This window comes from Coregonus lavaretus (genome assembly GCF_964263955.1).
Source record: "Coregonus lavaretus genome assembly, chromosome: 9".
NCBI lineage: Eukaryota > Metazoa > Chordata > Actinopteri > Salmoniformes > Salmonidae > Coregonus > Coregonus lavaretus.
In genome coordinates this window covers 35,890,883-36,031,902 of record NC_139996.1, presented here as the reverse complement: position 1 = coordinate 36,031,902, position 141,020 = coordinate 35,890,883, and the positions used below count along the sequence as shown (strand labels likewise).

The 141,020-nt window shown below is 43.5% G+C and overlaps 2 protein-coding genes and 2 long non-coding RNA genes across 4 annotated transcripts; 2 read left to right on the top strand and 2 right to left on the bottom strand.

Annotated features, from left to right (window-relative positions):
• Nucleotides 1–7,878: 7,878 nt before the first annotated feature.
• Nucleotides 7,879–28,739, bottom strand: LOC311135337 (monocarboxylate transporter 2; the record flags this gene model as incomplete). Its single annotated transcript, XM_084169281.1, has 4 exons — nt 7,879–8,021; nt 10,438–11,307; nt 12,340–12,483; nt 28,502–28,739. The coding sequence occupies 4 exons, from the start codon at nt 28,737–28,739 to the stop codon at nt 7,879–7,881; spliced, it is 1,395 nt and encodes a 464-aa protein (XP_084025407.1).
• Nucleotides 28,740–38,021: 9,282 nt separating this feature from the next.
• Nucleotides 38,022–38,441, top strand: LOC311135253. The gene is made up of 2 exons (XR_014613750.1): nt 38,022–38,136; nt 38,222–38,441. It is a non-coding gene; the product is annotated as an uncharacterized lncRNA (long non-coding RNA).
• A 4,214-nt stretch (nt 38,442–42,655) lies between these two features.
• On the top strand, nt 42,656–43,312 carry LOC311134758. The gene is made up of 2 exons (XR_014613720.1): nt 42,656–43,007; nt 43,093–43,312. It is a non-coding gene; the product is annotated as an uncharacterized lncRNA (long non-coding RNA).
• Nucleotides 43,313–60,921: 17,609 nt separating this feature from the next.
• kcng4a (potassium voltage-gated channel, subfamily G, member 4a) lies at nt 60,922–132,053 on the bottom strand (the record flags this gene model as incomplete). Its single annotated transcript, XM_084168453.1, has 2 exons — nt 60,922–61,794; nt 131,304–132,053. The coding sequence occupies 2 exons, from the start codon at nt 132,051–132,053 to the stop codon at nt 60,922–60,924; spliced, it is 1,623 nt and encodes a 540-aa protein (XP_084024579.1).
• Between the last annotated feature and the right edge of the window lie 8,967 nt (nt 132,054–141,020).

The following is a 141,020-nucleotide window of genomic DNA, read 5'->3' as shown; positions in this document are numbered from 1 at the left end:
AAGACAGCTGTCTGTGCATCAGTTATTCTGAGGAGAGGGTTAAATCAGTCTGCTGGCACGGCAAGCACATGTCTGCCTATGACTGAGAGAGAGCGAGAGAGAGAGAGAGAGAGAGAGAGAGAGAGAGGGAGGGAAGGAAGGAAGGAGGGAGCGGGAGGAGGGAGCCCTAAGGAGGGAGGGGAGAGAGCAGAAGACCGAAAGATGTGGAGAATGAGATATTGTTGCCCCCTGTGTCTGTAACTGCACATCAGCTGATCTTTATTTGAATGAGAGAGAGAGTGTGTGTAAAGACGTGCATCCTTGCGTTTGGGTATACAGTATTTGTCTTTTGGCATGTACTGTATGTGTTAAAGAGAGTAGGAAAAACTTTGAGGGCAAAGTCTACATAAGTGACAGCATACAGTACATTTCCAGTATGGACTGTATGTTAGAGTTAATGTGTATGTATGCCTGTATTCAGTTATGATTGTTGTATGCATACATTTTACATAATTAGTTTAACTTGTGGAAATAAGAAATGCATGATATACTGTTAGAAAGTCCCTGGGAGTGCGATGCACTGAGAAGGCTATATGTTGAAAGGATAATCTAGGCGGTCAACCAGAAAGAATAAAAGCATGTTGCGTGTTCCAGGGAAGGAGCCACTTGTCTGTGAAAAAACATTTCCCCTCTCAAACTAGGACATATCCCCTCACCCTTCTCACTCCCTAACTCCCCCTAACCCCGTCATTCCCGTATCCTGCATTGAAAGGGGGAAAGAATGCTAAGCCTGCACAAATCTCTGTCATTATTAGTTTTACAGGAGCAAGGCCCATGTCACAATGGGGCCCTAGCTATAGTTACACAAAAGAGAGAATGAAGAGAGAGAGAATAGAATAGCAAGAGAGAGACATGCCTGTCTGTCGCCAGCGGGGCCTGGATGGGGTATGAGGTTGGGAAAAGTGGCTTTACTATAAAGACATGATCAGTGCCCACAATCACCCCTGATGATGTAACTATGGGATGTTCCCTGTAAGGAAGGGTACTGCATCAATAGTGGAGGTGATACAGTAGCTACAGTGATAACAGCAGAAACCAACAACTATGGAGCTATGAACTAAAACTATGATAACATACCTCAGAGAACCATAATGCAACAATATGTTGAGTTCAGATCAGCATGTGATGACATTCTTTAGAGGATGGTTGGGTCATGTTGATTGTCGGTATAAGCTGATTATAACCACATAACACAGCAGTGGTAAACTTGTTGAGTGGTGTTTACTGGCGTGGTGATTATAGCCAGACTAGAGACAGCTAAGTGTAGACATGTGGCTGTGCTCCATGCAGATGACAGTCACTCTCATTTCTGCACTGTGGGGTTAGGGGGTCACTATCCCTGTCACGGTCACCTATCACCACAGACTGCCCAACCTCCCCCCACATCCCCCCCTGCATTCACCACTTGCCCATCCCTGCACTAGCCTAAACCCAAGTACACTCCACTCTGTCTACCACCCTACCACCAGCACAACACTTTGTCCCCTTCTACAGCAAGGGCACAGAGAACTTGATTCAGATAACCTTGACACAGAGCCTGGGCGCCCCATTCACATGCAACAGGACCTGACTATGTTGAGTGTCTCTGTGTTCGTTAAATTGTTACATGGTGTGTACAGTGAGGGAAAAAAGTATTTGATCCCCTGCTGATTTTGTACGTTTGCCCACTGACAAAGAAATGATCAGTCTATAATTTTATTGGTAGGTTTATTTGAACAGTGAGAGACAGAATAACAAACAAAAAATCCAGAAAAACGCATGTCAAAAATGTATTTGCATTTTAATAAGGGAAATAAGTATTTGACCCCTCTGCAAAACATGACTTAGTACTTGGTGGCAAAACCCTTGTTGGCAATCACAGAGGTCAGACGTTTCTTGTAGTTGGCCACCAGGTTTGTACACATCTCAGGAGGGATTTTGTCCCACTCCTCTTTGCATATCATTAAGGTTTCGAGGCTGACGTTTGGCAACTCGAACCATCAGCTCCCTACACAGATTTTCTATGGGATTAAGGTCTGGAGACTGGCTAGGCCACTCCAGGACCTTAATGTGCTTCTTCTTGAGCCACTCCTTTGTTGCCTTGGCCGTGTGTTTTGGGTCATTGTCATGCTGGAATACCCATCTACGACCCATTTTCAATGCCCTGGCTGAGGGAAGGAGGTTCTCACCCAAGATTTGACGGTACATGGCCCCGTCCATCGTCCCTTTGATGCGGTGAAGTTGTCCTGTCCCCTTAGCAGAAAAACACCCCCAAAGCATAATGTTTCCACCTCCATGTTTGACGGTGGGGATGGTGTTCTTGGGGTCATAGGCAGCATTCCTCCTCCTCCAAACATGACGAGTTGAGTTGATGCCAAAGAGCTCCATTTTGGTCTCATCTGACCACAACACTTTCACCCAGTTCTCCTCTGAATCATTCAGATGTTCATTGGCAAACTTCAGACGGGCATGTATATGTGCTTTCTTGAGCAGGGGGACCTTGCGGGCGCTGCAGGATTTCAGTCCTTCACGGCGTAGTGTGTTACCAATTGTTTTCTTGGTGACTATGGTCCCAGCTGCCTTGAGATCATTGACAAGATCCTCCTGTGTAGTTCTGGGCTGATTCCTCACCATTCTCATGATCATTGCAACTACACGAGGTGAGATCTTGCATGGAGCCCCAGGCCGAGGGAGATTGACAGTTATTTTGTGTTTCTTCCATTTGCGAATAATCGCACCAACTGTTGTCACCTTCTCACCAAGCTGCTTGGCGATGGTCTTGTAGCCCATTCCAGCCATGTGTAGGTCTACAATCTTGTCCCTGACATCCTTGGAGAGCTCTTTGGTCTTGGCCATGGTGGAGAGTTTGGAATCTGATTGATTGATTGCTTCTGTGGACAGGTGTCTTTTATACAGGTAACAAGCTGAGATTAGGAGCACTCCCTTTAAGAGTGTGCTCCTAATCTCAGCTCGTTACCTGTATAAAAGACACCTGGGAGCCAGAAATCTTTCTGATTGAGAGGGGGTCAAATACTTATTTCCCTCATTAAAATGCAAATCAATTTATAAAATTTTTGACATGCGTTTTTCTTTTTGTTGTTGTTGTTATTCTGTCTCTCACTGTTCAAATAAACCTACCATTAAAATTATAGACTGATCATTTCTTTGTCAGCGGGCAAACGTACAAAATCAGCAGGGGATCAAATACTTTTTTCCCTCACTGTATGTATATGGTCCCTTGGGGTGGCAGTTGGCTGTTTGAAGTTACAGTGTGACCATATTGGTTTTCCTAATGCCAGTCTTCCCAGGCAGTGTAGAGAGAGATATCACAAACAGATATTCTGTGATGCATGCTTATTAAGAGAGAGGCATACATTCCTTTGATCTGAGGCAGTGTTCTCTGGAGATTGGGATGTTTCTGTTAGAGCATAGAGGGCTTTCTGCACACATCACATGCTTCTCTCCAACCTGGTGGATAGCAGATCTCAGTGTGCGCTGCTACTCTAATGCAGCCCAGATGGACCACTGTCACGTCTACTCCCGCTCCGGCGCTCGACGTTGCCGGTCTACTAACCACCGGTCCTGGCAACCCATCATTACGCACACCTGGCAACCATCATTACGGACACCTGCGCCCCATCATGAGGCACACCTGGACTTCATCACACCCTGATTACTTCCCCTTTATCTAGCACTCTGTTGTATCACCCATTATTATGTGTGTGTGTGAGTGAGTGTGTGGTGTGGATACATACATACATGTGACTGCATGCGTGTGTGTGTGTGTGTGTGTGTGTGTGAGTGAGTGAGTGTGTGGTGTGGATACATACATGTGACTGCATGCGTGTGTGTGTGTGTGAGTGAGTGAGTGAGTGAGTGTGTGGGCAAGGGTGGGGGGTGGGAGGAGGGCTCAGAAACACCAAAACACTGATGAGCCTGAGCAATACATCTGTTTGAGGCTAGCCAGCCTGGTCTCAGAGGATTTCGTATTATTCTGTATGTAAATCTGAGACACTCCATTTAGTATGATATGATATGTTTCGTGTGGTATGTATTCATTTGTGGATGTCCGTCAACCATTTCGTATGATATGTTATGAATTACAATTCGTAGTATATGTTACGAATTTGCTAAACGTACAATATGTTACGAAATTGCAAAATTTACAATATGTTACAAATTCTAGCTAGGTGGCTAACGTTAGCTAGGCTAGGGGTTAGGAGTTAAGGTTAGGGTTAAGTTTAGGAGTTAGGTTAAAAGGTTAGGGTTAGCTAAAAGGGTTAATGTCAGGGGAATGGTTAGCTAAAAGGGTTAGGGGTAATGTTAGCTAACATGCTAAGTAGCTGCAAAGTAGCTACAAAGTAGTTAAAAAGTTGCTAAAATGCTAAAGTTGTCCATGATGAGATTCAAACTCGCAACGTTTGGGTTGCAATAAGTTTGCGTTATACAACCACCCAACTTTATTTTTGACTTAAGTAACCATCTGTCTTATGTAACCATACCAAATGTAACATATCATACTAATTTGAGTGTCCCAGATTTACATTTACTATGTTACGTCTAGTCAATAAGACCAGGCTGGGCTGGCACTGGCTGAGAGGAAGGAAGGTGCAGATCAGTGAGATAGGAGGGGATGGGAGCAGGTGGGTACAGACAAGGGCTGTGTCCGAATACCCATACTTGCGTCCTAAATAGAAGGCCGTTTGAGTATGCGAAAACTACAGTTTTATAGTATTTGAAATTTCGAAAATCAAGTATACTTTAAATGCTCGGATGTCATACTCATTTCAGCTTTTCATCTAGTAGAATTTGCTGCATACTATTGAGGAAGAGAATCCTCTTTTCACACCCACGTGTGTTCAACAACAGCTGATAATCAGAATGAATGAATGAATGGCAGGGAACAAGCACGATTGTGCATTCGATGACTTCTTAGTATGGATGAGTAGTATGTTGATAATTGTTGCTTACTGCATACGTTTGTACTAAACGGTACATTCTAAATAGTATGTAGTACAATTAGTACACAGCATGCAGTTTAAAGGTCCAATGCAGCCGCTTTTATCTCAATAACAAATCATTTCTGAGTGACAATTAAGTACCTTACTTTGAATGTTTTTCAATTAAAATGGTCAAAAAGAAACAAAAATAGCTTCTTAGCAAGATACATTTCTCAAGTAACTTTTAGAACTTTGTTTAGAACATTCCCCCCAAGTTTACTAATGAAAGACACTATAGCTGGTCTTAAACTGCTCATCTGGGAGGGTCTTTGTGCTTGTAGCTGCTCGTTATCCTAACCCCCTGCAGCTGGCACAATCACAACTCATTAGGACCATTTCCCCATGATCTCCCCCAATCAGTGCCGCCCTTCCACCCCCAGGGAGAGAGGCAGCCATCCACACTGGGCTGGGGGAGTATCCTTTCCCCCCTTTAACCTAGGCCTCTACCTACCATTTTCACCCTTCACCTTATTAATCTTCCTCCCTTTCTGCGCACCTTTTTCCCTCCATCATTTCCCCCTTTCCTCTCCTTCCCTCCTCTTACCAATTTCTCTGTCTGTTTCTTACTTTTCCTTCATTCCTCAAACCTCACTCGGCCCCTGCTTTTCCTTCCCCTCTCTCTGCCTCCAGCTGTCCCTCTCTCCCCTCATGCTACAGCTACAGCCGGGGGCCCTTTGAACTCAGGTAGCTGCCCGGAATTCCACAATGTGACCCCTGAAAGCATGGTCAAAGCAAACATTTCAACTGGTCGTTACTATAGCGACAGTCTTCCCAGGACTCCAACAGTGAGGTCAAAGTGAAGTGGGGTTGGTTTGGGTTGGGGATGTGGTAGGGACTGGGGGGGAATGGGAGGTGAGATGGATCAGAGATCCTATAGTTCTTTAGGACTCCAAAGGATTTGGTCTTCCTGCTTTATAAGAGTTGAAGTCTGAGGTCATCTGAGGTCCCATGTCCCACTTTCCCAAGGTATAATTATCTTCTCTCTCCCTGTAAAGACAAGGCAGGAGGCCTGTAGGTGAGAACTTTATTCGTCCTACTTTTTACCATCCCTTCATCGTGACTTAAACATATGTGTCACGCTATGTCTTTCAGCGGCTGTATGCACTCAAGCAGATTCCCACAGTTATCTTCATTTGCCATACAAGGCTACTGTACTATTGGTTCCAGAGCAGCACTGAGGGCTTGTGTATTTGAATGAGGAAATATGATGCTCAGAAAAGTTTTCACATGTGGGACCTTGAAGAATGTTTGCCTGATACAGTATCAACATGTCTTTTTACAATGCATACAATATGCTCAAACAAGAAAGGGGGATGTGGGTTTAGATAGTTTAGACTGGAGAGTGATCAAAAGATGAAACAGACACTTACATCAGAGAATAGGAGTTTTAGTTCCATGGGGCGGAATTCCTGTGCTATTTTGTTTCTTTGATCTGGTAGTCTTCTGTAAAAGATAATAGGTGGGCTCTATCACTTGGCAGTCGACCATCTCACGCACCCAAAGGGTCCTGGAGTGTGTGTGTGTGTGCATGCGTGTGTACGTGACGGTATGCCTTTGCGTGTGTATGTGACGGTATGTGCGTTTGTTTGCATGTGGTGGGAGATTCCCAAGCCAGTTTTTATGAAACAGCTTACTTTAACTAAACCTCAGTTTCTAGTTTATTATTCCAGATTTATGGAAGGTGACTAGTTTATTTAGGCTTATTTGTGTTATTCCAAGGGTAAGATTTTTATCAGAATGCCTGTGTTATTGCAGTTCTGTGGAGTTTACTTATCTTGGATGTATATTTTGCACAAAACATTGTAGAGCAGAGAAAATGGAAATAACTTAATTTGTTGCCTTTGTGAGCAATGTTTCACAGTACACAATATAATTTCCCCTTAAATGTTTCATGTTGGGATGATGGCAATGTGTATGTACAGTCCCAGTCAAAGGTTTGGACACACCTACTCATTCCAGGGTTTTTCTTTATTTTTACTATTTTCTACATTGTTTAACACTTTTTTGGTTACCACATGATTCCATATGTGTTATTTCATAGTTTTGATGTCTTCACTATTATTCTACAATGTAAAAAATTGTAAAAAAAAATTAAGAAAAACCCTTGAATGAGTAGGTGTGTCCAAACTTTTGACTGGGACTGTACATATTTGTTCAGCTGGAGCTTTTCAAATGTACTACTGCAAAGGTTATTCCCCCTATTACTACCGATCCACTAAATTATTTACAACTGCTAAAGTCATTATCTAAGTAATTTGAGTTAGTGCCAGCTCCAGCAATAAATATATTCTGACATGATCACCCACTGAGTTTAGCCATAGACTCTACTTTAAAATACCTCTAAGCTCCACTTGTGTTATCAAACCTGTCCCAACTATTTGAATGAGTGGAGATCAGATGCACTACACTGTCCTACAATGTTGTGGAGGAATGCACCTTTCATTATAACATTTTATGTTTTGTAGTGAATCAAAAGTGAATCACTGCATAATTGTTGTGATACTTGTGGCCATCTGGTAGAGTTTTCTTTATTAACTCATTTAAACTCTGGGAAGAAAAGAGATGTCTGCCAGTGCTGTGAGAGTGAGTAAGGCACTAGTTTCTGCAGAAACAGTTTAGATAATACATCTTCAGAAGAAGGAATGTGATTGTCACTATACTGTTGAGGTCCTTGTCTGTTCAGCATTGTTGGACTCAGGAAGCTCCTTTTGAACTAGCCCCCCGTCTCCTCTCCACCTCATTCTCTCACCTACAGTTACAAAGACAATCTCCATCCTCATACTCCCAGTCTGTACAGTCCTTTTTGCTGTCTACCATCCACTTCCACAGCTCCTCCCCCTTCTGGCTGCCCATAGGCGAATCACGCATGTCCCTTCCTGGCTGACCCCTGAGCCCTGCGGTTCATCTGGTGCAGCAGGAGCAGGAAGAGGGCAGAGACGATGAGGGCCACGCCTGCCATGAGGAAGCCTGTCCCATAGTCACTCATCTTGTCTATAAAGAATCCTGGGTGAAGAAAAGATGGGACACAATTATTACCATGTCCATGCATGTATTATAGTAATCTTTCATAATTATGGGATATAAGGAATTTGTTCCCCTCACTAAGGATTGCTTACTATTTCCACACACTAAGCTGTTTAAGAACACCACAGACCAACCCATATCTTGCTTTTAACCCTTCCCTTATGTTCAATTTGGCCAACACAGTTTATGTTCCGGGTCAGTTTGACCCGTACAGTAAGTACATCAAGCTCATAAATGTATGATTTTAACCTCCTAAACTGTATTTTTCAGGAGCTGAGAATGTCCTCTTTCATATGCTTTTCCCCCTGAGTTGATAGACCCAACTGTTCAATTTTCTTTGCCAAATGTTTGATTACTGTACCAAAGACATAAATCAATCAAATTATGACATTTTATGACATCTATGTCATTTTCTGCCAATGTTTTGCCAAACATCAGATCACTGTCCCTCGGCCTCTGAATACCACAGGGAAAACATACTTATATCCTTATGATCATCATGGATAGATCTTTACTGCACATAAGACCGTTAGTCTCTAGCACAAAGGTCAAGGTCAAATTGACTTGACTAAAATTGGATTCAGATTAGTGTTGCTCAGGAAAATCACACGTATAATGGTTGCAACATTCTTGTTCAGAAAGCAGCTTGTTTCTAGGACACACTTTTTTGGTTACTACATGATTCCATATGGGTTATTTCATAGTTTTGATGTCTTCACTATTATTCTATAATGTAGAAAATAGTAAAAATAAAGAAAAACCCTTGAATGAGTAGGTGTGTGCAAACCTTTGACTGGTACTGTATATTACATGTTTTACAAGCTTGAGATCCATAGTTAGGAAAGTAGAAGGGTCATGGTGGAAAAGTAACGTAAAATATTATTTTAGTGATTTCAAACTCTGTTCCAGGTCAAATTGCCCCCGGAACATAAGGGAAGGGATAATCAACATACAACTTAGATTTTCTGTATCTTAATGGCCTTTTAAATGAACTTGAAACAGAATTTGGAGATGTATATTTTGATACCGTGCTAATCCAAAGAGCTTTAATTGTGTTGATAATGTTCCCTGGGCCAAGGCTCTCAGCCAGCCCCCCCCCCCCCCCCCCCCCACACACACTCCCTCTCTCTCAGCAGTAGTGTTTAATATGAGAGAGAGAGAGAGAGAGAGAGAGAGAGAGAGAGAGAGAGAGAGAGAGAGAGAGAGAGAGAGAGAGAGAGAGAGAGAGAGAGAGAGAGAGAGAGAGAGAGAGAGAGAGAGAGAGAGAGAGAGAGAGAGAGAGAGAGAGAGAGAGAGAGAGAAGAGAGAGAGAGAGAGAGAGAGAGAGAGAGAGAGAGAGAGAGAAAACTGGGTGGAACTCAAACTCTGGCCGAGAAACAGTGTGGTTCCTCTTACAAACTGCATCAGGGCCTACATTAATTACAATGCAATTACATGGATCGTTATGTGAGAACTACATTCCTCCCCTGCAGATGTCCAAAGTGAAATCCAGCCTCTCCAACTTCAACAACTCGCATATCTCTTCTCTATTACTGACAGGAAAACTATAAACTCAGTCAATTGTCTTCTGGAATAGCTATAGCCACATGTTTTTTATTTGGCGACCGGGCCAGAGTTTGACATAAGAGGTTTTTCCACCTGATGTAGTGTTGAATGTGCTCTGAGGCAGGACACTTTCTGGCATGCCCCGAGCTGTGTGGTGCCAAGCCAAGCCTTGATTTGACAGCCTATATTTACTGCTATTGTTTAGACCAGAGGGGCAAAATGTTACCACCTCTGTAATCAACCCCAAATGCTATGGTTATCAGAGCTTTTCTGAGGGTGGTGGGGCATGTCCATTATACTGTTGGTATTCTTCCACTAGACTGTATTGTTTGTTTTTGGACTGTGATCATACAGAGTTAACATTTAAGAATGCCTTTGCTATTTATATTTTTACCCAATGCTGTGCGTGCAGTTGTTCACAAGGCCTGTGAAACATCATTTTACATTCAGACAAAGAGCTGGAGCGGAGCGTGTGTGTTAGAAGAGGAAGTCAATGGAGAGGAAACCCATCCCAGAGAAATACATTTATCATGGGATCAATAGCCCATGAAATTAACTGTAAAGCACAATGATATATATTTGTGCACCTTCTCTGAATAAAGGATCTCTGTATATGAATGATAGTAAAAGCCATAATCGACTGGAGGATGACCTTTCGAAGGAAGAGCTAAAATCCCTCAATGGTTAGCTACATGAGGTGATGTTCAGTTAAAACCAGAACATGGTTACAGTAATCACACAAGGTTCATTACTCATGGTTACATTTTCTATAAGCAAATGCCTTTTGGAATTGCACAACCAGAGACAAGGTCATAGAGAATACCCTTGAGCTAATGACAGACAAGCTCACCTGCGATGGGTGGCCCCAGGAGGCCGCCGCTGCTGCGGATGAGCATGAAGAAGCCGAGGGCGCTCCCCAGCCGCTGCACGCCTACCACCTCAGCCAGCACGGTGATGTGGATGGAGACGGTGGCCCCGAACACCAGGCCATAGGCTGCACTGAAGGCAGCCAGCGCTGGGAAGGAGGAGGCCAAGGGACACAGCAGCAGCACTATACCCAGCAGGATCACAGTGGCAGTCAGCTGTTGCACCATCTCCACCAGATGCAGGTTGGCCACCCAGCCGAAGAACACCCGGCCCGTCAGGTCCAGAGCTGCTGAGATGGACATGAGGGCAGCCGCCTGGTACTCCTCCACTCCCTGGCTCCGGGCATAGGGCACAAGGAAGAGGGCCGGGGCAAAAAAGCCCAGAGCAGCAAACACCCCGAACATGGAGTAGACCATGAAGCGGGGGTTGGTGATGAGTGTGTAGTCCACGTAGTGCAGGACTTTGCTCCGTAGCGCATCCTTTCTGGCCTTCTGGGCTTGGGCCTTCCATGTACCCTCCACTGTCCCCTCAGAGCTGGATTTAGTCTGGGGCAAGGCATCCAACGTCAAGTCCCCTTCCTCCTCTCTGACCTCCTTGGGAGGCAGCTTAGTGGGGGTGTTCAGGGGGCGCAGTAACATCCCACAAACACACAGGTTGAGCTGCAGGCCCCCCAGCACCAGCATGGCCCCCCTCCAGGAGTAGTGGTCAACCAGCAGCTGGAACAGGGGTGTCAACAGGAAGGTGATGATGCACTCTCCAGCACTGGCGAGGGCGTTGGCCATGGGCCTCCTCTTCTCAAAATACCAGCCCACCATGGTCACTGTGGGGGTCCAGGTCAGGGCATAGCCAAAACCTACAGGGCAAGTAAAGACCACAGCACTGTCTGTGTGACTGGAGAAATAAGTAATTTAAGGAAAGATTGGGATGCAAACTCTTCGGTTTTCAGCGATATTCTGGATGTCGATTAAGGTAGCCCCCTGCACCTCTCTGATTCAGAGGGGTTGGGGGGGTTGCTTATTAGAAACATAGTTAAATTGCACTAATTTATCATAAATCATGAACAGAATGAATCAGTGATTCGTATTTCCTGCAACTTTCTGAAGAAGTAACGTCTGTTTCAATGAGCCTGTGTGTTGTTGTGTAGCCAGTTAGCATGCCTAAACAGTCATTTCTAAAAAGGCTTTCCCAAAAAACCTTCCCAATGAAATGTTGACTGCAAAGTAGGCCTACCTGGCAGAATGAAATCATGATGATTTGTATCATCGGGTGGGGATTTGTTTTGCAAACTCTTCCCATCACATGAAACACCGCTACAAGAACCGCTACAGACCGCTAGCGCTAGCCAAACAATGGTCTCTAGCCGGTGCACAATTGAATTAAAGGACAACTACACACTCACCCCCCAAAAAATTTCCCCAGACCTCAAAAATGGTCTCCTGATGTGGTTTTAGCATTCTTGTGGACTTATAATATCCAAATTGGTAGTTTTTTTTATTTTAAAAAGTGTGTTTTTGAGAGTGAACACCAGAAAAAATTGGGAACAATCCCAAACCTGGAAAAACGAAACAGAGAAAACGTAATTTGGCAATAAAATAAATAATTATAATTATAATGCCCTGTCTGGGGAGACTGAGATTAACATGACCTGTCATGATAAACCTTAAGCGCAGACCAAAGAGCCCAACTCCCCCTGCCCTAGGACACTATGTTCTCTATCTATTGTGGTTTGGAAAGTAAGGAGTATTGAGATTAATTAAATGCGTATTATCTACTTGTTATTCAAAAAAAAAAAAAAGGTGCTAGAAAATGTGGTCACTTTTTGGGTCCTAACCAATTTGCCAACCTGATCTATGTGTGTTTGTATCTATACTGTCAGACCACTTACCGGTTAGGAGTCCTACAGTGATGTAAAGTTGAACCAGGTTTTGGGCGTAAGCCCCAGCCACCATCCCCGCGCTGCTCAGTAGACCCCCTATCATCACCACGGCCCGGTGGCTGTAGCGAGCACTCAGAGCAGACGCCATGGGGGCTGAACAGGGAAACACAGGAGAGACAGCCAGACTAAGTATAAAAACTTTGTGAAAGACAAATGCAGCCAAGAGTTCCAAGCTGATGTGAAGTTTACAGTGCTGATTATATTTCCATATTCTATTGTAATCCTGTGAATCTCCACTCTCATCTGACTGCAACTAGTTCAATTAATTGATCTGTTTCTCATCAACACATATTTCGTGCTCTTCATGTACACTGCTTTTCTCTTATAGATTTGTTTTCTTGTGGTTTTTACTCTTTGGCTGAGGTGGCATCAATTACACACTCCGAAGCTCAGGTCAAAAATGAGAGTGGTGAGCTTCAGCAAAACATAATTGGGCTTCTAGGGTGGGGGTCTGGCGACTAGGGTAGGGGGTGGGTTTTGCTTTCACTTCAAATTTCATGCACAAGATTGCTTTTTAATATATCACTTAACAACACTATAGCTAGCAAGATGGAATGTTAATGGCATTAATGGCCATAATAAACAAGCGGCCTGCTTAGATTACTTTCGTAGACATAACAATGTTATATTTATTCAAGAGTTCCACCTAAAATAATCTGATGCCCAAAGATTTGCAAACAGGCATTATGTTGCAGTGTCATCCTCTGTAGATTCCAAAACTCGTGGCTCCCTTGTTGTCATGAGACATAGTTTAACACTGGCTGTTCTGGAAAGATATGGTAGTGCTGACGGTAGGATATCATATATCTTATATCAAAACTGTAATCTCAGGTAGGAAAATGGCTTTTATATCAGTATATGCTCCAACCGACATTTTTTGAAAATCTAATATTACAGATTTTTCTCTGATCATAGGTGCGGATATGAATGCAGTTTTATTAACTTTGACCACCAATCTAATACAGGTCTCTCATTCTCGTTGGCGCCAAAAGTTAATAAAGTGTTGATAGGGGACAGAATGCGGTCGGACCATCATATAATTGGCATTTACATTACTCTTACTGAATTTCCACGTGGGCGAGTATATTGGAAATTTAATCAAAGCCTATTGGATGATAATTTATTTTTAACTAGGACAAAGGAATTTATAACTGACTTTTTCCGACATAACATAGGTATAGCAAATCCCCTTATTGTATGGGACACCTTTAAATGTGCCTTTAGAGGCCATGCAATTCAGTACTCATCCTGAAAACAAAAGCAATTTAGGTCAAAAGAGTTTATACTAACAAAGGAAATAGAAAGTCTAACAGAACAGATAGATGGCAATAAAAACTGTAACATAGAGGCTCAGAATAAATTAGAGGAAAAACTAAAAGAAATGGAGAAACTAATTCAAGAAATATCAAGTGTAATATATTATAAAAATAAAGCAAACTGGATGGAATATGGGGAAAAATGCACCAAATTATTTTTTAATCTTCAACATAGGAATGCTACCAAAAATAATTTAATGAAATTGGTTACAATTGACGGAGTAACCCATGATTCACCAAATTATATTTTGAAGGAAGAAACAAGGTACTTTAAGCATATGTTTTCGTTTCAGTCGCCTCCATCTCCTCTAACTGAAGCTAATTGTAGAGATTTTTTTTCTATTGATAATGTAAAATTAACAGCCAAACAGAAAGACTCATGTGAAGGTGAAATTACAGAGGAGGAACTTCTGGATGCAATTAAAGACTTTAAGTCTGGGAAAACACCAGGGTTGGATGGCATACCAGTCGAAGTATACCATTCTAGCAAAATGTATAGCGCATAGAATTAAAAAGGTATTGTCGGATATTATTCATTCTAATCAGACAGGTTTTTTACATGGCAGATACATTGGAGATAATATAAGGCAAGTCTTGGAAACAATAGAACATTATGGAAAATCTGAGAAACCAGGCCTGCATTTCATAGCAGACTTCGAAAAGGCATTTGATAAAGTACGACTGGGGTTTATATATAAATGCCTGGAGCATTTCAATTTTGGTGAATCTCTTATAAAATGGGTCAAAATCATGTATAGTAACCCTAGGTGTAAAATAGTAAATAATGGCTATTTCTCCGAAAGTTTTAAACTGTCAAGAGGAGTGAAACAAGGTTGTCCACTATCGGCATATCTATTTATTGTGGCCATCGAGATGTTAGCTATTAAAATCAGATCCAACAATCATATCAGGGGATTAGAAATCCAGGGCTTAAAAACAAAGGTGTCATTGTACGGTGATGATTCATGTTTTCTTTTAAATCCACAACTAGAATCACTCCACAGCCTCATAGAGGATCTAGATATATTTTCTAACCTCTCTGGATTACAACCAAATTATAACAAATGTACTATATTACGTATTGGAAAAATAAAAAATAAGTTTTTTACATTGCCATGTAGTTTACCAATAAAATGGTCTGATGGTGATGTGGATATACTCGGAATACATATCCCAAAGGAAATAAATGATCTCACTTCAATAAATTATAATAGAAAGTTAGCAAAAATAGATAAGATCTTGCTACCATGGAAAGGTGGGTGCCTGTCAATTTGTGGAAAAATCACCCTGATTAACTCTTTAGTATTATCCCAGTTTACCTATTTGCTTATGATCTTGCCTGCGCCTAGCGAACAGTTTTTGAAGTTATATGGAAAAAAAATATTCAATTTTATTTGGAATGGCAAGCCAGACAAAATTAAATGGGCCTATTTATATAATGAATATGAATTCATTCGGAGGACAGAAATTATTAAATATTAAAGCATTAGACCTATCACTAAAAGCTTCAGTCATACAAAAGTTATACTTAAATCCGAACTGGTTCTCTAGCAAATTAGTAAGATTGTCACACCCAATGTTCAAGAATGGCCTTTTTCCCTTTATTCAGATTACAACCACTCACTTTCAGTTATTTGAAAAGGAAATCATCTCCCAGATATCACTATTTCTAAAACAAGCCATAGAAAGTTGGTTGCAATTTAATGCAACAAATAATGCAACAAATATTGTGGTTAAACTCAAATATAGTAATTGACAAAAAACTTTTTTTTTAACAAAATGTTTAAAAAAGGTATAATCTTTGTAAATAATATCATCGGTAGGACTGGTGGAGTTATGTCGCACATGCAGCTAACAAAATCATATGGAAATGTCTGCTCTACCCAAAATTACAACCAAATAATTGCAGCGTTAAGAGATAGATGGGAGGTGTTGAATGGAATGGAAGGATGGGACTAATAACAACTAACAACAAACAATAACAAGATAACTAATAATGTAGGCACGCTGTGTCCATAATAAGTGTATGGGTTGTAGGTTGGGAGCTTTTGTGAAGGAGCACAGTTAGAAAGATATGGCATATAGAAGCAAACCGGATGGACATCATGAAAATGATCGGAGAGGTTGAGAGTAGAAGAAGTTCAGGAGAAATAACAAACAAAATGTAATTACTGTAAAATTGACTGTGTCCATAAAATGTAGATAGTGGGTATGAGCTGGAAGTAGAGGCCTAGGCGTTGTTGTTCACTAGTTTACTCCAAGTGGGGAAAGGGTGGCGGGGTTGGAAAGTAATAAAGGGGAATATATATATTTAAAAAAAGGATATGTATGTGTATGTATGTATGTATGTATGTATGTGTGTGTGTATGTGTGTATATATATAATAAATTGACGACGGACTCGCTCAAGCTGTCGGGACTAACCCACAACATTAGACACGGACACGAACGATCTGCTTGGCGTGTTGACACACTGGTGGTTTGTTGTGGCCGAGTATTGGTGCTAAACCGTGTTGTTGGAGTCCGGCATGCTAGCTGGCTGTGGCGTCTTATGACTAGGTGCCCTGGACGATTTTCACGGAAGAATACTGTACCAAGTTAGCTAGCTGAATAAACTAAGTTAGTCTATTCCTAGAAAACATTGAACCGCTGTAGTTTACAACAATTATAGTTTCTGAGGTGGAAGTTGGGAGAGTTATATTTGGGTGTTGTGGTGAGGGAGGCCCCGCTCTCTCCTTTCCCAGATGTTTAGTTCATTTCATTCCGATCTCCTTTGCATTATTGTAGCCATTCTCTGCAGCCTGTCAACTATGCCTCTGTCTATCCCTGTTCTCTCCTCTCCGCACAGGCTATACAAACGCCTCACACCGCGTGGCTGCTGCCTCTCTAACCTGGTGGTCCCTGCACGCACCACCCACGTGGAGTTCCAGGTCTCAGGCAGCCTCTGGAACTGCCGTTCTGCTGCCAACAAGGCAGAGTTCATCTCAGCCTATGCTACCCTCCAATCCCTCGACTTCTTGGCGCTGACGGAAACATGGATTACCACTGAAAACACTGCTACTCCTACTGCTCTCTCCTCGTCTGACCATGTGTTCTCGACCAGCATCTCCTCGTCTGACCAGCATCTGGTCAGCGGGGTGGTGGCACAGGAATCCTCATCTCTCCCAAGTGGACATTCTCTATTTTTCCCCTGACCCATCTGTCTATCTCCTCATTTGAATTCCATGCTGTCACAGTCACTAGCCCATTTAAGCTTAATATCCTTGTCATTTATCGCCCTCCAGGTTCCCTTGGAGAGTTCATCAATGAGCTTGACGCCTTGATAAGTTCCTTTCCTGAGGATGGCTCACCCTTCACAGTTCTGGGGGACTTCAACCTCCCTACGTCTACCTTTGACTCATTTCTCTCTGCCTCCTTCTTTCCACTCCTCTCCTCTTTTGACTCCCCCCCCCCCCCTCCTCCCTCTCTGTGGATGACTTCGTCAACCATTTTGAAAAGAAGGTTGACGACATCCGATCCTCGTTTGTTAAGTCAAATGACACTGCTGGTCCTGCTCACACTGCCCTACCCTATGCTTTGAGTTTGAGTTTGAGTTTGAGTTTATTTTTTTACAGGGACAGTGCACATTAATCAACGTTTCAGTAAAAGTGCCGGTTTTAGCCAGCCGGCTAATTTTCAACCGCAGTCCCTGGGCAGGTTATTAAAAACAATTACAATATAGACAATAACAACATAGAACAAGACATAGCATACAGACATAGCAACATAGGACAAGCAAGACGTAGCATACAGACCGAGCAACATAGAACAAAAAGCAGCAAGACAAAATTCATAAAAGCAACAAAATGTTTCCACACCTCACAAGTTACAGACAACAGACATGGAAAGCGGCAACACACAGCTAGGGACCATGTTCACAAATCTGATTGACCTTTAGCCATGTCTTCAAGCATTTTGTGAAAGTGTGATATGTGGTGCAGTTGTGTGTGTCTGATGGCAGTGTATTCCAGACATGGGAAGCTCTCACAGAAAAAGCGGATTTACTAAAGGTGCTTTTCCTTAGGGGAACTACACAGTCACCTCTCATGGCAGACCTTGTGGATCTGCTGCCATATGTTTGGGTTTTCTGTTTAACAAAAATACTGAGTGGAGGGGGAGCCAAGCCATTTAGGATCTTGAATACAAGACATGCATCGGTGTATTGCACAAGATTTTCCCAACTCAGGAGCTCATGCTTTCTAAGGATGTGACAGTGATGATGGCTATTGGGCTTCCTATCAAGCACTTTGAGAGCCTGTTTGTAGACAGACTGAATAGGTCTTACTGTTGTACAGCAAGCTTGGGCCCAACTAGTCAAGCAGTATGTTAAGTGGGGTAGTATCATAGATTTGAAGTACAGTTTTGCTACCTCTGTAGTCAAACAATTTCGTATAAATCGGAAATTAGCTAGGTTGAATTTGGTTATTTGAATTACCTTTTTCACAGCTTCTCGCCACGCCACTTGGTAGGACTTTGACTTTGACTTCTTTCTCCCCTCTCTCTCCAGATAAAATCTTGCGACTTGTGACGGCCGGCCGCCCAACAACCGGCCCGCTTGACCCTATCCCCTCCTTTCTTCTCCAGACCACCTCCGGTGACCTTCTCCCTTACCTCACCTCGCTGATCAACTCATCCTTGACCGCTGGCTATGTCCCTTCCGTCTTCAAGAGAGCGAGAGTTGCACCCCTTCTCAAAAAACCAACACTCGATCCCTCTGATGTCAACAACTACAGACCAGTATCCCTTCTTTCTTTTCTCTCCAAAACTATTGAGCGTGCCGTCTTTAGCCAACTCTCTTGCTATCTCTCTCAGAATGACCTTCTTGATCCAAACCAGTCAGGTTTCAAGACTGGTCATTCAACTGAGACTGCTCTTCTCTGTGTCACGGAGGCTCTCCGCACTGCTAAAGCTAACTCTCTCTCCTCTGCTCTTGTCCTTCTAGACCTGTCTGCTGCCTTTGATACTGTGAACCATCAGATCCTCCTCTCCACCCTCTCCGAGCTGGGGATCTCCGGCGCGGCTCACTCTTGGATTGCATCCTACCTGACCGGTCGCTCCTACCAAGTGGCGTGGCGAGAAGCTGTCTCCGCACCACGTGCTCTCACCACTGGTGTCCCCCAGGGCTCAGTTCTAGGCCCTCTCCTATTTTCGCTATACACCAAGTCACTTGGCTCTGTCATATCCTCACATGGCCTCTCCTATCATTGCTACGCAGACGACACACAACTAATTTTCTCCTTTCCCCCTTCTGATAACCAGGTGGCGAATCATATCTCTGCATGTCTGGCAGACATATCAGTATGGATGACGGATCACCACCTCTAGCTGAACCTTGGCAAGACGGAGCTGCTCTTCCTCCCGGGGAAGGACTGCCCGTTCCATGATCTCGCCATCACGGTTGACAACTCCGTTGTGTCCTCCTCCCAGAGTGCGAAGAGCCTTGGCGTGACCCTGGACAACACCCTGTCATTCTCCGCTAACATCAAGGTGGTGACCCGATCCTGTAGGTTCATGCTCTACAACATTCGGAGAGTACGACCCTGCCTTACACAGGAAGCGGTACAGGTCCTAATCCAGGTACTTGTCATCTCCCGTCTGGATTACTGCAACTCGCTGTTGGCTGGGCTCCCTGCCTGTGCCATTAAACCCCTATAACTCATCCAGAATGACGCAGCCCGTCTGGTGTTCAACCTTCCCAAGTTCTCTCACTTCACCCCGCTCCTCCGCACACTCCACTGGCTTCCAGTTGAAGCTCGCATCTGCTACAAGACCATGGTGCTTGCCTACGGAGCTGTGAGGGGAACGGCACCTCCGTACCTTCAGGCTCTGATCAGTCCCTACACCCAAACGAGGGCATTGTGTTCATCCACCTCTGGCCTGCTGGCTCCCCTACCTCTGCGGAAGCACAGTTCCCGCTCAGCCCAGTCAAAACTGTTCACTGCTCTGGCACCCCAATGGTGGAACAAGCTCCCTCACGATGCCAGGACAGCGGAGTCACTCACCACCTTCCGGAGACATTTGAAACACCACCTCTTTAAGGAATACCTGGGTTAGGATCAAGTAATCCTTCTACCCCCCCCTTATCCCACCCCACCCCCCCAAAAAACAAACAAAAAAAACATTGTAAGTGGTTATCCCACTGGCTATAACGTGAATGCACCAATTTGTAAGTCGCTCTGGATAAGAGCGTCTGCTAAATGACGTAAATGTAAATGTAAATATATATATATATATATATGTATGTACAGTGGGGAGAACAAGTATTTGATACACTGCTGATTTTACAGGTTTTCCTACTTACAAAGCATGTAGAGGTCTGTAATTTTTATCATAGGTACACTTCAACTGTGAGAGACGGAATCTAAAACAAAAATCCAGAAAATCACATTGTATGATTTTTAAGTAATTAATTTGCATTTTATTGCATGACATAAGTATTTGATCACCTACCAACCAGTAAGAATTCCGGCTCTCACAGACCTGTTAGTTTTTCTTTAAGAAGCCCTCCTGTTCTCCACTCATTACCTGTATTTACTGCACCTGTTTGAACTCGTTACCTGTATAAAAGACACCTGTCCACACACTCAATCAAACAAACTCCAACCTCTCCACAATGGCCAAGACCAGAGAGCTGTGTAAGGACATCAGGGATAAAATTGTAGACCTGCACAAGGCTGGGATGGGCTACAGGACAATGGGCAAGCAGCTTGGTGAGAAGGCAACAACTGTTGGCGCAATTATTAGAAAATGGAAGAAGTTCAAGATGACGGTCAATCACCCTCGGTCTGGGGCTCCATGCAAGATCTCACCTTGTGGGGCATCATTGATCATGAGGAAGGTGAGGGATCAGCCCAGAACTACACGGCAGGACCTGGTCAATGACCTGAAGAGAGCAGGGACCACAGTCTCAAAGAAAACCATTAGTAACACACTACGCCGTCATGGATTAAAATCCTGCAGCGCATGCAAGGTCCCCCTGCTCAAGCCAGCGCATGTCCAGGCCCGTCTGAAGTTTGCCAATGACCATCTGGATGATCCAGAGGAGGAATGGGAGAAGGTCATGTGGTCTGATGAGACAAAAATTGAGCTTTTTGGTCTAAACTCCACTCGCCTTGTTTGGAGGAAGAAGAAGGATGAGTACAACCCTAAGAATACCATCCCAACCGTGAAGCATGGAGGTGGAAACATCATTCTTTGGGGTTGCTTTTCTGCAAAGGGGACAGGACGACTGCACCGTATTGAGGGGAGGATGGATGGGGCCATGTATCGTGAGATCTTGGCCAACAACCTCCTTCCCTCAGTAAGAGCATTGAAGATGGGTCGTGGCTGGGTCTTCCAGCATGACAACGACCCGAAACACACAGGCAGGGCAACTAAGGAGTGGCTCCGTAAGAAGCATCTCAAGGTCCTGGAGTGGCCTAGCCAGTCTCCAGACCTGAACCCAATAGAACATCTTTGGAGGGAGCTGAAAGTCTGTATTGCCCAGCAACAGCCCCGAAACCTGAAGGATCTGGAGAAGGTCTGTATGGAGGAGTGGGCCAAAATCCCTGCTGCAGTGTGTACAAACCTGGTCAAGACCTACAGGAAACGTATGATCTCTGTAATTGCAAACAAAGGTTTCTGTAACAAATATTAAGTTCTGCTTTTCTGATGTATCAAATACTTATGTCATGCAATAAAATGCACATTAATTACTTAAAAATCATACAATGTGATTTTCTGGATTTTTCTTTTAGATTCCGTCTCTCACAGTTGAAGTGTACCTATGATAAAAATTACAGACCTCTACATGCTTTGTAAGTAGGAAAACCTGCAAAATCGGCAGTGTATCAAATACTTGTTCTCCCCACTGTATGTGTGTATGTATGAATGTATATATATGTGTGTATATATATATATATATATATATATATATATATATATATATATATATATATATACAGTGAGGGAAAAAAGTATTTGATCCCCTGCTGATTTTGTACGTTTGCCCACTGACAAAGAAATGATCAGTCTATAATTTTAATGGTAGGTTTATTTGAACAGTGAGAGACAGAATAACAACAAAAAAATCCAGAAAAACGCATGTCAAAAATGTTTTTAATTGATTTGCATTTTAATGAGGGAAATAATTATTTGACCCCCTCGCAATCAGAAAGATTTCTGGCTCCCAGGTGTCTTTTATACAGGTAACGAGCTGAGATTAGGAGCACACTCTTAAAGGGAGTGCTCCTAATCTCAGCTTGTTACCTATATAAAAGACACCTGTCTACAGAAGCAATCAATCAATCAGATTCCAAACTCTCCACCATGGCCAAGACCAAAGAGCTCTCCAAGGATGTCAGGGACAAGATTGTAGACCTACACAAGGCTGGAATGGGCTACAAGACCATCGCCAAGCAGCTTGGTGAGAAGGTGACAACAGTTGGTGCGATTATTCGCAAATGGAAGAAAAACAAAAGAACTGTCAATCTCCCTCGGCCTGGGGCTCCATGCAAGATCTCACCTCGTGGAGTTGCAATGATCATGAGAACGGTGAGGAATCAGCCCAGAACTACACGGGAGGATCTTGTCAATGATCTCAAGGCAGCTGGGACCATAGTCACCAAGAAAACAATTGGTAACACACTATGCCGTGAAGGACTGAAATCCTGCAGCGCCCGCAAGGTCCCCCTGCTCAAGAAAGAACAAATACATGCCCGTCTGAAGTTTGCCAATGAACATCTGAATGATTCAGAGGAGAACTGGGTGAAAGTGTTGTGGTCAGATGAGACCAAAATCGAGCTCTTTGGCATCAACTCAACTCGCCGCGTTTGGAGGAGAAGGAATGCTGCCAATGACCCCAAGAACACCATCCCCACCGTCAAACATGGAGGTGGAAACATTACGCTTTGGGGGTGTTTTTCTGCTAAGGGGACAGGACAACTTCACCGCATCAAAGGGATGATGGACGGGGCCATGTACCGTCAAATCTTGGCCTCAGCCAGGGCATTGAAAATGGGTCGGGATGGGTATTCCAGCATGACAATGACCCAAAACACACGGCCAAGGCAACAAAGGAGTGGCTCAAGAAGAAGAACATTAAGGTCCTGGAGGGGCCTAGCCAGTCTCCAGACCTTAATCCCATAGAAAATCTGTGGAGAGTTGAAGGTTTGAGTTGCCAAACGTCAGCCTCGAAACCTTAATGACTTGGAGAAGATCTGCAAAGAGGAGTGGAACAAAATCCCTCCTGAGATGTGTGCAAACCTGATGGCCAACTACAAGAAACGTCTGACCTCTGTGATTGCCACCAAGGGTTTTGCCACTAAGTACTAAGTCATGTTTTGCAGAGGGGTCAAATACTTATTTCCCTCATTAAAATGCAAATCAATTCATAACATTTTTGACATGCGTTTTTCTGGATTTTTTTTGTTGTTATTCTGTCTCTCACTGTTCAAATAAACCTACCATTAAAATTATAGACTGATCATGTCTTTGTCAGTGGGCAAACGTACAAAATCAGCAGGGGATCAAATACTTTTTTCCCTCACTGTATATATATATATATATATATAAACATGGGGGATTGGAAGTGATGCAGACAATTAAATTGATGGAAGTTACAATCTATCTAAAATATTAAGCTGATCTACCCCCAAAAATAAAATATAATAAAGGTCTCACACCCGTGTCGATGGCATTTAACAACCTGTTCAAGGATTTTAATCTCAATGATATATTCCTACGTCTAGACAATTTCGTTTTTACTCTGCTAGACATGAATCCTACTCCAGATTAGATTATATTCTATTTTACAACATTGCATACTCAGATATTCATAATGCATCGATATGCCCATGTCCACTTTCTGATCATAGCTTATTAATTGTCAAACTAACGATTCCTGATACTCCTGTCAGAGCATCATGCTGGCGTTTCAATATAACATTAATAAAGAACAAATAATTTTGTACTCTATTTGAAAAAGAACTAGTTCATCTAACACAGAATTTTCGGTCTGTTGAAGATGTCCTTGTTCAGCTCAGCATTCAACACCATAGGGCCTTCCAAGCTCATCACTAAGCTAAGGACCCTGGGACTGAACACCTCCCTCTGCAACTGGATCCTGGACTTCCTGACAGGACACCCCCAGGTGGTGAGGGTAGGCAACAACATATCCGCCACGCTGACCCTCAACACGGGGGCCCCTTAAGGATGCGTGCTTAGTCCCCTCCTGTACTCCCTGTTCACCCATGACTGCGTGGCCGCGCACGACTCCAACACCATCATTAAGTTTGCCGACGACACTACGGTGGTAGGCCTGATCACCGATGATGATGAGGCAGCCTATAGGGCTGGACAACAACCTCCAGGACAACAACCTCTCCCTCAACGTCACCAAAACAAATGAGTTGATCGTGGACACAGGAAATGGAGGGCTGAGCACGCCCCCATTCATATCGACAGGGCTGTAATGGAGCGGGTCGAGAACTTCAAGTTCCTCGGTGTCCAGATCACTAAGGATCTATCATGGTCCAAACACACCAACACAGTTGTGAAGAAGGCACGACAACGCCTCTTCCCCCTCAGGATGCTGAAAAGATTTGGCATGGGCCCTCAGATCCTCAAAAAGTTATACAGCTGCACCATTGAGAGCATCTTGACTGGCTGCATCACCACTTGGTATGGCAACTGCTTGGTATACTACCGCAAGGCGCTACAGAGGGTAATGCGGATAGCCCAGTACATCACAGGGTCTGAGCTCCCTGCCATTCAGGACCTCTACACCTGGCGGTGTCAGAGAATTCCCTCAAAATTGTCAAAGACTCCAGCCGCCCAAGTCATAGACTGTTCTCTCTGTTACTGCATGGCAAGCTGTACCGACGCACCAAGTCTGGAACAAACAGCCCGTTTTGTGGGGCTGTTTAAGGTCCTCCGGCGGATAAATGAGGTATCATACCGGCTGCTCCTTCCCCCTCACTACCGTGTCTCACCCACTTTTCATGTGTCTCTCCTCAGGCCGGTGGTTCCCCCGGGGTACGCCTCCTACGCCCCTGGACATTGACGGGAGTCCGGCGTATGCGGTGAGGGACCTGCTGGACTCCAGGTTCCGTGGGGGACGGCTCCATTACCTGGTGGACTGGGAGGGCTATGGTCCTGAGGAGAGGAGCTGGGTTCCGGCTGGGGACGTTCTGGACCCCAACTTAATTCAGGACTTCCACCATCGCCGCCCTAACCGGCCCGCTCCTCGTCCTCGGGGTCGTCCTCCTGGCCGGCGACGTCCAGTTGCTGGAGCTGCGCGTCCGGGGGGGGGTACTGTCACGTCTCCTCCCGTTGCTCCCCTCCAGCGCTCTGATTCGCCGGTCTACTGAGCCACCGGTCTGAGCGCACCACCTCGGCAACACCGGAATGGAAAACCCAACGCACCCTAATCACCTCCAGCGCACCTGCATTTCATCATCACCCCTATTTAGCCCTGGACTGTTCTGTATGATGTTGTGTGTGATTGTTAAGCTTCGTGTCGTTTACTCTATCTTTTTTATTTCTCTTTATCATTGTTAAGTAAACCTTGACCTTGTTAATTCCTGCGTCTGCGTCCTGCCTCTTCGTATACTCAGTACTCGTCACATGACCCACTGGGAATGTAATGAAAGAAATAAAAGCTGAAATAAATAATTCTCTCTACTATTATTCTGACATTTCACATTCTTCAAATAAAGTGGTGATCCTAACTGACCTAAGACAGGGAATTTTTACTAGGATTAAATGTCAGGAATTGTGAAAAACTGAGTTTAAATGTATTTGGCTAAGGTGTATGTAAACTTCCGACTTCAACTGTTCATATCTACCTCAATTACCTCGTAACCCTGCACATCGACTCAGTACTGGTACACCAAGTTATCATTACTCATTGTGTAACTATTATTACTTTTATTATTACGTATTTTACTTTTCTATTATTTCTCTATTTTCTTTCTCTCTGCATTGTTGGGAAGGGCCGTAGTAAGTATTTCACTGTTAGTCCACACCTGTTGTTTACGAAGCATGTGACAAATAAAATTTGATTTGATTATCCCATGGCCTCTATAAAGGGATTTATCAGGAACTTATCAGGTTCATTTGCATCTCACCTTAATAAAACCTGAACAATTAACAAACTACAAACATTTTTGGCTAATCCGGAACGAGAACAACAAAAGTCTTATTACTCTGATGACAAAAAATAAAATAATAGATCCAGTCAAGTTAGAACTTAATTCTTTGCTCACACAGGGCAGAATTCTTAATTCATCGGACCAGACAAAACTATTATTTAATGGGGCTAAACCTAGTCATATTTTAGCAATGACACTCAGAAACAGTGATAAATGCTCTAATATTACAGCTATTAAAGCACAGAATGGATTGTTAACTAATCCTTTGGAAATCAATGCAGAGTTTGGTTATTTTTTACTCTATGCTCTATAAATCTGATATTACTTTGGATAAAAATGCCTTAGTGGAATTTCCTTACCTTTCCAACGAAGAATCACAATACCTTGGGGAAACCATTTCATTGGATAAACTTGAAGAGGCACTAACAAAGACCTCTCAAAATGGTCACAGCTTCCAAACTTGACTATCCATCATTAAGATGAATATTCTTCCCTGAATTAACTTTTTCTCAGCAACGATTCCACTAGCTCCACCTAAGAAATACTGGGACAATATCCACTCTTTAGTCTCTAAATTGGTATGGAAAGGAAATCGACCCAAGTGAATCTATCCACTATGCAGCGTGACAAGGGATATGGTGGGCTTTCTCTGCCTAACTTTACATTTGACTTTTGGCCTTTTGTGTAACACAATACAGAAGTGGCATGCTCAGTCACCAATTTTCCACAATCATTCCCTTCTTTCTGGGGGTATCCCCTTTTCATTCACTCAATGGAAGGATATGGGTGTTCATGTTTTGGATGATCTATTTAGAGATAAAGGTTTGCAAGGCTTTAATGATCTTAGGGCTATTTCAATTACCTGGTACGTCTTTTTTTATTTTATCTGCGTTTAAGATCAGCAATGTGGGCATATGGTGTCCCTTGGGGCTCATCAGCGTGGTCTCATAGACTAGACGTATCATAGTAAATATAAATCCGACACACTCAAATTAGTACGATATGTTATATTTGGTATGGTTACATAAGAGAGATGGTTATTCAAGGCAAAAACGAAAGTAGGGTGGTTGGTCGGGGTGGATGGGTCGGCATATAATCTTTAGCATTTGTGCTAATTAGCAACTTTTCTAATACTTACTACTTTTAAACTATTTTGCAACTACTTAGCATGTTATCTAACCCTTCCCGTTCCCCTAACCTTAACCATTTTAGCTAACCCTTCCCCTAACCCTTTAACCTAACTCCTAAACTTAACCCTAACCCCTAGCCTAGCTAATGTTAGCCAGCTAGCTAACGTTAGCCATCTAGCCACAAAGCTAGAATTTGTAACATATCATACATTTTGCAAATTCGTTACATATACTACTTTAGAAAATTCATAACATATACTACGTTTTGCAAATTCGTAACATATAATACGAATTGTAATTACGAAATGGGTGAAGGACATTCACAAATTAATACATACCATACGAAACGTAACATATCATACTAAATGGCTTGTCTCAGATTTATGTACAGAATAATATGAAATGCTCTGAGACCAGGTTGGGCTCATCCCTCCCACAACATTAACTACTTAGAATATTAGATAGACATGGTAACTTAAAGGGTTTGGTTACTTATCTGTATACTGTTATTAGTTGCAACTTAGAAATCAGTACCAGTTAAGAATCAATGGATAAGAGAACTATCTACTGTTGATGATGATATTTTCTGTCTCATGTGCAAAAGTGTACCCTGATGATTTTATCACAATTGCTTGATTTTGTATTTAATTTCAATGAGATCAGGTTGGGTGGGTTGGGGTGGTCGCCAGGAGGGGTTGGAGGGTGGGTTGATGCAGCTCGGGTGGGCGATATATGTGTGTATAGGATATGTGGTCTATTCTAATTGTATTTGCCTACTGCATAACCATTCCTGCTTCTTTTTGTTATTGTCTTGAAAATAAATAAAAAGTTGATCACAAAAATAAGGAAATAGTGAGTAAATTACATTTTAGTCATATTTAGCAGATGCTCTTATCCAGAGTGACTTACAGGAGCAATTAGGGTTAAGTCCCTTGCTCAAGGGCACATCGACAGATTTTTCACCTAGTCGGCTCAGGGATTAGAACCAGCAACCCTTCGGTTACTGGCACAACGCTCTTAATCACTAAGCTACCTGCCGCCCCAGGTGATGACATAGTTCCATCCATATGTGATTTATAGACCTCGAGTTTGAGTTTATTTTGATAGGAACAGTGCACATTAATCAACGTTTCAGTAAAAGTGCCGGTTTTAGCCAGCTGGCTAATTTTCAACCACAGTCCCTGTAAATTCAACCATGATGTACGTGTCCCTCCATCACCCTGGCTACAGCTGTCAGCTACTTACAACCCTATACTGACACCTGGTGGTCAAAATCTCAGGAGACTGACATAAACAAAAACTGACAAACATGTAGTAGAAATAGTCAAAGAATTGTCCAGAAGGTTTGGCGCCTATAGTTTGATCCACTATTGCCTTTAATAATACTAGTTTAACTCACTCAGATTTCACTTTAAAGACACTCCGATTTCATTGGACATGTCAAGGACAATTCAAGGACAAATCATGTTTTAATTGCCTTCTAACAAGGTTCTCACCTCCACAGTGGATGGTTGCCACAGCGATGGATGTAATCCAGGAGGTTCCTGTTGCTGTGGTCTCAAAGTAGCCGTGGATCTCCACGTAGAACACTCCGAAGGCCTTGATCACCCCAAAGGTCAGCCCAAATACGAGGAAGCAGGCCAGCAGGATGAACCATCCGTAGCCTCCATCAGGGGGGCCCACCGTAAGCTGCTGCCGCTCCCGCACAGCCCCACTCTTCACTGGGGAGTCCATCTCCAACCTTAGGCTGACAGGCTCTTCTCAAGTATCTATGGTAAGATACCGTAATAGATAAGATAATACCAATATGTTCTTATATCTGCTACACTTAGCCCATCCCATTTAAACAGGTGTTGTTGTAACTCAAGTTACATCCATATGACAGTGATCTCAGTGCTATTACATGGGTAACTTGACCTTAGTTTAAGACTTGAATTAATCATTACCACACCTTACAATGTCCATTTTGTGGAATTATCAGTCTTGTTGTTAAAGCTCCCTCACAGTCATGCTGATTCCCACGTAAAATAGCCTTTGAGTGACCAAAACATCACCCATAATATTTTTGTGTAATTTTTCTCTCATGTTAAACTATCCGGAAGTCTGAAAAGAGTGGGCTGGGAGCAAATAGGCTGAATTGGTGGGAAGCTCTACTTTTACTGACAGTTCTTTCAATTGCCTATGTCAAGCAATGTGTGCTCGATGTTGCAGTAAGATCGCCTCAAGCAAATTTGCTGATACACAAAGAACTCAAACAAATTGAAATTGCAACATCCAGTCCTGTCATACATCACATCATGGTTTCACTGTTCACGACCTTTAAGTAATCTACACCAGAGTACAACAGATTTGTGAAGTGCTGTCTTCAACACAGCATTATTATTACCATCTGAAATAGTTGCCAGCTTCGCTGAACTCCAGGATATTGCCAGAACTTCATCTAAATAGCTGAAATATTACATTGTAATTTTTTTTATTGGTGCAACAGATGTTATGAGATAACAAGTCTCTGACCTGCCGTTACCAAAATGGTACAGTATGAGAGCTGCTATATGAGTGGTTTACCTGTCATAGTGGTCTGATGAGTGGTTGGCTCAGTCAGTCAGTCCTGGTTGGCAGCAGTTACCTGTCAGGGTGACCAGCACAGACACCACATTAACTCTCCTCCAGGATACAAAGGTCAAAGGGGGGGGGTTGTGCAATACCTCATTCTACAAGGAGTGGGACTAATATAGTTAATGAACATAGTTGAGCATGCACAGATCATCTGCAGAGGACTTCATATAAAGTAGTGGCAACTTTGCATTATAAAAGGAATAAGGGGTTTATAAGGCCAGTGTGACCATTACTTTTTAACCAGCCTTTCACTCTGCTGCCTAATACTAGTCAAAATGAGTCCAATGCTGGTCATTATATACAGTTGAAGTCGGAAGTTTACATACACCTTAGCCAAATACATTTAAACTCAGTTTTTCACAATTCCTGACATTTAATCTTAGTAAAAATTCCCTGCCTTAGGTCAGATAGGATCACCACTTTATTTTAAGAATGTGAAATGTCAGAATAATAGTAGAGAGAATTTTTTATTTCAGCTTTAATTTCTTTCATCACATTCCCAGTGGGTCAGAAGTTTACATACACCCAATTAGTATTTGGTATCATTGCCTTTAAATTGTTTAACTTGGGTCAAATGTTTTGGGTAGCCTTCCACAAGCTTCCCACAATAAGTTGGGTGAATCTTGGCCCATTCCTCCTGACAGAGCTGGTGTAACTGAGTCAGGTTTGTAGGCCTCCTTGCTCGCACACGCTTTTTCAGTTCTGCCCACAAATATTCTATAGGATTGAGGTCAGGGCTTTGTGATGGCCACTCCAATACCTTGACATTGTTGTCCTTAAGCCATTTTGCCACAACTTTGGAAGTATGCTTGGGGTCATTGTCCATTTGGAAGACCCATTTGCGACCAAGCTTTAACTTCCTGACTGATATCTTGAGATGTTGCGTCAATGTATCCACATCATTTTCCTTCCTCAGGATGCCATCTATTTTGTGAAGTGCACCAGTCCCTCCTGCAGCAAAGCACCCCCACAGCATGATGCTGCCACCCCCGTGCTTCACAGTTGGGATGGTGTTCTTCGGCTTGCAAGTAACCCCCTTTTTCCTCCAAACATAACGATGGTCATTATGGCCAAACAGTTCTATTTTTGTTTCATCAGACCAGAGGACATTTCTCCAAAAAGTACAATCTTTGTCCCCATGTGCAGTTGCAAACCGTGGTCTGGCTTTTTTATGGCGGTTTTGGAGCAGTGGCTTCTTCCTTGCTGAGCGGCCTTTCAGGTTATGTCGATATGTCGTTTTACTGTGGATATAGATACTTTTGTACCTGTTTCCTCCAGCATCTTCACAAGGTCCTTTGCTCTTGTTCTGGGATTGATTTGCACTTTTCGCACCAAAGTACGTTCATCTGTAGGAGACAGAACGCATCTCCTTCCTGAGCAGTATGATGGCTGCATGGTCCCATGGTGTTTATACTTGCGTACTATTGTTTGTACAGATGAACGTGGTACCTTCAGGCGTTTGGAAATTGCTCCTAAGGATGAACCAGACTTGTGAAGGTCTACAATTTTTTTCTGAGGTCTTTGCTGATTTCTTTTGATTTTCCCATGATGTCAAGCAAAGAGGCATTGAGTTTGAAGGTAGGCCTTGAAATCCATCCACAGGTACACCTCCAATTGACTCAAATAATGTCAATTAGCCTATCAGAAGCTTCTAAAGCCATGACATCATTTTCTGGAATTTTCCAAGCTGTTTAAAGGCATAGTCAACTTAGTGTATGTAAACGTCTGACCCACTGGAATTGTGATACAGTGAATTATAAGTGAAATAATCTGTAAACAATTGTTGGAAAAATTACTTGTGTCATGCACAAAGTAGATGTCCTAACCGACTTGCCAAAACTATAGTTTGTTAACAAGAAATTTGTGGAGTGGTTGAAAAACGAGTTTTAATGACTCCAACCTAATTGTATGTAAACTTCCAACTTCAACTGTACATGTATATGTGTATCAGTATGGGCAAATGATATTGTCATCCTCAGGTTCATACAAACTTGGCAGAGATACATGTTATGATCACAGGTTCATTGTTGCTAGCTTGGCCACATGTAGACTGCCAAAGTACCAACGTGCAATGCAATATGTTAATATACTGTCTCAAGGTTGTTGATTGGTCTCATTTTGCATTCCTGTTAAGTAATTTTGTTGTATTTCTATGGGTAGAGTGTTGTTCTATGTTTTCATAACTTTTGCATACTACTCAGTTATTCAACCCATTGATTCCAAAGGGGTTGTATCACAGGTTGATGATTACAAAACCAGGGCCTCTTTCACAAGCACTGGTCATGTCCCTACGCATGGTAACTGTAACCTCATGTAACTCAGCCACACATGAGGACTCTCATAACCAGGCCAGACATATTCAACCCATTCCTAGCATACCTTTGTGTAAGGACACTTGCATGCATAAGTCTGTGCCTTCAGATTGTTTTACTCTGTAACCCTGTTTGCGCCAGAGGGAAAGAGGTCATCTCTCCTCTGATAATATGCCGTTCTACTGTAAGCTAAAAGAGCAATAGAGACTGAGTTACTGTACAGTTGTGAGACCAGTTATATTTAATTACAGATTAGACCCTAGGGGTTTACCTGTACCTCAGAGTGGGACTGGGAGGTGGTGTGGTGGGAAGGAAGGCCCCATCTGGCCCCAAGAAAACATACAGCTTTGACTTGGATGAGAAAGTTAGTATTTTCAGTATTGATTTATGAAGCTTTTGCTGCATAGTTTGTTTGTGTCAAACTTTGCTATGTTCCACTGTCTCACATATTTTACTTAACTCACTGAGCCAGACTAGTTCTAAAATAGCATCATTTCTCACTCTAAGGGATTCTGGTAACACAATGTTTTATGTAGTGTTATAATTTGTTATGAGGGATTTCGATAGTCTCCTCCAAATTCTTGTAAAAGTCATTCTGGAATCTCCTCTGTTTGGGGTTTAAAGCTTAGAATGAAACAATTAATAAATCTGCTTTATCCAAAGCTGCATCCCCAGTTGGATATTAATTTAGAAAGGAACAGATCCCGCCGCCTGTATTATGGCAACATTTCTTCACATATTACATAATTTTACACAAGATTTCTTGTAAGCGAAAGTCTGTGTGGCTTCATAGTAATAGCTTTTGCAGAAAAGCTTGTTTTGTAATGGTGATGGACAGTAAATAATACATCTCAACTGCTGGTCAGTATGCTAAAAGGTTGATAGTGGTGAAACGTTATTGAATTATACATATATGGTGGGGATACATCTTCTGAATCATACAGTAGATTGATAGTGGTCATATACAGGACGACCCCTAAATAATGGATCCATTTTGGTGAAACCCAGGACCTCCTGGTGAATATGGGGAGGAGAGGCAATATACTGTACTACAGGACCGGTGGTGGTGTCTGGTTGTTTGTATGTGTGCTGCTGGGGAGCTCTGTGTCTTATTCCCCTACAGTGTTCAATATTGTGAACTGCTGGTTGATTTCTGTATCCAGATACTGTGTGATGGTGATGCTGCTGGTGTTCTGCTCTCATGGGATCAAATGTAATGCATGTTTTAGCACTGAGTGTTCCTGCAAGATCACACTTGGTCATATGTTGTTTTTGCTTAGGATAATATCAGCAGTCTTCTATGAACTTTGTCGTTGAATCAGCAGAGCAAACTTGTATGTTATTACATTATTCATACATATCTGTTTGGGTTTGCTTAGTCAGCTCTGCTCACTAAGAGCCTTATTCAATCATTAATCTACACATTCATTACTACACTCTTAGACAAAAAAGGTGCTATCTAGTACCTAAAAGACTTCTTCAGCTGTCCCCATAGGAGAACCCTTTAAAGAACCCTTTTTAGTTTTGGTTCCAGGTAGAACTCTTTTGGGTTCCATGTAGAACAGAGGAGGCTGGTGGGAGGAGCTATAGGAGGACAGGCTCATTGTAATGGCTGGAATGGAATACATTAAACAGAGTCAAACATGTGGTTTCCATATGTTTGATGTGTTTGATACCGTTCCATTTATTCCATTCCAGCCATTACAATGAGCCTGTCCTTCTATAGCTCCTCCCACCAGCCTCCTCTGATGTAGAACCCTTACCACAGAGGGTTCTACCTGGAACCAAAAAGGGTTCTACCTGGAACCAAAAAGGGTTATACTATGGGGACAGCCGAAGAACCCTTTGGAACCCTTTTTTGGAACCCTTTTTTCTAAGAGTGTATAGATTACTACAGCGCACAAGAGGGATCATGTTTTTGACACCCGAAACCCTCTAAGCATGTTTGATTAAATGGATGTAATTTGTCTCCTGTGCACAAGTCCATATCACTCAGCTTCCTTCTCCCAATGTATACTATTGTTGGTTAAAATTTTAGAGTACGGTACTGTATCACACTTTGGCTCTTACTCTGCTCCTTTGCCTGGTGTGTCACAGGAATAGCTGTGGCATTGTAACACAGTAAGTGTCTGTTTTTGTGGGAACACAGCAATTGCCATCAATGTCCAACCTCCAGCCAATCAATGAGGAAACCTTGAACATGGGCTAATGAAAGAAGGTCATGATAACAGAACAATGAGGTGTTAATGACGCCGGGATTATTCCACGATCCACAATCCCTGATTAGCTCTCAAATTGGATTCAGTCCCGTGTTTACATTGGAAAATCAGGCCAAATGTGTAATTGAAAAATCGCATCTGATAATTACCCTTCATTATTGGAACACACAGATTTGGACAGCAGGGTGTTTCTTCCCATCCCATCAGTTACAGTGGGCAGTCAATGTGTTTGTGATGACCGTGTCCTTGTGCTTACAGTCTGATCTGCACATCCATCCGAGCCCCACCTCCTTCACTTCCTCCTCCATAATGTCTAAGTCAATGCCCTGATCAATCAGGAAGGTCCCATGGCATGCCGATGCCTGTTTAATAATCAGAGCACACACAGCAGCCAGATATTTCTGCTCTGTTTCGTCTAACCCCCAGTGTGTTCACAGATCAGTTTTGTTTTTTAGCTAAATTTGAATTATTCCACCCAGCCAACGAAGAGAAGACTTGCAGCGCTCGGGGCTGCTGACAGCGCTGTCAGAAATACTGCTGACTCAGGCATCTTCAGGGAAGACTTGGATTGAGGCGCTGGAAATGGATTTGACCTTTGATGCAGTTAACCATTAATCCATGGAGCAGCTTTGACCGTGCCCTCCGAGGGGAGGGGTGGACAAGGAGAGCAGCCATGCGTCACAACCTTGACCCGTAACTATTGTAAAGTGAAATGGTAAAACTAACGCCTCTGTCTGTCCTGTCATAACTTATCTTTTATCCGCTCCGAATGAGAATGAGCTGGATATTCTGGGGCGTCCTCGTCTGCCAGCCCATTATACCAAAAAGCACAGGTTTCTTCCGGTTTATCGAGGTGGTTCTACTGTTAGATGCTGTGTAGGAGAACCAGAAGCACAGCCAAACGTGAAAACCTGTCAGGGTCATGTAACGGTCGTCTATACCTGATCTAAGGGCTTTCCCTATTATCATGCTGGACCAGACAGATGCTGTTGGACTGGTAATACTCTAACATACAATGTTTTACAGTGCAAGATTATACAAAGACAAATATACATGTATATCAGATCCATTCTCCATGTGTTTATACTCTGAAAAAATAAGAGGTATCTAAGTGACTCCTATTCATCTAATCAGAAATATAGAAACATTTCAATTTCAAAGAATTGATGATGTGCCTTTGACAAAAAAGAAAGGATTATCCAGCTGCTGTTGATGAGGAGTCTAAATGTGGATCTCCCTTCTCTGTTGGGTGAGCACACAGACACTGGGGGATTGTCTTGCTTTGCCCCTACTGTGTTGTCTATTTTAGTTTTCAAGATTACATCTGTCCTTACATAACATAAAGCCATGGTGGGTTAACAAAGTCTGTGATTGTAGCCTAAACTATGCATCACCGTAAGATTCTATGATGATCTTTCCACCCCCACCTAAAGTTAATTAGCACTCTCTCTTTGGCTCACAGATACAGTGGGCACACAGGGGATTTTGATGGGTTGTGTGTGTGTGTCTGTTGCTGGTAACCACAGGTGCTCAGCTCTTGGTGACCATGGTGACAGTTGCCATTTCTTGAATCTGTTGCAGGATTTCCATTCAAACATGTCGAAGAGCATCAGGGTAGGTGGTCACAACTCACTTCCATCAGTTGAGATAACATTCATGCACATTCAAATACAAACTGTGTCAACTTTGGGGAAAATATACTGTACATGGTTATTCAGTTATTAATCTAACCAAGAAACAAAACATTCATTTTGAGGCAGAAAATCTATATTTGAAATCTCATGGTAAGGAATTTGGGACTAGATTAGAGTCTAATTCACACTGTGTAAATGTTAAGGACAATGAGTCTTACCTGTAGATGCTCACCCTTGCCCTCCAGGTGTAACCTCAAGAGTTGTCCTCCCACTAAGTGTCCTGATGGTAGTAGAGCATTTACAGGTAAACAGCAGAGGGGTTGGGCAGGAGCCTAATGATGGTGGCTCAGGTAGGGTAAAGTCTGTGGGGACTCTACTCTGAGTTCATTAACATTTATCTTCCCTCTAAGGCCGGGATTCAATCCGATCGCGCTTTGTCAGGGATGCACATTTTAAAGGCAATGTTTCTGCGATTGCGGAGAGCGTATTCACAGTAAGTACTGCATATGTCGGCTCAATAGAAAATTACCTTTATTTCAAGCACACAATAAGGTGGATCTACTGGTGATCAGATTAAATCCTGGCCTACACAAAAATGTTGGTCGGAACCGGTCCAGAACCGCTTAAAGTCCCCTAAATAGGGGACTTAAAGTTTAAGCCTCATTTTGGGCGCTATGAATTTAATCCCGGCATTGTCCATAATCACCAAATTTGGCCAGGAGTTGTGGTTGTGGCCTCTGGGCCCATATCAAGGTAGAGCATGGCGTTTGCAACGCCAAGGTTGTGGGTTCAATTCCCACGGGGGGCCAGTATAATTTTTTATTATTTTTTAAATGTATGCACTCACTAACTGTAAGTCGCTCTGGATAAGAGCGTCTGCTAAATGACTAAAATGTAAATGTAAAAATAATGATTATAACTCACTGTTGACTGGGCTTTAGATGAGCCATGTTACTCCTTAGGGCTCGATTCTATCCATATTGCGGAAGTTCTGCGCTATAGCACGATTGAAATTTAAAGGCAATGTTGACGCATTCGCGGTCTTCATGGTAAACGCTGCATAGGGTAGTTCGGGGCAACTAGCCCCCTTAAGCAAAATGTCTAATTGCTGACACAAAACAGCAAAGTTTAGATTATGGACATGCTTAGGCTTTTTCCACATTTTGTTGTGTTACAACCTGAATTGAAAATTGATTAAATATAGATTTTCTGTCACAGGCCTACACAATACCCCATAATGTCAAAGTGGAATTATGTTTTACATTTTTTTAAACAAATTAATAAGAAATAAATAGCTGAAATGTCTTGACTCAATAAGAATTCAACCCCTTTGTTATGGCAAGCCTAAATAAGTTCAGGAGTAAAAAAGTGCTTAACAAGTAACATAATAAGTTGCATGGACTCAATCTGTGTGCAATAACAGTGCTTAACATTATTTTTTAATGACTACCTCATCTCTGTAACCCACACATACAATTATCTGTAAGGTCCCTCAGTCGAGCAGTGCATTTCAAACACAGATTCAACCACAAGGACCAGGGAGGTTTTCCAATGCCTCGCAATGAAGGGCACGTATTGGTAGATGGCAAAATAAAAAGCAGACATTGAATATCCCTTTGCGCACAGTGAAGTTATTAATTACACTATCAATACACCCAGTCATTACAAAGATACAGGTGTCCTTCCTAACTCAGTTACCGGAGAGGAAGAAAACCTCTCAGGGATTTCACCATGAGGCAAATGGTGACTTTAAAACAGTTACAGAGTTTAATTGCTGTCATAGGAGAAAACTGAGGATGGATCAACAACATTGTAGTTATGCAACAATACTAACCTAATTGACAGAGTGGAAAGAAGGAAGCCAGTACAAAATACATATATTCCAAAAAATGCATCCTGTTTGCAACAAGGCACTAAAGTAATACTGCAAAGAATGTGGAAAAGCAATTAACTCTTTGTCCTGAATACAAATGGTTAGGTTCGGGGAAAATCCATTACAACACATTGCTGAGTACCACTCTCCATATTCCAAGCATAGTGGTGGCTGCATCATGTTATGGGTATGCTTGTAATCGTTAAGGACTTGTGAGTTTTTCAGGATAAAAAATAAACGGAATGGAGCTAAGCACAGACAAAATCCTAGAGGAAAACCTGGTTCTGTTAGGCCTACTGCTGCTAGGTAGCTCTCTCTCTGCTCTCTCCCTCCCCTCTGTCTGTCCTTGATTGCAGGAGTGAAGTCTGGTGTGCGGGAGTCAGGGTTCCAGCTGCAGCTCATTCACCATAATCACCTCAGCCTTTAAGACCCGGTCAAACTTACCACTCATCGTCAGATCATAGTCAAGACGACCATGTTAGTCTCGCTGCCGACTCAACCTGTTTATTTTTGCTCTTTGTGTTTTTGGTCTGTTCTATTTACTTTTTCTCCTGTGCCACAGATATTAGGAACCTGACTCCTGCCTCCGCTTCACTCCTGCCACCACCATCCTGCTCTCCACTACCGGACCTCTCTTTTGGACACACCACGGACACTAGGCCATTACGGTACCACACCTGCCCTGACCTGGATCTGTTACCCTCCCTGTAACCTGGACTTGCTCTTCCCCTATTATTGGAAACCTGGACTATTGAACATTGTAAATAAACCTGTTAAACCTTCTCTGGCTTGGTGTACTTGTCTGCATTTGGGTTCTATCCAGTTAAATCATAACAGTATGATCTGACCAACATGAACCCAGCAGACAGTAGCTCGGATACCACCCCAGAGTGCACTCAAATTTGGACTGCCATAGCCAATCAGGGCATTTTACTTGGCCAACATGATACCCTGTTTAAGACGATTGCTGAGGACAGTCAGGTGCTGCTTAATCAGGTTCAATTACTCACCAATCAAGTGTCTGCCCTTACTACCCCTTCAGGCCAGATCAGAGAGCCTTTTGTTCCTGCTCCAGAGCGCTATGACGGGAACATGGGAACCTGTGGCGATTTTTTGACTCAATGCTCGTTAGTGTTTGAACAACAGCCCCTCACCTACGCCTCAGAAAGAGCCCGTATTGCCTACCTTATCAACTCTACTAGCGGTTCCGCTCGTGCCTGGGGATCCGCGGTCTGGGAGAGTCAGTCGGACATTTGCAACGCTTACGTTGCCTTCACCACTGAGATGAGGAAGGTTTTTGACCACCCCGTACGAGGCAAGGAGGCTGCGAAACGGTTGTTTTCTCTTCGGCAGGGGGTTCGCAGTGTGGCGGAGATGGCAGTGGAGTTTCGGACTTTAGCAGCAGTGAGTGGTTGGAATGACGAGGCATTACAAGGAGTGTTCATCAATGCTTTGTCTGAGACTTTAAAAGATGAATTGGTGTCATATGATGAATCGCCTACGCTGGATAATCTTATTTCACTCACCATCAGTTTGGATAATCGGATTCGGGAGCGCCGCCGGGAGAGGAGTGTTAGTTCCAAGCAACCTGTCTGTCATCAACAAACTCCTCCCCGCATCTTCCCTACGGAGAAAGCCGTGTCTTCCCGAGGCGATACGAGGAGCACTGAACACGAAGCCATGGAGGTGGGTGGTGCACGGTTGTCCTCAGAGGAGCGTGCACGTCGTATTCAGGCTCGGGTCTGCCTGTATTGTGGAGAAGCTGGTCATTTCGTTCCTTCCTGCCCAGTTCGTCCGGGAAAAGGGCCGGCTCATCATTAATGGGAGAAGTTTTGGTGAGCCGAGCAGCGGATTCTTCCTCTTCTCCCCGCATTCTGCTCCAGGCATCCCTCCAGTGGGAGTCCCAGAATTTCTCGGTTAGTGCGCTGATTGACTCTGGTGCCGACGAAAGCTTTTTGGATAGAGAGTGGGCTCAACAAATGGATTTGGAGACTGTTCCTATGGACTGTCCGCTGCAGGCTAAGGGTCTAAATGGACAATTGTTGACCCGTATTACCCATCAGACTGTTCCTGTTTGTCTTAGAGTGTCGGGAAATCATCAGGAGAACATTCAATTCCATATTATCGACTGCCCACAGACCCCCCTGGTCCTTGGTATCCCCTGGCTCATAAGACACAATCCACACATTGATTGGGTGGCAGGTAGAATTGTTTCATGGAGCACATTTTGTCATGTGAATTGTTTGTGTTCTGCTCAGACTCCTGCCAGTACTGTGCCTCAACCTCCACTGGAGTCCATTGATCTTTCTGCTGTTCCTGACGTGTATCATGACCTGGCATCCGTTTTCTGCAAACACAGAGCTACTTCTCTTCCTCCTCACCGGCCTTACGACTGCGCCATTGACCTCCAGCCAGGAGCCCCGCTCCCCAGCAGTCGCCTGTACAATCTCTCCCGGCCGGAGACGGAGGCTATGGAGAACTACATTCGGGACTCCTTGGCGGCAGGTATTATGCGTCCTTCCTCGTCACCTGTAGGAGCGGGATTCTTTTTTGTTGCTAAGAAGGATAAGACCCTCAGACCCTGTATTGATTACCGTGGACTTAACAACATCACCATTAAGAACAAGTATTCTCTGCCTTTGATTAATTCTGCTTTTCCCCTCCTTCATGGTGCTACCATCTTTACGAAACTGGATCTACGAAATGCGTATCACCTGGTGCGCATTCGTAAGGGTGATGAATGGAAGACTGCCTTCAACACACCCTTGGGACATTTTGAGTATCTGGTTATGCCTTTTGGGTTGTCCAATGCCCCTGCTGTTTTTCAGGCACTAGTCAATGATGTCCTTCGGGACATGTTGAATCGGTTTGTTTTTGTCTATCTGGATGATATCTTGATTTTCTCAGAGTCCTCCCAGGAACATGAACTGCATGTGCGCCAGGTGTTGCAAAGGTTGTTGGAGAACAAACTGTTTGTGAAGATGGAGAAATGTGAATTTCATGTGTCTGAGACCTCTTTTTTGGGTTACATCATAGCTCAGGGGGAGTTGCGGATGGACCCAGCTAAGATCTCTGCTGTCACGGACTGGCCAGCCCCCTCTACCCGCAAACAACTTCAACGATTCCTGGGGTTTGCGAACTTCTATAGGAGGTTCATCAAGGACTACAGCCGCATTGCGGCGCCACTCACCGCTCTCACCTCCATCTCACGACCGTTCGCTTGGAATGAAGGGGCCGAATCAGCGTTCGAAGAACTGAAACATCGCTTCGCCTCGGCTCCCATTCTGATGCAGCCGGAACCCCGACCGCCAGTTTGTCGTGGAGGTGGATGCATCCGACACTGGGGTAGGTGCGGTGTTGTCACAACGTTCTCCTGAAGATAACAAACTGCATCCCTGTGCTTTTCTCTCAAGGAAACTTTCTCAGGCAGAGAGGAATTATGATGTTGGCAATCGTGAACTGCTCGCCGTTAAGCTGGCTCTCGAGGAGTGGCGACATTGGTTGGAGGGGGCGGAACAACCCTTCATCGTTTGGACGGATCATAAGAATCTGGCTTACCTCCAGTCAGCGAAGCAGCTCAACCCCCGTCAAGCCAGGTGGGCACTATTTTTTGGGAGATTCAATTTTTCTCTGTCTTACCGTCCTGGGTCACGCAACGTCAAGCCTGACGCTCTGTCTCGTGTTCATTCGGCTGTTGATACTGGTAGTAACCCTGAACCCATTTTGCCTCCTACCTGCAGTATTGCGGTCATCACATGTGACATCGAGGGGATTGTTAGACAGGCTCAACATCATCAAGCTGACCCTGGGAGGGGTCCTCCTAACCGGATGTTTGTCCCTGAGTCTGCTCGCTCCCAGGTACTTCAGTGGGCTCACTCGTCTCCCCTTACCTGTCACCCTGGAGTTTCGCGGACCCTTGACTTTGTGCGACGGAAGTTCTGGTGGGCCACGATGGAGGCGGACACTCGAGCCTTCATTGCTGCTTGTACGGTATGTGCACGAAGTAAGAACTCCACCCAGGCCAGCGCTGGTCATCTACGACCTCTACCTATACCCAGCCGGCCCTGGTCACATATCGCTATGGATTTTGTCACTGGACTTCCCCCCTCGTCTGGAAAGACTGTCATTCTTACGGTGATTGATCGTTTTTCTAAGTTCGCTCATTTTTTGGCCCTACCTAAACTGCCCACTGCCAGAGAGACGGCTGATATTTTGGTTGAACATGTGTTCCGCTCTCATGGTCTACCCACGGATATTGTCTCTGACAGGGGTCCCCAGTTTGTCTCCCAGGTGTGGAAAGCTTTCTGTAAAGCTTTGGGCATTACATCCAGCCTGTCCTCTGGATATCACCCCCAGACCAACGGGCAAGCCGAGAGAGCAAACCAGGAGATGGAGACCGCTCTTCGCTGTGTCACAGGGTCTAACCCTGGGTCATGGAGCTCCATGCTCCCCTGGGTGGAATATGCTCATAACACCTTGACTAACGCTTCCTCTGGTTTGTCTCCTTTTCTGTGTGCTCTGGGTTATCAACCTCCCCTGTTCCCTTCTCAAGAGAGGGAACTGGCGGTACCCTCGGTGCAGTCCCACATGCGCCGCTGCTTCAAGGTCTGGAGGAAGGCCAGGGTAGCTCTGTCCCGAGCTTCGGCGTATATGCAGAGGCAAGCCAACCGTCACCGGTCCCAGGCTCCCGGTTACTCTCCTGGTCAAGAGGTATGGCTGAAGTCACGGGACCTTCCATTGAAGGTGGAGTCTAAGAAGATGGCGCCTCGTTTTATAGGACCGTTCAAGATACTGTCTATTGTTAACCCCTGCGCGGTTAAGCTACAGCTTCCTGCCTCCCTACGGGTTCATTCCACCTTTCATGTTTCCCAGATTAAGCCTGTGTCGGTTAGCCCTCTGTGCCCGCCCTCTCGTCCCCCTCCTCCGCCCAGGATCGTGGGTGGGGGTCCGGTCTACACTGTCCGGCGACTTCTGGATGTTCGCCGCCGGGGTCGTGGTTTCCAGTACCTGGTGGATTGGGAGGGTTATGGTCCTGAGGAACGTTCCTGGGTGCCCAGGAGCTTCATTGTGGATCCTGCTCTGGTCCGAGAGTTTCATAGGTTACATCCCGATAAACCCCGTCGGCCGCCAGGTGGCGTCCGTAGAGGGGGGGGTACTGTTAGGCCTACTGCTGCTAGGTAGCTCTCTCTCTGCTCTCTCCCTCCCCTCTGTCTGTCCTTGATTGCAGGAGTGAAGTCTGGTGTGCGGGAGTCAGGGTTCCAGCTGCAGCTCATTCACCATAATCACCTCAGCCTTTAAGACCCGGTCAAACTTACCACTCATCGTCAGATCATAGTCAAGACGACCATGTTAGTCTCGCTGCCGACTCAACCTGTTTATTTTTGCTCTTTGTGTTTTTGGTCTGTTCTATTTACTTTTTCTCCTGTGCCACAGATATTAGGAACCTGACTCCTGCCTCCGCTTCACTCCTGCCACCACCATCCTGCTCTCCACTACCGGACCTCTCTTTTGGACACACCACGGACACTAGGCCATTACGGTACCACACCTGCCCTGACCTGGATCTGTTACCCTCCCTGTAACCTGGACTTGCTCTTCCCCTATTATTGGAAACCTGGACTATTGAACATTGTAAATAAACCTGTTAAACCTTCTCTGGCTTGGTGTACTTGTCTGCATTTGGGTTCTATCCAGTTAAATCATAACAGGTTCAGTCTGCTTTCCACCAGACACTGGGAGATGAATTCACCTTTCAGCAGGGTAACCTAAAACACAAGGCCAAATGTACACTGGAGTTGCTTACCAAGAAGACAGTGAATGTTCCTGAGTGGCCGAGTTACAGTTTTGACTTAGATCTACTTACAAATCTATGGCAAGACCTGGAAATGTTTGTCCAGCAATGATCAATAAACAATTTGATAGAGCTTGAAGAATTTTGAAAATAATAATCCAGGTGTGGAAAAATCTTAGAGATTTACCCAGAAAGACTCACAGCTGTAATCACTGCCAAAAGTGCTTCTACAAAGTACTGACTTAGGGGTGTGAATATTTATGTAAATGAGATATTATTTTCTTTCATTTTCAATAAGTTTGCAAACATTTCTAAAAACATGTTTTTACTTTGTCATTATGGAGTAGTGTGTGTCGATGTGGGAGAAAATACATATATTTAATCCATTTTGAATTCAGGCTGTAAGACACCAAATGTGGAATAAGTCAAGGGGGATGAATACTTTCTGAAGGCACTGTAGATCTAACTTCAAATCAAATCAAAGTTTATTCGTCACGTACACAGTTTAGCAGATGTTATAGTGGGTCTAGCAAAATGCTTGTGTAACCAGTTCCAAACAGTGTAGTAAAATGTCAAACAAGTACGCAAATAAAAATAATCAAAAACTAGAAACAAGTAATCAAGAATGTAGAACGAATCCAATTGACAACACAAATAACAATGTATCAGTAATCTAAATGCAATCTATGCGTGTATACACCAACAAGGTATACTAAGAATTGTATGCACAGCAGTAGATGCCTTACAGAGAGCTATGTCAATAATCTAGTACATAATGATGCTTTGTGTATACACAGTGTAAAAAATTGCAATGAACAGTAGTAGATATATTAGAATGAGCTAAGTGAAGAATACAGTTTATGAATACGCTGTGTGAAAAACAGTATAAAAGTAACGGGATGTGTCCAGTGTTTAATGTCTCTATATACATGGGACAACAGCGTTGGCTGCTTCATTAGATTATATGTATACACTACCAGTCAAAAGTTTGGACACACCTACTCATTCAAGTGTTTTTCTTTACTTTTTTTTACAATTTTTTACATTGTACAATAATAGTGAAGACATCAAAACTATGAAATAACACATATGAAATCATGTAGTAACCAATAAAGTGTTAAACAAACAAAATGTATTTTATATTTGAGATTATTCAAATAGCCACCCTTTGCCTTGATGACAGTTTTGCACACTCTTGGCATTCTCTCAACCAGCTTCATGAGGTAGTCACCTGGAATGCATTTCAATTAACAAGTTTAACTTCTTAAAAGTTAATTTGTCGAATTTCTTTCCTTCTTAATGCGTTTAAGCCAATCAGTTGTGTTGTGACAAGGTAGGGGGGTATACAGAAAATAGTGCTATTTGGTAAAAGACCAAGTCCATATTATGGCAAGAACAGCTCAAATAATCAAAGAGAAACAACAGTCCATCATTACTTTAAGACATGAAGGTCAGTCAATACTGAAAATGTCAAGAACCTTGAAAGTTTCTTCAAGTGCAGTCGCAAAAACCATCAAGCACTATGATGAAACTGGCTCTCGTGAGGACCACCACAGGAATGGAAGACCCAGAGTTACCTCTGCTGCAGAGGATAAGTTCATTAGAGTTACCAGCCTCAGAAATTGCAGCCCAAATAAATGCTTCACAGAGTTCAAGTAACAGACACATCTCAACATCAACTGTTCAGAGGGGACTGTGTGAATCAGGCCTTCATGGTCGAATTGCTGCAAAGAAACCACTACTAAAGGACACCAATAAGAAGAAGAGACCTGCTTGGGCCAAGAAACACGAGCGTTGGACATTAGACCGGTGGAAATCTGTCTTTTGGTCTGGAGTCCAAACTGGAGATTTTTGGTTCCAACCGCCGTGTCTTTGTGAGATGCGATGTGGGTGAACGGATGATCTCCGCATGTGTATTTCCCACCCTAAGGCATGGAGGAGGTGGTGTTATGGTGGGGGGGTGCTTTGCTGGTGACACTGTCTGTGATTTATTTAGAATTCAAGGCACACTTAACCAGCATGGCTACCACAGCATTCTGCAGCGATACGCCTTCCCATCTGGTTTGATCTTTGTGGGACTATCATTTGATTTTCAACAGGAGAATGACCCAACACACCTCCAGGCTGTGTAAGGGCTATTTTACCAAGAAGGAGAGTGATGGAGTGCTGCATCAGATGACCTGGCCTCCACAATCCCCTGACCTCAACCCAATTGAGATGGTTTGGGATGAGTTGGACCGCAGAGTGAAGGAAAAGCAGCCAACAAGTGCTCAGCATATGTGGGAACTCCTTCAAGACTGTTGGAAAAGCAAAGCTGTCATCAAGGCAAAGTGTGGCTATTTGAAGAATCTCAAATATAAAATATATTTTTATTTGTTTAACACTTTATTGGTTACTACATGATTCCATATGTGTTATTTCATAGTTTTGATGTCTTCACTATTATTCTACAATGTAGAAAATAGTTAAAACAAAGAAAAGCCTGGAATGAGTAGGTGTGTCCAAACATTTGACTGGTACTGTAAGTAACTTTTTCTAAATGAGGAAATATTAGATAAACTTACCTCAGAATCGTTTTGTTGGAGTGAATATTGGTGACATAAAGTGGTTTCTGTGAGAATTACGGCGGGGTGCAGGGGGGAGCATGTTAACCCGGGGGGCTAGTAAGCTCACATTACCCTATGTCGGCTCAATAGGAAATTGCTTTTAAATTTAAATCACGCATATGGCATTTTGAAGTCATAAAACCAGCCATGTAGGAAGGTAACACACCAACTGAAACGTTCGTTTTGATAAAAAATGACTTTGTCTGACCTTTTCTGACCACCCAAAAGGCATCTTTTCCAGTATTTGCTTTTTACTTTAGACAAGCCATCCGAGTGTTATGAGAGCAGCAAATATGAATCATTATGTCCATTCAAACGGAACCTCAATTCAATTTCATCTTATTGATGGAAACTGGATCTAATGTAAATCTAGTTGACAAATGGAGGTAATATTCCAAAGTATCATTTCCATCCCACTCAGCCCTGAGGTGGTTCACATTTTAGAGAATGTATTTCATAAAACACTGCCAAAAATCAATCCTCTATAGTTGTTTTGTTTATAATGTTAAATGTTCGGTGTACAGTTCATTTGGAAAGTATTCAGATCCCTTGACTTTTTCCACATTTTGTTACGTTACAGCCTTATTCTAAAATTGATTAAATTGTTCCCCCTCTCCCTCATCAATCTACACACAATACCCCATAATGACAAAGCAAAAACAGGTTTACTGAAATGTTAGCACATTCATAAAAAAAAATAAAAAAACGGAAATATCACATTTCCATAAGTATTCAGACCCTTTACTCAATACTTTGTTGAAGCACCTTTTGGCAGCGATTACAGCCTCGAGTCTTCTTGGGTATGACGCTACAAGCTTGGCACACCTGTATTTGGGAAGTTTCTCCCATTCTTCTCTGCAGATCCTCTCAAGCTCTGTCAGGTTGGATGGGGAGCGTCACTGCACAGCTATTTTCAGGTCTCTCCAGAGATGTTTGATCGGGTTCAAGTCCGGGCTCTGGCTGGGCCACTCAAGGACATTCAGCGACTTGTCCCGAAGCCACTCCTGCGTTGTCTTGGCTGTGTGCTTAGGGTCGTTGTCCTGTTGGAAGGTGAACCTTTGCCCCAGTCTGAGGTTCTGAGCGCTCTGGAGCAGATTTTCATGAAGGATCTCTCTGTACTTTGCGCCGTTCATCTTTCCCTCGATCCTGACCAGTCTCCCAGTCCCTGCCGCTGAAAAACATCCCCACAGCATGATGCTTCCACCATCACGCTTCACCGTAGGGATGGTGCCAGGTTTCCTCCAGACGTGACGCTTGGCATTCAGGCCAAAGAGTTCAATCTTGGTTTCATCAGACCAAATAATCTTGTTTCTCCTGGTCTGAGAGTCTTTTAGGTGGCTTTTGGCAAACTCCAAGCTGAGGCGTTGCTTCCGTCTTGACACTCTACTATTAAGACCTGATTGGTGGAGTGCTGCAGAGATGGTTGTCCTTCTGGAATGTTCTCCCATCTCCACAGAGGAACTCTGGAGCTCATTCAGAGTGACCATTGGGTTCTTGGTCACCTCCCAGACCAAGGCCCTCCACCCCCCCCCCCCGCCCCCCCGATTGCTCAGTTTGACCGGGCGGCCAGCTCTAGGAAGAGTCTTGGTGGTTCCAAACTTCTTCCATTGAAGAATGATAGAGGCCACTGTGTTCTTGGGGACCTTTAATGCTGCAGACATTTTTTGGTACACAATCCTGTCTCAGAGCTCTACGGACAATTCCTTCGACCTCATGGCTTGGTTTTTGCTCTGACATGCTCTGTCAACTGTGGGACCTTATATAGACAGGTGTGTGCCTTTCCAAATCATGTCCAATCAATTTAATTTACCACTCCAATCAAGTTGTAGAAACATCCCATGGATGATCAATGGAGACAGGATGCACCTGAGCTCAAGTTCGAGTCTCATACCAAAGGGTCTGAATACTTATGTAAATAAGGTATTTCTGTTTTATATTTTTAATACATTTGTAAAATTTCTAAAAACCTGTTTTCGCTTTCTCATCGCCTTCTCATTATGTGGTATTGTGTGTAGATTGATGAGAAAAAACATTTATTTAATCAATTTTAGAATAATGCTGTAACTAACAAAATGTGGAAAAAGGGAAGAGGTCTGAATACTTTCCGAATGCACTGGATATTTCTGTACTCTCCCTTCTCCTTTACTGGGTGGTGCTGTTTTTTTTGTATGTATTATTAATGACAAAGTCAGCCATGGGTTATTCTGATTATTTTCATAACATATCAGAAAAGGGACAAGTCTCCCTGATGGTTTACATTGATTGTCATCCTGTATCCATCCACTCCTGGACCACACTGTCTGAATGGGTCTTACTGGACTGCACACACTCTAAATGAACTGCCATAGGCTACTTGCACTCAACCGGGACAGCGTTGAACATTCATAGTGGGTCTCTTCTCACCCCAATGCTCTGAGTGTGTGTGTGTGCGTGCGTGCATGCGTGCGTGCACACTGTGAGAGTCTAATGTAAGCTGATAGGCTTTCTCTGCATTTCCATCAAAGGGAAATTAGACGCCCATCAGGGGTAGATACTCCGTCTCAACCAATAGTTCAGCTGATTAAGACGCATTTGGGCCCAGTTTTTCTCTCTTTTTACTGCACCTCTCTCCCTCGCTCTATTTTTGTATCTCTCCCTTCCTCTCTCGCTCTCTCTCCTTCACCTTTATCTCAGAAGGGAGAGAAAAGTTTAAATCAACTTGTTGATATTCATCTCTCTACTCCTGTAATTGTGTTGAAGTTCAAACTGTGGTTGTATAGTTGTATGTACAAAGTTATGAATCCCTGTAGTGAGCCACAATCCCAATAGACAGATTCATCTAGATTCCCTGCTATTTTCATTTGATTCTTTCAACATAGACAAACAGGCAGGAGTAAACACTGTGTGTGGTCCTCTGTAGCTCAGCTGGTAGAGCACGGCGCTTGTAACGCCAAGGTAGTGGGTTCGATCCCCGGGACAACCCATACACAAAAAATGTATGCACGCATGACTGTAAGTCGCTTTGGATAAAAGCGTCTGCTAAATGGCATATTATTATTATTATAATATCTCTCACAGGACAGAACAGGCGATTTCCACCGGTCCAAGACAAAACAGACAGATAGATGCGTGAAAGGACAGGAGAGAAATAGAGGTGACATTCAAAAGAACACAGGTCCAAAGGTTGAGTTCTATAGCTAGCTGGTCTCATGCTGTTTCACTAACAGTCCTAGAGTAAGGGGATTTAATACATGAACATACAGTACAAGTGAATACATACACTACCGGTCAAAGGTTTTAGAACACCTACTCATTCAACGTTTTTTCTTTATTTTTACTAATTTCTACATTGTAGAATAATAGTGAAGACATCAAAACTATCAAATAACACATATGGAATCATGTAGTAACCAAAAAAGTGCGGAGATCATCCGTTTACCCACACCGCGTCTCACAAAGACACGGCGGTTGGAACCAAAAATCTCCAATTTGGACTCCAGACCAAAAGACAGATTTCCACCGGTCTAATGTCCATTGCTCGTGTTTCTTGGCCCAAGCAGGTCTCTTCTTCTTATTGGTGTCCTTTAGTAGTGGTTTCTTTGCAGCAATTCGACCATGAAGGCCTGATTCACACAGTCCCCTCTGAACAGTTGATGTTGAGATGTGTCTGTTACTTGAACTCTGTGAAGCATTTATTTGGGCTGCATTTTCTGAGGCTGGTAACTCTAATGAACTTATCCTCTGCAGCAGAGGTAACTCTGGGTCTTCCATTCCTGTGGCGGTCCTCATGAGAGCCAGTTTCATCATAGCGCTTAATGGTTTTTGCGACTGCACTTGAAGAAACTTGCAACTTGCAGTTCTTGAAATGTTCCTTATTGACTGACCTTCATGTCTTAAAGTAATGATGGACTGTTGTTTCTCTTTGCTTATTTGAGCTGTTCTTGCCATAATATGGACTTGATCTTTTACCAAATAGGGCTATCTTCTGTATACCCCCCCTACCTTGTCACAACTCAACTGATTGGCTCAAACGCATTAAGAAGGAAAGAATTTCCACAAATTAACTTTTAAGAAGGCACACCTATTAATTGAAATGCATTCCAGGTGACTACCTCATGAAGCTGGTTGAGAGAATGCCAAGATTGTGCAAAGCTGTCATCAAGGCAAAGGGTGGCATTTGAATAATCTCAAATATAAAATATATTTTGATTTGTTTAACACTTTTTTGGTTACTACATGATTCCATATGTGTTATTTCATAGTTTTAATAATAATAATAATAATATGTCATTTAGCAGACGCTTTCATGTCTTCACTATTATTCTACAATGTAGAAAATAGTAAAAATAAAGAAAAACCCTTGAATAAGTAGGTGTTCTAAAACTTTTGACCGGTATTGTACATATCATGTTTCGTTGTTCCTTTGTATGTTTTTGATCATAAAGACATTTTCAAAGGTTTAGGGTTTTTTAAAACCACATTTCAGCAAACCAAAGTGCTGGTGGTAAAACACAATGTGGTCCAGGCTTCTGTCATTCACTCCAGTTATCCAGCTGCTGCTCTGCATATGCTGTCAGGGCGGCTATGAGACTAGGATAGTGACAACGACTGTAAGAGATAACGCTGCTGCTGAACAGAGAGGCACTTGGAGGGTCAGTTGGCCTAATACCTGTGTGATTAAGGCATACACACCCAGATAGACATCCTTTAGGCCTCCAAAATCCCCCTGGGCAGGTCCATGGAGAAGCTATAGCAATAATGGGAGTAATTCCCGGGACCCCCCATACATAAAAGTCGCTATGAATAAAAGCATCTGCTAAATGGCATATATAAAGTGGGGGGGAAAAGTATTTAGTCAGCCACCAATTGTGCAAGTTCTCCCACTTAAAAAGATGAGAGAGGCCTGTAATTTTCATCATAGGTACACGTCAACTATGACAGACAAAATGAGAATTTTTTTTCCAGAAAATCACATTGTAGGATTTTTAATGAATTTATTTGCAAATTATGGTGGAAAATAAGTATTTGGTCAATAACAAAAGTTTCTCAATACTTTGTTATATACCCTTTGTTGGCAATGACACAGGTCAAACGTTTTCTGTAAGTCTTCACAAGGTTTTCACACACTGTTGCTGGTATTTTGGCCCATTCCTCAATGCAGATCTCCTCTAGAGCAGTGATGTTTTGGGGCTGTCGCTGGGCAACACGGACTTTCAACTCCCTCCAAAGATTTTCTATGGGGTTGAGATCTGGAGACTGGCTAGGCCACTCCAGGACCTTGAAATGCTTCTTACGAAGCCACTCCTTCGTTGCCTGGGCGGTGTGTTTGGGATCATTGTCATGCTGAAAGACCCAGCCACGTTTCATCTTCAATGCCCTTGCTGATGGAAGGAGGTTTTCACTCAAAATCTCACGATACATGGCCCCATTCATTCTTTCCTTTACACGGATCAGTCGTCCTGGTCCCTTTGCAGAAAAACAGCCCCAAAGCATGATGTTTCCACCCCCATGCTTCACAGTAGGTATGGTGTTCTTTGGATGCAACTCAGCATTCTTTGTCCTCCAAACACGACGAGTTGAGTTTTTACCAAAAAGTTCTATTTTGGTTTCATCTGACCATATGACATTCTCCCAATCCTCTTCTGGATCATCCAAATACACTCTAGCAAACTTCAGACGGGCCTGGACATGTACTGGCTTAAGCAGGGGGACACGTCTGGCACTGCAGGATTTGAGTCCCTGGCGGCGTAGTGTGTTACTGATGGTAGGCTTTGTTACTTTGGTCCCAGCTCTCTGCAGGTCATTCACTAGGTCCCCCCGTGTGGTTCTGGGATTTTTGCTCACCGTTCTTGTGATCATTTTGACCCCACGGGGTGAGATCTTGCGTGGAGCCCCAGATCGAGGGAGATTATCAGTGGTCTTGTATGTCTTCCATTTCCTAATAATTGCTCCCACAGTTGATTTCTTCAAACCAAGCTGCTTACCTATTGCATATTCAGTCTTCCCAGCCTGGTGCAGGTCTACAATTGTGTTTCTGGTGTCCTTTGACAGCTCTTTGGTCTTGGCCATAGTGGAGTTTGGAGTGTGACTGTTTGAGGTTGTGGACAGGTGTCTTTTATACTGATAACAAGTTCAAACAGGTGCCATTAATACAGGTAACGAGTGGAGGACAGAGGAGCCTCTTAAAGAAGAAGTTACAGGTCTGTGAGAGCCAGAAATCTTGCTTGTTTGTAGGTGACCAAATACTTATTTTCCACCATAATTTGCAAATAAATTCATTAAAAATCCTACAATGTGATTTTCTGGATTTTTTTCCTCAATTTGTCTGTCATAGTTGACGTGTACCTATGATGAAAATTACAGGCCTCTCTCATCTTTTTAAGTGGGAGAACTTGCACAATTGGTGGCTGACTAAATACTTTTTTCCCCCACTGTACAGTGCCTTCAGAAAGTATTCAGACCCATTGACTTTTTCCACATTGTGTTACATTATTCTAAAATTGATTAGATTGATGAGAAAAAAAAACAATCTACATAGAGGAACTCTGGAGCTCTGTCATTGGGTTCTTGGTCACCTCCCTAACCCAGGCCCTTCCCCCCCGATTGCTCAGTTTGACCGGGCGGCCAGCTCTAGGAAGCGTCTTGGTGGTTCCACATTTCTTCCATTTAAGAATGGTGGAGGCCACTGTGTTCTTGGGGACCTTCAATGCTGCAGAAATGTTTTGGTACCCTTCCCCAGATCTGTGTTTTGGCACAGTCCTGTCTCGGCGCTCTACGGACAATTCCTTCGACCTCATGTCTTGGTTTTTGATCTGACAGGCTCTGTCAACTGTGGGACCTTATATACAGTGAGGGAAAAAAGTATTTGATCCCCTGCTGATTCTGTACGTTTGCCCACTGACAAAGACATGATCAGTCTATAATTTTAATGGTAGGTTTATTTGAACAGTGAGAAACAGAATAACAACAAAAAAATCCAGATAAACGCATGTCAAAAATGTTATAAATTGATTTGCATTTTAATGAGGGAAATAAGTATTGGTGGACTCCAATCAAGTTGTAGAAACATCTCAAGGATGATCAATGGAGGATGATCAATGGAGACAGGATGCACCTGAGCTCAATTTCGAGTCTCATAACAAAGGGTCTGAATATATATATCTTTTTAAAATTCATTTTCAAAGATTTCTCAAAACCTGTTTTCGCTTTGTCATTGAGGTATTGTGTGTAGATTGCTGAGGATTTATTTTCATTTAATCAATTTTAGAATAAGGCTGTAACGTGACAAAATGTGAAAAAAATCAAGGGGTCTGAATACTGTATAGTATAATATATTATTAAGAGTTGGTGTCGTTTAGAACTGGCCTGATCCTTCCTATCTGCCCAGTGTTGTAGTTGCGCTTAGGTGGTTGCGTCTATCAACATGTTAACCAGGTTGTGCATGTTAAGAAACATGTCACTCCAGCCTCAGTCAGACTAACTGGGATGTCAGACCAACTGGGATGCATACTCTGACAGAAGGTTTCTTCTCAGTTTCCTGACCTGTGGCTAATGAGATTAGTTCTTACTCAACATATCGTCGTTCCCACTTATAGCTGTGGAAACACTTGAATCTTATGCAATTGAATGTTGACACTAAAACAACTACCTCTGTCCTTACACACTATACTAGAGATCCCAGCTAGCACAGTTGGTTCCTTGGATGTTGTGGGAGTGTACGTTTTTGGTTTCCCATTGGTTCTGGGAACGAAGTCATAAGGTTATTGACTAGTAAAACGTTTTTTTTTTTTGTTCGTTCTGAGAACGGAAGGGAAAATGTAGCCTCTTCTGGGAACGTTAATTTTTAGGTTGCAGGGAGGTTCTGAGAACGTTTTACTATGGTTCCTTGAAGGTTTTATTAACGTTCTGAGAATGGAAATTAAAGGTTATTTGAAGGTAATTAAATAACATTCTGAGAACATGTTTCAATAAGACTTTTAATTAAACGGCTAGCTTAGTTTGGGTTAAATATTTTGAACTCCAAGCACAGATAGGACAAATGGAAATTCATTTGCTTAGGCATTAATCATGCAAACACTTGTTTTATATTGTGGCACGGCGTCAGTGAGATTCTAACCTATGATCTGTTCTCTATCCATGGAATTAGTCCACTGCGCCACCAGGATGGAGCTAGCATGCCATGTTGTTTTTTACATATACAAAGCTGTTCATTTTTGTCTATTCAAAATTACCCAATTTCAAAGGAAACAAGCACTCATTAAGATCAGGTGTGGCCAATTAGTGGGCGCGGCCAACACACCTGAACACACTTAACAAGATAGATGATAGAGTTTTGTTGATGCTGAGAAGAACGGAATGTATGTTTTTAAATAACATTCTTAGAACCTTTTCTGAACTTTACTCAAGTTTTCTTGTGGTTTTTATGGAAAGTTTTCTCTGAACAATTTGAGAACACGACTTTAAATAGAACCATGAGGAAACCTGTAGAAAGTTTATGCTGAAGTACTGAAATTCCCACAGAAGAACATTGTCAGAACTATTTGATAACATTCCCAATGTCAAAACAGTTGGAGAACATTCCTAGAACATTACCAAAATTGAAATTAAATGTAACCATATTTGAACTTTCTGTTAAATTAAAGAAATACACTGTACCAAGAAAATAATGTTTTTTTTGTCAAGTTCCATAAATGTGCTGAGAATGCTCCAAAGTCAAGCAACTATACTGCACCATTCCCAGAAAGTTCTGGGAAGGTTGTATGTGAAATAACCATAGGACAACCACGCTCTCACCAAGTTCTAAGAAACATATGGTTCTCAGAACATTATGTGCTAGCTGGGATAGTATTGCAGTGTCTGTATCCTTGTTTGAACTGTCCTATATCACATCAAAGGAGTGGATGACATAGTATTGATTGATAAGTCTCATCTAGGGGTTCTGAGTTAAAACTAATTACCTGTCTTTTGCAATGACATTGTTCACGTAAATCTGTAATGTCTCTTTATAACCTGCTCATGTCTCCAATCTCTCTTCCTGGCTGAGGTTTCACATGTCTGATAATTGCCTGTCTCTCTATCTGTCTATTTGCCTCTGTCTTTGGGAAATGTAGATCACAGGATCTCGCAACGATCCTCCCATCCCTTGTACAGACCTCTCGCAGTCTATCATAAGGACACATCATAACAAGCTGCTGTCATTATGGTGCACACAATTACAATTACATTTAAATTAGACTTCAATTACAGTTACATTTACATTTACATTTACGTCATTTAGCAGACACTCTTATCCAGAGCGACTTACAAATTGGTGCATTCACCTTATAGCCAGTGGGATAACCACTTTACAATGTTTTTTTTTTTTTTTGGGGGGGGGGGTGGGTAGAAGGATTACTTTATCCTATCCCAGGTATTCCTTAAAGAGGTGGGGTTTCAAATGTCTCCGGAAGGTGGAGAGTGACTCCGCTGTCCTGGCGTCGTGAGGGAGCTTGTTCCACCATTGGGGTGCCAGAGCAGCGAACAGTTTTGACTGGGCTGAGCGGGAACTGTGCTTCCGCAGAGGTAGGAGGCCAGCAGGCCAGAGGTGGATGAACGCAATGCCCTCGTTTGGGTGTAGGGACTGATCAGAGCCTGAAGGTACGGAGGTGCCGTTCCCCTCACAGCTCCGTAGGCAAGCACCATGGTCTTGTAGCAGTTGAGGTACAAGTATTGCATTTACTCATTGTTACAGGCTAGGGTTAGTGGTTAGGGTTCAGCCGGGGTGTGGGCATGAAGCTAGGGTTAGGTTTAGGATAAGAATTAGGGTTGAGACTAGGGTTGGATTTGAACCAGGATGAGATATGAAGCTAGGGTTAGGGTTACGGTTAGTCCCGTTGAGTAGAGTTATTAAGTTGACCTAACTCCAAATAATAACTATAGTCTAAATACAGTTTTATTTATTGCATGAGCCACTAATATATCCAATAGCTTTCTACTGGTTGATTTTGGTGAATTTGATTATTTCTGTCAGTAATCAGAAGTCCATTGGCAAGTTATCTTCATGATAACACCCCCAGCTGGTCTAAACATGACATGGCATGTGGACAAGTCATTTGGCACTTATACACTGAGTTTACAAAACATTAAGAACACCTGCTCTTTCCATGACATAGACTGACCAGGTGAATCCAGGTGAAAGATATGATCCCTTATAGATGTCACTTGTTAAATCCCCTTCAATCAGTGTAGATGAAGGGGGGAGACAGGTTAAATAATTTAGACAATTGAGACATGGATTGTGTGTGTGCCATTCAGAGGGTGAATGGGCAAGACGAAAGATTTAAGTGTCTTTGAACGAGGTATGGTAGTAAGTGCCAGGCTCACACGTTTGTGTCAAGAACTGCAACGCTGCTGGGTTTTTCATGTTCAACAGTTTCCTGTGTGTATCAAGAATTGTCTACCACCCAAAGGACATCCAGCCAACTTGACACAACTGTGGGAAGCATTGGAGTCAACATGGGTCAGCATCCCTGTGGAACGCTTTCGATGCCTTGTAGAGTCCATGCCCCGACGAATTGAGGCAGTTCAGAGGGCAAAAGGTGCAACTCAATATTAGGAAGGTGTTCTTGTTTTGTACACTCAGTGAATATCACTCACTCAGTTCAGCCTCCTCTACGGTAAGATTATTCCTAACATACACATTGATATGTCATATCAACTCACATTGATATGTCAGTTGATATGCATGCCCAGCTTCTTGGCTTTAGTATTGTGTTGCCATACATACAGTAGAGATGTTGAAAGAGCTTGGAATTTGGTTGACCTCCTCCCACTCCGTAGAATGTTATGTCACTAGGGATTGCGGAAATCAGTTTTCTCCTAATGTGTTGAATGCAATTTAACTAGGAATATGTCCCTAGTCTGATTTTAGAATAAGTCTGGTGTTATATACAGTGCATTCGGAAAGTATTCAGACCCCTTGACTTTTTCCACATTTTGTTACGTTACAGCCTTATTCTAAAATTGATTAAATTGTTTTTTCCCCTCATCAATCTACACACAATACCCCATAATGGCAAAGCAAAAACAGGTTTTTGGAAGTTTGACATTTCCATAAATATTCAGACCCTTTACTCAGTACTTTGTTGAAGCACCTTTGGCAGCGATTACAGCATTGAGTCTTCTTGGGTATGCCGCTACAAGCTTGGCACAACTGTATTTGGGGAGTTTCTCCAATTCTTCTCTGCAGATCCTCTCAAGCTCTGTCAGGTTGGATTGGGAGCGTCACTGCACAGCTATTTTCAGGTCTCTCCAGTTCGATCGCGTTCAACTCTGGGCTCTGGCTGGGCACTCAGTGACATTCAGAGACTTGTCCCGAAGCCACTCCTGCGTTGTCTTGGCTGTGTGCTTAGGGTCGTTGTGCTGTTGGAAGGTAAACCTTCACCCCAGTCTGAGGTCCGGAGCGCTCTGGAGCAGGTTTTCATCAAGGATCTCTCTGTACTTTACTCCGTTCATCTTTCCATCGATCCTGACTAGTCTCCCAGTCCCTGCCGCTGAAAAACATCCCCACAGCATGATGCTGCCACCACCATGCTTCACCATTGGGATGGTGCCAGGTTTCCTCCAGACGTTACGCTTGGCATTCAGGCCAAAGAGTTCCATCTTGGTTTCATCAGACCAGAGAATCTTGTTTCTCATGGTCTGAGAGTCTTTAGGTGCCTTTTGGCAAACTCCAAGCGGCCTGTCATGTGCCTTTTACTGAGGAGTGGCTTCCATCTCGCCACTCTACCATAAAGGCCTGATTGGTGGAGTGCTGCAGAGATGGTTGTCCTTCTGGAAGGTTCTCCCATCTCCACAAAAGAACTCTAGAGCTCTGTCAGAGTGACCATCGGGTTCTTGGTCACCTACATGACCAAGGCCCTTCTCCCCCAATTGCTCAGTTTGGCCGGGCGACCAGCTCTAAGATGAGTCTTGGTGGTTCCAAACTTCCACCATTTAAGAATGATGGAGGCCACTGTGTTCTTCGGGACCTTCAATGCTGCAGAAATGTGTTGGTACACTTCCCCAGATCTGTGTCTCGACACAATCCTGTCTCTGAGCATTACAGACAATTACTTCGACCTCATGGCTTGGTTTTTGCTCTGACATGCACTGACAACTGTGGGACCTTATATAGACAGGTGTGTGGCTTTCCAAATCATGTCCAATCAATTGAATTTACCACAGGTGGACTCCAATCAAGTTGTAGAAACATCTCAAGGATGATCAATGGAAACATGATGCACCTGAGCTCAATTTCGAGTCTCATAGCAAAGGGTCTGAATACTTACGTAAATAAGGAATTTCTGTTTTCTATTTTTTATAAATTTGCAAAAATCCATCTCGCCACTCTACAAGATGGAAAAAGTCAAGGGGTCTGAATACTTTCTGATGGCACTGTACATTTTAGTTTGAATCAATGCCAGCCACCAAATGAGACAGCACAACTCAACTTTATGAAGTGTCATTAAAAGAAACAGAACTACATTCATCGATTAATACCAAAGTAGCTTGACATTTCACTTCACATTTAAAATCTAACATCATACCTCTATTAGTGGGTTCTCCTCTCCATACAACTTTAATTTGTGACAGTAGTGCTTTCCCAACTTTCCAATCAGTCTTTATACGTTGAGTCCAATTAAATAAAATGGTTAAAGGTGAATAATTAAAATAACCTTTTAAGAGATCTAGAATAGAAAGAGGCTGACATAATCAAATGGTTCCAAGTCTGGAGAGAGAGGGACAATATGCTAAATGACTGGTGCTTTGGACGTAAATGATGACTTTTGATAGACCAAATCATCTGAAGTGATACATCAATAGCCTTATAGAGCAATACCTCATGAGATGTACTGCTAAAATAATCTTTATAGCTAGGTTTTGTGCATGCAAAGAGGCATCCATCCACCAGTGCAGTTAAAAGACACATCTAATAAGTCCATTTGAACCATTATAATTACAGTTTAGCATTACTCAAATTTAGGGTAATATGCCAACTATGCAAGTATGTTACATTATAAATGTCTTACATCATTCTAAATGATAGGCCATATACAAGAAATGCTATGATTACAAGAGTTCAAATTCAAAACAACAGAGGGTGCATTTCAATAGTGTACTGTAACTAAGTACCTGTCCTTATGATCTGCCTGTTAATCCCTTGTATGATCTAGATTACAGGCACAGCTGTCTAGTGGGCCCTGGCTGACTCCTGCCCTCTGCTCTCCGCACCCAGGGTTTAAGGAGATTTGGTGGCCCTCTAACCCATAGACTCAGTTCTTGGAGAAGAGGGTCACCTAACCTAGACATACTGTGATGTGGTAGGTTATGCCACAAAGACATCAGGTTAAAGAGTGGTAGCGAGGGCAAAACAAAGCTCTGGCCATGCTGCTTCATTCATGCTAGATGACCGAGGGCTTGGAGGATGTGATATTTTTAATGTATGTAAACACAGGATATAAGCAAAGCCACAGAGGATGTCTGCCTATAGAGTAATGCTACATTAATGATTTGTGTATGTAAAGGCCGCTACCCACTTTACGGAAACTACACAAACACAGCGACGGAGCATCATTTTCTACGTAGTTAAACGTACATTTGTGCGGCAAAGATTTTGAAATGGACAGTATTTGATGCTCCATCTCTCTGTTTGTGTAGGGTGTGTAGGGCCCTTAATGAAAAAAACAACTATCGTTTGGTATTTATTTAATTAGTCCATTGTTGATATAGTCCCAAAATGTTGTGCATGTCAGCAATCAAGTTTTCAAGATATATAACTTTCAAAATACAGAAATACAGCCCGTATGATGCATTTTGCATCATATGATGCTGCGTCTTGGCTGCTTTATCTCACTTACGCAGACTAATGTTTCATCCCGGCACATACCCTCTCTGATTGAGCTTTTCAGGGAATAAGATTAGGATATATCTTTCCAGAAAAACAAAAAACTACGACAACTGCGTAGTTGAGATTACTTTTTATTTGGAGCCTTACAAAGTTCATTCTTTGCACATGGCTCTCTGTCTCCTGCAGATTATAAAATGACTATGATCACAGCTCGTCCAATATCTTCTTCCTGCCGGTCGGGACGGAGGATGCGGTGGAGTGGCAAATAACTCCATGTCCGTGACTCCAGACACTCAAGCAGACAAATCCAGGGTTAGTCTGTGTGTGTCTTTGCATTTGTTGCAAAGACAGAAAGAGAGAGGGTTTATTCAGCATGGGAGAGTCGGAACCATCCAGTCTGCTATCTGAGGTATTTTTTAAGTACAGCTTTCAAAGCCTCTCAGAAATAAAATTAGCGGAGTTGAGCTCAGTACAGATGGGTCTAGGGTAGACAGATGGCTACGGCTTCCATTTACCTAGGTCTGCACCTTCTGATCTCAGACTGAGATTGAGACTAAAATTAAAACAATTATGTGGTGGGTGAGCTACGCAATATTTTCAAAGAGAAAAAAACATCCATGGAAAAAAAGTACTTTGGATTGGATCTTTTACTGCATCTTCTATTAAGTCTATGATTAGTAAACCTGCTGAGGCCTCCCTGTTCCCAGTGTGCTGTGAGGTCTGTGGGCCAGGCCAGGTGAGGCCTGTCTGTCTGTCTGTCTGTCTGTCTGTCTGTCTGTCTGTCTGTCTGTCTGTCTGTCTGTCTGTCTGTCTGTCTGTCTGTCTGTCTGTCTGTCTGTCTGTCTGTCTGTCTGTCTGTCTGTCTGTCTGTCTGTCTGTCTGTCTGTCTGTCTGTCTGTCTGTCTGTCTGTCTGTCTGTCTGGCTGTCTGGCTGTCTGTCTGTCTGTCTGTCTGTCTGTCTGTCTGTCTGTCTGTCTGTCTGTCTGTCTGTCTGTCTGTCTGTCTGTCTGTCTGTCTGTCTAGAAGGCTCCTGCTGGCAGCCTGGGGCTGTGGCTATGCTGGTTATTCCCTGCGACCATGCCACCGTTCCCCAGCAGGGACTCCAGGGAGCGAGTGCTCTCAGTGTCTGGGCATATGTGGCGCAGCCCTGGGGGCGGGAAGTCCTCGCTCCCCTCCTGACCCTCCCTGCTGGCTGCCGCCAGGGCCGCTGCAGCCGCACACTCCTCTTTGAACAGGCGGTCGTGCTCCTGCTTGAGCTCCTGGTAGCTCTTAGAGAACATGTGGAAGATGGAGGTGGCAGGGAAGGCCATGATGAGGATGCCACTCAGAATGCTGCTCAGCGCCACCACCTGGCCCGGGATGCTGCGTGGCACCATGTCGCCGTAGCCCACTGTCGTCATGGAGATGATGGCCCACCAATAGGAGGCTGGTATGCTGCTGAAGTCCTGGGCTTCGGTCAGCTCGCTCTCGGCCAGGTGGACCAGCGGAGAGAAGAGGGTGACGGCCACACACAGGAAGAGCAGCAACAGGCCAAACTCTCTGGTGCTCTTCCTCACCGTCAGGCCCAGGGTCTGCAGGCCCAGAGAGTGACGGGCCAGCCTCATCACATACAGGATCCTCAGGGCCCTCAGGATCCGCAGCACCAAGCCCAGCTTATCCAGGTAGCTGGTCCCCCCAGCCTTCTCATGGTCCAGGCCCGGATCATCCTCATCCACCACCAGGGACACATAGTAAGGCAGGATGGCCATGGCGTCGATTACGTTGAGGGGCCCGCGGATGAACTCCAGCTTGCTGCGAGCCTGGATGAAGCGCAGGATCCACTCCAGGGAGAACCAGGCCACGCACACCGTCTCCACGATGAACATATTGCGACACTTCTGAGAACACTCACCCTGTGGCACAGATAGACAGAGAGAGAGATTGAGAGATTGGGGGAGAGGGAGGGGGGATGGAGATTTGGACAAGCAGAGAGAGGAGTAGGTAGAGAGTGGTGATGAGGGCGAGAGAGAGAAAGGCACACACAAGGGGAGGGACAGAAATCAGCAGGTTAGATAATCATCTAGGGAGGAATTACGCGTGCGTAAATGGAACCGAATTCCTTTTTCACGGACTTTCCTCTCTGTGCGTATTCTGACCTTGAACTTCAACATGGGGAAACGCATGTGCCAGCCAGCAATTCATTTGGGGTGGAGATCACAGAAATGTAGGTGTGGCAGAGGTGTGTCTACAGATAAGCATATTCTGATCTTGACTTAATGCCCTAATAATTCCACCACCTTTACGTGCAAGGAAACCCTAAATAAGGTTGAGCATACCCTGTCGGTTCCATGTGGAAAAACATCTACTTTCTTTTTCCCAATAGAAATAACACCATTCTCCATGCACTGCAATTTATAAATTGATAAGAGCTATAGATAAGACCTAGTTAAATGAGTAACCTGCTTGAAGAAAGGGATTGTAAATACAATAGCAATTGTTTTAGATTATTTTTCCTTTTGATCGCTGGAGACTAATGTGAAACCAGTCATATGGCAGAAAAATGAAAAGCATATCAACATGACAGGTATTTCTGCCCCTTTACCCCAGTGAAGTACAAAATATGGTTTTAATGTGGGCAATGTTGCGCCAAATGTAACATTTGTGCACTCTTAAATGTTTTAATTATATGCCCCGACTTTCTGTGTCCTACTATTTGCATCATGCTAAATATTATTGGCCTCTATCAGTATCAACTGTCAGTTATAAATACACATTTAACCGCCAATTTAGTGTTAGTTCCCATTCAGTTGGTAGCCTTCATTTAGTATCATTCCATTCAATGTTTAATTTAACTTCATTTGCTTCCCTGTAAATTATGTCACAGTCGTGTGGTTGTTGCTGAGGATCACTAGTAATAGTGGATCATATTTTAATGTGATAAAGATTGGACATGAAGGCCTACGGAGCAACAAGAAGAACTACCCCTCCCTACCTTCAGGCTATGCTCAAACCCTACACCCCAACCCGAGTACTAAGTACACCTCTGGTCTCTTGGCCCTCCCACCCCTACGGGAGGGCAGCTCCCGCTCAGCCCAGTCCAAGCTCTTGTCTGTTCTGGCACCCCGATGGTGGAACCAGCGTCCCCCTGAAGCTTGGACAGCTTAGTCCCTGCCCATCTTCCGAAAACATCTGAAACCCTACCGCTTCGAAGAGGTACCCTCCCCCTAACCCGAAATAAATGTTACGCCTTTCGTGAACTAACACTCGCGCTTTACTTTTTTCCCCTTTACTAGCTCTGACTTTGCTGATAGCTACTTTATTGAGGAAAAATGTACTTACTATGACTATGATATGTGGTTGTCCCACTGAGCAATCTTAAGATGAATGCACTGTAAGTCGCTCTGGATAAGATATTTTGCTAGATGACTAAAATGGAAAAATTATATTAAATCATTATGGAGCGCATACCAAACCGTTATTACAGTTTGAACCTGACGCATGGCGCAATACTTGGTGGTTGTCATTCCTCAGTGCAGGCAATAGGGTATATGCAGTGCATTCGGAAAGTATTCAGACCCCTTGACTTTTCCCACAGCCTTTGCCACATTACAGCCTTATTCTAAAATGGATTTTTAAAAAATTATGACAAAGTAAAAATAGTTTTTTAGAAAATGTTGAAATATCACATTTACATAAGTATTCAGAGCCTTTACTCAGTACTTTGTTGAAGCACCTTTGGCAGCAATTACAGCCTCAAGTCTTCTTGGGTATAACGCTACAAGCTTGGCACACCTGTATTTGGGAAGTTTCTCCCATTCTTCTCTGCAGATCCTCTCAAGCTCTGTCAGGTTGGATGGGGAGCGTCGCTGCACAGCTATTTTCAGGTCTCTCCAGAGATGTTCGATCGGGTTCAAGTCCGGGCTCTGGCTGGGCCACTCAAGGACATTCAGAGACTTGTCCCGAAGCCACTCCTGCGTTGTCTTGGCTGTGTGCTTAGGGTCATTGTCCTGTTGGAAGGTGAACCTTCACCCCAGTCTGAGGTCCTGAGCGCTCTGGAGCAGGTTTTCATCAAGGATCTCTCTGTACTTTGCTCCATTCATCTTTCCCTCGATCCTGTCTAGTCTCCCAGTCCCTGCCGCTGAAAAACATCCCCACAGCATGATGCTGCCACCATCATGCTTCACCATTGGGATGGTACCAGGTTTCCTCCAGACATGACGCTTGGCATTCAGGCCAAAGAGTTCAATCTTGGTTTCATCAGATCAGAGAATCTTGTTTCTCATGGTCTGAGAGTCTTTAGGTGGCTTCTGGCAAACTCCAAGCGGGCTGTCATATGCCTTTTACTGAGGAGTGGCTTCCGTCTGGCCACTCTACCATAAAGGCCTGATTGGTAGAGTGCTGCAGAGATGGTTGTCCTTCTGGAAGATTCTTCCATTTCCATAGAGGAACTCTGGAGCTCATTCAGAGTGACCATCGGGTTCTTGGTCTCCTCCCTCACCAAGGCCCTTCTCCCCCGATTGCTCAGTTTGGCCGGCCGGCCAGCTCTAGGAAGAGTCTTGGTGGTTCCAAACTTCTTCCATTTAAGAATGATGGAGGTCACTGTGTTGTTGGGGACCTTCAATGCTGCAGACATTTTTTGGTACCCTCCCCCAGATCTGTGCCTCGAATTCCTTCAACCTCATGGCTTGGTTTTTGCTCTGACATGCACTGTCAATTGTGGGACCTTACATAGACAGGTGTGTGCCTTTCCAAATCATGTCCAATCAATTGAATTTACCACAGGTGGACTCCAATCAAGTTGTAAAAACATATCAAGGATGATCAATGGAAACATGATGCACCTGAGCTCAATTTCGAGTATCATAGCAAAGGGTCTGAATACTTATGTAAATAAACTATATGTTTTTTTATTTTTAATACATTTGCAAAAAAAATGTAAAACTGTTTTCTCTTTGTCATTATGGGCTATTGTGTGTAGATTGATGAGGAAAACAATGAATTTGATCCATTTTAGAATAAGGCTGTAACGTAACAAAATGTGGAAAAAGGGAAGGGGTCTGAATAATTTCCGAATGCAGTGTATTTCTACTATTGTACACTATACACCCTATTCTTATTCAATGCTGTCCATCATAACCATGGGTTGAAGAATGGGTTAAAAAGTCATAGAAGTCTGAACCGGGCCCCTAGTAATTAATAAATCCTCAGCTAACACCTACTCTGCATGCTACACTGATATCTAAGTGGGACACAATCAATTCATTACACAGGATCAAAGTTTAATTTGACACACTGAGCACGACCCCAAAAGACAAAAACGCCAGAATCCCCTCTAACCGCCTTAAGAAGGGCAGGTAATTAAACACTCATAGGCCAGGAAAGGAAAAAATGCTGACCCAGCTATATCCACTGATCACACACAACTCCTCTCACACACACACACACACACACACACACACACACACACACACGCACACACACACACACACACACACACACACACACACACACACACACACACACACACACACACACACACACACACACACACACACACACACACACACACACACACACACACACACACACTGGCTCATTCCTCACTCTCCCCTGTCCCTGCCTCTCTCATCAGCCCTCTCATCCCTCACTCCCTCCCTGGCTGGCTTCTATCCTTCTTCCTCTCTCCCTACCCCTCTCTCTCCCACCCTCCCTCTCACACACACACTTTCCCTGTTTCTTCCCTCACACAAACACTTGTTTTCTCACCCTCATTTCTCACCTCCTACTTCTCACACATCCCTCCGCCAGCTCCTACAGGGTATCATGCACCTGGCAACTGGAGGGGAGATTTGTACTTCTCTCAGCAGGACTTTTACCTTTCCTACACTAAAGGGATCTGGGAATATTTTCCAACTAATGGGTCTTTAATCTCTACTCCTCCTCTCTCTCACTCACATTCAGTCCATCTCTTGCCCATTTCTAAACCCATGGGACTTCTCAACCTCTACCTCTATCCATCTATTCATCCCTCACTCATTCTCCCCCCTCCTCTCTCTCCAGAGCTGACCTGGGCTAAGAGGTAAATAAATATTCCTTGTACTCTGGGATGTTGTGCACATTAAGACAGAGTGATGCCCTCCCACTCATCTGCATGATGCTTGATTTCTCAGAGCTAATGCACTCCCTCTAACCTTATCTCACTGCCTTGTTCTGTAACAAATGTCAATGATGTCTCATTTCAACAGCAGCAGTCAATTCAATGCGACTACTGCCAACGTGCCTCTGACTGGAAAACACATAATCAAGATCAGTATTGAAAAATTCCAAAGTCAGAATGTGACAAGTAGTGACGGAATTGAATAAAAAGTGCCAATGTGAGTAACATAGTGTACAACCAACAGCTGCAACTGGAGACTATTGCCTGACACGTATGACAGCTTACTTGGCTACAGTCAGAAAGGGTTAGCAACATTCTCAGAGATGCTTCTAACAGAATAGCAGTGGAGTAATCACTCAATGGCACCGCAATTACTAGTGTGAAATTTGTCTACTCATTTGCAAAGCTTTGGTTCAAAAAAGTAATTATATGTTAAAGGGATAGTTCACCCAAATTACAAAATGACACATTGGTTTCCTTACCTTCAAAGCAGTATATGGACAAGGTATGACAGCAATTCATGCTTTGGTTTAGTTTCCCTGGCACTGTATCCACATGCTAACGTTTTAGCATTTGTGGCACAAATCCCATTCAAGTCATGGGACCGATATTAGCATGTTTCGTGTATCATGTCCAAATCATCTAAAAGTATTTCAAATTGATTGTGAAGCTCATCAAAATCACTTATAAATGATTTGAACATGATGCGTGAAAAATGCTAATATCACTCCCATGACTTAAATGAGATTTGTGCCACAAATGCTAAAATGTTCGCATGTGGAAACAGTGCCAGGGAAACTAAACCAAAGCATGGATTGCTGTCACGTTGAATAATTCAAGATGAGCTGCAGTTCAGGAAAACCAGTTTTTTAACATCGGAGGTTAAGAGACGGTGAAGACAATTCTGATCATGTTCAATGTATTTTTTAAACCTTTAAACCTTTAAGCAAGGGAGAGATTATGAATTCAATCCTTCATCCACATGGCTATAGAATCTATAGTATAGCGAGTGAGTGGAATAAATAGCATTATCCACTGAGATTGTAATGCCTAATTGTATGTCACTCAGGATAAGAGCTCCATTCCTAAATTATTAAAATGTTAAATGTCTTTTTTTTAAATAACATTACACCCATGAGGCCACTAGGTCATTTGACTGCAGGCACTGTTCTGCTCAGACGCCCCCTGTCCTATCATGCCTTCACTGCTTATCTATAGCTGCCTTAGTGTTTATATAGTCTCTTGTGACAGCCTTAGTTGATTCAGTTCTGGGTGCAGAGATGAGTGTTTATACCGTTGGGTAAAATCAGCCTAATTTCTTTGTTCACTTCACACAAGAGGAAATTACAAAACACCTCTAAAAACAGTCAAGTCTGATTGTCACAGCCAAGACTCCCACAAAGTCATTACCAAGTGAAATAGAAGCTTATGTAGTGTAAGAGAAAAAAAATGTTTTGTGTTATTGATTTTGTGATTGCCAATGTAGATTTACTGTATGATTCTGTCCATCTTTCTCTCTCTCTGTCATTTGTCTTCAGATGTTCTGCAGCCCTAACAAGGAAATTGATCTGGATTAAACCTATTACCATAATTTGGAGTAAAATTATGTTTTGTCTGCTACAGTGCCTTGCAAAAGTATTCATCCCCCTTGGCATTTTTACTATTTTGTTGCATTACAACCTGTGAATTACCTTCAGAAGTCACATAATTAGTTAAATAAAGTCCACCTGTGTGCAATCTAAGTGTCACATGATCTGTCACATGATCTCAGTATATATACACCTGTTCTGAAAGGCCCCAGAGTCTGCAACACCACTAAGCAAGGGGCACCACCAAGCAAGCAGCACCATGAAGACCAAGGAGCTCTCCAAACAGGTCAGGGACAAAGTTGTGTAGAAGTACAGATCAGGGTTGGGTTATAAAAAAATATCCGAAACTTTGAACATCCCACGGAGCACCATTAAATCCATTATTCAAAAATGGAAAGAATATGGCACCACAACAAACCTGCCAAGAGAGGGCCGCCCACCAAAACTCATGGACCAGGTAAGGAGGGCATTAATCAGAGAGACAACAAAGAGACCAAAGATAACCCTGAAGGAGCTGCAAAGCTCCCCAGCGGAGATTGGAGTATCTGTCCATAGGACCACTTTAAACTGTACACTCCACAGAGCTGGGCTTTACGGAAGAGTGGCCAGAAAAAAGTATGCACGCTCAAGTTTTCAGTTTTTTTGTCTTATATCTTGTTTGTTTCACAATATAAAATATTTTGCATCCTCAAAGTGGTAGGCAAGTTGTGTAAATCAAATGATACAAACCCCCCAAAAATCTATTTTAATTCCAGGTTGTAAGGCAACAAAATTGGAAAAATGCCAAGGGGGGTAAATACTTTCGCAAGGCACTGTATTATAACTGTCTGTGTCTGTGCGCATACAGTATGTGAATGTGAGTACAGTACCGCACAGCGCATTCGGAAAGTATTCAGACCCCTTGAGTTTTTCCTAATTTTGTTATGTTACAGCCTTATTCTACAATAGATTAAATTGTTTTTCCCCCCATCATCAATCTACACACAATACCCCATAATGAAAAAGCAAAAACAGATTTTTAGAATTTTTCGCAAATTTATTACAAATTAAAAACGGAAAAATAACATTTACATACACTACCCGTCAAAAGTTTTAGAACACGTACTCATTCAAGGGTTTTTCTTTATTTTTACTATTTTGTACATTGTAGAATAATAGTGAAGACATCAAAACTATGAAATAACACATATGGAATCATGTAGTAACCAAAAAAGTGTTAAACAAATCAAAGTGTATTTTATATTTGAGGTTCTTCAAATAGACACCCTTTGCCTTGATGACTGCTTTGCACACTCTTGGCATTCTCTCAACCAGCTTCATGAGGTAGTCACCTGGAATGCATTTCAATTAAAAAGTGTAACTTCTTAAAAGTTAATTTGTGGAATTTCTTTCCTTCTTAATGCGTTTGAGCCAATCAGTTGTGTTGTGACAAGGTAGGGGGGTATACAGAAAATAGCGCTATTTGGTAAAAGACCAAGTCCGTATTATGGCAAGAACAGCTCAAATAAGCAAAGAGAAACAACAGTCCATCATTACTTTAAGACATGAAGGTCAGTCATTACGGAACATTTCAAGAACTTTGAACTTTGAAAGTTTCTTCATGTGCAGTCGCAAAAACCATCAAGCGCTATGATGAAACTGGCTCTCATGAGGACTGCCACAGGAATGGAAGACCCAGAGTTACCTCAGCTGCAGAGGATAAGTTCATTAGAGTTACCAGCCTCAGAAATTGCAGCCCAAATAAATGCTTCACAGAGTTCAAGTAACAGACACATCTCAACATCAACTGTTCAGGGGAGACTGTGTTAATCAGGCCTTCATGGTCGAATTGCTGCAAAGAACCCACTACTAAAGGACACCAATAAGAAGAAGAGTCTTGCTTGGGCCAAGAAACACGAGCGATGGACATTAGACCGGTGGAAATCTGTCCTTTGGTCTGGAGTCCAAATTTGAGATTTTTGGTTCCAATAGGGTGAACGGATGATCTCCGCATGTGTATTTCCCACTGTAAAGCATGGAGGAGGAGGTGTTAAGGTGTGGGGGTGCTTTGCTGGTGACACTGTCTGTGATTTATTTAGAATTCAAGGCACACTTAACCAGCATGGCTACCACAGCATTCTGCAGCTATACGCCATCCCATCTGGTTTGGGCTTATTGGGACTATCATTTGTTTTTCAACAGGACAATGACCCAACTGCATCAGATGTGCTGGCATCAGATGACCTGGCCTCCACAATCCCCTGACCTCAACCAAATTGAGATGGTTTGGGATGATTCGGACCGCAGTGTGAAGGAAAAGCAGCCAAAAAGTGCTCAGCATATGTGGGAACTCTTTCAAGACTGTTGGAAAATCATTCCAGGTGAAGCTGGTTGAGAGAATGCCAAGAGTGTGCAAAGCTCTATCAAGGCAAAGGGTGGCTATTTGAAGAATCTCAAATATAAAATATATTTTGATTTGTTTAACACTTTTTTGGTTACTACTTGATTCCATATATGTTATTTCATAGTTTTGATGTCTTCACTATTATTCTACAATGTAGAAAATAGTAAAAATTAAGAAAAACCCTTGAATGAGTAGGTGTTCTAAAACGTTTGACCGGTAGTGTAAGTATTCAGACCCTTTGCTATGAGACTTGAAATTGAGCTCAGGTGCATCCTGTTTCCATTGATCATCCTTGAGATGTTTCTACAACTTGATTGGAGCAGGGACTGGGAGACTAGTTAGGATCGAGGGAAAGATGAACAGAGCAAAGTACAGAGAGATCCTTGATGAAAACCTGCTAAAGAGTGCTCAGGACCTCAGGCTGGGGCGAAGGTTCACCTTCCAACAGGACAACGACCCTAAGCACACAGCCAAGACAACTCAGGAGTGGCTTCGGGACAAGTCTCTGAATGTCCTTGAGTGGCCCAGTCAGAGCCCGGACTTGAACCCGATCGAACATCTCCCAAAAGACCTGAAAATAGCTGTGCAGCGACGCTCCCCATCCAACCTGACAGAGCTTGAGAGGATCTGCAGAGAAGAATGGGAGAAACTCCCCAAATACAGGGGTGCCAAGCTTGTAGCGTCATACCCAAGAAGACTCAATGCTGTAATCTCTGCCAAAGGTGCTTCAACAAAGTACTGAGTAAAGGGTCTGAATACTTATGTAAATGTGATATTTCCGTTTTTTATTTTACATTTGTAAAAACTTCTAAAAACCTGTTTTTGCTTTGTCATTAAGGGGCAATTTGTGTAGATTGATGAGGGGGGGGGGGGGGGGGGAACAATTTAATCAATTTTAGAATAAGGCTGGAATATAACAAAGTGGAAAAAGTCAAAGGGTCTGAATACTTTCCGAATGCACTGTATGTGGGCAGATTGTCAAAGAGCTGTGTGTGTGCGTGTGTATGTGCATGCGTGCGTGCGTGCTGCGTGCGTGCGTGTTTCTGTGCAGAGAGACCCTGAGTAACAAGAGCAAGCTCCTCTTATTGAAGTAAGACTGCAGTATAAATAAGTGAAGACAGTAGACACGGCCGACAGCACAGTGGCTAGATCACAAACCAGGGGCTACTGCTTTATCTTAGAAGGAGGTCTCATAAGAATGTCTATTCTTTTGCTTCAGCCTCTTTTTGTCAGCTGGTAACTGTCATGCAAATAACTGCTGGTCTCACGGTAATTGACCGTTAATTAACATTAATTAATCAGGGCTAGTGCATAGCCTACAAGCCACTGATGCAGAATTTTGGAATTCTGAGTCTTCCCTATGTTAGGCCCTGTTCTGGCTATGCAATATGGCAGTGGGCTACACTAGTTCATTTAGCAGACAAGATTTGCATATAATTCCCATGGCATTATTTTATAGTAACAAGAATACAATTGAACATAGCTCAATAAAAAATAACTGATATTTTTCCCAAACGATTTCCGAGAGAGTGTGCACGTGACTATTCTGTGTTGAGCCGTTAACAAAGTGATTATTTGAAACAAGTCCTCTTATATGCTTAATTTAGAGTTATTTATGCAACTGTAGTTGTGATACAAACCTTAAGCTATATGTTTTTATTTCAAATATTGTTTAATTTTTTATTTAACCTTTATTTAACTAGTCAAGTCAGTTAAGAACAAATGTGTCTGCCACGCTGATCCTCAACACGGGGGCCCCTCACGGGTGCGTGCTTAGTCCCCTCCTGTACTCCCTGTTCATCCACTACTGCGTGGCCAAGCACGACTCCAACACCATCATTAAGTTTGCTGACGACACAACAGTGGTAGGCCTGATCACCGACAACAATGAGACAGCCTATAGGGAGGAGGTCAGAGACCTGGCAGTGTGGTGCCAGGACAACAACCTCTCCCTCAATGTGAGCAAGACAAATGGAGATTATCGTGGACTACAGGAAAAGGAGGGCCGAACAGGCACCCATTAACATCGACGGGGCTGTAGTGAAGCAGGTCAAGAGTTTCAAGTTCCTTGGTGTCCACATCACCAACAAACTATCATGGTCCAAACACACCAAGACAGTCGTGAAGAGGGCACGACAACACCTTTTCCTCCTCAGGAGACTGAAAAGATTTGTCATGGGTCCGCAGATCCTCAAAAAGTTATACAGCTGCACCATCGAAAGCATCCTGACCGGTTGCATCACCGCCTGGTATGGCAACTGCTCGGCATCCGACCGTAAAGCCCTACAGAGGGTAGTGCGTATGGCCCAATACATCACTGGGGCCAAGATTCCTACCATCCAGGACCTATATACTAGGCGGTGTCAGAGGAAGGCCCAAAGAATTGTCAAAGACTCCTGTCACCCAAGTCATAGTCTGTTCTCTCTGCTACCGCATGGCAAGCGGTACCGAAGCGCCAAGTCTAGGTCCAAAAGGCTCTTTAACAGCTTCTACCCCCAAGCCATAAGAGTGCTGAACAATTAATCAAATGGCCGCCCGGACTATTTACATTGACCCCCCCTCCTTTGTTTTTACACAGCTGCTACTCGCTGTTTATTATCTATGCATAGCCACTTTACCCCCACCTACTTGTACAAATGACCTCGTCTACCCTGTACCCCCGCACATTGACTCGGTACCGGTACCCCCTGTATATAGCCTCGTTATTGTTATTTTATTGTGTTACTTATTATTTAATTTTTTACTTTAGTTTATTTAGCAAATCTATTTCTTGAACTGCATTGTTGGTTAAGGGCTTGTAAGTAAGCATTTCACGGTAAGGTCTACACCTGTTGTATTTGACGCATGTGATTTGATTTGAAAAATTGAGGTTGTTTTTCCCGCGGTTCATTTTCATGCCAGCCAGGTAGGCTACTCCCGTAGTTCATTTTCATGCCTGCCAGGTAGGCTACTTCTATTGTAAAGGGAAGCAATGTGCTTAATATTAGGAAAGTTGAGAAATAAATAGTCTATAGTAGGCCTAGCCTATAGAAAGTTTATGGGATCCTCCTATTTTTAATAGAGGCCATCAAAACGCTGTTTTCTCAGGCAGTTGCATAGCATAGCCTATAGAAATGTAGCGCAACATGGGCTTATAGGAACGCTTATTTAATTGCATGCATCAACCAGCTATGAGGAGCTAGCTCACGCTGCGCAACAGGTGATCCTATTCCGCTCAACAGTCACGTGGAATTTGACTGCGGTCATGACTCACCGTAACAGCCCTACCCATTAGGCAGTGAACATTATTTATAGAAAATCGACCTCTGAAATGAAAACAGTGACAGATTCAACCTGAGCGTGGTTCTTTCAAAAGTTAGGCCTACCTTTCCACCCCAGACAGAGAAGCCTACCGACACAGAAAAATGTAAGCTTTAACTGCTGGCTACTCTTCTTCCGTGGCTTAACCTAACGAGAGAAGGTTACAAGTATTTTCCTAAAAGCTGTCTGGGTTTAAACATCTTCTACTGTACAGAAAGTCAATTGATAGTGACAGATTTAGATTACTTCCCAAGCTAAGTCAAGCTCTGAATGTCAAAGAAACTAAACAATAATATCCCCATATGCATTGGAGTCACCTCTTTCCTGGGTATTTTACTGCTTGTTTCTAGCATAAAGGACCGTGGACCAAAGCGCTGTTTTAGATTACTTTATATAGTCGGATCAATTTGATTTTCTTCAAAATCTTAAGCTAACAAGGGGTAGGCCTGTGCTTTTAGAAATTTTCTAATAAAAGGTAGGCTTATGGCGTACCCTCTCATACACCCTCAATTTGAGTCTTGGTTTTAATTTAACAGCCCTTCACTGACACAGAGTTAGGCTATTTAACGAGTGCATGGTGGGTGGAGGAATTGACCGACAAATCTATGGACATAGCCTAATTTCGTATCAAACAGGTAGGCCTACCTCTTATTTCTTAAATAGGAAGAAATAGGCTCCAACACAAAGCCCTCTTGTTGATAGTAAAGTCTAATTAAAATGAAGACGGTTGAAATTAATTATGCCTACTCCAATTTGTCTACTTTCAGTACAATGAGCTTTCCGATTGATTGTGCAGTAGCTGCTGCTTCAAGTTTCAACACCACAATGTAAGTTACTCTGATAAATACACCATGGGCAAAATACATATTGCTTTCAATAAGATAAATTGTAGTAGTAGCAAGCGATTAAAGTTGACCTCCGGTCCTCCTTCACATCTTCACGCTCTCCTTCTCAAACTGAACAGAACATAGGCTATAAGCTAGTCCATGTGCAAGATAGTGCATTAGGCCTAATCAAAAAGTATATTCGGAAGAAACCTTTGACTCTCCTTCTGAACTGCCACCGTAGGCCTACACAGCACAGCCATTGGTTAGGCAGCAGACAAAAACTTTTTTGATCTGCAAGAGCAGAGCAGGCTGGGGCTCAGGGTTAGAATATCCATTGCAGTGTGTAATGCAGCCTAGTTTTACCATCCCAGCAGCTATCTTACAAATATAACTTTGCTCTTTGCTTTTCCGAGCATGCACTTCATAGCCTATAGGCAATGGATAATTAAATAGCCTATATGCGCAATTTATATTGCACGACCAGCGGAGAATCAGCGATGAGGTGGCATCGGGCACACATCGATACACAGCGCCTTATAAAAGTTATCCACATACAGTGCATTCGGAAAGTATTTAGACCCCTTTACTTTTTCCACATTTTGTTACGTTACAGCCTTATTCTAAAATGTATTACATTGTTTTTTTCCCCTCACCAATCTACACACAATACCCCATAATGACAAAGCAAAAAAAGGTTTAGAAATGTTTGCTAATTTATTAAAAAAAAAAAATGGAAATATAACATTTACATAAGTATTTAGACCCTTTACTCAGTACTTTGTTGAAGCACCTTTGTCAGCATCGAGCCTTCTTGGGTATGACGCTACAAGCTTGGCACACCTGTATTTGGGGAGTTTCTGCACAGCTATTTTCAGGTCTCTCCATAGATGTTTGATCGGGTTCAAGTCTGGGCTCTGGCTGGGCCACTCAAGGACATTCAGAGACTTGTCCCGAAGCCACTCCTGTGTTGTCTTGGCTGTGTGCTTAGGGTCGTTGTCCTGTTGAACCTTCGCCCCCAGTCTGAGGTCCTGTGCGCTCTGGAGCAGGTTTTCATCAAGAATCTCTCTGTACTTTGCTCTGTTCATCTTTGGCTCAATCCTGACCAGTCTCCCAGTCCCTGCCGCTGAAAAACATCCCCACAGCATGATGCTGCCACCACCATGCTTCACCGTAGGGATGGTGCCAGGTTTCCTCCAGACGTGACGCTTGGCATTCAGGCCAAAGAGTTCAATCTTGGTTTCATCAGACCAGAGAATCTTGTTTCTCATGGTCTGAGAGTCTTTAGGTTGCTTTTGGCAAACTCATGTGCCTTTTACTGAGGAGTGGCTTCCGTCTGGCCACTCTACCATAAAGGCCTGATTGGTGGAGTGCTGCAGAGATGGTTGTCCTTCTGGAAGGTTCTCCCATCTCCACAGAGGAACTCTAGAGCTCTGTCAAAGTGACCATTGCACCGATTGCTCAGTTTGGCCAGGCGGCCAGCTCTAGGTCTAGAGTCTTGGGGGTTCCAAACTTCTTCAATTTAAGAATGATGGAGGCCACTGTGTTCTTTTGGACCTTCAATGCAGCAGATATTTTTTGGTACACTTCCCCAGATCTGTGCTTCGACACAATCCTGTCTCGGAGCTCTACGGACAATTCCTTCAACCTCATGGCTTATATTTTGCTCTGATATGCACTGCCAACAGTGGGACATTATATAGACAGGTGTGTGCCTTTCCAAATCATGTCCAATCAATTGAATTTACCACAGGTGGACTCCAATCAAGTTGTAGAAACATCTCAAGGATGTTCCCGTGTAGCTCAGTTGGTAGAGCATGGCGCTTGCAAAGCCAGGGTTGTGGGTTTGTTTCCCACGGGGGGCCAGTATGAAAAAAAGAAAGAAAAAGTATGCACATGTAAGTCGCTCTGGATAAGAGCTAAATGACTAAAATGTAAATAAAATAAAAAAGATAAATGGAAACAGGATGCACCTGAGCTCAATTTCGAGTCTCATAGCAAAGGAGCTAAATACTTGAATATTTGCAATGAATAACTTCAATCAGACCCCCTCTCAATCGTAGAGGGGGAAGGAAAGAGATAGTGGTGATTAACAACTCATATCCTGTCGTAAATCAAGGGAAGAAGATCTCTCTCTCTTGCGCCCTCAAGATTCACCAAAGGAATTGCTTTGTTTCAACAGACCTTTTCCTGCTGAAACTCTAACACGTTCAAAAGCGAATACTGGAACAATATTTTGAACGTAGAACGTGTGGAATGGTCAGAGGCAATCTATAGGACACGAAGGTCATTTTGTTTGTTATTTTGTGATGTCATTAAAAATAATATAAAGGAAATACTGTAATTTGGAAAGTATACCCACTACATGTACGAAGTCTCCATACTATGTGTTGGGCATATAATATGAAAAATGATGAAAATGTTTTTGTTAAGAGTGGGATGTGATTTGAGGAGTTATAAGAGATAATTGTTTTACATAGCTTTGCACAGTGAGTAATCGCCACCCAAAGTGAGGTCAGTGAGCGTATCAGCCTGCCGGATCCGCCCCTTTTGACCAAAGTGTATAAATGATGAGTTAAGAAAAAACCCACATTAGACCAGAAAAGAGTGGAGCTGCAGCTGCACGTTTAAAGTTGAAGTTTGAATCTCAACACGAGGTGGAGGCGATAAACTCACCTCCCGGACAATCCCTGGTACAACTGATTAGCTGATTAGAACCAACCTGCTACTCTGCTCAAACCATCGTATTACGCTACTCTCATCACCCCACAGCAATACGGTTGGCTAGCCTATCTTCAAAGAAGCATCTTCAAGAGTGAATGGAAGAAAAATAAACTAGACACTGGATACTGGACAACTATGAAGAAGGACAACAGGAGAAGAGTTGTTAAAACCATTTTGGACAATAAGAACCTTACAAGCGTGCCGCGAAAGGGCCCAACCCCCTTTCCAAGGCTGTCCCATTCACCAAGAGATCCCCGGCGAGACCAGGCATTTCACGTAAATACATTCATGATTTCATGCTCAAAGCGGGTGGTGGTTTGTGTGCCTTCCTGCACCCGATGTCACAGGAAGGCCAAAAAGATAATCAAGGACATCAACCACCCGAGTCACTGCCTGTTCACCCCGCTATCATCCAGAAGGCGAGGTCAGTACAGGTGCATCAAAGCAGGGACTGACAGAATGAAAAACAGCTTCTATCTCAAGGCCAACAGACTATTAAATAGCCATCACTAGCACATTAGACGCTGCTGCTGCCTCTTGAAATCACTGGCCACTTTAAGAAATGGAACACTAGTCACTTTAATAATGTTTACATATCTTGCATTACTCATCTCATATGTATATACTGTATTCTATAATATTCTACTGTATCTTAGTCCATGCCGCTCTGTCATTGCGTGTCCATATACACTACCGTTCAAAAGTTTGGGGTCACTTAGAAATGTCCTTGTTTTCGAAAGAAAAGCTATTTTCTTTTCAATTAAAATAACATCAAATTGATCAGAAATACAGTGTAGACATTGTTAATGTTGTAAATGGCTATTGTAGCTGGAAACGGCTGATTTTTAATGGAATATCTACATAGGCTTACAGAGGCCCATTATCAGCAACCATCAGTCCTGTGTTCCAATGGCACGTTGTGTTTGCTAATCCAAGTTTATCATTTTAAAAAGCTAATTGATCATTAGAAAATCATTTTGCAATTATGTTAGCACAGCTGAAAACTGTTGTGCTGATTAAAGAAGCAATAAAACTGGCCCTCTTGAGACTAGTTGAGTATCTGGAGCATCAGCAATTGTGGGTTCGATTACAGGCTCAAAATGGCCAGAAACAAATAACTTTCTTCTGAAACTTGTCAGTCTATTCTTGTTCTGAGAAATGAAGGCTATTCTATGCGAGAAAATGCCAAGAAACTGAAGATCTTGCACAACGCTGTGTACTACTCCCTTCACAGAACAGCGCAAACTGGCTCTAACCAGAATAGAAAGAGGAGTGTGAGGCCCCGGTGCACAACTGAGCAAGAGGACAAATACATTAGAGTGTCTAGTTTGAGAAACAGGTGCCTCACAGGTCCTCAACTGGCAGCTTCATTAAATAGTACCCGCAAAACAGCAGTCTCAACGTCAACAGTGAAGAGTCGACTCTGGGATGCTGACCTTCTAGGTAGAGTTGCAAAGAAAAAGCCATTCTCAGACTGGCCAATAAAAAGAAAAGATTAAGATGGGCAGTCTGAGATATTGCTTTTTCTTTGCAACTCTGCCCAGAAGGTCAGCATCCCAGAGTCGCCTCTTCACTGTTGACGTTGAGACTGCTGTTTTGCGGGTACTATTTAATGAAGCTGCCAGTTGAGGACCTGTTGTGAAATTGTTAGATATTACTTGTTAGATATTACTGCACTGTCAGAGCTAGAAGCACAAGCATTTCGCTACACCCACAATAACACCTGCTAAACACGTGTATGTGACAAATAACATTTGATTTGATTTGATTTGAAAGTATATGGCTACTGTAAAGGAGAGTAGTTTCCGAATGTGGCAATTTTAAATGTCTCTTTCCCTCTCCCTCGTTGTTGTCATTCCGCTAGGGACATGTTTTCTCCAGTCAATAACTGGTTTATCCTGTGTTCCCATTTAATTAGCTAGTAAATATATAACTAAACCAATTTGTTTAGTACTGAATTATAAGTAAAGCTCTGGTTTTTGCATATGCAAGGAGGTTATGACTGTTTGGTGTTGAAAAACAGAAGCGTATGCAGAAAAGTACCTCATACCTACAGTAATCCTAATTCAGAAATCCTATACGATTAGTGATTTTCCCAATAGAATCCTACAGAATTCTCACAATCCTATAGGATTTTGTGTCACCTGTATCAGAATCCTATTGGAATTATATTGGACTGTTTTTTTCCTATTGGGAATAAAAAGTAATCCTATTGGACCCTATATTATTCTCGCAATCCTATAGGATTTTGTATCACCTCTATCAGAATCCTATTGGAATTCTATTGGACTACTTTTTTTCCTATTGGAAATCAAAAGTAATCTGATTGAATTCTATATATGTTTTATTTTGTAAGAATGTACAGTGGGGAAAAAAAGTATTTAGTCAGCCACCAATTGTGCAAGTTCTCCCACTTAAAAAGATGAGAGAGGCCTGTAATTTTCATCATAGGTACACGTCAACTATGACAGACAAAATGAGAAAAAAAAATCCAGAAAATCACATTGTAGGATTTTTAATGAATGTATTTGCAAATTATGGTGGAAAATAAGTATTTGGTCAATAACAAAAGTTTCTCAATACTTTGTTATATACCCTTTGTTGGCAATGACACAGGTCAAACGTTTTCTGTAAGTCTTCACAAGGTTTTCACACACTGTTGCTGGTATTTTGGCCCATTCCTCCATGCAGATCTCCTCTAGAGCAGTGATGTTTTGGGGCTGTCGCTGGGCAACACAGACTTTCAACTCCCTCCAAAGATTTTCTATGGGGTTGAGATCTGGAGACTGGCTAGGCCACTCCAGGACCTTGAAATGCTTCTTACGAAGCCACTCCTTCGTTGCCCGGGCGGTGTGTTCGGGATCATTGTCATGCTGAAAGACCCAGCCACGTTTCATCTTCAATGCCCTTGCTGATGGAAGGAGGTTTTCACTCAAAATCTCACGATACATGGCCCCATTCATTCTTTCCTTTACACGGATCAGTCGTGATGGTCCCTTTGCAGAAAAACAGCCCCAAAGCATGATGTTTCCACCCCCATGCTTCACAGTAGGTATGGTGTTCTTTGGATGCAACTCAGCATTCTTTGTCCTCCAAACACGACGAGTTGAGTTTTTACCAAAAAGTTATATTTTGGTTTCATCTGACCATATGACATTCTCCCAATCCTCTTCTGGATCATCCAAATGCACTCTAGCAAACTTCAGACGGGCCTGGACATGTACTGGCTTAAGCAGGGGGACACGTCTGGCACTGCAGGATTTGAGTCCCTGGCGGCGTAGTGTGTTACTGATGGTAGGCTTTGTTACTTTGGTCCCAGCTCTCTGCAGGTCATTCACCAGGTCCCCCCGTGTGGTTCTGGGATTTTTGCTCACCGTTCTTGTGATCATTTTGACCCCACAGGGTGAGATATTGCGTGGAGCCCCAGATCGAGGGAGATTATCAGTGGTCTTGTATGTCTTCCATTTCCTAATAATTGCTCCCACAGTTGATTTCTTCAAAACAAGCTGCTTACCTATTGCAGATTCAGTCTTCCCAGCCTGGTGCAGGTCTACAATTTTGTTTCTGGTGTCCTTTGACAGCTCTTTGGTCTTGGCCATAGTGGAGTTTGGAGTGTGACTGTTTGAGGTTGTGGACAGGTGTCTTTTATACTGATAACAAGTTCAAACAGGTGCCATTAATACAGGTAACGAGTGGAGGACAGAGGAGCCTCTTAAATAAGAAGTTACAGGTCTGTGAGAGCCAGAAATCTTGCTTGTTTGTAGGTGACCAAATACTTATTTTCCACCATAATTTGCAAATAAATTCATTAAAAATCCTACAATGTGATTTTCTGGATTTTTTTCCTCAATTTGTCTGTCATAGTTGACGTGTACCTATGATGAAAATTACAGGCCTCTCTCATCTTTTTAAGTGGGAGAACTTGCACAATTGGTGGCTGACTAAATACTTTTCCCCCCCCACTGTATATATATATATATATATATATATTTTACAATACAAAACATCCACAAACATCCACAACATCACCCCTGCCCAGACCCACCTGCTCAAACCCCCATCTCCAGCGCCCGTATCACTCTCCGCCACATGGCCTCAAACTGCACCATTTTGTTTCTCTCTGTCGCCCATGCACTTTCAACATTTAGATAATAAAGCATTTGACCTTACCATTGTGTTAACGATGGAGGATTGGGTTGATTTCCAGTTTTTAAGTATATGTTTTTTCAAGATGATTGACGAGAAAAGTATCGTCCAACCCATCGGGTATTTCATTGCACCCTCATATGCCATGTCTTGAAATATGCAGACAGACAGGTTAAATGTACATTTATCCTATAAGTCTTGTAGGATTTTGTCACCCCAATCAAAATCCTATTAGAACCTTTTTTTCCTTAATTTAACCCATAAAATTATAGTTTGTTGTAATTAGTTCCAGTACAATAAAACAACATAGATTAAAACAATGTATTTGTTCAGAAACAACAGTTCTGTATTCATTTCTGTTTTATTCATCTGTAAGAAAGCCTTTAAGAGTGACTGATGAAGTCACAGCTAGCACAAACTCCCAAGTTCAGCTCGCCACCTGTGGCTGTGCAGAGAATCTCCGGTTTTCTAACATTATTATTCTAACTGTGCGTGAATGCAAGAACTGTGAGTACAGTATTTGTTTTCTTATGTTTCCTGACAAAGTTGTCAATGTTTTAGTCATATTTTCGTCATTGTACAGCATTTTATTTTCATTTATGCTAGCTAAGAAACTACTGTTAGCCACATATTATTTGTTTTTATATTTAATTTAAAAACATACAGTGGGGAGAACAAGTATTTGATACACTGCCGATTTTGCAGGTTTTCCTACTTACAAAGCATGTAGAGGTCTGTAATTTTTATCATAGGTACACTTCAAATGTGAGAGACGGAATCTAAAACAAAAATCCAGAAAATCACATTGTATGATTTTTAAGTAATTAATTTGCATTTTATTGCATGACATAAGTATTTGATACATCAGAAAAGCAGAACTTAATATTTGGTACAGAAACCTTTGTTTGCGATTACAGAGATCATACGTTTCCTGTAGTTCTTGACCAGGTTTGCACACACTGCTGCAGGGATTTTGGCCCACTCCTCCATACAGACCTTCTCCAGATCCTTCAGGTTTCGGGGCTGTCACTGGGCAATACGGACTTTCAGCTCCCTCCAAAGATTTTCTATTGGGTTCAGGTCTGGAGACTGGCTAGGCCACTCCAGGACCTTGAGATGCTTCTTACGGAGCCACTCCTTAGTTGCCCTGGCTGTGTGTTTCAGGTCGTTGTCATGCTGGAAGACCCAGCCACGACCCATCTTCAATGCTCTTACTGTGGGAAGGAGGTTGTTGGCCAAGATCTCGCGATACATGGCCCCATCCATCCTCCCCTCAATACGGTGCAGTCGTCCTGTCCCCTTTGCAGAAAAGCATCCCCAAAGAATGATGTTTCCACCTCCATGCTTCACGGTTGGGATGGTATTCTTGGGGTTGTACTCATCCTCCTTCTTCCTCCAAACACGGCGAGTGGAGTTTAGACCAAAAAGCTCTATTTTTGTCTCATCAGACCACATGACCTTCTCCCATTCCTCCTCTAGATCATTCAAATGGTCATTGGCAAACTTCAGACGGGCCTGGACATGCGCTGGCTTGTGCAGGGGGACATTGCGTGTGCTGCAGGATTTTAATCCATGACGGCGTAGTGTGTTACTAATGGTTTTCTTTGAGACTGTGGTCCCAGCTCTCTTCAGGTCATTGACCAGGTCCTGCCGTGTAGTTCTGGGCTGATCCCTCATCTTCCTCATGATCATTGATGCCCCACGAGGTGAGATCTTGCATGGAGCCCCAGACCGAGTGATTGACCGTCATCTTGAACTTCTTCCATTTTCTGATAATTGCGCCAACAGTATTTGCCTTCTCACCAAGCTGCTTGCCTATTGTCCTGTAGCCCGTCCCAGCCTTGTGCAGGTTTACAATTTTATCCCTGATGTCCTTACACAGCTCTCTGGTCTTGGCCATTGTGGAGAGGTTGGAGTCTGTTTGATTGAGTGTGTGGACAGGTGCAGTTAATACAGGTAATGAGTGTAGAACAGGAGGGCTTCTTCAAGAAAAACTAACAGGTCTGTGAGAGCCGGAATTCTTACTGGTTGGTAGGTGATCAAACACTTATGTCATGCAATAAAATGCAAATTAATTATTTAAAAATCATACAATGTGATTTTCTGGATTTTTGTTTTAGATTCCGTCTCTCACAGTTGAAGTGTACCTGAGATAAAAATTACAGACCTCTACATGCTTTGTAAGTAGGAAAATCTGCAAAATCGGCAGTGTATCAAATACTTGTTCTCCCCACTGTATCTATTTTTATATTTTTTCGGCCCATCCTCTTCGGAGGACAGAAATAAACTTAGTTTTTACAGCTTTTTCTTTTATTGTTACATGTACATTCTACACACATTTGACATACATGGCTCTATATATTTTTGTATTTTATTTACAGTAGTTGCATAGCAAGTAATTTAATATTTTGATATACATTACATCTAGACAGTTTATGGGGTATACAACCATCTCAGCTCTGCAGATTTTTCTACGAAGAGACAGAATCATTAGATCACTTATTTTGGTATTGCCCCCATGTAGCTTGTTTTTGGTCACAGATTCAGGAATGTTGAACCCTACAAATAGTGCTGTTGGGAGATTTGGAAAACCATAGTCAATCAATCAACAATATAATAATACTTTTAGTCAGCTGACATCTAGCTAGCTTAATATGTAGTTTTTGAGCCACTGTATGGTTATAGCAGATGCTAAATGTTTTTTCTTGTTTGTTATTGTTAGTGCCTTATTATAGGTAAATCAACCCCGTTTTCATGATTTCTGGTAGATACCTAGTAGAATAATCCTATCAGATTTTGGAACTAGTCCTATTGGACTCCTGTGGGATCCTGTGGGGAAAATACTATCAGATTTGGGAACCAGTCCTATAGGACAAAATCCTATAAGATAGGTTCCAAAATCTGATAGGATTTTCTATTGTATTTGTTGTTTTATTGGAATCCTATAGGATTTTTTTCCTAGGGAAAATATGGAGGTGGATCTTTGATGTTATGCTTCAACTGGTCCTGGAGTCCTTGTTAATGTCAATGGCATCATGAACTTTACTAAGTATCAGGACATTTTATCCAAGAACCTGGTTGCTCTTACCAAGAGGCTGACACTTGGCCGCAAGTGGATCTTCCAGCAAGACAATAACCTCAAGCAAAATCCACAAAGAAATGGTTAATTGACCACAATTCTCCGGACTTGAACCCCATTGAAAACCTGTGGTTTGAATTGAAGAGGGCAGTCCATAAGCGTAGATGAAGAATATCAAGGGTCTGGAAAGATTCTGTATGGAGGAATGGTCTAAGATCCCTCCCAATGTATTCTCCAATCTCATAAAACATTTCAGAAAAAACCTTAGTGTTCTTATCCTCGCAAGGGAGGGTGCTAAAGTATTGAAAACAGGGGTGGCAATAATTTTGACGCCTCATAAAAAAATATATATATTAAACTAAATCTCTTTCTCTGAGCAATTGTATTAGTATAAAATAATATAATTTCAGCAATTATTTATTTTATACAGTATTTTTTGCTAATTTTTATCAACTGTGTCAATAATTATGGACTTCACTGTATTTCACTATGACCTTGTGCTCTCTTTTCAAGCTCCAAAGCACAAAGAGGAGAGGGGGTTTGTGTGCCCTAATGTCTCATCATGTCCCCACTCGTCTGTTCACTTCCTGGGGTAGCATCACACACAGTAAATACTACAGCCAGATGCCAAACTGTTACATGACCACTAACTCACTTGTGCTTCAACTCAACAGACAAACATAACTCACACACTGAGAGACTGAGCACACACACACACACCCATCTTAAAATCTTTAATCTTTATAATCCTGACTTGATGCAGTGTACGCTAGATGAGGCAGACAGACACTAATGCCTCTATCCTTTCCTGTCTGACAGTGTAGTTTAGGCTTTATGTTAACCTGGAGCATAGCATATAGTAGCCCAGCCTCATAGGCATTCATCTTAATCTCCCTGGTTGGGCAGGCTGGAGAGCATCCTGGCTCCCACAGGAGAGAACAGCATTCCCCTTAACAACAGCCTTTTGTGTCTTAATGGAGAAAAATGGCGCGCTCAGTGTGAGAAGTGGGAAGAGTGGATGGATAAAGATGAGGTGACATGGAAAGCATGTGGTCCCCTTCACACATCATAAGTCTCTATTTCTGTTATGGCACTCAGTCACGCAGCAGCAGCGGAAGCAGTAGCAACAGCAGTAGCAGGCGCCTTACCTGAAACCTCTTGTTCTCTTTTTTATGTACAATCTCCTCAAATAGAAGCACACTTCTGGGAGTTATCTATTTTAAGAAAAAAACTAAACACTCATCAGGCACGTGGATTGTTTTCTCCAACATAGACACACACACATGCGCACAATTACGCAAGTGCACACACGCACGCACACCCTTAAGCAAGCACACACACACACTCTCTGTCACCACAGGGGGATTAGGGCACCCTGCTGGCAGAGTGAGGAGGTGCTTGGTTGCGGTCTTGCGGTCTTGTTCGGTCTAGCTCCTGGCGGAATGGGATTCTGATGTGCTGCTCTGGTTAGCTGGGGAGTGCAGCACTGCAGGGGGGCTGCCTGCTGTTGAGTATGGCCCGAGGGAGAGAAGGAGACATGGGGAACAACTCTCTCATTGTCTCCACTATCTGTCTCACTGATCACAAGGGTAATACACCTGCCTGAACCTGGGCCTCCACATGTCCAGGGTACCTTCAAACCACAGTACATCCACTATTACTTCTATAGTGTCTGTCTTTGTATGACCACTTGTCTGCAGAAATATGTGCAGTGCCTGTACTGTTTGTGAATAGACACATCATGTGCTGCTATGCTTTATCTAAACACAACCATAAAATACATTTACATAATGAATGTATGACCAGATAGGCTGTAATATCCCTAATAGTCCTTCCATACAAAAAACATTATTCCCACAACTTCAGCTCTGCCTCTCTCTAAGGCACCTCATTCCTCTACTCCTCTGTGGCTCTCCATAGGGTTAAATCCCCTGTTCCAGCTCCATCTCAGCTCTTAAGCCCAGACATGCAGACACCGAGCAGGCCTGAGTGCCTCTGTAGGTGTGCGTGTGTGACTCATGAGAGAAGAACTCATAAACACCTCTGTAGAGGAGAGGTAGAAAAGGTCAGCCATTTACATTACATTTACATTTACGTCATTTAGCAGACGCTCTTATCCAGAGCGACTTACAAATAGGTGCATTCACCTTATAGCCAGTGGGATAACCACTTTACAATGTTATTTATTTTTATTTTTTTTGGGGGGGGGGGGGGGGGGGTAGAAGGATTACTTTATCCTATCCCAGGTATTCCTTAAAGAGGTGGGGTTTCAAATGTCTCCGGAAGGTGGTGAGTGACTCCGCTGTCCTGGCGTCGTGAGGGAGCTTGTTCCACCATTGGGGTGCCAGAGAAGCGAACAGTTTTGACTGGGCTGAGCGGGAACTATGGTTCCGCAGAGGTAGGGGAGCCAGCAGGCCAGAGGTGGATGAACGCAGTGCCCTCGTTTGGGTGTAGGGACTGATCAGAGCCTGAAGGTACGGAGGTGCCGTTCCCCTCACAGCTCCGTAGGCAAGCACCATGGTCTTGTAGCAGATGCGAGCTTCAACTGGAAGCCAGTGGAGTGTGCGGAGGAGCGGGGCGACGTGAGAGAACTTGGGAAGGTTGAACACCAGACGGGCTGCGGCATTCTGGATGAGTTGTAGGGGTTTAATGGCACAGGCAGGGAGCCCAGCCAACAGCGAGTTGCAGTAATCCAGACGGGAGATGACAAGTGCCTGGATTAGGACCTGTGCCGCTTCCTGTGTAAGGCAGGGTCGTACTCTCCGAATGTTGTAGAGCATGAACCTACAGGATCGGGTCACCGCCTTGATGTTAGCGGAGAACGACAGGGTGTTGTCCAGGGTCACGCCAAGGCTCTTCGCACTCTGGGAGGAGGACACAACGGAGTTGTCAACCGTGATGGCGAGATCATGGAACGGGCAGTCCTTCCCCGGGAGGAAGAGCAGCTCCGTCTTGCCGAGGTTCAGCTTGAGGTGGTGATCCGTCATCCATACTGATATGTCTGCCAGACATGCAGAGATGCGATTCGCCACCTGGTTATCAGAAGGGGGAAAGGAGAAGATTAGTTGTGTGTCGTCAGCGTAGCAATGATAGGAGAGGCCATGTGAGGATATGACAGAGCCAAGTGACTTGGTGTATAGCGAGAATAGGAGAGGGCCTAGAACTGAGCCCTGGGGGACACCAGTGGTGAGAGCACGTGGTGCGGAGACAGCTTCTCGCCACGCCACTTGGTAGGAGCGACCGGTCAGGTAGGACGCAATCCAAGAGTGAGCCGCGCCGGAGATGCCCAGCTCGGAGAGGGTGGAGAGGAGGATCTGATGGTTCACAGTATCAAAGGCAGCAGACAGGTCTAGAAGGACAAGAGCAGAGGAGAGAGAGTTAGCTTTAGCAGTGCGGAGAGCCTCTGTGACACAGAGAAGAGCAGTCTCAGTTGAATGACCAGTCTTGAAACCTGACTGGTTTGGATCAAGAAGGTCATTCTGAGAGAGATAGCAAGAGAGTTGGCTAAAGACGGCACGCTCAATAGTTTTGGAGAGAAAAGAAAGAAGGGATACTGGTCTGTACATTTACATTTACATTTACGTCATTTAGCAGACGCTCTTATCCAGAGCGACTTACAGGAGCAATTAGGGTTAAGTGCCTTGCTCAAGGGCACATTAACGTCGTTTAGCAGACGCTCTTAGCCAGAGCGACTCACAAATTGGTGCGTTCACCCTATAGCCAGTGGGATAACCACTTTACAATTGGGGGGGGGGGGGGGGGGGTAGAAGGATTCCTTTATCCTATCCCAGGTATTCCTTAAAGAGGTGGGGTTTCAAATGTCTCCGGAAGGTGGTGAGTGACTCCGCTGTCCTGGCGTCGTGAGGGAGCTTGTTCCACCATTGGGGTGCCAGAGCAGCGAACAGTTTTGACTGGGCTGAGCGGGAACTATGCTTCCGCAGAGGAAGGGGAGCCAGCAGGCCAGAGGTGGATGAGCGCAATGCCCTCGTTTGGGTGTAGGGACTGATCAGAGCCTGAAGGTACAGAGGTGCCGTTCCCCTCACTGCTCCATAGGCAAGCACCATGGTCTTGTAGCGGATGCGAGCTTCAACTGGAAGCCAGTGGAGTGTGCGGAGGAGGGGGGTGACGTGAGAGAACTTGGGAAGGTTGAACACCAGACGGGCTGCGGCATTCTGGATGAGTTGTAGGGGTTTAATGGCACAGGCAGGGAGGCCAGCCAACAGCGAGTTGCAGTAGTCCAGACGGGAGATGACAAGTGCGTAGTTGTTGACATCGGAGGGATCGAGTGTTGGTTTTTTGAGAAGGGGTGCAACTCTCGCTCTCTTGAAGACGGAAGGGACATAGCCAGCGGTCAAGGATGAGTTGATCAGCGAGGTGAGGTAAGGGAGAAGGTCACCGGAGATGGTTTGGAGAAGAGAGGAGGGGATAGGGTCAAGCGGGCAGGTTGTTGGGCGGCCTGCCATCACAAGTCGCAATATTTTATCTGGAGAGAGAGGGGAGAAAGAAGTCAAAGCATAGGGTAGGGCAGTGTGAGCAGGACCAGCAGTGTCATTTGACTTAACAAACGAGGATCGGATGTCGTCAACCTTCTTTTCAAAATGGTTGACGAAGTCATCCACAGAGAGGGAGGAGGAGGGGGGGGGGGGTTCAGCAGGGAGGAGAATGTGGCAAAGAGCTTCCTAGGGTTAGAGGCGGATGCTTGGAATTTAGAGTGGTAGAAAGTGGCCTTAGCAGCAGAAACAGATGAAGAAAATGTAGAGAGGAGGGAGTGAAAAGATGCCAGGTCTGCAGGGAGTCTAGTTTTCTTCCATTTCCGCTCAGCTGCCCGGAGCTCTGTTCTGTGAGCTCGCAATGAGTCATCAAGCCACGGAGCTGGAGGGGAGGACCGAGCCGGCCGGGAGGATAGGGGACATAGAGAGTCAAAGGATGCAGAAAGGGAGGAGAGGAGGGTTGAGGAGGCAGAATCAGGAGATTGGAGGGAGAAGGATTGAGCAGAGGGAAGAGATGATAGGATGGAAGAGGAGAGAGTAGCGGGAGAGAGAGAGAAAAGGTTGCGACGGCGCATTACCATCTGCGTAGGGGCAGAGTGAGTAGTGTTGGAGGAGAGGGAGGGAGAAAAGGATACAAAGTAGTGGTCGGAGACTTGGAGGGGAGTTGCAGTGAGATTAGTAGAAGAACAGCATCTAGTACAGATGAGGTCAAGCGTATTGCCTGCCTTGTGAGTAGGGGGGGACGGTGAGAGGGTGAGGTCAAAAAAGGAGAGGAGTGGAAAGAAGGAGGCAGAGAGAAATGAGTCAAATGTATACGTAGGGAGGTTGAAATCCCCCAGAACTGTGAGGGGTGAGCCATCCTCAGGAAAGGAACTTATCAAGGCGTCAAGCTCATTGATGAACTCTCCAAGGGAACCTGGAGGGCGATAGATGACAAGGATATTAAGCTTAAATGGGCTAGTGACTGTGACAGCATGGAATTCAAATGAGGAGATAGACAGATGGGTCAGGGGAAAAATTGAGAATGTCCACTTGGGAGAGATGAGGATTCCTGTGCCACCACCCCGCTGACCAGATGCTCTCGGGGTATGCGAGAACACATGGTCAGACGAGGAGAGAGCAGCAGGAGTAGCAGTGTTTTCAGTGGTAATCCATGTTTCCGTCAGCGCCAAGAAGTCAAGGGACTGGAGGGTAGCATAGGCTGGGATGAAGTCTGCCTTGTTGGCAGCAGAACGGCAGTTCCAGAGGCTGCCTGAGACCTGGAACTCCACGTGGGTCGTGCGTGCAGGGACCACCAGGTTAGAGAGGCAGCAGCCATGCGGTGTGAGGCGTTTGTGTAGCCTGTGCGGAGAGGAGAGAACAGGGATAGGCAGAGGCATAGTTGACAGGTTGCAGCAGATGGCTACAATAATGCAGAGGAGATCGGAATAAAATGAACTAAACATCTGGGAAAGGAGAGAGCGGGGCCTCCCTCACCACAACTCCCAAATATAACTCTCCCAACTTCCACCTCAGAAACTATAATTGTTGTAAACTACAGCGGTTCAATGTTTTCTAGGAATAGACTAACCTAGTTTATTCAGCTAGCTAACTAGGTGCAGTATTATTCCGTGAAAAACGTCCGGGCACCTCATCATAAGACGCCACAGCCAGCTAGCATGCCGGTCTCCAGCAGCAGGGTTTAGCGCCAATACTCAGCCACAACAACCACCAGTGTATCAACACACAAGCAGATCGTTCGTGTCCGTGTCTAACGTTGTGGGTTAGTCCCGACAGCTTGAGCGAGTCCGTCGTCAACTTATTCAGCCAGTTAGTTAGCTAGAATAGTTAGCAAACTAGCTAGCCATTGCTTTCAGACAAAGAAGAACCCCTCCTTTCACGGCACGAACACACAGAGAGAGCCAAACTAACGTTAACTAGTCACCCATGTCCCGAATTCCTTGAGCGACTCGGGCTATCAATATGTAAAAAACAAAACACAAGTGTAGGTTATGATTTACCCCTAGCAGCTACTGTTAGCTAGCCAAGTGCAAAGCTAGCCACTGAATTGACTCAGCCAGTTTGCGTCTGTTCGCTCGATCGTTCCAGCTATTGTTTACAAGTAGCTATCCAGGTTGCAACAAGCTTGCTAATTTTCAAGCACAGTAGCCACTTGCTACCTAACGTTAACGGTTCAGACAATGAAGTTAGAAAACAGCTGAATGGTAGGCAGTTATTGTATGTAATTATTGTAGGCAGCCAGCTGGCGTAATTACAGGCACTCAGTGTATGTTTACTCTGTCCTGTCTCAGCCGTCCCATCCACCAGTTTAGTCCTCTTGACTCTCACATCCCAGATGGGCACAGAAAGTTAAGAGGGAGACCCCATTTGATGTAGGGGATTACGAGGGGCAATACAATTTCAGAGAACATAAAAAATGCATATTTAATTCGGTGCTGTTTTTACATGTAAAATGAGGCTGTTGATTGATGATACTGTTTGCTTCAGTGAGTATTTCTACATTTGGAGAATGGAAAATGATAGCGTGGGATGTGGACAGGGCCCTAGCCAGGGTCTTATTTTTAATCCCCGTTTATACCTGGTTCTAACATGCGTCTGTTGTCCTGATCTTGTCCACATTCTGATTGTGCCCACATTTGTTGACAAGTGTAGACAATCAAAAGATGCATTGTGATCTGATTGTAATGAGATCTTCCTGACCACCTCCGGAGGTAGTCAAAGACATGGATATCCTTGAAGTGTAAACGAATCTGGACAATGGAAGCATATACATTTGGCCAATGTCACGGTTGTCCTGCCCTCTCAAAACAATCAGACTGGCAAGTTGAATTAATATCATGGTTCTTCATTACAAACCAAGTGCCTACTGGGACTGTGGTTGGATGCCACAGTGCAATACCGCGTCCGGCTCTGAATAAAATGGGCATATATACAGTGGGGAAAGAAAGTATTTAGTCAGCCACCAATTGTGCAAGTTCACCCACTTAAAAAGATGAGAGAGGCCTGTAATTTTCCTCATAGGTACACGTCAACTATGGCAGACAAATTGAGGGAAAAAAATCCAGAAAATCACATTGTAGGATTTTTTATGAATTTATTTGCAAATTATGGTGGAAAATAAGTATTTGGTCACCTACAAACAAGCAAGATTTCTGGCTCTCACAGACCTGTAACTTATTCTTTAAGAGGCTCCTCTGTCCTCCACTCGTTACCTGTATTAATGGCACCTGTTTGAACTTGTTATCAGTATAAAAGACACCTGTCCACAACCTCAAACAGTCACACTCCAAACTCCACTATGGCCAAGACCAAAGAGCTGTCAAAGGACACCAGAAACAGAATTGTAGACCTGCACCAGGCTGGGAAGACTGAATCTGCAATAGGTAAGCAGCTTGGTTTGAAGAAATCAACTGTGGGAGCAATTATTAGGAAATGGAAGACATACAAAACCACTGATAATCTCCCTCGATCTGGGGCTCCACGCAAGATCTCACCCCGTGGGGTCAAAATGATCACAAGAACGGTGAGCAAAAATCCCAGAACCACACGGGGGGACCTAGTGAATGACCTGCAGAGAGCTAGGACCAAAGTAACAAAGCCTACCATCAGTAACACACTACGCCGCCAGGGACTCAAATCCTGCAGTGCCAGATGTGTCCCCCTGCTTAAGCCAGTACATGTCCAGGCCCGTCTGAAGTTTGCTAGAGTGCATTTGGATGATCCAGAAGAGGATTGGGAGAATGTAATATGGTCAGATGAAACCAAAATAGAACTTTTTGGTAAAAACTCAACTCGTCGTGTTTGGAGGACAAATAATGCTGAGTTGCATCCAAAGAACACCATACCTACTGTGAAGCATGGGGGTGGAAACATCATGCTTTGGGGCTGTTTTTCTGCAAAGGGACCAGGACGACTGATCCGTGTAAAGGAAAGAATGAATGGGGCCATGTATCGTGAGATTTTGAGTGAGAACCTCCTTCCATCAGCAAGGGCATTGAAGATGAAACGTGGCTGGGTCTTTCAGCATGACAATGATCCCAAACACACTGCCCGGGCAACAAAGGAGTGGCTTCGTAAGAAGCATTTCAAGGTCCTGGAGTGGCCTAGCCAGTCTCCAGATCTCAACCCCATAGAAAATCTTTGGAGGGAGTTGAAAGTCCGTGTTGCCCAGCGACAGCCCCAAAACATCACTGCTCTAGAGGAGATCTGCATGGAGGAATGGGCCAAAATACCAGCAACAGTGTGGGAAAACCTTGTGAAGACTTACAGAAAACGTTTGACCTGTGTCATTGCCAACAAAGGGTATATAACAAAGTATTGAGAAACTTTGGTTATTGACCAAATACTTATTATCCACCATAATTTGCAAATAAATTCATAAAAAATCCTACAATGTGATTTTCTGGATTTTTTTTCCTCAATTTGTCTGCCATAGTTGACGTGTACCTATGATGAAAATTACAGGCCTCTCTCATCTTTTTAAGTGGGAGAACTTGCACAATTGGTGGCTGACTAAATACTTTTTTCCCCCACTGTAGAAATAAAGATATTTATGAAGAGATATTGTCCCAAATGAGAGAAAAAGGGTTCTCCCGTTCCCACCTCCAATGCCTGTGCAAAATCAAATATTTGAAAACATCGTAGGCTAGAGAAAGGCCAAGGACTGTAATAACAGAATTTAAACTGAACTACAAATGTATCGGGGATGCATGGGACGGATTATGATAGAGTCACATCAGAAGAGTGCAGTGCATGACAAGTGTATGGCAAGATATAATCTGTAGGCCTAATTTTCCACCTGTAGCCTACCTTTAGATCTAGCCAGAATGAACAGTGGGCGGCTGGTGAATAGTCTATTTCAGTTGCTATATCATATATATGAAAAAAATACATAATGCAATCCTTTTTTTCCCGATTTTATTATATTCTCTTAATATTTTAGCATTTTCCAGCTATCAATAAAGTGCAGAAGATGTCCAAACTGATGTGTAAATAAAGGTGCATAGCTTTCTGTAAGCATGAGCGAGGCCACTGCCCAATATAATGTAGGCTTCAATACAAAGGACTCTTTAGGCTACTTTTACAGTAGATTGACACTTTATTCATTTATAAAGCCATTTGCTTTACATGCATTCTCCTTTGCACTTTTTATCAATTGTCGCTTTTATCCATGCATTTGTATAATTTCACCAGTAGTCTTGCTGTACAGTATGTTATCATATTGCATGCATATTGCGGTTCAGTTAGAGAATTATCACTGATCAATGAGTTGGAGGAAATTAAACCACAGTCGAGCTCCCAGCATGTCGCTTTTTCCACTTTGGTACTGTTTAGCAGGGGCGCAACTTTCACTGGGGATGGGGGAATGGGGGGGGACATCATTGCAATGTGATACAAAAAGAGGTAACAGTGTGCTTTAGGACCATGAGGACACCTCCGAGCAGTCAGGTAGGCTGTTTGGAGTGTTTAGCCAGCTGGATTTAAGACCACGAACACCACAGAGGTCTTAAATCCTTTGTGTGAAGGCAAAGCTTCCGGAAGGCTGGCTGGACCAGAGTTGTAAAAGCAAGCAGAGCAGAAACTGGCTACTACTTAGTTCACTGATGTAGCTGGCAAGGTAACTGCTGTTTAACTTCACAGAAAAAAATAAACAAGTGTTTATTCGTGGTGCTGAGCTAGTATTGTAACTGACATGTAACGTTAGTTAATGTTTCATCCCCTCTAGACTGAGGTGACTGAATAAGCTACACTAGCTAGTAGCTACCTAATCCAGGTCAGCTCTAGCTATCTGTCAGATAGCGATATGAGGTGGCTATCTAACAGCTGTTGTTTGTATGGAAATGTTTTGTAGCCTTTGTTTTGTCCCGTTTCAGAAGTAAATGAACTTGGCTAACTTTCGCCAGTTGATGTACCGTTAGAGAGAGAGCTGGCCAAAAGTTGGCTAACGTTAGCTATTATTTTTGCCTAAATCACACTAGACCTGAATCAAACGATGAATGATTGAAAATTGATATTCTGACGTTTTTTCAGTGCAATGTGAGTTTTATTAGTCAGCATGGCAATGTAACATTATTGATCTGTCAGTTTCCCTAGCTAATTCCCTACTTTTCACACGGACACAGTAATAAACAGCTCTAACGTTACAGGCTTCACTGTCATGGTGCACAGTAGAGGTCTGCGTGGGACTGATTTCTTCATCCCGCTCCCGCACCCACCCTCTGGCTTTCTGTCCGACTCCCACCCACTACTGCAAGAACTGGTCCCAAACCCAAACACAGTCCTGCAATGTTATTTTTAAGGTGTGTGACGCAGCCATGGTCCCAGCAATTGTGCGCCCTATAGGCAATATCAAATGCGCAAAAATAACTTAAGAAATAGGTTAAATTACCAGAGATTCTCACATGGCCCTTATATTGTATTACTGGGCTATATCAGCCAATATGCTAGATGTAGTTTGAAGAGAGCAGAGTTGGAGAGACTTTTATAGCTTACCTTTTAGGAGTGGGAAGATTTTCAGACTGATAAATATGGGTGATCAATATTTAGGCCTATTTCTTGGCAATGTAGTAAACTATAGCCTAATCATAGGCCTATTTAGGAAGTACATTTCCTTGGAAAGATAACTGCCCCGTGCTTCTCCGCCCATGCCTACTCTATTTAATTGAGACCACACACGCACCTGATCTCGCAGGTATGGCCACTGAATTGGAAGCAGCAAGAATGATGACAGCGACACTTGCGTTTTGCCTAGGCCTATAGGATGTAGCCTACCTTTTAGGAGTACGATTTGCAGAGAGACAAATAAATGGGTAATCAATACTTATTGAAAATGAAAAGCCGCAACGCTCGCTCACCATACTAGCCTAACCTACAGGCAAAAAATATTTCCCTCTAAAAATACATTGAAATTGACCAAAGTATTTGGTCTCCACAATTCTTTATTTCACTGTTAATATTACAGAACCATTGTTTTTCATTCAGAAGTTAATATATCAATTTAAATCAGAAAATAAACAGAAATGGCATTGACAAAATTATTGACACCCTAGACAGAATATTTGGTAGCACAGCCTTTGGTCAAAATAACTGCAATCAAGCGCTTCCTATAGCTGTCGATGAGCTTCCTGCACCTCTGTACTGGCAGTTTGGCCCACTCCTCTTGTGCAAACTGCTCCGGTTCTCCCAGATTTGAAGGGTGCCTTCTCCCAACTGCTGTTTTCAGATCTCCACACAAGTTTTCAATGGGATGTAGATCTGACTCATTTTGTCTTGAACCATTCCTGGGTGCTTTTTGAAGTGTGTTTGGGGTCATTGTCCTGCTGGAAGACCCATGACCTTCGACAGAGACCCAGCTTTCTGACACTGGGTCCGAAATTGTGTTCCAAAATGCCTTGGTATTCTCCTGATTTCATGATGTCATGAACATGTTCAAGGCACCCAATGCCAGAGGCAGCAAAGCAACCCCAAAACATCACTGAACCTCCTCCATGTTTGACTGTAGGGAAGGTGTTCTTTTGTTTGAAGGCTTCATTTTGTTTTCTGTAAACATAGAGATGGTATGCTTTACCAAAAAGCTCTAATTTGGTCTCATCTGTCCACAGAACATTCTTGAAATCTAATTATTTCTAACTACTTCTAGAAGGTGCCAATAATATTGTCCAGGCAATTTTAGGATTTCTTTGTGGAATAAGCTAAGATTTGGTAAATTATTCAAATATTTTTGTTTTGTTCAACTGCAAACCAAAGACATACCTTCGGAAAGTATTCAGACCCCTTGACTTTTTCCACATTTTGTTACATTAAATCCCGGTCCTCTGTAGCTCAACTGGTAGAGCACGGTGCTTGAAACGCCAAGGTAGTGGGTTTCGAGCCCCGGGACCACCCATACACAAAAATGTATGCACGCATGACTGTAAATCGCTTTGGATAAAGGCGTCTGCTAAATGGCATATTATTATTATATTATTATTCTAAAATGTATTAAATAAAACAATTCCCTCAGCAATCTACACACAATACCCCATAATGACAAAGCGAAAACAGGTTTTGCACATTTTTGCAAAACTGAAATACCTTATTTACATAAGTACTCAGACCCTTTGTAAAATGTTCTTTGTCTAAAATAAATCACTGCACAAAAATAAATCACTGCATTTGACTCACACAGCCTCAGTCACTTACTCACCTCGTCCACTGTGTGTGTGCCTCTCTGTGACATGCTAAACATCTAGCTGGCTAGCTCATCATGTCTCAGTCTAAACTGTACACTCAAAAATACAGAAAGGAGTGGGAATCAAACCCTGAATTCAAAGGCTGGTTGAAGCCGTTTATTGGAGATGATACACGGGCATACTGCCTGTATTGTAAGGCTGATTTCTACGCCAAACTTAGTGATGTAAAAAAACACATGACAACTCAAAAACATACTCAAAAGGCAAAGCTTTATAACAGTTCCACCCAAAACAAGCTGCCATTTATGGTAAAAAAAATTGACGCAAAAAAGGCTGAGGCCACCATGGCATTAGCTATCGCTGAACACTGTTCCATGCTGGCATGTGATCACATTGGAGAAGCATGTAGAGCTGTTTTCTCAGACTCTACTGCTGCTACCCACTTCAAAATGTACAGGACAAAGTGCACAGAAATGATTAATGGTGTTCTAGCACCATACTTTCTGAAAAAGTTGGTCGCAGATGTGGGTGACCAGCGTTTCAGCCTCCTCCTCGATGAGTCCACGGATGTAAGTGTTTCTAAGTACCTGGGGGTTGTGATAAGGTACTTTAGTGACACCAGGCATACAATTGTATCAACATTTCTGGGGCTTGTTGAGTTGGAGGGAGGAGATGCCAAATCTATAGCTCTTCTCTGTGTCACGGAGGCTCTCTGCACTGCTAAAGCTAACTCTCTCTCCTCTGCTCTTATCCTTCTAGACCTATCTGCTGCCTTTGATACTGTGAACCATCAGATCCTCCTCTCCGAGTTGGGCATCTCTGGCGCTGCTCCCTCTTGGATTGCGTCCTACCTGACAGGTCGCTCCTACCAGGTGGCGTGGCGAGAATCTGTCTCTGCACCACATGATATCACCACTGGTGTCCCCCAGGGCTCAGTTCTAGGCCCTCTCCTATTCTCTTTATACACCAAGTCACTTGGCTCTGTCATATCCTCACATGGTCTCTCCTATCATTGCTACGCAGACAACACACAATTCATTTTCTCCTTTCCCCCTTCTGATAACCAGGTGGCGAATCGCATCTCTGCATGTCTGGAGAACATATCAGTGTGGATGTCAGATCACCACCTCAAACTGAACCTCGGCAAGACAGAGCTGCTCTTCCTCCTGGGGAAGGACTGTCCGCTCGCTCCATGATCTCGCCATTACGGTTGACAACTCCATTGTGTCCTCCTTCCAGAGTGCAAAGAACCTTGGCGTGACCCTGGACAACACCCTGTCGTTCTCCGCTAACATCAAAGCGGTGACCCGATCCTGCAGGTTCATGCTCTACAACATTCGTAGAGTACGACCCTACCTTACACAGAAAGCGGCACAGGTCCTGATCCAGGCACTTGTCATCTCCCGTCTGGATTACTGCAACTCGCTGTTGGCTGGGCTCCCTGCCTGTGCCATTAAACCCCTACAACTTATCCAGAACACTGCAGCCCGTCTGGTGTTCAACCTTCCCAAGTTCTCTCATGTCACCCCGCTCCTCCGCACACTCTACTGGCTTCCAGTTGAAGCTCGCATCTACTACAAAACCATGGTGCTTGCCTACGGAGCTGTGAGGGGAACGGCACCTCCTTACCTTCAGGCTCTGATCAGACCCTACACCCAAACGAGGGCACTACGTTCATCCACCTCTGGCCTGCTAGCCCCCCTAACTCTACAGAAGCACAGTTCCCGCTCAGCCCAGTCAAAGCTATTTGCTGCTCTGACAACCCAATGGTGGAACAAGCTCCCCCACGACGCCAGGACAGCGGAGTCACTGACCACCTTCTGGAGACACTTGAAACCCTACCTCTTTAAGGAATACCTGGAATAGTATAACAGTAATCCTTCCAAGGCTTTTGAGGGAGAGCAAGTAGATCCTCTTAAGCTACTTGACAGCTTGGTTAGCCTGATCAAGTCTGTGAGCAGCAGGGTACTGAATCCACTGGCAAATGTTGATGTACTCAAAGGGCCAATAGATGGATACATCAGTCCCAAACCGTACCTTGGTTACCTTTTTGAGTCAAAGGCAGCTGAGCTCCACCTTGCGCCTGAGGATGAAAACAATGTCCGAAAGCAGTGTGTAGCCTTCACCATCTCCCTCACTAATGAGTTGAGGGTGAGACTGCCGGACAACATCGAAGCATTGCATTACATGTCAGTTTTCAATGTGGAGGAAACTCTAAAGCACAATAAGAGCCCTGGAGAACTAGAAAAAATAGCCAAGCTCCTTGGCTACTCCCCTGCAGAGATAGACAAGATTGTCCAGCAATGGCGTGCCATCCATCTTAGTAAATGGAATGAGACAAAAAACACACAGGGCTTCTGGAGTGAAATTTGGAAGTTCAGTGATGCAGCTGATATCAACCCGTTTCAAGAACTTGCCATGGCTGCTGTGTCTGTGTTGTCCTTGCCACACTCGAATGCTGAAGTCGAGAGAGTATTCAGCCAGATGAGTGTGGTAAAAAGCAAACTTAGAAATCGGATGTCCTTGCAGACCCTTAACTCCATCCTGTACATTCGATATGGACTGAAGCTGTCTGGTGAGGCTTGCTATGAGCACCAGCTGCCTGATAATGTTTTGCAGCTTTTTGGCACATCAGCTGCTTACTCATTTAAGTCAGCTCCCTCAGTTGCTGAACCTGCCATAGAGAGCCTTGACCAAAATGACGATGACCCTCTCTTTCTGTGAGCCAGCACAGCCTGTGTGTGTGTGGAGGGGGGTCTGAAAAAACAACAACAATTAACCTGAATTAGGGCCAGACTAGTTACCATCATTTTCTCACATTGCCATTGACAGTTTTTTCTATTGTCTCTTTTTGGTCCATTTAGATTGTTAATGTAGATTGTATACAAAAAAAGGTTTAAAATGTTATGGTAAAAAAAAAAAGTTCATGTTTTACTGTGACTTGTTGTAGGCTCCTAAGTGGACCATAAGGTTAAAAACCAAACCAAACTTTTTAAAAAAGGGGGAAAAAAAGAACAAAGTAACTCCGCCAGAGTGTCTCTTTTGGGTCAATTTTGCCAGTCCCAAGCCCGGATAAAGGAGGAGGGTTGGAATTGTGACATTAAAAAAAACAAGAATCGACAGAAGAAAGTTCATTTGTAGTTCTAAATATATTTAGGGTGTTTTTTACTCACTTTTTGTCTCTCCCACAACATTATTCCTCTCTCCTACAGTGTCCATCACAATTACATGCACATGGCCAGTTATGCAAATTAGGTGATGACGTCATTTAGCGACTTCTCGCTACTTTCCTTACTGAGGAGTTGGCAACACTGGAATGCAGTTGTTGGATCGGTTGCATCCAATAGCTAGCTAACTTCATGAAATCTGTTAGCAGATTTTAAAAAATAGCAAAAAGTTAGCTATTTTCCCCTACCTGACCTTTATATAGCTTAGCTAGCTATCAATAATATACACTGCTCAAAAAAATAAAGGGAACACTTAAACAACACAATGTAACTCCAAGTCAATCACACTTCTGTGAAATCAAACTGTCCACTTAGGAAGCAACACTGATTGACAATAAATGTCACATGCTGTTGTGCAAATGGAATAGACAACAGGTGGAAATTATAGGCAATTAGCAAGACACCCCCAATAAAGGACTGGTTTTGCAGGTGGTGACCACAGACCACTTCTCAGTTCCTATGCTTCCTGGCTGATGTTTTGGTCACTTTTGAATGCTGGCGGTGCTTTCACTCTAGTGGTAGCATGAGACGGAGTCTACAACCCACACAAGTGGCTCAGGTAGTGCAGCTCATCCAGGATGGCACATCAATGCGAGCTGTGGCAAGAAGGTTTGCTGTGTCTGTCAGCGTAGTGTCCAGAGCATGGAGGCGCTACCAGGAGACAGGCCAGTACATCAGGAGACGTGGAGGAGGCCGTAGGAGGGCAACAACCCAGCAGCAGGACTGCTACCTCCGCCTTTGTGCAAGGAGGAGCAGGAGGAGCACTGCCAGAGCCCTGCAAAATGACCTCCAGCAGGCCACAAATGTGCATGTGTCTGCTCAAACGGTCAGAAACAGACTCCATGAGGGTGGTATGAGGGCCCGACGTCCACAGGTGGGGGTTGTGCTTACAGCCCAACACCGTGCAGGACGTTTGGCATTTGCCAGAGAACACCAAGATTGGCAAATTCGCCACTGGCGCCCTGTGCTCTTCACAGATGAAAGCAGGTTCACACTGAGCACATGTGACAGACGTGACAGAGTCTGGAGACGCCGTGGAGAACATTCTGCTGCCTGCAACATCCTCCAGCATGACCGGTTTGGCGGTGGGTCAGTCATGGTGTGGGGTGGCATTTCTTTGGGGGGCCGCACAGCCCTCCATGTGCTCGCCAGAGGTAGCCTGACTGCCATTAGGTACCGAGATGAGATCCTCAGACCCCTTGTGAGACCATATGCTGGTGCGGTTGGCCCTGGGTTCCTCCTAATGCAAGACAATTCTAGACCTCATGTGGCTGGAGTGTGTCAGCAGTTCCTGCAAGAGGAAGGCATTGATGCTATGGACTGGCCCGCCCGTTCCCCAGACCTGAATCCAATTGAGCACATCTGGGACATCATGTCTCACTCCATCCACCAACGCCACGTGTCAGACTGTCCAGGTGTTGGCGGATGCTTTAGTCCAGGTCTGGGAGGAGATCCCTCAGGAGACCATCCGCCACCTCATCAGGAGCATGCCCAGGCATTGTAGGGAGGTCATACAGTCACGTGGAGGCCACACACACTACTGAGCCTCATTTTGACTTGTTTTAAGGACATTACATAAAAGTTGGATCAGCCTATAGTGTGGTTTTCCACTTTAATTTTGAAGGTGACTCCAAATCCAGACCTCCATGGGTTGATAAATTTGATTTCCATTGATAATTTTTGTGTGATTTGGTTGTCAGCACATTAAACTATGTAAAGAAAAAAGTATTTAATAAGATTATTTCATTCATTCAGATCTAGGATGTGTTATTTTAGTGTTCCCTTTATTTTTTTGAGCAGTGTATTTTCCTTATGAAACTTCAATTTGACCGTGAAAAATGTAGTGTAGGCATGGTAACCTGGCTAGGTTAACTAGCTAGCAATTTCTGGTAACTAGCTAGCTTGTCAGTCAGCCTTAAAAGCTAGCAAGATTTATATCAGACTTATATCAAGAAGGCTGTCAACTGAAATAATTTCCTGTCCGGTTATTTGACTAACATCTGTGAGCTAGCTAAGTTAGAATGTCCTTAGCTGCCCAAGTAAAATGAACAGGTGTAGTAGCTAGCTAGCAACTCACTCACTAGCTAGTTCTCATTTGTCTTTTATGTCGTGTGAGTTAACTGTCAAGGGGCCACTACTATGGAACGCCGTTTAGTTCTTTGTGTGTCAAAAAAGATACACGTAAAATAACACATCAAATAAGCTTTTAATTTGACACGTCAAATAACACAATTCTATTATAGAATGTTGTGTGTGCTGAATTTGCACATGCAAGCCAAGCGCCACCATTACTATCACTGCCAAAGTATTATTTGTTCGACCTAATGGGAAAACGTCTGTGTGAGCATTTGAAATTAGATCAGGATCAAACGAACAGGATCAAAACAAATTGCAAATATCTTTGATACAGAGTTATTAGCAACTTCTGGGGTATCTAGCTAGCATTAGCTTGGTACCTAGCTAGCACCAATGCAACCAGCCTGAAAGCAATGACCAGTAGATACTGCAGTCATTTTCAATATTCTTAGCAGTGGCGGCTCCTGAAAAAATTCTCAGGGGGGGCAATTTTTCTGATGATTTAGGTGACCTACACACATTTTTAAAAAGATATGTCCAGCAACAACATGAAGACAGGGGCAGCATATAAGTCAATACCAGAAGCATTTATTGACTGATCTCAAAAGTGTTGGCTTACAAAATCAAAATAAGTTATCACAGTAAAAATAATCAAGGGTGTTCTTTCACATTCCTCAACACTGCATAAACAATATGCATTTCCATAAACAAATGAAATATCAGCTGAAAATACAGCATCTTGGTATTTGTTCAGATTGCAGGATCAACAAGAGCTTTTACCACATTTTTTGCCTCATGGTTGAATTGGAAATATGTGCACCTGAGCATAATTCACAACAAGCAAGCAGGAGCTTTTGATAGAGGCTACTGAAAACATTGATGCAAGTTATTGGTAATAAGACATTTTTATAGACTTCCATATTCTGCCCTCTTGTATAGATTTGTGAAAATGAACAGTGATAGACATTTTGCCTGAAAACAGAATTTGAAAGTAATTTCTAGAAAAGGTAAACACAGCTATCTGTATGGCTTTGTAAAAATGAACAACCATATTCTGGCCAATTGTATAGATTTGTAAATATGAACAACCATATTCTGGCCAATTGTATAGATTTGTAAAAATGAACATGAACAGATTATGTTTTCTTTTACTTTTTTTAAAATGAAAAATAACTATTTTAAACAACATCAACTGTGAACTGATTTGGGCGTGTGTGTGTTAAAGAGACAGACAGGGAGGGACAAAGAGAGAGAGAGGCTACATTACTTGTACTGAAACTGTTCTCTTCTCTGTTTCAATACAGCAAAGCATTCAATGACTTTCTCATTGAAATCAGGCATGCTGAGGACTAGTTCCCTCTCCATGGAAAGCATGGCCAGTGCATTCAGACGTTCCTGGCCCATTGAATTTCGCAGGAATGTCTTAACTCGTGTCAAAGTTGAGAAACATCTCTCAGCTTCAGCTGTTGTCATGGGAGTAGTTATGAGGATGTTCAACAGAGTCACAGTCTCAGAGAACGTCTCCTGGAGGTTGTAGCTCATGAGAACCTGGTACAGTGCCAGTGCACCACAGCATCCCTTGAATTCAGGATTCTCATAGATCAGAGATAGTTCTGTCTTGAGCTTTGCCTTGCTCAGCATGGGGTATGCATTCACAGTGGCATTCAGAGCCTCATCAGGAAATGAATGGCAGTACCTTTCAAACATGTCTGCTTGCAGTAAGGTAGCACTCACAAGGTGGCCAGAGAAAGAGAACCTTTCTTTGGTGTGATCCAGGATGGTGTTGCAGACCTCTTCAGACAGCCTCTGCTTCTCCTCTTCTCTCAAAGCTGTTCTGGGTCTTTTGGCTCCTGTTGCTTCTTTCAGCTGCTGTTGAGAGGAGTCCCTGAAGGCAAACAGACCAATGTGTTTGTTGGCTTTGTACAGTATTGTTGTCTATGTGATGCACAGGTATATGCAATGTATCCATGTATAGTACAAATACTTCAGTTCCACTTAAAATGGGCAGGGATGCATAAAGTCTTTAGTGTATAAGTTAGCCTTTGTGTCTCACATAGCCTGGATGTTCAGCACAGTATACAGTGGTGCTCATAAGCTTATGATCCCATGCTAAAGTTGACTAAAAAGAGGAATAAAAAAGAAAAGAAAATTGGTGTCCTTAAAGGTTGGATTTTCCAACTTTTTTAATTAAGTCATTAAGATCAATTTCCAAAAGATGATTTTTTTATTTTTGTATTCCTCTTTTTAGTCAACTTTAGAATGTGTTCATACACTTATGAGCACCACTGTACAGTACACATAGTATATAAAATAAGCTAGATTACACCACTGGCCATATATAATGAGAATAATGTAATTTCAAACACAAATGCAGTCTCCTTTCATGCATACATTTTCAAATAAAGCTCTGCTTTGAGAAAGATCGAATGATATTGTTTAATCTTACCTTATGGCCTGCACACTGCTTGTGAAGCTGTCGAGGGCACGTTTGATAAAGACAGCATCGATGTCCTTCTTCTGTAGCTTCTGGTACAGAATGTCGACGTGGGGCATGATTTTGTGAAAAAGCCGCAGGAAAAAAATAAAATCTTCATCATGTAGCATCCTCACGTAGCCAGATGCCTCTCTCACGGTGGGCTGGTCAAATGAACCCAATGAACCCGTCCGGATGGCTTCAAAACATTCTATGAGGTCGTCTCGATTCTCGTAGACAGTGTTCACGACTCTGCTGTTGAAGTTCCACCGTGTGGATGAAGGTCTGGGCAGTCTTCGTGCAACAGTCTGGTCAAGAATGCTGGTGCGTTTGGGTGACCGGGAAAAAAAAGTTGCAATCCCGCTCAGATCGGAAAAGAAAATGTTCACTTTTTTGATGCGAGAAGTAGCTTGCTGCATGATCAAATTCAGCTGATGCGCATAGCAATGCACGTAATGGGCATTCTTGAAATGCTCACGCACCTTTTGCTGCACACCAGCCTTCTCTCCCCTCATCACACTGGCTCCATCGTAAGCTTGCGCAATGAGTTTGACTTTCTCGTCATCGGCAAAAAGACCGTTCAGTCTCTCCAAAAGCACACTGGAGATTGAGACTGAGGTTGATTCCGAGATGGGAAGGAACTCAAAAAAGCGCTCCTGCACTTTGAGGTTGCTATCTATGTACCTCAGCACAAGCACCAACTGTGTCTGTGTAGTTTGCAACGCCAGGGTTGTGGGTTCGATAAAATAATGTATGTGCTAACTGTAAGTCGCTCTGGATAAGAGCGTCTGCTAAATGACTAAAATGTAATGTAATGTAAATGTAGAAACGTCCGTGGTCTCGTCAGCTTGGATAGCTACGAAGTTCGCCGACTTCACCTCCTCCACAATATGTTCCCTCGTGACCGCTAGCATACACTCCAGTAGCTCGTTTTGAATGGTCTTTGATGTGCCCTTGAAAACTTTAGCATTTTTAAGATGGTCATCAAACACCTCATCTAATTGTGCCACAAAGTTGACAAGTCCAAGAAAAATACCAGGGTTGGTGGAGCCCTCAGTTTCATCTTTGCCTCGCAAAGCTAACTCAAACACTCCGCAAAACTTCACACACTGGATTAGCCGGCTGAGGATGTGGCGGTTCTTGCTAACCTCATCGTTGTGGCGGCGGACAGCTAGCCTGTATCCCTCATCCAGTTGAGTGGCAATATTCACTCTCCCCAAAGCAGACAATCTCAAACAGCTATCCATGTGGGTCTTTGACAGCTCATGTTTCTTAATCTTTTCTGAAAGATGGTGCATGTCGGTTACACCAGTCGCTGTCCAAGCGGTGCTGTCTGCCGTGCCGCCTTCAGGGTGAAAGAGTAAGCAGGGGTAGCAGAAAACTGCATTAGCTACATCGCAGCCTGCTAGCCAGATTTTTCGTTCATACCAATTTTTGGAAAATCCTCGGGTGTAGGACTTTCCCCCTTTAGTAGAAACCTGTTGAATTATTAAATTTGGTCTGGGAGGTCCTAATTGTTTCGTTGCCAATTTATCTTGATTTGTTCGCCGACAAAAAGGAACTTCTTTCAAAGAGACAATCGAGTTGCACTGAAGGCTAGCCATTTTGACAGTAGTAGTGAATTGATTGATGAGGCTACCCGCTCTTTTCTTAGTTACGTTCATGGTTATGTTACGTATGACGAAAGCGCGTAAGTGCAAGCCCTCAGAAACCCATAGAGATTGTATTGAAAGCTCTGATATTTGAAAAAAATTGATTTTACATTAGAGGCTATGAGAGACTTCTGGGCGATTTTCAACCTGACTGAAATCGCCCCAAAACGGGCGGGGACATTTGAAGCACGACTTTAGCCTGATTGGACATTTAGTGGCAGATCAGACGTCTAGATTAGAACACTGATAACTACTGTTGCCGTGATATAATTGATTAGAAAAAAAATCCCTTCCTTTTCCCGTTTGGCAGTGCGTCGCCCATATCGCCCTAATGAACACACCGCCCCTGATTCTTAGCAATGATTTAGGAATCCATGTGAGTAAGTATTAGCTAGGTAGCCAATCGTTGTTCTCCTATTGAAATAACTAGCTAGCCAGCTACTTAACCCTGTTGCCCAAAACTAACGTTATAAGCAGCCAGCTACCTTCATCTGGCTAGTATCGCATGACCGGACCGGGTTATGTGTTGTGAAGCTAGCCACAATAAGGATAAGCCACAATAGTGGAATTTGCGTTTCGCCTTCAAAATAAAGGTCCCACATTGAAAGTGATGCAGAAGGTTACAATTGGTGGAATCATGCCATATTTAGACTAGATAATGTTAAACAAGGTTGGAGTGTTGGAATGTAGAGCAATAAAATGGGGGTATCAGTCTACTCGGTGACACCCACAGAACACAACTGTGAAGAGTTTACGCAAGTATTAGCGTCGTAGCATTTATTGAAGGACTTTGACTAGGAAATCACCTCCACAGTCAGCCTATTGTGTGTATTTACATTCATATTGCACTGTACAGCCTTGCCGAAGGATTGGGGATCAATGAAATGGAGTATCAGTCTTCTTAGTACCCAAGTGCTTTTCCCCAAAGTCCACCTCAGAGTTATCAGGCTCCAAAACATCGACGTTGTATTGTTTTTCCTCTGGAATAGTGTTCAATACACATAGTAGGTTGACTGGTACAATAAATGTGGCTCAATTCACTGTGAGTCCCGCAATAAGAGCTACGACGCTAATGTTCTCTGGGTGTCACTGAGTAGACTGATACCCATGTCACTCTGGCGCCGACGAAGATGGCGGCCTCGTGACTTGCTCTTAGGAAACTTTGCAGTATTTTGTTTTTTTGTGTATTATTTTTTACATTATTAGCTCAGAAAGTGTTTTGCATCATTACATACAGCCGGGAAAAACGATTGGATATCAGAGCGACGGTAACTCACCAGCATTATGACCAGGAATACGACTTTCCCGAAGCAGATCCTTTGTTTGCTCTCCCCAGGGCAACTGAACTGATTCCAGCAGCTGACCCTAAACATCGCCGGCGGAGGAGAGGCACTCGGAGCGGAGGAGAGGCACTAGGAGGCGCACACACCACCCACCGCTTCCAAGTATTCTACTCGCTAATGTTCAATCTTTGGTTAACAAAGTCGACGAACTATGGGCAAGGATTTCTTTCCAGAGAGACATCAAGGCCTGTAACATACTCTGTTTCACGGAAACATGGCTCTCTTGGGATATTCTGTCGAAATCGGTCCAGCCAGATGGGTTCTCAGTTTGTAGCCGGGGATTTTAACAAAGCAAATTTGAGGACTAGGCTGCCGAAGTTCTATCAACATATCGACTGTTGTACTTGACTAAAATCCTCGATCATTGCTATTCAAACTTCCGGGATGGTTATAAGGCCCTCCCCCGCCCTCCTTTCGGCAAATCTGACCACGACTCCATTTTGCTTCTCCCTTCCTATAGGCAGAAACTCAAGCAGGAAGTACCCGTGCTAAGGACTATTCAACGCAGGTCTGACCAATCGAAATCCACACTTCAAGATTGTTTTGATCACGCGGACTGGGATATGTTCCGGGTAGCTTCCGAAAATAATTTAGACATATACACTGAAACGGAGACTGAGTTTATCAGGAAGTGTATAGGTGCTCTTCCTCCCAGAGAAGGACTGCCCGTTCCATGATCTCGCCATCACGGTTGACAACTCCGTTGTGTCCTCCTCCCAGAGTGCGAAGAGCCTTGGCGTGACCCTGGACAACACCCTGTCGTTCTCCGCTAACATCAAGGCGGTGACCCGATCCTGCAGGTTCATGCTCTACAACATTCGAAGAGTACGACCCTGCCTTACACAGGAAGTGGCACAGGTCCTAATCCAGGCACTTGTCATCTCCCGTCTGGATTACTGCAACTCGCTGTTGGCTGGGCTCCCTGCCTGTGCCATTAAACCCCTACAACTCATCCAGAATGCCGCAGCCCGTCTGGTGTTCAACCTTCCCAAGTTCTCTCACGTCACCCCGCTCCTCCGCACACTCCACTGGCTTCCAGTTGAAGCTCGCATCTGTTACAAGACCATGGTGCTTGCCTATGGAGCTGTGAGGGGAACGGCACCTCTGTACCTTCAGGCTCTGATCAGTCCCTACACCCAAACGAGGGCATTGCGTTCATCCACCTCTGGCCTGCTGGCTCCCCTTCCTCTGCGGAAGCATAGTTCCCGCTCAGCCCAGTCAAAACTGTTCGCTGCTCTGGCACCCCAATGGTGGAACAAGCTCCCTCACGACGCCAGGACAGCGGAGTCACTCACCACCTTCCGGAGACATTTGAAACCCCACCTCTTTAAGGAATACCTGGGATATGATAAAGTAATCCTTCTACCCCCCGCCCCCTTAAAAAATTAAATAAATAAATAAATAAAATAAAACAATTGTAAAGTGGTTAACCCACTGGCTATAGGGTGAATGCACCAATTTGTAAGTCGCTCTGGATAAGAGCGTCTGCTAAATGACGTAAATGTAAATGTAAATGTGATGTTGTGCCCACTGTGACTATTAAAACCTACCCTAACCAGAAACCGTGGATAGACGGCAGCATTCGCGCAAATCTGAAAGCGCGAACCACCGCATTCAACCATGGCAAGGTGACTGGGAATATGGCAGAATACAAACAGTGTAGCTACTCACTCCGCAAGGCAATTAAACTGGCAAAACATCAGTATAGAGACAAATTGGAGTCGCAATTCGACGGTTCAGACACGAGACGTATGTGGCAGGGTCTACAGACAATCACAGACGACAAAAAGAAAACCAGCCACGTCGCCGACACCGACGTCTCGCTTCCAGACAAGCTAAACACCTTCTTCGCCCGCTTTGAGGATAACACAGTGCCACTGAAGAGGTCCACTACCAAGGACTGTGGCCTCTCCTTCTCCGTGGCCGACGTGATTAAGACATTTAAGCATGTTAACCCCCGCAAGGCTGTCGGCCCAGACATGCGCAGACCAGCTGGCTGGTGTGTTCATGGACATATTCAATCTCTCCCTTTCCCAGTCTGTTGTTCCCACATGCTTCAAGATGGCCACCATTGTTCCTGTACCCAAGAAAGCAAAGGTAACTGAACTAAATGACTATCGCCCGTAGCACTCACCTCTGTCATCATGAAGTGCTTTGAGAGACTAGTCAAGGATCATATCACCTCTACCTTACCTGTCACCCTAGACCCACTTCAATTTGCTTACCGCCCCAATAGATCCACAGACAATGCAATTGCCATCACACTGCACACTGCCCTATCCCATCTGGACAAGAGGAATGAAAACACCTAGCTAGATAGTTAGCTAGCTAACTATAGCTACTGAAACAGATTATGTCGTTTTGCTATGTTTTGGGGGAAGAACATTGTTAGCATCCATCAGCTAGCTAGCTTTTTTATGACCAGCACTGTCCAGAGTTTGGGGAAGTGTGTCTGCGCTCGTGCGGCAGGTGCGCGAGACAAAACTTTACCAGCATCATAGCATACGTATCGGTGAAACTTTTGTGACATATGAAATACGAGTGATAGTGTAATCAATGTGTAATAACTGCGTAAAAACATTATGAACGTGTTCAATGATTATGTAATGTGCAGTCATATTCATGTCCAGTCATATTGGTCAACAAGCTTATTTGATGCTTCAAATAGTGTTATTTGACACATCAAAAAGTGTTATTTGATGTGTATCATTTTTTGACATGCAATGACCCAAACGGCATCCCATACACTACTGAGGACGCTAGCTATTAAAGGATGAGTACTGTAGCTAGCTAACTATAGCTAACACTATTTGATAAACGTTTTATGTTTGTAGCTGTCTAGTAACAGTGCTATGTAGATAGATGTGTGTGCTTGGCTAGTGTTTTATTATAGCTAGCTAGCTAGTTACCTAGCAAAATAATGTGTGTTAGCTTGCCAAACATTAGCATGTAGCTGACGTTACTGTAAAGATGAGAAGGTGGGAAGAGTTTCTGCCACTTGCCATTTTTAAGGTAAAGTCTCCCTCTTTTTTGTTGTTAAAAATCTTCGTATCACAAACATAACTGTTTTAATAGGGCATGTCATAATGTTGTATGCCATTCCCCTGTTGACCCGCCTTCTGACAGTTGGACCTGCTCCTCTCAATTTCCCAACATACAGCCCACAGTAACTTCAATGCTATGGAACATCTTGATGGGGAGCTGAAGGCCAGCAGAGAGTTTAGGCTAAAGATGGGGATCTCTTTGTGCATTTCCATCTCCTGACCTAGTCAGCCATTATAATTACAGTGGGGAAAAAAAGTATTTAGTCAGCCACCAATTGTGCAAGTTCTCCCACTTAAAAAGATGAGAGAGGCCTGTCATTTTCATCATAGGTACACGTCAACTATGACAGACAAATTGAGATTTTTTTTCTCCAGAAAATCACATTGTAGGATTTTTAATGAATTTATTTGCAAATTATGGTGGAAAATAAGTATTTGGTCACCTACAAACAAGCAAGATTTCTGGCTCTCACAGACCTGTAACTTCTTCTTTAAGAGGCTCCTCTGTCCTCCACTCATTACCTGTATTAATGGCACCTGTTTGAACTTGTTATCAGTATAAAAGACACCTGTCCACAACCTCAAACAGTCACACTCCAAACTCCACTATGGTCAAGACCAAAGAAGTGTCAAAGGACACCAGAAACAAAATTGTAGACCTGCACCAGGCTGGGAAGACTGAATCTGCAATAGGTAAGCAGCTTGGTTTGAAGAAATCAACTGTGGGAGCAATTATTAGGAAATGGAAGACATACAAGACCACTGATAATCTCCCTCGATCTGGGGCTCCACGCAAGATATCACCCCATGGGGTCAAAATGATCGCAAGAACGGTGAGCAAAAATCCCAGAACCACACGGGGGGACCTAGTGAATGACCTGCAGAGAGCTGGGACCAAAGTAACAAAGCCTACCATCAGTAACACACTACTCCGCCAGGGACTCAAATCCTGCATTGCCAGACGTGTCCCCCTGCTTAAGCCAGTACATGTCCAGGCCCGTCTGAAGTTTGGGAGAATGTCATATGGTCAGATGAAACCAAAATAGAACTTTTTGGTAAAAACTCAACTCATCGTGTTTGGAGGACAAAGAATGCTGAGTTGCATCCAAAGAACACCATACCTGGGCTGTTTTTCTGCAAAGGGACCAGGACGACTGATCCGTGTAAAGGAAAGAATGAATGGGGCCATGTATCGTGAGATTTTGAGTGAAAACCTCCTTCCATCAGCAAGGGCATTGAAGATGAAACGTGGCTGGGTCTTTTAGCATGACAATGATCCCAAACACACCTCCCGGGCAACGAAGGAGTGGCTTCGTAAGAAGCATTTCAAGGTCCTGGAGTGGCCTAGCCAGTCTCCAGATCTCAACCCCATAGAAAATCTTTGGAGGGAGTTAAAAGTCCGTGTTGCCCAGCGACAGCCCCAAAACATCACTGCTCTAGAGGAGATCTGCATGGAGGAATGGGCCAAAATACCAGCAACAGTGTGTGAAAACCTTGTGAAGACTTACAGAAAACGTTTAACCTGTGTCATTGCCAACAAAGGGTATATAACAAAGTATTGAGAAACTTTTGTTATTGACCAAATACTTATTTTCCACCATAATTTGCAAATAAATTCATAAAAAATCCTACAATGTGATTTTCTGGATTTTTTTTCACATTTTGTCTGTCATAGTTGACATGTACCTATGATGAAAATTACAGGCCTCTCTCATCTTTTTAAGTGGGAGAACTTGCACAATTGGTGGCTGACTAAATACTTTTTTTCCCCACTGTATGCTTTAAAAGTTGGTGGTATTATTAGCTGAGGCATAACCAATATCCAGATCTGTATCCAAAACTAAGATAGAGTTTGTGTTTTTGATATTGGAAAAAAACTGTACTAGTTTTTCAGCAGCCAATAGGCTATTACAATTAGGTGAATTACTTAATATTGACAAACAATATCCATATGTTATGGTCACTTTTCTTTTGTCTATTTGGTTACAGATTGACTATTTTTTTAAGTAACTTACCCGCAGCAGCAGTTGTCTTCCTGAGCATCTTCCTAAGATGGAAATAGTAACAAAGGCTCCAAAAACACACAAATACGTACTTTTACAAGCTGCAAAGTTCTCGTTATCATGGTGCAGGTCTGTAGAAGTTGTAGAAAGAAACATTCTGTCATTCTAAACTTTATCTGCAATGATCTGTGGCGGTAAGTTTTGCCGTCTTGAGACAATATCTGACATACATGTGAAACTTCCATGTTTGCGCATGACCGCGCAAAGTTTAAAATGACAAATGTTTTGTTTCTGCAACATCTACAGACCTGCACCATGATAACAAGATCTTTGCAGCTTGTAAAAGGATTTCTGTGTTTTTAACCTTCGTTTGTGTTGCCAACTTGCACCAAATGTGTAGAAGATGCTCAGGAAGACGAACGCAGCTTCAGGTAACTTACTCAACCTTTTTTTTTTTAGGTGTCTTCACCCTTCTATAACATGGCATTTATATGATAAATACAGATTAGTGTCCTAAATACAGAAATTGTCCTTCAACTGCTGTAATTTGATTTCCCAACTTGTGAATCAGACTGTTACTTGCTCCTGTCCAGACCAACCAAATGTGGGGTTGTAGCTCAAGAATAGCCACATTGTAGTTTTATCATTGTATGTATATCTTTTGCTTGTGAATAAAATGTACAAATCACAGTCCAACCCTGTCTTTATTGTTGTATAATTTTTTCACAAGGGCATCTAGCCCAGAGAACATGTATCTTGGAATTTGCGGCCCAAATTAGGCTTTCTTATGGCAGACCTCTGATTTCATTAAGGCAGTACGGCCTTGTTCCGGCTAGAATAAGGGAGCCTTTGCTGAGTTGTTGGCTAAAAGGTGGGTCAATTCTGGCTGAGTTACGGCTGCCGCATCTGGGCCACTGCAGAACCCTAATTCCAAACCACGTGGGCCACACAAAAGTGGCCGATGTGGCCAGGTCCGGCCCAGATACATTTTGCTAACTGGGTGGTGAGTGATGTTAAACACTGATTTATTCTGCGCAGTTGATATTCTGCGCAGCACAAGACGATCGGAGGCCAATATCTTAAGTCCTCAACCAATAAACATTTTCAAATCCTTTCTGGTTAAATTCCAGCTAAACTTGGAGGACAGATGACGAAGAGCTACAAAAGTAAGTAAATAGCCGTATTAGACCGAAAGATACAGTATATGGTAATTTCGTCAAACTTTTGAGGCGCATTAGGCTAGTTACTCATTCAACATGTTTGCTGCTACTTCACTCAATCCCGTTTTTAAAGTATCCCTTCGTAACTGTTTTACATTCCCTGAGACCAACCAGAAATGTTTCCTTAGCCAAATATTACCAGATTTTCATAGAACTGCCACACGTGGTCTCGTTTCTGCATCACCAAATTTTGCAAGACAAAATAGTATGGCCTACTAGTTGTGCTTCGTTCACAGCAGCGGGAGCAGGGGTGTACTTCGCCACTTTTCTCACAACGGCGCTCGTTTAGTAAAGTTAGATCAAAGCTTAATCATTGTCTTGGAAGATTACATAATGATTAATTAGTATTCTACATAACAGAACCAAATATAACAGCATAGTATAACGTTACTGTTACACCAAAAACACCACCTAATTTCTTATTTGATTTTAGGATGGTTAGGTCATGTGGCCAAAACTCAACTGCGCACAACACCAGGCAGAATGTGCTTGGATTGAAACAAAATACAGGAATGCGATATATACTGAACAAAAATATAAACACAACATGTAAAGTGTTGCTCCCATGTTTCAAGAGCTGAAATAAAATATCCCAGAAATGTTCCATAAGCACAAAAAGCTTATTTCTCTCAAATTATGTGCACAAATTTGTTTACATCCCTGTTAGTGAGCATTTTTCCTTTGCCAAGATAATCCATCCACCTGACATTTCTGTCACGGATCCCCCCGGTACTGCTGCTCATTCCGTTCTCCAGCTCCGGAGGTCTACGTCACCTTCTAGGCGTCACTGACCTGGTTCATTACCACCAAGCGCAGACTGTCTTGTCTCATTACGCACACCTGGTTCCCATTCCCCCTGATTAGTATGTGTATATACAGTGGGGAAAAAAAGTATTTAGTCAGCCACCAATTGTGCAAGTTCTCCCACTTAAAAAGATGAGAGAGGCCTGTAATTTTCATCATAGGTACACGTCAACTATGACAGACAAAATGAGGAGAAAAAATCCAGATTTTCACATTGTAGGATTTTTTATGAATTTATTTGCAAATTATGGTGGAAAATAAGTATTTGGTCACCTACAAACAAGCAAGATTTCTGGCTCTCACAGACCTGTAACTTCTTCTTTAAGAGGCTCCTCTGTCCTCCACTTGTTACCTGTATGAATGGCACCTGTTTGAACTTGTTATCAGTATAAAAGACACCTGTCCACAACCTCAAACAGTCACACTCCAAACTCCACTATGGCCAAGACCAAAGAGCTGTCAAAGGACACCAGAAACAAAAAATTGTAGACCTGCACCAGGCTGGGAAGACTGAATCTGCAATAGGTAAGCAGTTATGTTTGAAGAAATCAACTGTGGGAGCAATTATGAAGAAATGGAAGACATACAAGACCACTGATAATCTCCCTCGATCTGGGGCTCCACGCAAGATCTCACCCCGTGTGGTCAAAATGATCACAAGAACGGTGAGCAAAAATCCCAGAACCACACGGGGGGACCTAGTGAATGACCTGCAGAGATTTGGGACCAAAGTAACAAAGCCTACCATCAGTAACACACTACGCCGCCAAGGACTCAAATCCTGCAGTGCAGACGTGTCCCCCTGCTTAAGCCAGTACATGTCCAGGCCCGTCTGAAGTTTGCTAGAGTGCATTTGGATGATCCAGAAGAGGATTGGGAGAATGTTATATGGTCAGATGAAACCAAAATATAACTTTTTGGTAAAAACTCAACTCCTCGTGTTTGGAGGACAAAGAATGCTGAGTTGCATCCAAAGAACACCATACCTACTGTGAAGCATGGGGGTGGAAACATCATGCTTTGGGGCTGTTTTTCTGCAAAGGGACCAGGACGACTGATCCGTGTAAAGGAAAGAATGAATGGAGCCATGTATCGTGAGATTTTGAGTGAAAACCTCCTTCCATCAGCAAGGGCATTGAAGATGAAACGTGGCTGGGTCTTTCAGCATGACAATGATCCCAAACACACCGCCCGGGCAATGAAGGAGTGGCTTCGTAAGAAGCATTTCAAGGTCCTGGAGTGGCCTAGCCAGTCTCCAGATCTCAACCCCATAGAACATCTTTGGAGGGAGTTGAAAGTCCGTGTTGCCCAGCTACAGCCCCAAAACATCACTGCTCTAGAGGAGATCTGCATGGAGGAATGGGCCAAAATACCAGCAACAGTGTGTGAAAACCTTGTGAAAACTTACAGAAAACGTTTGACCTGTGTCATTGCCAACAAAGGGTATATAACAAAGTATTGAGAAACTTTTGTTAATGACCAAATACTTATTTTCCACCATAATTTGCAAATAAATTCATAAAAAATCCTACAATGTGATTCTCTGGATTTTTTTTTCTCATTTTGTCTGTCATAGTTGACAGTTGACCTATGATGAAAATTACAGGCCTCTCTCATCTTTTTAAGTGGGAGAACTTGCACAATTGGTGGCTGACTAAATACTTTTTTTTCCCACTGTATGTGCCCTCTGTTCCCAATTGTCCTTGTCGATTATTGTCCCATGTCCGTTGGTCTCGTGAGTACATTGCATTACAGTTTACATGCCGAGTAATTGTGCACTTGTTATTATGGGTCTCCTCCCGTGTATTATTTAGAGGTTTACACCTCGCTCTTTTGTTTGGGTTACAGCCCTGTGTTAAATATATATGTGTTTGTTTTGGTTTTCGTCCATGTCGTTTTCCATGACGTACCTTCTGTTGGGTTGAGTAATAAAAAACGATGTATTCCTGCGCCTGTCTTCTATCAGTATACAACGTGACAGTGTCACATATCAAGAAGCTGATTAAACCGCTTTATCATTACAAAGGTGCACCTTGTGCTGGATACAAAAGGCCATTCTAAAATGTGCAGTTTTGTTACATAACATAATGCCACAGATGTCTCAAGTTTTGAGGGAGTGTGCAATTGGCATGCTGACTGCAGGTATGTCCACCAGAGCTGTTGCCAGATAATTTAATGTTAATTTCCCTACTATAAGCCGCCTCCAAAGTCGTTTTAGAGAATTTTGCAGTACATCTAATCGGCCTCACAACCGCAGACCACTGTGTAACCACGCCAGCCCAGGACCACCACATCCGGCTTCTTTACCTTCGGGTGATGAAACTGTGGGTATTCGCAACCGAAGAATTTCTGCACAAACTATCAGAAACCATCTCAGGGAAGCTCATCTGCGTGCTCGTCATCCTCACCGGGGTCTTGACCTGACTGCAGTTCGGTGTCATAACCGACTTCAGTGGACAAATGCTCACCTTCGATGGCCACTGGCACGCTGGAGAAATGTGCTCTTCACGGATGAATCCCGGTTTCAACTGTACCGGGCAGATGGCAGACATGGCGTCATGTGGGCGAGCAGTTTGCTGATGTCAATGTTGTGAACAGAGTGCCCCATAGTGGGGTTATGGTATGGGCAGGCATAAGCTACGGACAACGAACACAATTGCGTTTTAACAATGGCAATTTGAATGCACAGAGATACCATGATGAGATCCTGAGGCCCATTGTCGTGCCAGTCATCCCCCTCCGTCACCTCATGTTTCAGCATGATAATGCACAGCCCCATGTCACAAGGAGCTGTACACAATTCCTGGAAGCTGAAAATGTCCCAGTTCTTCCATGGCCTGCATACTCACCAGACATGTCACCCATTGAGCAAGATTGGGATGCTCTGGATCGATGTGTACGACAGCGTGTTCCAGTTCCCACCAATATCCAGCAACTTTGCACATCAAAGAGGAGTGGGACAACATACCACAGGCCACAATCAACAGCCTGATCAACTCTATGCGAAGGAGATGTGTCGCGCTGCATGAGGCAAATGGTGGTCACACCAGATACTGACTGGTTTTCTGATCCACACCCCTACCTTTTTGTTAAGGTATCTGTGACCAACAGATGCATATCTGTATTCCCAGCCATGTGAAATCCATAGATTAGGGCCTAATTTATTTCAATTGACTGATTTCCTTATGAACTGTAACTCAGTAAAATCTTTGAAATTGTTGCGTTTATGTTTTTGTTCAGTGACTGTGAGAGTGCTTCAATGCTTGCATCTCTCTCAGGTCAGTACTACCATAGAGCTGGTGGTGCACAGGTGATACAGTGAGGGGAAAAAAGCATTTGATCCCCTGCTGATTTTGTACGTTTGCCCGCTGACAAAGAAATGATCAGTCTATAATTTTAATGATAGGTTTATTTGAACAGTGAGAGACAGAATAACAACAAAAAAATCCAGAAAAACGCATGTCAAAAATGTTATAAATTGATTTGCATTTTAATGAGGGAAATAAGTATTTGATCCCCTCTCAATCAGAAAGATTTCTGGCTCCCAGGTGTCTTTTATACAGGTAACGAGCTGAGATTAGGAGCACACTCTTAAAGGGAGTGCTCCTAATCTCAGCTTGTTACCTGTACAAAAGACACCTGTCCACAGAAGCAATCAATCAATCAGATTCCAAACTCTCCACCATGGCCAAGACCAACGAGCTCTCCAAGGATGTCAGGGACAAGATTGTAGACCTACACAAGGCTGGAATGGGCTACAAGACCATCGCCAAGCAGCTTGGTGAGAAGGTGACAACAGTTGGTGCGATTATTCGCAAATGGAAGAAACACAAAAGAACTGTCAATCTCCCTCGGCCTGGGGCTCCATGCAAGATCTCACCTCGTGAAGTTGCAATGATCATGACAACGGTGAGGAATCAGCCCAGAACTACATGGGAGGATCTTGTCAATGATCTCAAGGCAGCTGGGACCATAGTCACCAAGAAAACAATTGGTAACACACTATGCCGTGAAGGACTGAAATCCTGCAGCGCCCGCAAGGTCCCCCTGCCCAAGAAAGCACATATACAGGGCCATCTGAAGTTTGCCAATGAACATCTGATTGATTCAGAGGATAACTGGGTGAAAGTGTTGTGGTCAGATGAGACCAAAATCGAGCTCTTTGGCATCAACTCAACTCGCTGTGTTTGAAGGACGAGGAATGCTGCCTATGACCCCAAGAACACCATCCCCACTGTCAAACATGGAGGTGGAAACATTGTGCTTTGGGGGTGTTTTTCTGCTAAGGGGACAGGACAACTTCACCGCATCAAAGGGACGATGGACGGGGCAATGTACCGTCAAATCTTGGGTGAGAACCTCCTTCCCTCAGCCAGGGCATTGAAAATGGGTCGTGGATGGGTATTCCAGCATGACAATGACCCAAAATAAACGGCCAAGGCAACAGAGAAGTGGCTCAAGAAGAGGCACATTAAAGTCCTGGAGTGGCCTAGCCAGTCTCCAGACCTTAATCCCATAGAAAATCTGTGGAGGGAGCTGAAGGTTCGAGTTGCCAAATGTCAGCCTCGAAACCTTAATGACTTGGAGAAGATCTGCAAAGAGGAGTGGAACAAAATCCCTACTGATATGCGTGCAAACCTGGTGGCCAACTACAAGAAACGTCTGACCTCTGTGATTGCCAACAAGGGTTTTGCCACCAAGTATAAGTAATGTTTTGCAGAGGGGTCAAATACTTATTTCCCTCATTAAAATGCAAATCAATTTATAACATTTTTGACATGCGTTTTTCTGGAATTTTGTTGTTGTTATTCTTTCTCTCACTGTTCAAATAAACCTACCATTAAAATTATAGACTGATCATGTCTTTGTCAGTGGGCAAACATACAAAATCAGCAGGGGATCAAATACTTTATTCCCTCACTCTATCTTCTGATTAATGTCCTGGGAGGGATGCTATTAAACATCACATATAATCATTCTCAAATATACTGCAAATACGAACATAAAACCACCATTCAATTATTCCCCCAGTCTGAGTTGCTGAATTAAATACAGGAGCATATTTTAGGAGCTTTTCTGGTGCCACAAGGCCATGCAGTTAGAAGACATGAATCAGAGAGAGATACTTTAGTGTCCTACACACACTGGGCCGCAAAAGTAGAAATAACTTGAGAAAAGGCCAATAGCTGTCACATGGGAAATAAGATGTTCACTTGGACATGCTGACAATAGACCTAGTCCTTTGTCCGTGTGATGGAATTATAATAGCTTGTTATGCTAATCCAAAACATTCCAACATTGTCTGACAGAGTGGGATTCAATCAAGGTTGGTGTTGGGGTCAGAGCGTGGTTAAGCATTCTGGCCCTGTGGGTGATGTTGGGATTTAGCTTTTTATTTATCTGCTGCGGCCTCACTCGGGGGTTTACTCTCCCTGAATTTGTACACTATGCATTTGCATTTCATTAATACCTCAAAGTCTTACTAAATTGTCTGAGGCACCGACAGCGCAAAATGAAAAGAAATGTTGCAACATACAGAACAAATACAGTAGAGACACTAAGAGAAACTGTAAAGATTTACTAACAGCAATAATCAAACCTTCAAAGGAAGCTCTGCCGCTGTGTATTCCTCCAACCCATTTCCTGTAGGGGAGCGTGGGGTAAATTGAGCGATTTTTTTTACATTCAGCATCACTCTTTAAAGGGAAATATAGTATTTTTTTCTAACAAACATATCTACATATATTTGAGGATGTTATTTATCCCTGGAAATAATCAGAAATCATGTAAACATTACAGTTTTGAAAACCATAGCTTGTCCAAAGAAAGTTGTCTCGTCACACAACTAACCCCGGGTATGGTATAAGTTGAGCCGCGGGACAAGGTAAGTTATGGCACCTACACATTTCTGTACTGAATGAAATATTACCACTACCTTTTAAAAACCATGTCTATCTTTATTTCCTAAACAATCACGATCGCTTTTTCGTATTTTAATCATTTTGAGCATCTTAACACAGGCTTAATACCTAACAAACACGTTGTACTTTTTTAAACACTTTTAACATAGGCCAGGCCCTGTTACCTTATATTCATATTCCATTCACCCAGTTCAATGTCACATCGATAGCTTTAGGCTACTATATGGTACTCAAATTGTCCCTATACCCATCATAATGTTGCTACAACCTAGCATATGAATGAAAGTTGACAACATGGTCGAGAGAGAAATTTGAGGTGACAGACAGTGACACATTCAATACCGCTTGCACACTCTTGCCTGCATCTAGCCACTCTAGGGTGTAATCATTACTCCAACAGTTACAAACAATAGTTTCTATTGGCCAAATTCAGGTATGTTTATCCCCGTTTCATTTTACATTAAAAAAAATTTTTTTTGTCATTTAGCAGACGCTCTTATCCAGAGTGACTTACAGTTAGTGAGTGCATTCATAATTTTTTTATTTTTCATACTGGCCCCCCGTGGGAATCGAACCCACAACCCTGGCATTGCAAACACCATGCTCTACCAACTGAGCTACATCCCTGCCGGCCATTCCCTCCCCTACCCTGGACGACACTGGGCCAATTGTGCGCCGCCCATGGGTCTCCCGGTCGCGGCCGGCTACGACAGAGCCTGGATTCGAACCAGGATCTCTAGTGGCACTTAGACCACTGCACCACTCGCCATTTAAGAAAGGTTTTTCAACTGAATCGGCAGAATGAATACCCCCCTGATCACACGTAAACACAGTTCACTTCCATAGCAGCTACATTGTATTCCTTCTCGCATCTACGTGCTCTTCTCCTCTCACCTTTTCCCTTCGCTTGTGGACTTCAATGCACAACACATCAGCTGTCTGTGACCAGGCGAAAAAACCTTTCCAAGCCAAACCATATCATAACCACTGACCGCTACACACAGCCTACATCGTTGTCACCATATTAGCTAAAGTAACATAATAGTCAACATAGCTAATAGAACTAATGCGTTAGTAAACCCGCTACAATCATGCAGTACAGTGTACAGTCAGTAAGCAGTTTAGCAGTTACACCAGCGGGCCCTGGTTTTACTAATACATTTGTAAAACCAAAAGCTTACCTTGACTTGGAAAAGTTCCAGTGTTGGATAGTCATAGTCAGCTAGCTAACATAGCATCCCTCTGTTTGAGCCGGGTGTTTGAGTAGGCTAACCTAGCTAGCTGCATTTGCTAGCTAAGTAAGTTAATGTGAAAGTGAAAAAAAATGATGAAATATCTCTCTCTTATCTTGCTTCTTCATTTTTTAAGAAATTAATTTGTTCAAAACTGTTCAAGTACTGTCTTTTTCTTTGAGTCAACTAATCACCACATTTTTTGAACTGCAGTGCTAGCTAGCTGTAGCTTATGCTTTCAGTACTAGATTCATTCTCTGATCCTTTGATTGGACAACGTCAGTTCATGCTGCAAGAGCCCTGATAGGTTGGAGGATGTTCTCTGGAAGTTGTCATAATTACTGTCTAAGTCTATGGAAGGGGGTGAGAACCATGAGCCTCCTAGGTTTTGTATTGAAGTCTATGTTCCCAGAGGAGGACAGAAGCTAGCTGTCCTCCGGCTACACCATGGTGCTACCCCACAGAGTGCTGTTGAGGCTACTGTAGACCTTAATTGTAAAACAGTGTGTTTTAATCAATTATTTGGTGATGTGAATATATTTAGTATAGTTTTATCTAAAAAGGATAACTTTTTTAATGTTTCACTATTTTTATTTTTATGAAATTTACTGAGGTGGATGGTCCTCCCCTTTTTCCTCTGAGGAGACTCCATTGGGCTTAACTTACCCCAAGGCAAACATTTTGACTATATTAGCCCACACAGCTACAAGGATGCACTTTCATGCTAGGTGTAGGAACTCATATTAAAGCTTATAGAGACCCCAGCTGATGTATGGAACAATCTTAAAAGTATCTACTTTGGTTTAGATACAAGCATCATGAAACATCTTAACACAATACATTAATTTGACTTGGTGGAAATCTGATTTTTGGACATAACTTGCTTACCACTTTTTCGATGTGGTTTCCTAAATATTTGGTCAAATTATTAATTTTATGTATGGTTTCCTACAAACAAGGGTGGCTCAATTCACCCTTTTGGCTCAACTTACCCCACACTCCCCTTCATATAGTTACTGTACATATACCCACAGTAAAGGCATAAAATAGATAATCCAAGAACATACCCTCTTAAATTCTCTCATAAAACACTCTTATACTCTCACTCACTCACTCTCTCACACACACACACACACACACACACACACACTACCCTCACTGGCACACTCACACATACACACAGAGTAGAGATGTCGTGAGTGGATAGGGTACTTTGGCCCATGGCAGTCAGAGACAGTGACTAACCACCTTACTGTGTGAATTAAATATGACAGGCCTGCAGCTCCTGCAAGACCCATCTTGCAGGACCTTCTCTAGCTTCCCTCCATATGAAATGTAACTGAGACTGCGGATCTTTACCATATAGATAGACAAACAACTTCACTCACGTGTACGTCACGCCCGCTGGCACGCAAGCACACACACTACACAGAACACCACACACAGTGCCTTGCAAATGTATTCATCCCCCTGGCGTTTTTCAAATTTTGTTGCATTACAACCTGTAATTTAAATGGCTTTTTTGGGGGATTTCATGTAATGGACTTACACAAAATAGTCCTAATTGGTGAAGTGAACTTGTTTCAAAAACTTCAAAAAATAAATAACGGAAAAGTGGTGCGTGCATATGTATTCACCCCCTTTGCTATGAAGCCCCTAAATAAGATCTGGTGCAACCAATTACCTTCAGAAGTCACATAATTAGTTAAATAAAGTCCATCTGTGGGCCATCTAAGTGTCACATGATCTCAGTATATATACACCTGTTCTGAAAGGCCCCAGAGTCTGCAACACCACTAAGCAAGCGGCACCATGAAGACCAAGGAGCTCTCCAAACAGGTCAGGGACAAAGTTGTGGAGAAGTACAGATCAGGGTTGGGTTATAGAAAAATATCAGAAACTTTGAACATCCCACGGAGCACCATTTAAATCCATTATTTTAAAAAATTGAAAGAATATGGCACAACAACAAACCTGCCAAGAGAGGGCCGCCCACCAAAACTCACAGACCAGGCAAGGAGGGCATTAATCAGAGAGGCAACAAAGAGACCAAAGATAACCCTGAAGGAGCTGCAAAGCTCCACAGCGGAGAGTGGAGTATCTGTCCATAGGACCACTTTAAGCCGTACACTCCACAGAGCTGGGCTTTACGGAAGAGTGGCCAGAAAAATGCCATTGCTTAAAGAAAAAAAATAAGCAAACACGATTGGTTTCCCTGTATTTAGCGCCATCCATCATTCCTTCAATTCTGACCAGATTCCCAGTCCCTGCCGATGTTCTCGGGTTGATGAGAGGTGTTGGGTTTGCGCCAGACATAGCGTTGTCCTTGATGGCCAAAAGCTCAATTTTAGTCTCATCTGACCAGAGGACCTTCTTCCATATGTTTGGGGAGTCCCACATGCCTTTTGGCGAACACCTGTTTCAGTCTTCCAGAGATTTGAGACTGGGACGGAGGTTCACCTTCCAGCAGGACAATGACCCTAAGCATACTGCTAAAGCAACACTTGAGTGGTTTAAGGGGAAACATTTAAATGACTTGGAATGGCCTAGTCAAAGCACAGACCTCAATCCAATTGAGAATCTGTGTTATGACTTAAAGATTGTTGTACACCAGCGGAACCCGTCCAACTTGAAGGAGCTGGAGCAGTTTTGCCTTGAAGAATGGGCAAAAGTCCCAGTGGCTAGATGTGCCAAGCTTATAGAGACATACCCCAAGAGACTTGCAGCTGTAATTGCTGCAAAAGGTGGTTCTACAAAGTATTGACTTTGGGGGGTGAATAGTTATGCACGCTCAAGTTTTCTGTTTTTTTGTCTCATTTCTTGTTTGTTTCACAAGAAAAAATATTTTGCATCTTCAAAGTTGTAGGCATGTTGTGTAAATGAAATGATACAATCCCCCAAAAAATCCATTTTAATTCCAGGTTGTAAGGCAACAAAATAGGAAAAATGCCAAGGGGGTGAATACTTTCGCAAGCCACTGTACAAACTTGGAACATTCTCATTCTTCATCTCTCTCTCTCTCTCTCTCTCTCTCTCTCTCTCTCTCTCTCTCTCTCTCTCTCTCTCTCTCTCTCTCTCTCTCTCTCTCTCTCTCTCTCTCTCTCTCTCTCTCTCTCTCTCTCTCTCTCTCTCTCTCTCTCTCTCTCTCTCTCTCTCTCTCTCTCTCTCTCTCTCTCTCTCTCTCTCTCTCTCTCTCTCTCTCTCTCTCTCTCTCTCTCTCTCTCTCTCTCTCTCTCTCTCTCTCTCTCTCTCTCTCTCTCTCTCTCTCTCTCTCTCTCTCTCTCTCTCTCTCTCTCTCTCTCTCTCTCTCTCTCTCTCTCTCTCTCTCTCTCTCTCTCTCTCTCTCTCTCTCTCTCTCTCTCTCTCTCTCCAATACTGGGGACCCTGCCAGAGAATACTATGATATGATTGTGAGCGTGACTTCTGCCGTGATGATGTGATAGTTTTGCCCATAGAGCTCCAGTGTCTGTGGAAATGGCCCGCTGTGCATCCACTAACACACTGTGGTTGTGATGCAGTGAGTTCATTATTAGCAGTGTGTGTGTTAGCTGACATTGGGGAGGTCTCGCTGGGCTGACTTTATTATTCCCTGCTGCTATGAGCAGACACAGATGGGAGCACACACTAAGCTAGGGAACACACCTCCACAGGCACAGGCAGTCAACCTGGGCCATTAGTGTTGTGTGTGTCAAAATCAAATCAAATGTTATTGGTCGCATACACATATTTAGCAGATGTTATTGCGGGTGTAGCGAAACACTTGTGTACCTAGCTCCAACAGTGCAGTAATATCTAACAATTCACAACAATACACACAAATCTAAAGGTAAAATAATGGAATTAAGAAATATATATAAATATTAGGACGAGCAATGTCTGAGTCTGGAGTAAAGGGAGAGATTGAATATGTCCGTAAACACTCCAGCCAGTTGGTCTTCGCATGCTCTGAGGACGCGGCTAGGGATGCCGTCTGGGCTGGCAGCCTTGCGAGGGTTAACACCCTTAAATGTCTTACTCACGTTGGCCACAGAAAACGAGAGCCCACAGTCGTCGGGAGTGGCCCGTGTCAGTGGCAGTGTGTTATCGTCAAAGCGGGAAGGTGTTTAGCTTGTCCAGAAGCAAGACGTCGGTGTCCGCGACGTGGCTAGTTTTCCCTTTGTAATCTGTGATTGTCTGGAGTCCATGTCACATACGTCTCGTGTCTGAGCCGTTGAATTGTGTCATGACTCTCCTGGGTGAGGATCAGCCTCAGATCTGCTTGGCAAATGACTGACAACAACCCTCTTACCCACAGAAGGGAGGGGAGGGGGGGGGGGGGGGCTGTGCCAGTCTTGACACCTTAACACTCTGCCATAAATTAGAGAGGAGGAGAATCTATCTCTGGCCTTCTAGTATGGTGAAAGGAATGTGCTTTGTCCCCCAAAATACTTTTGCCGCCAAAACTATAACTTCCAGAAAGTAAACACTGGAACAATATTCCTAAAATCCGAATGTTTGGAATGGTCAGTGGGGATATAAAGACTAATCATGTCATATTGTTTATTATTTTGTGATGTCATTAAAAATGTTATAACGAAAATACTGTAATTTGGAAAGTATACACACTATCTGTCAAGTTTACATCCAATATGTTGTGTATATAATATGGAGAATTATGAGAGTGTTTTTGTTAAGATAGGAATGTGAGTTTAGTTTTCTAATGAGATCATAGGTTTTCATATAAGCTGTGCATGGTGACTAGACATGCCCCGAGTGAGCTCAGAAACCGTGTCAGCAAGTAGGAACGCCCCTTTTACCAGAGTGCATAAAAGGCCTTGGTAACGAAATTAACATTACACCAGAAAGCGTGGAGACGGTAGTCCACATGTTTTAAATGGTTAGAACTTTGAATCTCAACACAAGGTGAAGAAGATAAACTCACTAGACCAGAACATTGCCAGTCTGCAGCTGTGCGTGTAACGTGATCTAGAACTTTGACTAACCACACAAGGTGGGAAGAAGAAAATCCCAGTATCTGTTCTATTTGAACACTCCAAACCAGGACAACTAAGAAGGACATTGTGACCTCTGGTGGACAAGAACAGCCTCATACCGAAACGGGAAACTAAAACCTACCCCTTCCCATAGAAGGATTGATTGGTTTCAACGAAGAGACGACAAACAAAGACATCTACATATAAATACATTCATGACTTCTTACCCAAACGGGCGGTGGTTCGTGAGCAAAGTATTATGATTACTTTGACTCTCTCTTTGTCTCTCCCTCTCCTTATCTACCCCTCCCTCTTTTAATAACCAAGCAGTCATGCTGTTGTTGGTCCGCTAGGGACTTTTTCTCATGCATTAAGTATATACACTACCGTTCAAAAGTTTGGGGTCACTTAGAAATGTCCTTGTTTTCGAAAGAAAAGCACTTTTTTTGTCCATTTAAAATAACATCAAATTGATCAGAAATACAGTGTAGACATTGTTGTAAATGGCTATTGTAGCTGGAAACGGCTGATATTTAATGGAATATCTACATAGGCGTACATAGGCCCATTATCAGCAACCATCAGTCCTGTGTTCCAATGGCAAGTTGTGTTTGCTAATCCAAGTTTATCATTTTAAAAGGCTAATTGATAATTTGAAAACCCTTTTGCAATTATGTTAGCACAGCTGAAAACTGTTGTGCTGATTAAAGAAGCAATAAAACTGGCCTTCTTGAGACTAGTTGAGTATCTGGAGCATCAGCAATTGTGGGTTCGATTACAGGCTCAAAATGGCCAGAAACAAATAACTTTCTTCTGAAACTCGTCAGTCTATTCTTGTTCTGAGAAATGAAGGCTATTCCATGCGAGAAATTGCCAAGAAACTGAAGATCTCGTACAACGCTGTGTACTACTCCCTTCACAGAACATTGCAAACTGGCTCTAACCAGAATAGAAAGAGGAGTGGGAGGTCCCGGTGCACAACTGAGCAAGAGGACAAATACATTAATGTCTAGTTTGAGAAACTAGGTCCTCAACTGGCAGCTTCATTAAATAGTACCCGCAAAACACCAGTCTCAACGTCAACAGTGAAGAGGCGACTCCGGGATGCTGACCTTCTAGGCAGAGTTGCAAAGAAAAAGCCATATCTCAGACTGGCCAATAAAAAGAAAATATTAAGATGGGCAGTCTGAGATATGGCTTTTTCTTTGCAACTCTGCCTAGAAGGTCAGCATCCCAGAGTAGACTGACGAGTTTCAGAAGAAAGTTATTTGTTTCTGGACATTTTGATGTTATTTTAATGGACAAAAAAATTGCTTTTCTTTTGAATACAAGGACATTTCTAAGTGACCCCAAACTTTTGAACGGTAGTGTATGTATTCTGTGTTATTATTTAGTTAGCTAGTAAATAAATAATTAAGCCAATTTGTGTAGTGCTGAATCATAAGTAAAGCTGGGGTTCTTGCGGATCCAAGAATTCTGTGACCATTCAGAATGACAACTGATAAGAGGTAATGATTGATACGTTGACTGTTTTATACATATTGATAGGTAAAGACCTTTTAGAGTTTAATTCGGGAGATGGTAACTCTATAAACAACTTATTCGATGGTGCCCCAAATCCTAATGAGTTAATTGTTACATTATTAATTGAATCGAGTAACAATTAAATATAGTTAGTTGATTCGATAAATAACAGTCATCATGTTAATGAAAGTCACATCATGACAATCGCGACTCCACTTTGTCTTTGTACTGATGTTTTGCCTGTTCGATTGCCTTAGGGAGGGCATAACTGCACTGTTTGTATTCAACCATGTTCCCAGTCACCTTGCCATGGTTAAATGCGGTGGTTCGCACTTTCAGTTTTGCGCGAATGCTGCCATCTATCCACGGTTTTTGGGTTGGGTAGGTTTTAATAGTCACATTCGGAACAACATCCCTTATACACTTCCTGATAAACTTAGTCAGTGTATACGTCAATGTTATTCTCAGAGGCAACCCGGATAATATCCCAGTCCGCGTGTGTGTGTGTGGGAGAGTGTGTGTTATGTGTGTGAGGGAGAGTGTGTCCTGCATGCAGCTTTTGATGGTTCTAAATTCCACTCTAAATTCCAAGCATCTGCCTCTAACCCTAGGAAGCTCTTTGCCACATTTTCCTCCCTCCTGAATCCTCCCCCCCCCCCGCCCCCCCGCCCCCCCCCTCCTCTCTCTCTGTGGATGAGACATTCTATCCTCGTTTGTTAAGTCTAATGACACTGCTGGTCCTACTCACACTGCCCTACCCTATGCTTTGACTTCTTTCTCCCCTCTCTCTCCAGATAAAATCCTGCGACTTGTGACTGCAGGCCGCCCAACAACCTGCCCGCTTGACCCCATCCCCTCCTCTCTTCTCCAGACCATCTCCGGTAACCTTCTCCCCTACCTCACCTCGCTGATCAACTCATCCTTGACCGCTGGCCATGTCCCTTCCGTCTTCAAGAGAGCGAGAGTTGCTCCCCTTCTCAAGAAACCAACACTCGATCCCACTGATGTCAACAACTACAGACCAGTATCCCTTCTTTCTTTTCTTTCCAAAACTATTGAGCGTGCCGTCTTTAGCCAACTCTCTTGCTATCTCTCTCAGAATGACCTTCTTGATCCAAACCAGTCAGGTTTCAGGACTGGTCATTCAACTGAGACTGCTCTTCTCTGTGTCACGGAGGCTCTCCGCACTGCTAAAGCTAACTCTCTCTCCTCTGCTCTTGTCCTTCTAGACCTGTCTGCTGCCTTTGATACTGTGAACCATCAGATCCTCCTCTCCACCCTCTCCGAGCTGGGCATCTCCGGCGCGGCTCACTCCTGGATTGCGTCCTACCTGACCGGTCGCTCCTACCAAGTGGCGTGGCGAGAAGCTGTCTCCGCACCACGTGCTCTCACCACTGGTGTCCCCCAGGGCTCAATTCTAGGCCCTCTCCTTTTCTCCCTATACACCAAGTCACTTGGCTCTGTCATATCCTCACATGGCCTCTCCTATCATTGCTACGCTGACGATACACAACTAATCTTCTCCTTTCCCCCTTCTGATAACCAGGTGGCGAATCGCATCTCTGCATGTCTGGCAGACATATCAGTATGGATGACGGATCACCACCTCAAGCTGGACCCTGGCAAGACGGAGCTGCTCTTCCTCCCGGGGAAGGACTGCCCGTTCCATGATCTCGCCATCACGGTTGACAACTCCGCTGTGTCCTCCTCCCAGAGTGCGAAGAGCCTAGGCGTGACCCTGGACAACACCCTGTCGTTCTCCGCCAACATCAAGGCGATGACCCGCTCCTGCAGGTTCATGCTCTACAACATTCGGAGAGTACGACCCTGCCTTACACAGGAAGCGGCACAGGTCCTAATCCAGGCACTTGTCATCTCCCGTCTGGACTACTGCAACTCGCTGTTGGCTGGCCTCCCTGCCTGTGCCATTAAACCCCTACAACTCATCCAGAATGCCGCAGCCCGTCTGGTGTTCAACCTTCCCAAGTTCTCTCACGTCACCCCCCTCCTCCGCACACTCCACTGGCTTCCAGTTGAAGCTCGCATCCGCTACAAGACCATGGTGCTTGCCTATGGAGCAGTGAGGGGAAAGGCACCTCTGTACCTTCGGGCTCTGATCAGTCCCTACACCCAAACGAGGGCATTGCGTTCATCCACCTCTGGCCTGCTGGCTCCCCTTCCTCTGCGGAAGCATAGTTCCCGCTCAGCCCAGTCAAAACTGTTCGCTGCTCTGGCACCCCAATGGTGGAACAAGCTCCCTCACGACGCCAGGACAGCAGAGTCACTCACCACCTTCCGGAGACATTTGAAACCCCACCTCTTTAAGGAATACCTGGGATAGGATAAAGTAATCCTTCTACCCCCCCCCCCCCCCCCCCCCCCCCCCAAAAAAAAAAAAATTGTAAAGTGGTTATCCCACTGGCTATAGGGTGAACGCACCAATTGGTGAGTCGCTCTGGATAAGAGCGTCTGCTAAATGACGTAAATGTGCCCTTGAGCAAGGCACTTAACCCTAATTGCTCCTGTAAGTCGCTCTGGATAAGAGCGTCTGCTAAATGACTAAAATGTAAATGTAAATGACTGAAAGACAAAAAAATTCTGCATTATACTGTATGCATCCAACTGAGAATAGAAGAGTATTAATCAGTTGAAACACACACAAACACAACAACAATCATACACATACACGCAATCGCGCACAAACCTGACATTGGGTGCAGGGTAATAAAGTGAGAAGTAATTTCTGAGCTTGTTTATGCCCTGTTTGTGCGATAGTCAGCATATTGATCATTGTGGTTTATGGACACTGTCTTTCAACATAAATCTGGAGTGAGGATGAATCATTGTGGCTTTAAGCAATGTCCTTAATCACCAGTCATTATGAATCCAAGGAAAACTAACCTGATGAAGAGGCCCCCAACACACAAACACACACACAAATACACGAGACACACTCCAGTGACAAATGTAAGTTACCTTGGTGGATATTTCTAAAGCTACAGCCTTAATGGCACTGTGGCGGTCATTGTTAATGTTTTGGGGGTTGCGGGGGGTTGGCCTCACTCACCCTGTCCTCCTCCTCCCTGAGGTCCGGCATGGTGCTGATACACAGGCTGATGACGGTCACTGCCACCATCACCACTGACAGGCAGGCAAAGATCTTCCCTGGCAGGCCAGACTGGGGATTCTCCACCATATCCCTCAGCTGGTTCATGAACTTGCGGTAGCGTGTCTCCTCAACTGGGGGGCGCAGCATGGCGTGCCTCTGCCTTTGTTCTTCCTCCTGCCGCTCGTGTTCCTTCATCTCCTCGATGCGCGTGTACATCTTCCTCTTGCAGCAGCGCTCCATGTAGGTAATCTCCACGCCCCAGTATAGCAGCTCGTCATGGAGCGACAGCACGCACATCTCCCTCAGCATGCGCAGCTTCCCCGCCGCCAGGAAGTTGAGGATGACGCGGAAGGCCGAGGGGCTGCGGTCGAAGAAGAACTCTCGCCGCGTCTCGTCGTAGTCGTCACACACGCCAGCGATCTCCTCTGGGCTGCTGAGGCCACAGAGCCGTCCCAGCCGGGTCAAGGGAAACTGCTCCAGCGTGCTCCAGGGGAAAGTGTAGCGGTTGCCTCCCACGTTGATGACCGCTAGTAGGCCATGGTCCACTGACAGTAGGTCCTCTGGTCGTCTGATGAACTGGGCCCTCTGGTAGTAGACACCCTTGACCGTCTCCGTCTCGGGGATCTGGGTGAAGATGGCATCGAGGCTGCTGTCATCGCTGGCCGAGAGGTTGCTGAAGTCATGGTTTGCATTGCTGATGATGGGCATGGCGGCATCGGGGTGGGTGGCCGGCTGGGCTGGTCACACTGGGGGCTCAGTGGCTGGTCTTGGTGTTGGGCATCTGGGGGCTGGGGAACAGGTGAGTCCCTTCAGGCTCTGCAGAAGGAGCAAGCCGGTCCCAGGCTTGTGGAGTCATGCAGACACTGAGAGAGAGAGAAGAGAAGGACATTAAATCTCAGTTAGACTGCAGTGGTGTAGAGGCTCCTCCTCGTCTACAGTACATCCCTAGTCCAGAGACTGACAGACACATCAGTGACTCTGTAATGGATCAGAGCTCTGTACTGCACTGTCAAATAAAATTAAATTGTATTTGTCACATGCTTTGTGAACAATAGGTGTAGACTAACAGTGAAATGCTTACTTACGGGCCCTTCCCAACAATGAGTAACGATAACTTGGCTATATACAAGGGGTACCAGTACCGAGTTGATGTGCAGGGGTATGAGGTAATTGAGGTAGATATGTACATATAGGTATGCAACAGGATAGATAATAAACAGTAGCAACAGCATATGTCATAAATCAAAAGAGTTAGGTTAGTGCAAAGAGGGTCAATGCAGATAGTCCGGGTAGCTATTTGGTTAGCTATTTAGTAGTCTTAGGGCTTGGGGGTAGAAGCTGTTCAGGGTCCTGTTGGTACCGCTTGCCGTGCAGGAGCAGAGAGAACAGTCTGTGACTTGGGTGACTGGAGTCTTTAGGGCCTTCCTCTGACACTGCCTGGTATAGAGATCCTGGATGGCAGGGAGCTCGGCCCCCATGATGTACTGGGCCATCCGCATTACCCTCTGTAGCACCTTGCGGTAAGATGCCAAGCAGTTGCCATACCAAGCGATGATGCAGCCAGTCAAGATGCTTTCAATGGTGCAGCTGTAGAACTGTTTGAGGATCTGAGGGCCCATGCCAAATCTTTTCAGCCTCCTGAGGGGGAAGAGGCGTTGTCGTGCCTTCTTCACGACTATGTTGGTGTGTGTGGACCATGATAGGTCCTTAGTGATGTGGACATCGAGGAACTTGAAGCTCTTGACCCGCTCCACTATAGCACCGTCGATGTGGATAGGGGTGTGCTCTGGCCTCTGTTTCCTGTAGTACAGTACAGCAGTGTAGTCAGTAGAGTCACTCACTATCCTCATCAGGCATCACCCTTCGGAGTACACCTCCACTCTTCCCAGACAGACCAGCCCAGACACATAATCTGTCATCATGAATCGGTGTGAATCTCAACATGTGAGAATGAGTAAAGCTGAGGATTAATCTTGAAATGTGTGGCTCACTGTGGTCATGTGTATACCATATGGTATACTGACAGATATCTAACAGGGCTACTTTTTTCTCAAGATGTTTCTGACACTGACAACAGCTGATCTGACTACTACTTAGATGTGTTGCACAGTGGTGTGCTTTTCACAGCTCTACTACTGCACACTTTAATTGTGGTATAAAATGTCACCATCAATTTAGCAAGTGGGGTATGGCTATTAGCCTATACCTTGGAGAACATTAGGGATGTGGATAATAGTTGGTGGATAATTACAGTTTAAATCAGCGGTGGGCTACATAATGTAACTCCTCTAGTTCTGCATAGGGGATTCAATAAAGCACTGCTGTCAAGGTGTTTCATTTCGATCGTGGTGGGAAAGAATTATACACTATTTATTAATAGAATAACTGGTAATACAGTATTCCCGACTGAGGGTTGGTTGCTTTGCCGAGTGGAAAGTTAATTGAAATAAGTGTTTTAGCGGCGCAGTGGTATTATCAGGAACATTCCCTCCACTGCGCTCACTAGTGACAGACACAGGAGATAAGCGCAATTAAGTTTCCATCCGCTATAGGACCATTACAAACCCATTGCGTGCCATTTCATGAAATAGCCTAAGAACCATGTAGCCCGAGAGAGACACACACACACCACTGGCATAACGCAGTTTCTCTGGACCCCTGCAAATTCGAAGTCGGCCCCGTATAGACCACCAATCGCTGTCCATTGTGCTGAAATTGCGACATGTCTATGCGGCTGCATGCCTATTGAATTGATATGCTTTCTGTGGTGCCAGTGCACATATAGATTTGCTTTAGGTAATGGATACATGTTTTTTGGTAGGCCTATTTGGTCATCATTTTCTAATGTTAAGCCTAACATTTCACGAAACTGTCTCGCAATGCTGCAATTTATAGACTGCTGGCTGGTGGCAATAATGTAATTACTTATTCAGTCGGCTAATTCAAGTTGGAAATTCAAACATTGCAGATTGTAAAATAAATGTTCGACGCAACTGCATACTAATCTGCTATTTATGATATTTTTTTGTATAAAAATTACACATCAAATAGCCTAACAATGAGGGGGAAAAGTAGTCGCTTGAAGATCAATTCCGCCACTATTGTTGAAATATTGTTTTGTCTTGCTAATAGCAAATGTCCTGCAATATTCAAGGTCAATTAAATTAAATCAAATGAAATCCAACTTGAGATACTCCCCTGGTCTCCTGAAGTCCTCCTTGTTTGTGTGCAAATGTTTTCACCATGGCCTGTAGGGGCCAAAATGTTTTCTAAACTGAGTATTGCCGCCCCAGACAGTCTTTCCTGAGACATTGCATTGTGCCCATTGCGCTGCACACAATTTAAACTTAGTCTTGCATGACCCATGCTAAGATATAGCATAGACTGTTGATATTGCAACCACACAACTCAAATGCCGATTCACCAGTAGCCTATGAATGAAATCCCAAGCCGCTTTTTTTGTTCAAGTCTGCTAAAGATGATAATCTGTTTGCATCTGCCAATTTAATGGCTGTCCAGAATCCAGACGACTTGTCCCCAGAGCTTCCTATACAGTTCATCTCTTTCCGTAACGTGTTGAGGCTGGCAATTAAGGAGAATGAGAGGCTCAATTAACGATGTTGCAGAACTGCTGTATTTGAAGCGCAACTCCCTTCTGCCCCAGTTTATCTGATGTTGCTATAATAATAATAAATAATAATATGCCATTTAGCAGACGCTTTTATCCAAAGCGACTTACAGTCATGCGTGGATATATATATTTTTTTTGTGTATGGGTGGTCCCGGGGATCGAACCCACTACCTTGGCGTTACAAGCGCCGTGCTCTACCAGCTGAGCTACAGAGGACCGCTATGTATGGAAGTCAAGCTGTTTTTATCATCCCTGTAACTGTCGCTTCTGCGAACTGATCGTTTTATAAACTAAACCCATAAAGAACTAGGCCTACCAAAGAAGCATTAGGCTCTGTCTGAAATGCGCTTTGAACACTTGAGTAAGCTCCACTCATTGCACTGGCGCCGCATAGCCTTGACCACAGCATTTATTCACCCATATCCCCTTATACTTTCAAACAGTTTCATTTTTTCTTTTTAAAGGCCTGAGGCACTTTTTCAGTCACATTCCTGAAGCCCAAGAAAGAAACACTTATTTTCCTAGTAGCCTGCATATGGAAAATAAAAATGTTTATGAATGAGTTTTTGGAGGGTTACTGTCAAAATTATTTATATATATATAAAAATTGACATCGATGACAGGCGCATGGGCCCCCAGAGCTTGTGGGTGCGCCAGTGACACACACACACATCTATGGGTGACTCTGCATAGAAGTCTTCTTTAATAAGGAAAGGAGTTTATACGTCAAGTTACAAAGCGAATAACATGGCGTCAATAATAGACTATTGTAGACTATTATAATAGCCTATTTTATGGAACCCATAGCCTAATCGGCTTTTAATGTTTTATTATAAAGCTTACCGGTATGTGTTGAATGCCTTGTCTTATTGTCTTGAACGTCCCACTTAAGCATTGGCTGTCACTGTACAAATACTGTAGGCTACATAATTTTAAACAGCGGAGGCTGCTCTCACTATATATCATATAGACTGTTGCTCATTTATCTTTGAACAGATCGAATAGCTGTTTCGGTTATTCCAATTAATCAAAATAGGATTGTAAAGGTGTTTACACTTCATATAAAATCTAGGCTACTTGCTATTCTATCATAATAATTTTATTATTTCCAAGATATGATCAGATTTGCAGTTGACATTAAACTCCAATAAGCGCAATGACCATGAAAATAGGCCTACATTATTTGACAGTGAACGTTGAATAATAAGAATGACGACTACAGAAACTTGTCACGTACCATATTAGTGAAGAGAACAGCTCTCTAGTTCTCAGTCCGTTTGACCATTCAACATCAGTCACTCTCACCGAAAAATACCAGCTGCTACATGTTGTATTCCCGGGATCCACAGTGTCCCAACCTGTAAACGCGATTAAAAAGTCTTCAAAATACGAAGAGAGAAAATGAGACGAGCCGAGTGTCCCGTTACAGAACCGTACTGCAGAGGCGTTGCGATGCGTGCGCGCTCCACAGATGAGGACGGGTAGGGTATACTGTAGCTTACCCCAAGTTTGCGAAGAGTAGGTGAGTATCGTGAGTAGCCTAAGTGCCTTTCCCTTACCAATTAAGGCACCTCACAAAGCCTAACTTTCAGTACCAAATCTTGCCTTTCCCTTTGCTACGATAATAACATGCGATAGATTCGCTGGACCATCTCGTGCCACAAAGCCCCAGCAAAAAAAAATAAAAAATGCAGGCTATCCTGATGTGGTGTTTGGTTATCAGCGCAGCACTGCCTATGTTAGGGCAGTAGGATTAAATCGACTGAAAAACTCCGGAGCCAAGCTAACCTTTTCCACCCCGTAGCCAGCAAGCGGTTCTGCTGCTTTGATACTCTTCAAACGTCCCAGCGGGGAGCGCGGATAATTTCGAACCCAATAATGTTTTTATGCAGCAGTGGATTATGGTCGCAGTGGGAAATAAACTCCTTAGTCTGATAATACTAAGAATTAATCTGATATAGACCATAAGGTATGCTCATATAAAATATAATATATTTAGCAGGGGTATGAGGTAGCCTATGATCATCAAATCATTCTAAAGTGAAAGGTCAATGTGGTGAATTCTGGTAAAGGTTTTCATGATGTCTTATCACCTATGTTTTAGGACTTGTCTTTATTACAGTCAATATGGTGATACAGTTAGTTTAGACAATCCAGACACTCATTGTGATGTACAGTACACACCTTGAGATCAGATCACCTAATCAACAGTACAACAGCATCATGCAAACATCACATTATCCTCACTCACCAAGGACAATAATATAGATTTTACTGAGTTACAGTTCAGATAAGGAAATCAGTCAATTGAAATAAATTCATTAGACCCTAATCTATGGATTTCACAAGACTGGGAATACAGATATGCATCTGTTGGTCACAGATACCTTAAGGAAAGGTAGGGGCGTGGATCAGAAAACCAGTCAGTATCTGGTGGGACCACCATTTGCCTCATGCAGCGCGACACATCTCCTTCACATAGAGTTGATCAGGCTGTTGATTGTGACCTGTGGAATGTTGTCCCACTCCTCTTCATTGGCTGTGCGAAGTTGCTGGATATGGGCAGGAACTGGAACACACTGTTGTACACGTCGATCCAGATAATTCCTAACATGCTCAATGGATGACATGTCTGGTGAGTATGCAGGCCATGGAAGAACTGGGAAATGTTCAGCTTCCAGGAATTGTGTACAGATCCTTTGGGGCTGTGCATTATCATGCTGAAACATGAGGTGATGGCGGCAGATTAATGGCAGGACAATGGACCTCAGGATTGCATCACGGTATCTCTGTGCATTCAAATTTCATCGATAAAATGCAATTGTGTTCGTCGTCTGTAGCTTATGCCTGCCCATACCATAACCCCACCGCCACCATGGGGCACTCTGTTCACAACGTTGACATCAGCAAACCGCTCGCCAACAGTGGCCATCAAAGGTGAGCATTTGCCCACAGAAGTTGGTTACGACGCCGAACTGCACGCAGATGAGCTTCCCTGAGACGTTTTCTGACAATTTGTGCAGAAATTCTTTGGTTGTGCAAATCCACAGTTTCATCAGCTGTCCGGGTGGCTGGTCTCAGACGATCCTGCAGGTGAAGAAGACGGATGTGGAGGTCCTGGGCTGGCGGGGTTACACGTGGTCTGCGGTTGTCAGGCCGGTTGGACATACTGATAAATTCTCTAAAATGACATTGGAGGCAGCTTATGGTAGAGAAATTAACATTAAATTCTCAGGCAACAGCTCTGGTGGACATTCCTGCAGTTAGCATGCCAATTGCATGCTCCCTCAACTTGAGAGATCTGTGGAATTGTGTTGTGTGACAAAACTGCACATTATAGAGTGGCCTTTTATTGTCCCCAGCACAAGGTGCACCTGTGTAATGATCATGCTGTTTAATCAGCTTCTTGATATGCCACACCTGTCAGGTGGATAAATTATCTTGGCAAAGGAGAATTGCTCACTAACAGGGATGTAAACACATTTCTGCACAACATTTTAGAGCAATAAGCTTTTTGTGCATATGGAACATTTCTGGGATCTTTTATTTCAGCTCATGAAACATGGGACCAACACTTTACATGTTATGTTTATATTTTTGTTTAGTATAGTAGTCTATGCATGCACAAGGTGCAGTATTACAAACAAAGCGTTGCACAGGAAACTGTACCCACACCCACTTTGTCTTTGAGAAAGCTCATTAGGTTGTGAATGCCTGGGGAAATGCTAAAACAAGCAAACACTTTTATAAATTCTCATGGCTGACAGGCTGAGCTGGGGAGTGGAGACATTAGTGGGAGAGATGAGAAGTGAGAGTGGGGAAGACAAACAGTGACCCATGCACAGCTTATTGTCCCCTCCATATGCCTGGGTGGTTAGCATAGGAAACATGAGACTAATCACACATATACTGTAAGTTTAATGTCAGCATTTTGTGACAAAGGAAAAGAGCTATGCAAACAACACACAGTTGAATAGATTATACGCCTCACAATACCAACCCTTTTCATTCTAACCATTATCAATCAATCAAATTGATTTATAATGCCCTTTTTACATCAGCATATGTCACAAAGTGCTTATACAGAAACCCAGCCTAAAACCCCAAAGAGCAAGCAGTGCAGATGTAGAAGCATGGTGGCTAGGAAAAACTCCCTAGAAAGGCAGGAACCTAGAGAGCAACCAGGCTCTGAGGGGTGGCCAGTCCTCATCTGGCTGTGCCCAGTGGAGATTATAAAAGTACATGACCATTGAGGCCAGATCGTTCTTCAAGATGTTCAAACGTTCATAGATGACCAGAAGGGTCAAATAGTAATCACAGTGGTTATAGAGGGTGCAACAGGTCAGCACCTCAGGAGTAAATGTCAGTTGACTTTTCATAGCCGAGCATTCAGAAGTCGAGACAGCAGGTGCGGTAGAGAGAGAGAGAGAGGGAGAGAGAGGGTCGAAACAGATTATGCAATCTCCACTGTTCTGCCCATCCACCAAACACAAACAAACAGACTCATACACACTCAGACATCCACTGGATATGGCTCATAGAACTGGATGGCAGCTCCATATACCTACAGAGAGAGATATGTGGGCAGACACACACACACACCTAAATTATGTTCCAGGGGTACACTCTGGAACCATACTCTCTCAGCCGTGCACTGTGGGTGTCCTCATTAGAGGGACAGTAGCTGGTGACGCCGGCAGAACAGCGATCCTGGGTTTGATAGAAAAAACCATCCTAGGGATTAGGCCCTAATCCCCAGCAGCGGGGAGATGAGATCGCAACAGCAAGCATGCTGGGACAGCAGGGGTCTGATGAGCCATGAGGCACTGTGTATGAGTGCAGTAATCTCTGAAAAGCCTTTGGCAGCCCAAAGACCCACACTCTGACTGGCATAAGTTTGATCCCTCTGCAGGTTCTGATCAGGCTAATTGTCCTCAAAGCAGATGTGTCAATAGTCAGATTAAGAGGATGGAGGCAGGCAGGCAACCGGTGAGGAAACAGGCTACTGCAGGAGCCCTGCTAGCCGGAGGCCCTGTAATTGTCTTCTTTATTAGTTCAGAGAACAGATGATACAGTTCAAAGGTAATATATACAACATTACGTGACAAATGGGACATAATGAACTTTAACTAACTAAAGCTCTAACTCTAACTAAAGCTATAGAAACAATGCTACTTCATCTAATGAGGTCTATATAAACAAAGGGTAATTATGAAGTAACTATTATGTAATTACTATCAGAACATGGAATTAGCTACCAGGTACATGGCAGACCACGACACCCATTATTTGATAATCACATGTATTATTCATAAAGACTCATTCAGATCAGTGCTCCCAGGGGACACAGTTTCCAGTCACCTGAGATCTGAACCTGTAGTCAAAACCTGTCATCAAAATGACATCACAGTGAAGCAGAAAATCTTTTTTTGAGTGAAACAGGCAAATAAAAAAAAATCTGACAAACTGCTCAGTGTGAAATATTTATATTGGAGGCTGAAGTAGCGCTATCAACAAGGCTCCCTGCCGACATCAAAATCCCTTTGTACCCCACACATAATTATATGTGTGGGGTACAGAGATTAGGTATTCATTCAAAAATCATGTTATACACTATTATTGCACATAGAGTTAGTCCATGCAATTTATTACGTGACTTGTTAAGCTAATGTTTACTCCTGAACTTATTTAGGCTTACCATAACAAAGGGGTTGAATACTTATTGACACAAGACATTTCAGCTTTTAATTTCTTATTAATTTCAAACATTATCTACAAACAAAATTTCACTTTGACAATATGGGGTATTGTGTGTAGATCAGTGAGACAAAATCCTAATTTATTCCATTTTAAATTCAGGCTGTAACACAACAAAATGTTGAAAATGTAAAGGGATGTGAATACTTTCTGAAGGCACTGTATGAAATGGATGGTTGTGTAAAAAATATTTTACTGCAAAAGTGGTTAAATTGATAGATATTATGAAGGCTCAAACAGTGCCGAGTAATGCGTGGTTGGAGGGGCGGTGGGGCACATAAACTCAT